The sequence below is a fragment of the Zootoca vivipara genome, chromosome 6 (genome assembly GCF_965207765.1).
Source record: "Zootoca vivipara chromosome 6, rZooViv2.hap1.1, whole genome shotgun sequence".
In the NCBI taxonomy this organism is placed as follows: Eukaryota; Metazoa; Chordata; class Lepidosauria; order Squamata; family Lacertidae; genus Zootoca; species Zootoca vivipara.
This window is the reverse complement of record NC_142589.1, coordinates 50,095,736-50,239,914: the sequence shown is the minus strand read 5'-3', so window position 1 is coordinate 50,239,914 and position 144,179 is coordinate 50,095,736. Positions and strand designations below refer to the sequence as shown.

Sequence of the window (144,179 nt, the reverse complement as noted above, 5' to 3'; positions counted from 1 at the left end):
GAATGAACCACATGTTTTAGTAAGATAAACAACAACAACAACAACAACAACAACAACAACAACAACAACAACAACAACAACAACAACAACAACAACAACAACAAAGGTTTATGTACATTTCAGTGCAGGCAGCAAATACAATACAGGCAAGAAAACCTCTCAGGTACAAAATACTAAAGTAATAAATTGGTTGTGTGTATCTGGAGCCCCAAGACACACACCTGATTAGTTTGGAAGCATGGTGGAAAGACAATCTCCTCAGAAGCAGGAAGAAGTAGAAAAGATTATCTGCTTTGTTGCAGAATTCTCCTTTGTTACAGAATTCCTGCCCAGAGGAGGAAGGGCAAGTGACCGCACAGAGGACCCTCTTTAGGAAGCTTAAGAACTCTCCATGTAGTAGCCCTATGCTTGTCTAGCAAAACAAGCATTTGTGATTTGGCTGCAAACACCACTTCCTGTGGGAGTGAGTTCCATAGTTTAACTCTATGCTGTGTGAAGAAGTCCTTTATTTTATCTGTCCTGAATCTTCCAACGTTCAGCTTCATTGGATGTCCACGAGTTCTAGTGTTATGAGGGATAAAAACTTTTCTCTACCCACTTTCTGCATGCCATGCATAATTTCATAAACTTCTATCATTTCACCTCTTTTGGGCTTTTTCTCTAAACTGGAAGGCCCTATATGCTGCAGCCTTTCTGCACAGGGGAATTGCTCTGCTCTCTTGATCAACTGACCTTGGCTGATCTTACAAAGCTCATAACCTATTGGCCTGACCTACTGCCCTTGAGGAAAAGTTTGTAGCTCTGGGGCAGAGCATCTCCTATGCATGCAGAAGGTGCCAGAATTGATCCCTGACATCTTCAGGAAGGACTGAGAAAGCCCCCCTCACCTGCTGCCAGTCAGTGTAGACAATACTGTGCCAGATGGCACCAAGGTCTGACTCTGCGTACAGCAGCTTTCTCTGGTCATACTGGGGCAGAGCTTTGCCTTCAGAAAGTTCCAGGTTCCTTCCCTGGCATCTTCAGGCATCTGAAGAGAGGCTGCCAGTCAGTGTAAGCAATACTGAACTAGATGGATTGGTTTATGTCACAGGGTGACAGAAGAGGAATGGCACTTTCAGGGATTTGCAGGACATGCTACTTCTTTCCTGTGGATAGTTTTTCTTCTTCCTATCCCCTGAAACTAAAACAACTGATGTTGTTGTTGTTTTTAATAAAAGTGTTTGCTCTTTTCTAAGCTTCAGCTGCAAATTCCAACAAAACCCCTATGCCAAGTAGCTGGACAGAGCCAGGCTGAGAGATTGGGTAGCCCTTCCTTTGGTATCCTAGCAACTTGCCTCTGCCTGGAGGCAAGAGGTAGTTTTATCCCAGATGTCCACCACCACCCCAACACACACACACACACACACCCTGGGGGGGATGGGCCAGACTGTGGATCCACCATGAAGAAATGGCATTTTAAAACGTTTGCCAATCGGGAGAAAATGCAGGGAGAAATCTTATTCCCTCCCAAAGTATAACAACTTCTGGCATAGGAGATCGACTCTAAAACGCTGTTTCTAACCTCATGCAAGCACATTTGATCTGTATCCATTCATGGCAATGCCTTAAGAAAGAAATGCTGGTGAAGCAGAGAAAGAAATCCTCTCCGCCCGTGCCCTGCTTCTGGGTTGTAGGTCAACTCTGCTGTGCAGTCAGATGGGATCAGCTCCTCTTGCCGCCTTCTCCACCAGAAGAAGGAGCCCACATGGCCTTGGCCAGTAAAAGGAAATGATTAAGATCACTGAACCCCTGTCAGAATGCTTTGCGCTCTGCAGCACAGAAGCAGAAAGACAAGAGACAGACCTGCTGCTCCAAAGGGGATGGAAAGGAGGCACAGGCTGGCACTAGGCTAGAGTCATGGGATTGTAGAGTTGGAGGGGACACAAAGGGTATTCTAGCCTCTGCAATGCAAAAAAAATCACAGCTAAAGAATCCCCCTGGACAGTTTCTAGCACAGTAAACTGACCATTGCTCCTAGTCAGAGGAGCCACTAAGCAAAAACTGCTCCTTACTTACTCAGAAGTAAACTCCATAAAGGGTTGCCATACGTCTGGAATTTCCCAGACATAGTCAGGAATTGGCTGTCAGAAAGTATTCAGGTAGAAATCACTGAAATATCCGGGGAAATCCGGACTTTTTTTTTAAGATTTTGCAGAAAAAGTTCAACAACTTTGGGCAGAAAAAAGAAAAAAGCTTAGCACTTTGCGCCCCTCCGGATATTCACGTTTTGAAATATGGCAACCCTACGTAAAGTCCCATGGAGCCTCACCTAAATATGAAGCAAGGCACACCCTCGGAGGAGAAAAAAAAATGCAGATTATGAAGCAAAACAGTTGCTGAATTATTTTGCAAAATTTCTAAAACACCTCACAACCCAGGATTACCAAAGTAATGAGATAAAACGCAAAATAAACCAAACGCATCAGGCAGGATTCAACTAATGAGTCCTATCAGCAGAAGCCTGCACAAGCTTCACACCCTCTGCTGCCCCCACTCCAGTTTATTTACTTATTTATCACCCACCCTTCACCCCAAAGCACTTTGTTTTCATCTGTCCTGAATCTTCAAACATTCAGCTTCATTGGAGACCCACAAGTTCTTGTGGTTGTGAAAGAGGGAGGAAAAATTTTCTCCACCCACTTTTGCCACGCCAGGCATCGTTTTATAAACTTCTATCATATCACTTCTTAGTCAGCTTTTCTCTAAAACCAAAAATTCACAAACACTGCAACCTTTCCTCAGAGGGGAGTCACACATTGATCATTTCTGGCAAGGAGTATGTCACTGCAATCGTGCATGTTGTTGCTGGGATTCCAAAGGATGTTGGAATGTTGGGGATGGATAGATGAGAGGTAACTGATGGCCAGCATCTTCTCTACATGTTCTGTGGGCCAGATGAGATGGGACAAGCGGTTTCCTCTGATGCTTGTTGTTCTTTTTCTTTTTCTTTTAATGAAAAGCAGCCTTGGATACAAAAGTGGTCACAAGAGGGACTGTTTAACCTTTACAAAGCATGCATAATCTTGCTCTGCAATTAGGCACCCAGAGGGACACTATTTCAGTAGGTGGGGGTGAGATCCTCAGCACAGTTTAAAAATTTCCTCTTCAATATATCAGAGACCAAATTCATCGAATCATAGAATTGGAGAGTTGGAAGGGACCCTGAGGATGATTTAATCCAACCCGCTATAATGCAGGAATATGCAGTTGTCCCATACAGGGATTGAACCTGCAACCTTGACATTATCAGCACCATGCTCTAACTAAGCTATCCAGGCTGATTGCAGGTATCCTTTAAGCAGATGCATTGCATTTACTGCTCAGAATAACTTCCAGCTCAGTTCTACCAACTCTGATGGGCAGCAGCTCTCCAAGGTTTCAGGCAGGACCTTCCGCATGCAGAACCAACTGCTTGAATCGCTCCTTGACTTGCAGAGAGGCTCCCAGTTCTGGGGGCAGAATGAATTTTTTTGCCCAGTTCCATCTAAAGGAATCCCGCTCCCTAAGAAGAGGATGCAAGCAGCTTCTCTGAGCCCTGACGAGAGGCAGGATATCAAGGCCATGCCTTGCTGCAGCTTTTATTTTGCAGGCACAAAAGGGGGGATTGAAGTCTGGGTTAAGGGATTCAGTTTGAAAAGCTGCTGCACTCCCTTTATGTGAGGAGTTCATTGTCTTTATATCTGCAGCGCTCGTCTTCTGCGGATGGCAATTCAATGAACTAGCCCCGGAGCTGCAGATTGGAGCTCAGCATTCAAAAGCCATCTGTGCCGGCAAGTACCAGAAGCAAGGCCTTCTCTGGGCTGCCGGAGAGTTAAGCCAACTGTTATCCTCTCAGATACTGTCTTACATATGCTAGGTTTCTAGTCAGCCTCATCGAGTCATTGCCTGTGGAGCTGGACTGGTATATGCCCCAGATTCATAAGAAGAGCCTGCTGGATCAGGCCAAGGCCCATCGAGCCCAGCATCTTCTTCTCACAGTGGCCAACCAGATGCCTGTGGGAAGCCCACGAGCAGGACTCCAGCAGAACAGCACTCTCCCTTCCTGTGTTTTCCAGCAGCTGATATTCAGAAGCAATACTGCCTCTGACAAGGGGAGGCAGAGCATAGACATTGTGACTAGCAGCCATTGGTAATATTGTCCTCTATGAAAATGACCAATCCTGTTTTAAAGCAATCCGAGTTGGTGGCCATCTCTGGCTCCTGTGGGAGTGGGTTCCATAGTTTAACTAAGAGCTGGGAGCAGAGGTGTCTTCTTTTGTCTGTCTTGAATCTTCCAGTGTTCACTTTCATTCTATGTGGGGGGGGGGGGTCTCGGCTCCTGGAAAAGTTTGCAAGGCAACACATGAAGGAAATGGTGCACAATCAAGAACCTTGTGAAAGGCTGCAGGGAGGGATGGCAGGATCTGTCCATTTCCATTCTCTCAGTTTCTCCCCCCTTTTTTCCAGTCTTAAATTCAAGTCCTCCACATTTCTGCAGCGATTTGCATTTTCCTGGTTTTTTAAAATCCTTGTGAAAATTGTTCAGCGTTTTAGTGCAAATCTCTCTCAATAAACACATTTGTAATTTATCCTAATATGCTTTTTCCCATTAATACACCCCTTTTTATGCACACCTTCCCCTAATCTATGCATTTCTGCAAACACTGGATGGTTGGAGAACTGCTTGCAAAATTCAGATAAGTGTGAATTTTGATGGATGGCTATGTTTTGGTTCCCATATTATTTCAGAAAGTGCAAAGGTGATAGATAGACATGCCTATAAACTGAACTGAATTTCTCCCTGCATCCATCCCTGGCCATAAAGTGTTCAGGCGGGGTGAGGAATAAGCACACCATGGTGTAGTGGTTAGAGGGTCGGACTAGGACCTGGGAGAGACCAGGGTTTGAATCCCCACTTGACCATGAAGCGAAGCTCACTGGGTGACCTTGGGCTGATCACTGCCTCTCAGCATAACCTACCTCATAGGATTGTTGTGGAGATTAAATGAGGAGGGGGGAGAACCATGTGAGTCACCTTGAGTTCCTTGGAAAAAAGGGTGGGATATGAATGCAATCCAATTTTCAGCCCAGAAATCCCTTTGAATGTTCCCTTTGATATTTCTCAAAAACTGGGAAAGGGATGTGGAAGCAAACTCCTCCTTAGCCTCCCACCCAGAAAAGTAGAACTTTCAGAACAAACTTTCCAAAATATATCACAGTGAATTTGCTTAGCATGGAAGATGAAGAAATGTTTGGGGTAGCACTCTGCTCCCCCCCCCCATGCTAGATAACAATCCAATGTATCCCTGGGCAGGTTACCTTCTCTCTCAACAGAGGTGTGATAAGCTATAATGGCTGCCCCTTTTGCCTTGATAATTAGAAAATACCCCATTGTAATATGAAAAGGACTGTATTCCATATTAATGCCTAATGTGCAGTTCCAAGCAAAGCAAAACGAATTATGTGAAGAAAGAAGCCCAAGCTGTACTGTAGGCTGGCGGTGGGATCAATTACCATAACCCCCCGTGAATACAGAGTATTTTCTGCCTTCCCAGAAGCAATAGATCTTTGCACTAAAGATTCTCACCTCAACCCTACTGTTATACATCATCTGCAAAACATGCCGCTAATGTAAGCATCTTAAAAAACACTTACATGTACACAAGTAAATACTGGAAGGAAAAACAGGGAGCAAACCAAAAAAAACAACAACAGCTGATGTCTGTGGCAGATCAAGAAAAGTCTAACTTTTGAAATATGAAGAATGAACTTCAGCAAAGGGACAGGCTAAATCTCCACCCTGTCCTCGGAATTTGTAGTCAGTGCATCCGATTCATTCTGCCTAAAGTGCCAGCGTTGCAGAGCAAGGGCTGAGGCATCAGCCCATCTCATTAACACCAAGCCTGGGTTTCTTGCACTTAAAATCCTGCAAAAGACTTCAAAGGCCGTGCACCTCTTTTAGCAGGTCTGAGTGGCTGATGTGCCACAAGTGGATTTAATAAAGGGACAACGGAGAGGAGGGTCAACATATGTGGGGGGGGGGGTTAGGCATGCATAAATGTAGTTTATATGTACACCTAAAAAGATAAACTCTGAATGCAACATCCCACTGTTAGGTTTTTCCTTTAAGACTGATGTGGTCAATGGTGCTACACAGAGATGTGTGTTTGTAACCTTGATCTGAATGATAGCACACCTGTGAGCTTTTGCTAATTTGAATAATTGAAGGTAGAGTTTGCTTACTGTCATGTGATTGGGTAATTGACTATTTTGAATTCTGTATTTAAGCTACCCAAATGGTTCATGGGGTGGTGGTGATGTATTGTAAAATGAGAGGAAAGGAGTAGAGGAGTAAGTTGTATATAATTGTAAACAAAGGCAAGCAAAGATAATGAAGACGACTTTGTTATTTTGTCGACCCTGCCGCCGTTGCCACTCGGTTGGTGCATATTTTGCCCAACACCCACATCTACCGTACTTCAGTCAGGAGGCAGGGAGAGACCATCTTCAGGTCAAAATCATCTACCTAGACTACCCAAGTTATCCCTGTTCTGAAACCAGGGTGGACACCAGATTGGGGGGGAAATGTAAGCTTGTTCTGCTGCTGTTTCACATGGCTTCTCTTACTAATTTCAGCATGAAAAATGCTTATATTATGTTAAAAAAAAATAAAAGCAACCCAAGAAGCCTCAGGGAATAAAATAGCAAAAATACAATATGGGTAATACATCTGTAGAAAAGATGGCCAAACTACGGCCCATAAATCACAGCTGGCTACCAGGAATGTTTTAAGGAATTAAAGAGTAGTAGCACGAGCCCCTGGTATACACAGAGGCTACAGCGGAAACTTGTTTAATTACTTTTATTTATACAAATATGTGCTGCTTCTAAGGTGTGGCTGCCAGACCCTAACCAGACTGAGATCTGCTTAGCTTTAGAGAAATAGTTGCCCCATGCAACTTCAGACCACATCCTGCGGCAAATTTTGGATACCAGTAATTACTAAATGCAGTCGTCTTTAAAACTGTTTTAAAACTTGCTCCTCTTTCCCTCCAAACACTTCTCTCAGGAACACTGACAGAAAATACAGATGTCCCATGAGGTAAATTCCAGCAGGATTCCCATGCCCTGGCTGTATAGTTTAGTACACCTTATTAGGGAAAAAACAACAACAGGCTCATTGTGTTTCAAGGTTTCCCACTCACAACTATCCTACTTGCAGCTATCCTGGGGGCAGTGGGGGGAGGAAGAAAGGAAGATTGTGTAGTTTTGTGGTATCAGGCCCTATGCAAGATTCTGTTCTGCTTTGAGAAGTGTGACGTGGCTTTCATGGCACACTGGACAGCTACAATGGTTCATAAGAACAGAGCTTGGATGTTGCTTCAGCAGCAGCCACCCTCAAACTGAGCCTTAAATAGGAGCTGGCTCCTCCTCCTGTGGGAGGGGCCTCTTTAAAGGGGCCCTGCCTGCTTTGGCAGCCATTGGCTCCAATGGGGTGGAGGAGACTGTGGGTTCCACAAGAGCTTCTGAACTGGAGATCAATTCAACCTCTGCAGACTGGAGCACACAATGGACTCCTCTTGTGCCGGTGCCCATGGTTCAAGATGTGTAGCCAGGGCCAGCAATTTCTTCTCTCCCCACGCCTTGGATTCTCTGGCTCCATCTTCTGGAGAAGGGGAGCCCCGCCACAGGGTCATGACATCTGCTTCTGTTTTGTCAACTCTCAGCCACATGGGAATTGTGGCGTGTGGCTCTGCAGGCTCCTGGGGGTTGGCCACCCTGAGCTCTCGGGCAGCGCAAAGGTCTGCTCATGCCCTTCCCTTTGCCAACTCAAATTAGGTTTTTAGCTCAAATATCTTTGGCTCTTTTCCAGATTAAATGCCAGTTAGACAGACCTGCCCGCTTACCCTTTCAAGGAAGATAGCAGCAGTGGTGAGCTGTAATCATTTACAAAGGTCATGATCGGAAGCTAGCCCGTAAGCAGTCATTTAAAATTCGATTGATCCCTATTTGTAGGCAGGGAAGGAAAATGGACATTTCAGCTGTATTGTAATTATGAGGCTTCCAGGCAGCTGTAAATAGATGTGTGGGTCCCTGGCACTGTCCAACACCTGCGAGAAGAAATTATTGCTATCCTCTAACATAGAGACGAGAAAAGGTTGGAGATAAAAACGGCATATAAAAAAGATGAATCATCTTTTCTGCTAATTTGCCACAGTCACCAGCCTCAGAAGGTTATCACAATTATCCCAAGTCAGCTGAACAGCTAAACCAGGGCCAAGTGCCTTGGAACCATTTCAGAAGAGTGGGAAAGACAGTGTGCATAGAGGAAGAGTTTTAATTTCCCGGGAGGTGAGGGTCAGAAACACAGTATGAAAAGTGAAAACATTGACAGGCCCTGAGTGGAAGTGGTTCTGGCACGATTCACCCAACTTGGGTCATGCCCAGCTCTTACAAAACACAGCATGGGTGGGCAAAAGGAGTGGGGAGAGAGAGCCTCACCCTCTACTTCTTTTCTTTCCATAGACCACTGGTGGTCAGTGGGGCGACTTCCAGTTTTACAGCCCCACCTGGAGAAAAAAATGACTGGTGGAAGGGAGCAGGATTTGGGTTGCCCCTCCCATTGCTAGATATCACACATTAGATGACACCACTGTGGGAATGTTCAGGAATGTGGATGAGGAGATATTGTTTAATATGTCCTATCCCCACTTGCGCTAGCAAGCACCAAACTTTAGCAGAGTAAAAACATTCCCCCTTTTGCAAAATGCACAGCAGAAAAGCGTTTGCGCAGGCTTGATTTAAGCCACTAAAATAAAGTGTCTTTTCCTGGTATTTCCCCTTTGTCCCTCTTAAAAGAAAAGACACGACACAATACTCTTAAAAGTATAAAAGATGTTTACTTACAATCTTCCTGAGATACAGCATACTCAAGAAGTAGACTTGCTTAGGTATAATACATTGTGAAGTTCACTTATAAGAAGTGAGACTCCATCTCATCTCTCTCTAGGCTGGAGGCCTTGAGAGAGAGAGAGTAACTGCAATCCAAGAGTCCAAGCATGTAAGAGAGGGAAATGGCTGCTTCCTTCAGAATTTATCTACCGCCTTTCCCATCTAATTAGCATGTGGAGGAACAGGAAACTAGCCTTAGTCATGTGTTCCTCCTCAGTCCTCCAAGTGGACTATCTAGGAATTGTTGTGACTTGACTGCACTTAACCCTTTGCATCCCACAACCACAGCTAGCCATTCCGTGAAGCGGTCTGAAGCAAGTTACCTCAGGGGGGCACCCTGAGAGGAGGAAATGGAGGAGAAGCCATCACCCAAAGCAGTGAGGTGAAAAAAAGAGGTTAGTTGGGGTGCTGCACATCCTGCTGCCTCACAACCAACAGCACCATCTTCCATCATGCCTCCCCACTTCACAAGAGTAACCAGCACCCAGCACTTACCACTGTGGGGGGACTCACCACCACATGGGGGGTGGTAGCAGCACGCTCCTTTACTTACCCCTGGTCTGCCATCTTCCTCTTGCTCGTCCTCTTCAGGGCAGCCCAGGATTGAGTAGAAGAGTGTACCGATGATACCCATGAGCACACTGCCACCAGGATCAAGGAGCGAGAGGCAGCAAGCACCTGGCGGCAATGAGTGCCCGGCGGTGGCAAGTGCCAGGTGGCAGGTGGCAGAGGACAGGAGGTGTGGGGCAGTGCTGGAGGGGTTGCCTCTAGCTGCAACATGGCTTCGACCCAGCCCCAGATGGGTTATTGGCCTGATCCAGCAGGCCCTTATGTTCTTAAGATAGCTTGCGCATTCTGCCCGGACACTGAGGTCCAGCACCGAGGGCCTTCTGGCGGTTCCCTCGTTGCGAGAAGCCAAGTTGCAGGGAACTAGGCCGAGGGCCTTCTCGGTGGTGGCGCCTGCCCTGTGGAATGCCCTCCCAACAGATGTCAAAGAGGAAAACAACTAACAGACTTTTAGAAGACATCTGAAGGCAGCCCTGTTCAGGGAGGCTTTTAATGTTTAATAGATTACTGTGTTTTATTTTTTTGTTGGAAGCCACCCAGAGTGGCTGGGGAAACCCAGCCAGATGGGCGGGGTATACATAATAAATTATTATTATTATTATTATTATTATTATTATTATTATTATTATTATTATTATTATTATATGCCCCAGCCTGGATATATTCCTCCCCTCCCTTTTAACTCCTATTCCACATCCCCTTGAACTGTGGCCTTGTTGACCTTGTCCCTGCCTCTGTGAGGACTGCTTCTTGCAGCGCTTCTTGCACAGATGCAACATAAGTTTTAAAGCAAGCACCAGCTAAATTCACTTTTGAATATGTTTTCACAGCCAGAATTAATAGGTTGACCTGTGAAAGGAATACACCTATTAAGAGACATTTACTGAACCAAAACAGGTAACTAATTGAAAGAACCCCCTTAAATAAATGTAGTACCTGTTAACAACACACAACAGATAGAATAAATTATCTGAGTAATGATGTTCTGTAATTAGCAGGTTTTAACTATTAAAACAAGAGCTACTCTATCAGCCAGTGCGACAGACTGACTTGACTATCAGCTTGGCTACAGGGATGTGATCCTGCCCCTCCCCTGAGCTCCTGTTTCAGAGTCAGCGAAAAAGTGAAGCAAACTCTCACTAGGTTCCTAGTCTTTGAACAACTGCACATTAAATATGAAAACATGAATCACTGCTCCCAATAAAATCAGGAAATAGATTGTGCATTTCTGTACCCTCATCCCAAAGCATCCCTCCATCCCTACCACACCATAGTTTGCACAGGGCTGGCCCGAGATGTTTTGGCACCCGAGGAAGACCCCCAAAATGGGGCTCCCCCCCTCCCCACCAGGGAAAAGGGGGTCAGGGAAGATCTAACTCAGGAATGGGGGCGGGAGAGAGAAAGATATTGAGATCTGCTGTGCCAGCAGGGCCAGCTCTAAGGCAAGGCTGGGTGGCGCAATGCACCAGGGCGCCGGGCCACCAGGGGGCGCCACGCTGCTGCGCCCGCCAGACAGCGATGCTGGGAAATGGGGGGTGGGTGGAGGGATCTTCGCACCAGGGAGCCAGTTATGCTTAAGACGGCCCTGTGTGCCAGTCACCTCACCTTGCCTGATAGGTAGGCCAGGTCTGAGTTTGCTCTCTAACCAGCTCTCTAGCCATACAGAAATAATCTTTCACCCTTTTCTTCCTAATGTAACACTAATGTCTCAACAAATGAAACTGATACCGCACGTAGAAAATGTAATTTGAAAAAAAGAGACATTGCACATACTTTTGTAAAGAAAGAAATCTTTAAGAAAAAAGATGTTTAAAAAGGGGGGGGGAAGAAATCATGTTTGTTTGTTTTTAACTTATCTAAGCACTGCCTTCCACTCGGCATCAATTTCACAGTTCTGCCCATCACTAAAAGAAAAAGGGGGAGGTACCGAATTTCTTTAATTTAAACGGTGATAGCCTACCTTTCAATCAAATTTTATGCAGGCACCTTACAGATGACACTGAAAATAGACTTCCCCAACAGCCCAGCCAGCAGCAAGGCCTTTCCAGAGAGGGCTGGGGCTGATGGGAGTTGTAGTCAAAAACATCAGGATCACACCAGTTCAGGGGAAGCTGTTTTTAAGTGCAGGCTGTAAGGTGCCTGGATAATATTTTATTGAAAGGTGGTATATAGCCTTTTAGAATTTATAAATAAACAAACTGTTCTTATGCAAATCAGCCCCATGGCAGTAGTAATTTTAATACAAATTTATTATTGCAACATTGTGCATTTATTTTATTTTATTTTTAAAAAAAGTTTAAAAGCTGGACAGTGACTTAGGGCCAGTTCATCATCTCTCAGCCCAGCCTCCCTCACAGGATTGTTGTGAGGATTAAATAGGGCAAGGGAAAACCGTATCCTTGAGCTCCCTGGAAGAAAACAGTGATTGGCTAAGGGTAGCTGGCTTCTTCCTTTTCATACTCGGGATTCATCTTTAATCCTAAACCACAACATGGGATCCACTTCAAAAAAGAATTACTCCCAGATATTCTGACAAGACAGCATATCTCCAATTGCCTCTTTCTCTCTTATGCAGAGTGCAGAGCCAGTCTCTTTTTAAAAGACTGTGCTGAAGAGGGAATTTTGGCATTTATAATTTTTTTAATATGGATTAAAATATTCGTTATGTAGTATACAGATGGCAGAATTCAGCAGAAGGAAGTCATACTGGAATCAATCAGATTGTGCAGATCAATCCTTTTTTTTTACTCCCAAGTACTGTTGAATCCGTTGTATGATTCAGGATTTTACTGCGAAAATTGAGTTCAATTGATTTCAATTAAAACTTTAGATCATGACTAATGCTTGGCAGACTGTAAGAGAATAATCATGTTCCCCAGTTCCTAGTAGGTTAAATCTTGGGCTATACCAGGTGAGACTCTGGCCCTGGGCAAAACTTGCATGCTCTGTGACATTGTGCATCTGAAGGCTCCATAATAAACACACACACATACAAATAAAATCTTCCTCCAACCCCAACAATCAAAAGCATGACAGCTGCTGAAATCTCTATGGCATGCGGAGGGTTTTCCTCTTCAGTGATTGGGAAAGCAAATCCCCAGAGAGAAAAGAACGAAAGTGCATTGAGATCTACGAAGGTTTAATATGGGAAATGACAGAGGTTCTCAATTTAGCAGTAATTCTAGAATATATCTCTTCCATCTCGCACATACACAATCTAATTACAATATATCACTTTTTGTTTTGTTTTGTTTTTATCTCATAGAATTGCACTTCTGCATACATTCAACATAGTTATGGCACAAGCTGCTTTGACAAGAACCATCTCTAACAATCTCTCTCTCTTGTGTTTTGTTTCATGATCTAGAGCAGTGGTTCCCAATTGGTGGATCACTAAAGGCATGTTTGAGTTAAAAGTGGGTCATGGGTCTGAAAAGGTTTAAGATGCCTAAACTTAAGATAGGCATTCACTATCACTTCTGTATCCAAACTCTTGACTGGACACATAAACATGCTTAGAACATCTGTCTCTGTTTATGTTTCTGTCTGTCCGTCCCCCGTTTTAAGAAGGTCTACCATTTCCCCCCTTTTTGGGGGGTGGCTGAGGAAATAAGGGGAGAAGGAAGTTCTACCATTTCCTAATCTTAAATTGGTTTTCTTAGCCACGGTTCTTGTTTTATTTGGGTGTGAGTGGACTTTTTCTTGTACGCTTTTGTCTTTAGTCACCCCCCAAAAGAATCTCTATGAGACAGGGGAAGCTATGATGCTGATGAATCTTTTCTCTCTTTCTCTTTTACTTTTTAAGTTTGTGTCTCCAAGCAATTACAGAGACAATCCCATTGTGCTTCTTCTCTTCCTCTCGCTCCTCATTATCATGCAAAACAAATGATTGCATCTTGTAAAGACATGCACACAGAATCTGCCCATCCACATGTCAGCGGTCTGTTTCCCAGAGCGGCTGCTCACACTTCTGCACAATAAGGCATCCTAATCATAAATGGTTTGACAGCTTGGCAAAGAACATGCTCGGTGTATAATTATTAGAGGCCACTGGGTCCAAATCTCAGTTTGCTGAGATCAAAAATCGAATGCTTTTCTCCCTTACAACTGATGGACTAAGACAGCCTATGTGCTAGCCTAGCCGCATGCCCTCCAGATGCTTTAGCATGCTGGCTGGGGATGATGGGAGCTGTAGTCCAAAACATCTGGAGGGTGCCAGGTTAGCAAAGAATGTGGCACGGCAGTAGTCCCAGTTCCCACTCACAGCAGCCCTCCTGCACAGTCTTGGCCTCTGCAAAGAGGCCTGCATGGGAAGGGCTTCCCATTCTGTCCCACAAGCCCGCCCTGGGCCTCTGTGGCTCCTTTCTGGATGCTGCAGGCTGGTTTTCCCACCGCCTGCTCTGAGTCCTGGGAGTGCCTCGCGGGAGCACTCCCGTAAATAAAGAGGATAATGTCAGAGGCAGCCCTCAGCCAAGGCAAGAGCTGCTCTCTCACCCAAACACGGCTATAACAATGCTGCCTTGCGAAGGTTGTTTCTATGACAAATAGGAAGTTTTAAAACTTTGAAAAATGATGACGGTAGTTCTGGAAATATCAGGCCCATGGAGGTCGTTCCTCCACCCGCACCTCTGGCACCGCAGCCAAAGACACAGCCCCAGACACACACACCTCTAGCTCTCAAAACATGATGATTGCTTGGCGCGCTTGTGTTTTCCCCTTTTTTAAAAACCACCTTCAGGCAGAGACTGGGCTGGGAACATTTCAACCCCCAGGGGGTTGTTTCACAAAGTAATGAGCATCTGAATATTGTTTGGAAGCCTCCGCTAGGGCAGACTCGCTTCCCAGCAAAAGTGTCTGCTTTGAAAGAGCTCTGCTCTGCCTCCTCCTCTTTCCTGTACTTAAAATGTGAGATCAACAAGGCTTTGCCCGGTGCAGACCTTCTGTTCTCTTGCTTGGAAGGGCAGGGCTGTATGACACCATCACAAGGAGGTCAAAGGCTTTATTAGGCTATTTGGGAGGCTCTCCCTTCAAAACCAGGGGCTTGGGGAATGAAGCAGTTTAGCAGATTAGGGTCTGAGAAACCCCAGACTGGCTGTGTTCCGCAACTTTAACAAGTTTGTCTCACCTATGTTTTATTGATGGCTGCTTTCCTAAAACCACACCCAAGATCTCAATTTTGTCATAGTTTACCTTTGACAAATTTTGAAAAAAAAAGATTGGTAGCTGGGCTGCAAAGTTTCAATGGCTGAGTTAGGTAAATTTATCAAGTTAAGTTCTGCCTGATATCCAGCAGTGTTAGCATGTTTGAATCACTGTTAATCCTGCTTTTAATTGGTAGTGATGTGAGTTCAGAGCTGTTCTTGTTCTTGTTGTTGGCAGCAGCAACAGCAGCATTTTACAGCTGTGTTGCATGACCCAAGTCAACAAAGCCAAAGGACTATCCTGCCAAGCCTTTGCAGACAATTAAGAGTACATCTCCCACAATGGTTTGTTGATGCTTTTTTTTTTACCTTTTTGCATTTAAATTGTTTTTAAATTTTTAAATGCTTTGATAGTATGGTTTTTTATCTTTTTAATGTTGTAAACTAATTTGCTTTGTTGTGTGATTTAGTAGTGTATAAATAATTTTATGAATAAATAAATAAAGTACAACTCCCAACTCTGGAGATAATGTTTAACCTAAAAGGGAATGGGAAAGAACAGATCTACAGGAACTCAATCAGCTGAGGACCCAGTGGATCCATAGGTAGTGCAGTTCTGCCCCACCCCCATAATGCTCCAGGGGTGGGGGGGTGGCTCTGTGATGGGACCATCACCATCAATAGCTTATTTACCAACTGCACATTGGGCAGGAGAAATGGTGGGCTCCACAGATGAAGAATCACCACCACAATCACCAACAAAGTCGCAGCAGAGCAACCGCTCTGGCCTAATCCTAACCCCTTCCAGGAGAAGTGATCAGGGGTTAGGATCGAAGTTAACAACAACAGCTAAAATCAGCCTATCCACAGAATAAAACAGAACCAGGATCATTCAAAAGCTGGCCAGAAAAAAAACGCAATTAGGATACTCCTGAAAAGCAACAAAGCAGGAGCCAGACATATCTCCAAGGGGGGAGATTTCAAAAGTGATGGGGCCACTGCAGAAAGGGCCCTGTCCCTGGTACTTACCCACTTAATAACTCTTTCTGCAGGACCAGAAAATAGGGCTTTAGAATCTGATGACAAGGCTTGGGGAGATAGATACGGTATGAGTGCATGTGGTCCTTCAGATGAACTGCTCCTCAACCATTGCCTTCGAAGCACTGCAAGGCAGTAGTTGCATTGCAAATTTCAAAGAAAAATAAAAAAATTCCTTCAGTAGCACCTTAAAGACCAACTAAGTTTATATTTTGGTATGAGCTTTCGTGTGCATGCACACTTCTTCAGATACACTAGAAACAGAAGTGTCAGACCCTATATATATACAGAGGGTGGTGGGGGTGGGTGGGAATGGGAGATGGGCTGATGGGAGTGGTAAACCTGTAGATGGGTGTTAATGGCTGCTGATGGCTGCATTTCAAAGAGTTCACTATATATCTCTAAATAATTCCCAGATTGCTTGATAATCCCAAACAACCTTTTAATTTGCTTGTCTGAGCCAGCCACTGAACAGCAAAGCAACTAGTTTGCATGCAGAAGATCCTGGGTTTCTGCCCAAATCTTTAATGCTTAGATCAGGCCTGAGCAGTTTGTTCATGCTGGTGCTGCTATCTCTGTGACCTCAGAGGCGGAGGGGGAGTCAGTGCCCACTCGGCTTCCAAGTTGACATCAAACACCTTTTCCGAAAGAGAGGGCTCACGTATTTCATATCTGAAATGCTTTCCACACTTTTGAGTAGGTAGCACAGTTCACCCAGTTAAAGAAATATTTGTTCATCAGCTCTTTAAGGTAGCTTCAGTGGATTAATCAATGAATTAATCTACTGAATGTGCATATGCATCTGAGCAAATTTCTTTGTTTTAAAATGGTGTAGGCGGGTCCCACATGCTTTAACAACTTGGCTTCTAAAATATTAGCTATGTTGACATAAAAACAGCAGAAAAGGAGGGAACCCCAGGCAGATGAAGTGGGGGGGGGCACAGTAAAATAAGAGGCACAGCATCTGTATTTGAAACTCCCTGATGAAGGACCTGAGATGTCCAAAATACCTGGGATATTACACTTTCTCTTCTACCCCTTTGCTTCCTGATATAAAAAACTGCTGGGACTTTCTTTTTTATTTCTGTTCTCTGGCTCCCAAGGGACCTCTGTGTCTTGCTTGGGGCTGGAGACAGGTCTAGGCAATGGCTGAGTTTGATATTTTCACAACTAAGAGATCAGGCATAATTTGCTTCTTTGTCCCAGTGATTGTAGGCACAACCTGAAATCTCTACTGAGCCTTGAAGAGCCTAGTGTAATTAAGGTAGCAATGCTATAGGCCAGGGGGAGGGGATCTTTTTCAGTCGCATTCCCTTCTGGGCAACCTTGGGGGGGGGCATGTGCCAGTTGTGGGCGGGGCCAGAGGCAAAAGTGGGCAGGACAACAAATGTCAATATTACCGTTGCAGAGTCACTCACCACTTGATTTCGTCCATCCAGTAAAGTAAAAGCCATGATCAGAATTCAAGGACAGGCAAAAGGACTCAAGGAGAATGAAAGGTGTTGCCAAGATGTTGAGATACAACACAAATACCTGGGAGTAGGCCCCACTGAGTTCACTGGGACTTACATCGGAGTAGATATACACAGGCTTGTGCTGTTAAGAGTGTGAACTTGGCCTGGATAGCTCAGTTTGTTAGAGTATGGTGCAGAAAACGTCAAGGTTGCAGGTTCGATCCCCATATGGGACAGCTGTATATTTTTTCTCTGCATTGCAGGGGTTTGAGCTAGAAAATCCTGAAGGTGCCTTCCAACTCTGTGATTCTGTATCAACTCTGAAGTATGTCCTATGGACCTCAGTGGGTCTTACTCTCAGGTAAATGGGTTTAGCACTGCAGTCTTCACCTTCAATCTCCTCATATGCTCCATTGTAAGACCGTGACTAAACAAAGACTAAACGAAAGTGTTTATTCACATAGCTCATAGTTAAACTATGGAACTCACTTCCACTGGAGCCAGTGATTAGACAAATTTCCACATCCTGCCACAGGAATGGTTCCTTGATCCTGCAACCCTTTTCTGGGAGGATTGTGATGGTGTGTTTGTGATTCCTGCATTGCAGGGGGTTTGACCAGATGACCCCTTGGGTCCCTTCCAACTCTACAATTCTCTGATGTTATGATCGTCTGATATGGATGGTCAAGCTGTCTACAGGAGGAGCGATTTCAAAAAGGTTCATGTGCCTCAGGAATGCCCGGTCCTTCTTGGAGATGATGTAAACAGGCACGAACCAAATCAGTGTTCTCAACTTGCACACCTATGCTCTTTAGTTTCAGGAAGAGCTTGCAAACTAAGGTTGCTTTGAGATGTCAGTAAGCTAGATCTGTTGCACTTTAAAAACAGAGAAAGGAGCCAGAAAACACACAGTCTCTTAAGCAGATGCTTGTTTTGAACAGGAGAGCTTCTTTTCCTTTTACTTGGAGGTGTGGGTGTGTGGCAGTTGGGAGCCTTGATTTATTGTGTCATTATTTATGTCTGAAAATAAATGAGGCATAAGCCTAAAAACATGAAAAAAAGAAAATTAGATTCTACCCAGATTCTCTGACTTTTCTGTAGTGTATTTACATGAAATGTACAATTTTCTGTTGTGTTTTTTTGTCCGTGACACGGGGGCTGTGCCTTTGTTGACCGTGTCTGTCCGCCAGGTCTGGGTGCTTGTTTCCACTGGCTTGTCATGTTCACTAATTAGAGAGCTGCTGCATGATTCACCTTGTTAATTAGAGGGACTCGCACACACAAAGCCCCTTCGGGCAGTGCGAAAAAAGAGCCTCGCACCAGTGCCCTGAGAAAGCTGCAGCCTGTGAAGTAATTCTTCTCATCTACCTTCTATTTTTTATTTGAAATGAATAAATCATTGAGATTTTCCTTGTGGAGTGAGAATGCAAGAATTCACATCTTTGTAAGATGTAAATTATATGTGATCAATAGAAGGATGACTACTATATTGTACTTAACAAGCCTCCCTAATTTGCTGCTTGTCAGTCTATGAAAAATTACTTGAAATATTTTGTCCCGATACTGAGGGTGATTTCCCCACCACAACCACCCTATCTTGTCTGCCCCCCCTTTTCTGCCCTTGATGTATAAAAGAAATGAGTGATAGCCAGTTTCATACAGTTGAATCTGAACTAGAAATTATGTAGATTATTTAAAACTCAGGCTAGCTTTGCATTCCAGGGAAGCAGCGGGCATTTTGCAAAATGGGACCCTACTCCGAGGCAACACTCACCCAGCTCCTTGTTTGTGGCGCAAAGGGGTGGGGGTGGGCAGTGTGTGTGTGTGTGTGTGTGTGCGCGCACACACACATCAATTTTTGCCTTGTCTCTGCTCTACTGTTGGACAACACTTTTGCCATGTCTTGCCGGGTCCTCCAAAATCAAACGTACTCAATGCAATAAATTAAAATTGTTTTTCTCCTGCCACCGTGACTTGATCAAAGCATCACCCAGACTGCTAAGGAGCATGTGGCACTAAAAAACGGCGCTTGCCACATTTCCCATCTGTTTAGGAGGCACTCAGAAATGAGCTTCTGTGGCATTCTCTATAACTATTTGATTAAAATTACTTAATAAAGCCAAATGATTTTTAGTGAATTGCTACACTTTTGTCATTTATGCAAATGAGGTTTGACGCTTAGAAACTCAAGCAGTCCATAAGAATAGAACAGAATTGGGAATAACAACAAACCAAACCCTTCCAGTCTTGAATGAACTGGGCAAGAATAGTTTTTCACTGGGAAGTCATAGCCTTTATGCTCAACTCGGGCCCACTTGGCACTGGCATGTTGATGAAAAGTAGGGCAGGGGGTGTTGAAGCCCCACGAGGTCAGCAGCTGCAGCCCAGCAGCAAAGGGGAGAGGCCCAATCTTAAAGAGGCAGAATCCACAGAAAATATAATTAGAGAACTGGAAAATATAATTGACACATTATTGAAAAATATCCCTCCGCAATAACACCAGAACTAGCAGACATCCAATGAAGCTATATGTTGGGACAAATAAGAATGTCCTTCTTGTTGCAGCGCATAGTTAAAGTCTGGAACTCCCTCCCGCAGGAGGCAGCGATGGCTACCAGCCTAGATGGCTTTAAAAGAGGATTGCACAGATTCATAGAGGAAGAGGCATCTTTCAATGGCTACTAGCCATGATGGCTAAGCTCTGCCTCCAGAGTGGGAGGCAGCGATGCTTCTGAGTGCCAGCTGCTGCAAACCAAAGGGGGGGGAATGCCCTTGTGCTCGGGTCCTGCTTCAGAGGCAGATTTAGGGGAGCACACAGGGCCGGCGCGTCCATTTAGGCGGGCTAGGCCACAACCAGTTCAGTCACACTGGGGGTGGAACCTCGGGGGCGCCACTGCAACTATGGTGTGCAATAGAAGGCAAGAGGCACCAAATTTTGGCGTTGCACGGGGCACTGCTGAAATTTCCGACCCCAAAGCCCACCATTGCCTGCTTAATGGCTTCCTACAAGCACCTGGTTGGCCGACCATGAGAACAGGATGCTGGACTAGATGGGCCTGATTCAGCTTGGGCTGAGACCTCTTTCAGCAGCCTGCCTCCCCAGTAACATCCACGTGCATCCAAAAGATGCATGAGCAAAAGAAAACAAACCAGCAATGTGTTCATGTGGTGGAAGATGGGAGTGGAGGAGAGAGAAAACACTGCAGCTGGCAACTGGCCCAGGCATGGGCGTACCCAGGATCAAAACTAGGGGGGGGCAAGGGGGGGCCAAGGCACGGAAGGGGAGGGGCCACAAAGTGGGCGGGAACAGCGAACTCGCGCTCCGCCGGGCTGTGCCCCTCCCTAGAAGCAGGGCTGGTGGGCGGAGGCGGAGCCCAGCCCAGCGGAGCGCGAGTTCAGCGTTCCCGCCCGCCGCGCCGCGCTCTCTGGTTCCCCGCCGCGCTTGGCCTTGCCAGAGGGCGCGACGGGGAGCTGGAGGGAGGGCGCAGCGCGGCGGGCGGGAATGGCGAACTCGCGCTCCGCCGGGCTGTGCCCCTCCCTAGCAGCAGGGCTGGTGGGCGGAGGCGGAGCCCAGCCCAGCGGAGCGCGAGTTCAGCGTTCCTGCCCGCCGCGCCGCGCTCTCTGGTTCCCCGCCGCGCTTGGCCTTGCCTGAGGGCGCGCCGGGGAGCTGGAGGGAGGGTGCGGCGCGGTGCGGCGGGAATGGCGAACTCGCGCTCCGCCGGGCTGTGCTCCGCCTCTGCCCACCAGCCCTGCTTCTAGAGTAGGGCAGCTGCCCTAACTTGCCGCATGGTGGGTACGCCCTTGGGCCCAGGAGCAGGGAAATCAAGCTAGCTGCATCTGCATCTGGAATGTAGGCTCACCTAAGGCCACTTTGGCGGTCCCCTCTTGCGTTTGCTCAAACTTCCCAGAAGATCTTCTGGAAGGAAGCAGGAAGAGGCTGTTGGCAGCCTGGTCATTCGCTTGCGCTCTGAGTTCCTTGGCTGCATTTAGACTCCGCTTTTTGCCCTTTTGTTTTCAGTGTCCCTAAACGCTTCACTTCGGAACATACAGTGGCTAAGAAGCTCCCCTTTCATGCTGATCAGGTAGCTCTAGGATGCTAGAGGCACAGACTCTGAGGCAGAAATAGCAAGGGGACTTCAACACCCCCATGACTCTGGGCCATGACACCACTGGTGTGAGTGCAGTAACCAGCCTACAAAAGTGAACATTCACATTTGCTCCTCTCCCCATTTTTGCCTCTGGCATCCTGAACGTTTGCCCAGATGAGAATGCAATCCTCAGGTTGGATAATGTTCCCCATCGCTACACTACATGATGGTAAATTGAGTCCTGCCTTGCTTCCTTCATGGTATGGTTGCAATAACTTGCCCCTCCAATCGCTCTTTGTGAAGATCTGACCCTTTTCGGCAGACCCAGCCCTCGCCATTTTGCCATGCCTCCGTTAACATCACCACAGCAGAGGAGATAATCGGCCAGCAAGTGAGCAGTGATCTGCCATATGCACCGAGGCAGCGTTCTGCAAACCACCTGTCAGAACCTCTTATTATTTTGACGGCCATCTCAGGAGGGACTTGGCTTCTCAAAGCGTAGTGCTGACACACTGGCAACAGAGTCCCTCTCAGATGACAGGCAGCCGTAACAGGGAAAATGTCCGGGGAGAAAAACATCAGATAAGATGACTGACAATTTCAAGGGGTAGAGACCTTCTCTCTCTCTCTCTCTCTCTCTCTCTCTCTCTCTCTCTCTCTCTCTCTCTCTCTCTGTATTGTCTCAGCACCTCCGACAAAAGGCTTACTTCCGACAAAAGGCCTCCAACACAGATGACAAATTAACACCCATTTAAACTGCCCACACTATGTCAATGTTCAAACTAAATCCCATTGTAGAAAAGAGTGCTTTATTGTGAGATTTGAAATGTGCATCCCAGAACCATGTCCAACAATGGATAAACATTTAACGCAACAACCCTGTCCATGCTTAAAGGTAAAGGTAAAGGTACCCCTGACCGTTAGGTCCAGTTGCGGACGACTCTGGGGTTGCGTGCTCATCTCGCTCTATAGGCCAAGGGAGCCGGCGTTTGTCTGCAGACAGCTTCCAGGTCATGTGGCCAGCATGACTAAGCCGCTACTGGAGAACCAGAGCAGCGCACAGAAACACCATTTACCTTCGTGCCGAAGCGGTACCTATTTATCCACTTGCACTTTGATGTGCTTTCAAACTGCTAGGTGGGCAGGAGCTGGGACTGAACAATGGGAGCTCACCCCATTGCGGGATTCAAACTGCTGACCTTCTGATTGGCATGCCCTAGGCTCTGTGGTTTAGACCACAGCACCACCCGTGTCCATGCTTACCTGGGAGTAAATCTCCTTGAGCATCGTGGGAGTTACTTCTTTTCACAATGCTCTCTTTGCAGTTCAGGTATATGGTTATCCTTTCATGGTTTCATGTTCCCAAGTCAGATCAAGGCATTCTGAAGTCAATCAAGGAGTGCCCATCTTTCATAAAAGTCTCCGCTTTTTCATGGTTAAATGCATTACCATCTCCCTCATTATTATTTTTTCTGAGAAAGGAAACGAAGCATAGCTGACTGGGGAAATGCCCAGAAGGGGAGAAGGAAGAGAGGGTAGAGGGATGGACAGTTGTAATCACAGTGAATTATTTCCCCAGGGCACTCCCAACACAGTCATTTGTAGGTGGGATGTTAAAGTCAACAAGTGGGTCATCATTTTCCTCTGAGTTTTCTGGCCATGAGGAGGCAGTGTAGATCAGGCATCCCCAAACTTCAGCCCTCCAGATGTTTTGGACTACAATTCCCATCATCCCTGACCACTGGTCCTGTTAGCTAGGGATCATGGGAGTTATAGGCCAAAACATCTGGAGGGCCGAAGTTTGGGGATGCCTGGTGTAGATGGATCTGCTTCTTTCCCAATCATTCTCTCTCCAAACAAACAATTCCATATCATAGCTCTTTCTCACTTTTGGGTGGAGGAGTCCTTCCAGAACAGGGTGGGTGAGAGAAAAAATTGTGACTTCACCAGTCCCCTCCCCCCCAATGAAGGTGAAATCATATAGCATGAAAGCCCCTAGATCTATGTGTCTGAATTTTGGCAGGTTTCTCACCCAGAGGTACCTCCTTCGCGTCCTCAGTTTTCAAACTGATTTCCCCACCTCCCACAAAGAAAAACAACCACCAGGAGAGAGAATGTGATTTCTACTTCTCCCATACCCTTGTGGGAGAACTCCCCAGTTTTGGTGTAAATTATTTATTTTTGTCATGTTCCATCTTGCAACGATATTGCGCATTGCACCTTTAAAAAGGACAAGGATGATGAGACAGAACCTGAAGTGAAATGTTTAAGTAACCATTTTATAGTACAGGCAGTCATTAAATGGTCACTTAAGATCAATTGTGTAGCAAAGTACCTGACAGAAATCCAAAAGTCATCTTCCTGCCTATAGCTAGTTTCTGAAACATGTGAAATATATAATGGCACTCAAGGTTGAAGAAGGATGCCCTCAGTTATTCAAAAGAAATTCTACTAGATAGAAGTAAAATGATAAAATTCTTGATTCTACAAGAGGCAGAATCACACTTTAGCAGAATGTCACTTGAGTCAGCATGAACAGGCAGTTCAAGAAGTCTGGGTGGCCTGTCTGCATTGTGAACCACAGGATGTTCATCAGTTTCAACATGATCTTTAAAAACAACGTGTTTCTAGTCCTCATGGTCATGAAGAAAATCTTTAAACACGTGGCCAGCCCATATTGTATTTTTTAACAGTTTTCATCTAAACTTTGCAGACTTCAAATATATTTGAATCTTACAGCAGCCCCATCTTAAACTTTTGTGTTGGTCCTGAGATATCAAAGACATCGCTACTGTAACAACATCTGTGACACTGGCCACATTCACATCATACATTTAAAATGCTATGTTACTCAGCCACTGCTTCCCACAAAGAATTCTGGGAGCTGTAGTTTGTTTAAGGTGCTGAAAGTCATTAGGCTGCTATTCCCCTCTCATAGCTCCATTTCTGAGTTCCCCACGAAGAGCAATGGACTGAAAAGTGATCCTGACATTAATTTTCACTGGAAACACATACACACACATATGAAATTAAATCCAACTTCCAAAATGATCCAAGTTATTTCAAAACAATAAAGTAGCATTTATTTAATTTTAAAAAACCATCAACTGTGATTCTCCGAAAACATAAGGAATTATTTCTGCATCAATCATAGTTCAAAATGTTAGGTTTGGGGTTTGGGCTTCCTTTTATTCAGGCTTCAATTCAGGCTATAAAGTAAGGCATATGTTAAAAATTTAATAAATGTTAAAGCTAAATGATACGTAATACAATTTTCAACGGCCCTATCAATCTCACCTTCATTTCATACATATTTCTTATTAACAGAACATTTTCTATCCTGACTGTCTCCCTGAATACAATTAGCACCTGATTTCAGATTTATGTTCACTGCAATTTCCCATTTTGTATCTCTGACACCTCCCTAAAGCCTACTTGACTTGTCTGACACATTTTGCCAGATATTATGAGCACTTCTTCTTTTTTTGCAAGATGAATATTTCTTAATCTTACCTTTTGGGGGAGTCAATAGATTTTCATGTGATTTGACATGCGTATACAGCCTTTAGCCATCCCAGGGGCAGAGGGTGGGGAACCTTTAAAATGCAAAGCCTCTGATGGCATGTCAGAAAGAAAAGATGGAGAACAGCCCCCCCAGGAAGTGCTCATGCACAGATTCATGTTCTTGTGCTCCTCTCGTTCAGCGGGATGGGAGAGAGACATGACAGGACTCTTCAAATACCTGAAGGTGCTGTCACAAAGGGGGGGGGACTGTTGCTGAGAGAACAGCACCATCACTACAGGGCTTAAATCATGGGGCTGAGTGGGTAGATTCCAGCTGAACATTCGGAGAAGTTTCCTGATGGGTTTGACAATAGAACCAATTAGCAGGCCCAGAGGGCTCCCATACTGGAGGTCTTCAAGAAGATACAGGGCCCTCACCTCTTGGTATATGTGCCACAAACCCCATGGAGATGCCATGGACTCTGGAGAAGCTGGTCAGATAATAGAATCATAGAATTGTAGCGTGGGAAGGAACACCAAGAGTCAGAGTCCAACCCTTTGCAATGCAGGAATCACAACTAAAGAATCCCCAGGCCACACCCCCTCCTCCACCTCTTCCCTGCACCTTCCTAAATTCACATTTATCCAAACTCTGATATAGGTTGCCAACATGTTGATAGAAATGCACATTTTAGGGGTAACTGCATAAAAATGAATATGTTACTGAAAATAACCTACAGAGAAGCATTGTACGTTTTGCTTTGATTTTAAAAAAATGAGGGTTATTCTTTTTTTGGAAAAAAATTCAAATTGCTTCAGAAATGTAGAGAACTGAATTTAAAGATTGGAAAAATGAGAAATGGAGAGAACTGAAATGGACCGATCTTTCCATCCTTAGTCACACAATAAGCTGCCAGCCTCTTATACGGTCTGCATGAGGAACTCCTCAGGGAGCAAGAGAAAGAAACGTCAACATGGAAGGCTCAAGTTCTGGATCTCTCTTTTCTTTGCGATGAAGAGAAAAGGCTTGAGGTTTTTCTGAGAGCAGGGCTGAGCGGGGAACATGCCCCCCCTCCTCCACACTGAGTGGGCAGAGGAACACAAGATGAATGAGGTGTGTCCCAACCACCCCAGGTGATGTCACATGACTCAGAGCGCCTGGAGGAACTGGGGGCAGATGAAAGCTGGCAGCTGTGCGCAGCCTGGAGCGGAGATTGCTGGCAGACAGGGATTGCCATCAAGCCAGCTCAATGCCAGAATAAAAGCCCCCTGCTCCCCAGCCAACCTATGGGGCTGTTTTCCTCCCTTTCCTGTGCGGCAGAGGGGGCTGGGGAGAGAATGAAGGGTCTTGGGCTGTCGGTCCCCAAAGCAGTTCTTGACCCTTTTCCTCAAGGGTAGGAAAAGGCAAGGAAACACACAGCACCCTGGGCCACATTCAGTGTTTGTTCTGGATTTTAGCCCAAAGATGTGGAAAATACAGGCACAGTGTCAAAGGGCCACCGACCACAAGCCCTGTCCTTGCCTTTAAGCAAAAGTCAGGGACCTCAGGCCAGGGGGTGGGGCAAAAGTGGCCCTCAAGCCTTCTCTATCAGGCCCTCATGATTCTCCACAAGCAACACCCCTTCCACAGAATAGGGGAAGCCACACTGAAAGCCCTGCTCTGAGTTGGTGAGTTAGTGTAGCACATGTTTGTGATATTTGGTACCAAAATAATAATGTGCTCAGAGATCCCAAGGCTTTACTGGACACCATTTTTACCTCGGTTGCTGCCTTTGATGTAACCCAAAATAGAGTACATTGTCACAGCTAGGTTAAGAAGACCACTATTAAAATCCGGGGGGGGGGGGTTTACTATTTTTTATTGATATCCAAACTTATAGAAATCATGATACATATTGGCAGGTGTGATCATTGTTTTTAATTGTGTAATTTGCTTGTCTGATATTCTACATGGTGCTTTTGCAACGTCTCATATTTATCACCACCCCCCACCCCCATGGGATAGGAATTTCTTGGAAGCCCTATACATAGCTGCCAAGTTTTCCCTTTTCTCGCGAGGAAGCCTATTCAGCATAAGGGAAAATCCCTTTAAAAAAGGGATAACTTGGCAGCTATGGCCCTATAGTCCTAATTAACAAATTAATAGCAATGCTTAAATAAATAAAAATGATCAAAATATTTACAGTACTTAGGGTGCCCTGTGTGTCCTCATTGAGCCATTTGACTTGGGGGACATCCAAACTATCTGGAGAATCAGATATCCAGATAATTGGAGCCATTTCTGCGCCTGTATTTGGGCTTTCAAAAAGTTAAAGCGATGGAGACTGTCTGTGCGTCACTTTGACAGAAACAACTGGCACCTGCAATGACAGTCTATACAAATGTTTTCATTCTTAATCTAAATGCAAAGTACCAGACAAGCAGGCTGCAATGCTTGAGGTTGTAGCACCAGATAAGATGCCCAAAGGGGGCATTCTGGGGGGGGGGGAGTTGGGTGTGCCCATCTACCAAATGGTTAAACCCACGGACAACCTTGCAAGGTAGTTGTTGTTGTTGTTTAGTTGTTTAGTCATGTCCGACTCTTCGTGACCCCACGGACCAGAGCACGCCAGGCACTCCTGTCTTCCACTGCCTCCCACAGTTTGGTCAAACTCATGTTCGTAGCTTCGAGAACACTGTCCAACCATCTCGTCCTCTGTCGTCCCCTTCTCCTAGTGCCCTCAATCTTTCCCAACATCAGGGTCTTTTCCAAGGATTCTTCTCTTCTCATGAGGTGGCCAAAGTATTGGAGCCTCAGCTTCACAATCTGTCCTTCCAGTGAGCACTCAGGGCTGATTTCCTTCAGAATGGATAGGTTTGATCTTCTTGCAGTCCATGGGACTCTCAAGAGTCTCCTCCAGCACCATAGTTCAAAAGCATCAATTCTTCGGCGATCAGCCTTCTTTATGGTCCAGCTCTCACTTTCATACATGACTACTGGGAAAACCATAGCTTTAACTATACGGACCTTTGTTGGCAAGGTGGTGTCTCTGCTTTTTAAGATGCTATCTAGGTTTGTCATTGCTTTTCTCTCAAGAAGCAGGCGTCTTTTAATTTCGTGACTGCTGTCACCATCTGCAGTGATCAAGGAGCCCAAGAAAGTAAAATCTCTCAATGCCTCCTTTTCTTGCCCTTCTATTTGCCAGGAGGTGATGGGACCAATGACCATGATCTTGGTTTTTTTGATGTTGAGCTTCAGACCATATTTTGTGCTCTCCTCTTTCACCCTCATTAAAAGGTTCTTTAATTCCTCCTCTTGCAAGGTAGTAGGATCCGTTAATCACAGGCACCGACATGACTTTCCGGTAGTGACACAGTTCACCCATGATGCTCAGCCACTGCAAGGATGAGCCAGAGCGAGCCTCAGTCTCAGATACACCCAGTGCGAAAAGAGCTTTTAAGCTCCCTGGATTGCTTGGTGGGCAAGACCTGCAACCGCATGTGAAAAATGCAACTGTGCTGTATATGTGTCTGTCTCAGCCCTCAACAGCATTCATTCATTCATTGAGGGGGGAAGCACTTGGGAACAAGACAGAATTAAGAAACAACTTGCTCTGCCAGCATCAGAATCACAAAATGGAGCCCTGGATAGCTTCAGTGCAATTAAAGGAAATAATTGGATAACTAAGTACCATAATAAATTATATTGCAATTGGTTGGTCAACTACCTGTAAATGTATTTAGCTTTAAAGGCCAATCTATGGAAATGGGTATTTGAGGAGACCTGCAGGGTAGACGAATTTATCAGCCTGTTTCTCCCACATAACAGCAAGGCCACCACTTGTTACATTTCCAAGGTCCCCCCCATGCGATTCCTGCCCATTGCGTGTCCCGGTAAAAGATGAATTGTAAAGCTAAAACAAAGAACACACCCAAACATTGCAACACTGAAAAATGCTAATTTTAATATTTTGTAGTAAGAATTAATTTTTTAATGTTAAGTAATAGGAAAACAAGTGCAATAATGGCACTTCAGATACTCATTTTCACTTTTATTGTTCCAGATGTTATCCTGTTAATTGATACAACTTATTTATTCACAAATAAATTTATTCAGAGCAAAAATATGGATAATCAAATTTGATACATCTTCCTGCCAAAAATATTTTAACTCCACTATACAGTGGTGTTTTTTTGTTTTTTAAAAAAACATAATTACCCACAGCTAACTGAAACAAATCAATCTTAATTGACAGTGTTGGTTGTGATTTCTATAAATCTAATGTTGTTGATGTTCCAGCAGTGGACAATTATGGGGGGAAGCCTCTCATGGTGATCTCAGTTCCTCATGAGATACTGTCAGGGACTGGAAATCGGAGGAGACAGAAGACAGGGACAAAGCTGGGAGATGATGGGAGAAGAGGAGGGGGAGCAGAGCCAGAGCAACAGGCTGACACATTATCATTAGAGAGTATTCCAGACCCCCCTTCTCCCAGAACCTGACGAGCAGTGAAAGTGGGAGAACAGAAAGCGAAGAGGCAATTGGCCTTAAGCAGCCACCGTAAGAGGGGTAGTGTTGTTGACAACTGCGAAGGGAAGTTGGTGGGGGGAGATTACTTGGAGCAACGCCATTAACCAGCGAGGGTTCCTAAGGAGCAACGTTCCTAAGCCTCTCTCTGTGAACATTGAACAAATACTTTGGTAAGAACTTATTGTCTATCTATTACTGGCAGCCCGACATCATGGGGAGGGATTGCATTCCCTGAAGCCTGGCAGATGCTTGGTTTGCACTGTGACATTCAAAGCAAGATGCAACTCTGATCCAGTTGTAATAGAATGGACAACAAAATGGTCATAAGCCAATGGAGAGTGGGAGAACAGCATTCTGCCCTTGCAGCAATTAAGTGACAAGGACTTAACTTCAGAGTCAACTCACACCCCCAGCAAACTGTTCCTGGACTATACTAATTCAGGTTGGGATGGAGGAGAAAGCCGATTCAGGTCTCCTCTGAAGCCGCTTCTATCAACCGCACATTTTCCAAAACAATATGCGAACTAAAACACAGCCATCCTTCAAAATTCACACTTTTCCAAATTCTGTGATAGAAAACAGCATTTACAGCAATGCACATTTTAGGGAAATGAAGATGTTAGTGAAAATAACATGCAAAAACAGCCTGGCACCCAGAAAAATCTGTGTAGTCACAATTGGACCCAAACTGGTAGCAAAACATGCCTGGTGCCCAGGGAATTTCAAAAACTGCAACTATCTAAAGGGCTGTCACATGGAAACTTGCTTTCTGCTGCTCCAGAAGGGAAGACCCAAACCAATGGATTCAAGCGATGAGAAATAAGAGTCCAATTAAACATGAAGAATAACTTTCTGAGGACAAGAGCTATTTGACAGTGAAATGGACTCTCCTTCATTGGAGGTCTTTAAACAGAGGTTAGATGACCATTTGTCAGGGATTCTTTAGCTGTGAATTCTACATTTGGACTAGATGACCTTTGGGTCCCTTCCAACTCTACAATTGTACTGTATGATTCTACCCTTCCCTACACTGCCAAACAATCCTCATGCAAAATGAGAGTCCTGTTGTCCTTGTGCATTTTTTTAGAAATCATTTTTTGTTCAAAGCTTACTTGGACTGTTAAGGATAATAAACATGACAGGCTTCTTGTGTCTACAAAGCGAGTGTGCACATGCATAAATTAGATGTGCAGAGTTGTGAATATGTTGCGATATACGCTTTTATCTCAGCGCATCTCAGCTTGGGCACCCACCCAACTGGATTGCTTTCCTGGTGTCTGCTCTGCGCTCCTGTGATGATGCAACATCCTTAATGCAGAATGACACGCTGCTGTCTCCAGCCAGCTGTGGGTTCATGCCAAGTTCTACAGCTACACAACTTCCAATCCACCGCAAAGGAAGATCAGGTGAGGCTTCTCTGACTTCGCCCCTCCAAAAACAGGTGAAAAGCTGCAACTGGCAGCAAATGCATCTGCGAGAGAACTGCCCAACTCGAGACCCTGTAGTCAACCAGTCAACCAGACACTGTATCATAATGGTTAGCCTTCTTGAAGGCCAAGTTGAAAGCTTTTTGCTCTGTTGCTTTATTTATTCATTCAAACATCTGGCCCTCCAATCCAACTAGAATATTCAGCCTGACATTCGGGGGAAAATAAAACCTGAAATAGAAATGGATAACGCTAGAAACAATAGCAATCTAACTCACAGCAGGGTAGAGAGAGAAAATAAACCTAGGATGGAGCACTGGGGAATAGGGAGCACACCTTATCTCAGCACCTTCCATGGCATTTGGCTTAAGAGACTCACAGTCACATTTTCTTAGGGTAAAGGATAATTTATTACTGCCCAGTCAACAATACTGGTAAGAACATACAAGCATAAGAAGAGCCTGCTGGATCATCAAAATGCAGCATCCTTCTCTCACACTGGCCGAGTCCAGAGGCCTGTGAAAAGCCTGGAAGTCAGACCCAGGGACTCTCCCATTGCACAATGGTCCAATTCCACCACTCGTTCCTTCATAGCAGAGTCCTCTCCAGTGCCATGACCCTAATTAACCAAAGGCAAAGTAGTCTATGAAGTCTGGGACCATCTCAAGCTATGAGGCTTTAAAAAAATTAAGAAATCTGCATGAGATCAACCTCAACCCTCATCCCTCCTTCCATCCTCCATTCTTTTACTTTCAACTTTGTGATTCTAATGCCCTAGTTAATGAGCCAATTTAAGGAGCAATCGTTGCCTTAATTCTTTTGTAGATGACTTTTCATCTTTCCCACAAGCTGGAAAGTTTGATTTGAAGTCAATTAAGCCTGGAACATGCAGGGTAGACTATCTACCTCACACTAGTTGAAAGAATAATGCCAATGGATTATTACCATCTGGAAATTTAAGCAATGTATGAACAGCATTAAACCCAAATGAGCAGCATTTTTTTCTTTCTTGATCTTGGGGCATCATCACAAAACTGGCTCGAAATCAGTAAATTGAGGAAATTTGAGGGCTTGATTTGTGGCATGAAAAAAACGGGGATCCCTAGCACTTATAGATGGGTGGTCTGGCATTATTATGAAACAAACCAAAAGTAGGAAAAATAATTCTTAATGAGGCAACGACATAAAAAACAAAACAAAATCAAGAGTAAAACACTTTATGAACTTAAAAATCAGCTCAAAGAAAAATTCAAAAACTACCGGTAATGGATATGATGCCCATTAAGATGTTAACAAAACAACAACAACATAAAAATTGAGTTGAACCTTATGGTAAAAAGGACAGAAAGAGACAAGAGTGTATATATCCAAAAAGCTAAAACTCTTTAATACCATAACTGAAATTGATAAATCCATAAACAGAGCATGTATCAAAAGAATATATGCATGTGAAGAACCATGCAATATTGTGAATAAGAAGAAACCCATTATACAGCACATAAGATGTCCTTCAATCATTTTCTTTAGATAGCTGAAACACCAGCCCTCACTTGCCTCCTGCACCAGAGAGTTCCACAGTTCAGCTATGCACTCTGTGAAGTGGTACTTTCTTTTTATCTCTCCTGGATCTTCCAACATTCAGCTTCTTTGAATGTCCACAAGTTCTAGTGTTAAGAGAGAGGGAGAAAAACTCCTCTCTACCCACACACTCCATGCCATGCATCATTTTGTTAATTTATATCATGTCACCTCTTGCTTGCCTTTACTCTAAACCCAAAGCCCCAAATGTAAGTTTATTACCTCCAATTATTCTGCACACCCTTATTTTCTCTATGGCGGCCCCACTCACCCCACTTTGACAGTTCATGCATTTCACGAGCATTTACGTTTTTAAGTCACCTGCTCCAGTGATGGGGCAATTCCAAGTTGCCTTTGTAATGTGTTCAAATGCACAAACACAATGCTTTCTCCCCAATAGGCTTGTGATGAAACGGAATCAGCTTGCACCGTCTCATGTCAATGTGGTTCCTGCCATCTGCCTCTACCGGTATGTACCTGCTTTGAACTAGGCTGGAAGTAAAGGAAGATTTGAGAGACTACAGGTGGCATGATGCAATTAAGTCCATTGCCAACCCAATCTGACCTCAGATTATTACCTTCTCCTTCTCCATTCCCTCTGCCCCCATATTTTGCCAGACCTCATAAACCAGGGTTATGAGCCGACTTAAATTACACCATCACATATGAAAAATGTAACTTTTTCTCAGAAACAAAAGAAGTCTAAAGATGTGCTGCCCTAAATCCGCCTCCGGTCCCAGTATTGGTCATCTAGTTCACAGTGATCCACTAAACTGTGTAGGTTAGGGTAAGAACTTGTGTAGAACTTAAAGGAAATGTACATTGCAGCCACCTAATGGAGGGAAACAGGTATTACATAGCTGTTGTAAGTCCAAGGGGCGTTGCTGTTAAAGAACCCAATTTGCATATTAGCTGATGTTTTATTACATGCGTAACTGTGCAAGTTGAAATATGCTAAGGTACAAAGTGGTCCTTGGTCCTTGCTGTGCTTCTGCAGACAAGCTTAGAAAGAGAATCTGGGTACCAGGCACTCACCATGACCAAGAGTGTTAGTGGGAGCACAGAGGAGCCAGTCTGATACATCTTTTCAGATAATGACCGTTCCCCCACATAAAGGGGAGGTGCATTTTGCGCAGTCACGCGCAGCCCCCTGGGAACACTGGGGCAGCCCTCGAAGTTTGGAAGCTGGCACTGCCTACCTGGGCTGGATTCTGGAGTTCTCCGCCCACTCAGTTAGCCAGTCCAATCCAGCTCAGGGAGGCGTGCCGGGGGGATTGGCCAGGTAGGAACAGGTAACCTTACCTTGCACACGGTGGAAGGTCAGCCATTCCCGGGAAGCAGCCGACGGATTCAGAGCTTTCCCACCCTCCACTTCCTAATTTAATACTTGCATTACAGGTTATTTTCTTCCACAGGCGTACACGCACGCAGGCGCTGCTACAACAAGGCTGCTGTTGAAGGGCCGGAAAGGAATTTCCCTGCATTGGCAGGTTTCACCTTTCCTGTAGCAATTCGTCACAACTTGGTGAAGGCAGGCCTTGGGCGGAATCCTTTAGTCATTTACATAAAGGGGCGGGGCGTGGGGGCAGTGACCCCTTGTCAAACCAGGCCAAGAAGGCTGCATCCTTGACCTACCTGTGAGTCAGCATGGATATAGTCTTGCAACTTTGCATTTACAGATTTGGGGAGAAAGTGGGATGCTTTGAGCTTCTTTGTGGATTTGTTTAAATTGGTATTTTTGTTTCTTTATAGGAATAAATATTCTTATTTGGCCATTTCTCAGGTGGGTCGGTAGGTGGGTGAGGAGAACAAATACCCAGGCATCCAAATTGGGGTCCCAGGTTTACCTAGGTGGGGTTTAAGCTCCACTGGAGTAGAAGAAATAAAATATCCCGCAGGCATTTGCACCGGCCTACAGTTCTGGCTCAAGAGTTACACTTAACATAAAAGAACTTTGGTGTATACACCTTTAAAATAGTTGGCTCTGGGCATTTTTCTTTTGAATGCTGACCATGCATGCATAAAATCTCATTTTACATAACAAGTCAGAGAAGAATTGTGGGGGGAGGTGAGGGAGAGAGAGGTGTTTTATACATAATATGGTAGTGCATTTTAAGCTGAATAATCAATGCCATGTAATAAAAATTTGGCAGCATCATTTCCCATCATATGTAAATTTCACCTTTGAAGTATCAACATAATTGAGCAGATAGGACAGCTCTCCAACACTTGGTATGACACTGGTGAGTCACTAACATGTGAGCTTTGCATCATCAGATGCTCTGCTGTTTGGGAACAAAAGAGCCCAATCTATATATATATATATAAAAATGTAAAAATCTTGAAAGTGTCGGCTGAACTTTTCTCCATAACCGTTTGACCGATCGTCCTGAAATTTTGACACAATGATCCAGGCCACTCCCCAAGCGTTGTTGGAAAAGAAAATCCCTCAAATTTCGCACCTGGGCAGGTATAAACCTGGTTTTCCACCAAGTCAAACAGCGCCCTCAAGTGGCGTTATTCCCTCAGCTCCTCCTCCTACACCCCCTCCCTCCCCATGGAGTCTACGCCACACCCACAAAATAATGATGTCATCGACCAAGCAACTGAAACCACCAAGGCGGCCATTACCAGACAACCCACAGAGTCAGTCCAGGGCCAAGGAATGGAGAGACAGGGCGGAGGCCTCGGGTCACATTTAAATACTAGCCCAAGCCAAGGCCTCACCTCTACTTTACAGCCTAAAGACTAGGCCTCGGCTCCATTTTACAGACTAGACCTCAGCTCTACAGCCCTTTAAATACTATCCCGAATGGAGCCCTGGGTGGGAGGAGGAGCCCAAATAGGTCATGGGCTGGGTCAGCTAGTAACAGTATAAAATCAAAGGCCTATGGCCAACCAAACTGAGCACAATAGCACAATAGCATCCTCCCACTTCTGATGTCCAGCAACTGGTGTTCAGAGTTATGATGCATAATACACAGCCATTGTGACTACTAGCAACTGATAGCCTTATCCTCCATGAATTTGCCTAGTCTCCTTTAAAGAAGCTACCTTATACAGAGTCAAACCATTAGTCCATTTTCTTCTTCTTCTTCTTCTTCTTCTTCTTCTTCTTCTTCTTCGGCAATCACTCGTAGGCAAATAAGATTGTTTTCCATAAACACGGTTTTAACAATGAGTCCATAAGTGACTGTGCAGGCCAATTCTGGATCCACACTTTCATCCACAGTGGGGACATTGGTTTCTGGGCAGGAGTTGATCACAGTGAGGGTTTGCCAAGCGTGCCTTCCTCCTAGCACGTTTCTCCCTTGCATCCTGAGTTCGAGCGTCTTGAAAGCCCATGACACCTTTGGTAAAGTGTTTTCCAAAGTTGTCAGTGTTTATACTACTTTTTTTTTTAGATTTGTCTTCAGACAGTCTTTAAACCTCTTTTGTTGACCACCAGAATTACGCTTTCCATTTTTAAGTTCAGAATAGAGTAGTTGCTTTGGAAGATGATCATCAGGCATCCGCACAACATGACCAGTCCAACAAAGTTGATGTTGAAGAACCATTGCTTCAACACTGGTGATCTCTGCTTCTTCCAGTACACTGATTTAGTTTGCCTGTCTTCCCAAGTGATGTGTAAAAATTTTCGGAGACACTGTTGATGGAATCTGGAGATGGCGTTTATAAGTGGTCCATGTTCCACAAGCATATTGTAAGGTTGGTAGTACAATAGCTTTGTAAACAAGCATTTCGGTTTCCCTGTGAATGTCCCGGTCCTCAAACACTCTGCACTTCAATTGGGAGAAAGCCGCACTCTCAGAGCTCAAGCGATGCTGGATTTCGGCATCAATGTTGGCCCTTGTGGAAAGATAACTGCCTAGTTAGGAGAAGTGATCAACATTTTCCAACGTTACACCATTGAGTTGGATTTGTGGCGCTGCAGAGGGGTTATTTTGTACTTGTTGGTGCAACACTTTGGTTTTTTGGATGTTGAGTGATAGGCCAAGCTTTTCGTAAGCTTCTGCAAAAATATTTAGGATGGTTTGGAGGTCATCCTCTGAGCCTGCTCATATTGAAGAGCTTTCCATCTGTTCGATATATGATTTCTACTCCGGTGGGGAGTTTCCCTTTGACAAAGTGTAAGATCATGGCAATGAAAATAATGGGACAATAACACAACCCTGTTTAGCACCTAATCCCACTGTGAATGGTTCACTTTGAGAGCCATTGTTATCTGCGATTGTTGCTGTCATATTATCATGGAGGAGCTAAATGATGTTTACAAATTTAGCTGGGCAGCCAATTTTCAGAAGGACAGTCCACAAGGCATTACGATTTACAGTGTCAAAAACCTTAGTCAGGTCAATAAATGCCATATACAGGGGTTGGTTTTGCTCTCTGCATTTTTCTTGAAGCTGTCAAGCAGCGAAAATCATGTCCACTGTCCCCCTAGAAGACCAAAAACCATTGTTAAGAGATGGTTTGCCAAGATCCTTACAAGAATTTTGCTGGCCACAGCTAATAGAGAGATGCCTTGATAGTTTCTGCAATCAGTTCTGTCACCTTTTTTAAAAAGAGATTGATAATTTTGGCATCCCTAAAGTCTGCTGGGATCTCTTCTCTTTCCCAGATTTTTTTCAATGAGCTTGTGAAGTTGTTGTGTAAGTTCAATTCCACCCACTTTGAAGATTTCGGCAGGTATCCCATCAGGTCCACTGACTTTGTTATTTTTCATTTAGTTAATAGCTGTACACAACTCTCCCAGATCTGGAGATATTGCAAACTCATCTCTAACTGCCTACAGTGACTTTCGAAGGTTTCAGGCAGAAGGTCTCTCCCAGCCCTATGCCTGGAGATTGAACCAAGGACCTTCTGGATGCAAAACAGATTCTCTACCACTGAGTTACAGTCCTTCACTATGGTCTGTCAGCTAAGCTACTGTGTGCTCTGCCTCCATGGTTGGAGGGAGCAGTGCTTCTGAGTGGCAGTTGCTCCAAACCACAGGAGGGGAGAGTGCTGCTATTCTACTCAGGTCCTAGTTGTCCTAATTCACACTTTCTGAAGCAATATTCTGACCAAAATGCAGCAATCCTTTGAAATTCGCTCTCCAAATTTTGCCGTGGAGTTCTCTAGCCAAGTGGTATGGGAAATACATATGAAGCTGCGTACATTGGCGAAAATAGCGTACGAAAATGCATGACCAAATAGGAAGTTGCTTACAAAAAGTGTGGATGTTTGGCAAAATTGCATGGAGAGGTGTGTATGTTAGGAGAGATCCACACTAAAATGCTGCTGAATTTTCACGAGCACTTTTATTGGAGTGTGGATCGCAAACTGGTATGGAAAGGTGGAGAAATGAACTGAAGAGTGGGGAAAGGGCACACTGAGAGGAACCAAAATGGACAGATTTGCCCTTCCCTAATGGCCTCATCCCAACCTGATACCACCAGGTAAAGAACTTACCATTTCCCCTGCAGTGGGCATCCTTCCTTCCCCACTTAGCGCTAAATCTGCTGCTGGAAGCTGCTGTTTGAGCAAGTCCTAAGAAGGAGGGATTACAGTTTGATCCAACAGACATTTTACTCTTTTTCTCCCCCTAACATAGCAGGAGCCCACAATGCTCCCCATCAAACCGAGATAGGGTATGGTACTGTATCAGTAACCATTCAGATGTTGTTTTATTGATTATCTTTGCACAACAGAGCTGGTAAAAAAAAACCCTACTTAGAATATTAAAAGAAAAACCTATATAACTTTAATAATTAGAGACACCCGCTGCTGAAGAACGTTTTAGCTTTTTAAAAGTGGCAACATATCACTTGGATGTTGCATTTTACAAGACAAAGACAAAGGGGGCCTGTCTCCTACCCAAACTAAGCATTGCTGCCGTCAACAACCCAACAAAAGGGGAAAAGAAAGCTACCTAAAATGGAAATGAAAACATAATGTATGGAAATATGCTCTCATAAAATCTCCTTAGGCTTCACATGTATTAATGTATTAGTTTGCAAACATTAAGATCAAAGGCAAAGCAACAAATACATCCTAAAAAGTTTTTAGTCAGATTTTTATTAACGATATACAAGTAGCAAGGCATAAAAAATTAATATGTTCGAGCCTTGAAATGTCAAGTGTAATGATCTCTAGCGCTGCTTACCTCCTTGCTTTTTGTTTCAGTCTAGCTTGCTCTGGGTCTTCTTGCCTAAAGCAACTCTGCATTGAGAGAGAGAGAGAGAGAGAGAGAGAGAGAGAGAGAGAGAGAGAGAGAGAGAGAGAGAGAGAGAGAGAAGGGAAAAAGGTTAACAGATGGTTAAAGAACCCCTCATCTGTTGCAGCAAGTTTTAAAAAAAAAAATATCAACGAGAAGTGAACAGGATAAAGGGTGTCAAAGATGGGGTGGTTAAATTCATAGAAGTGCAATCTTTAGCCTACAGGCCTCACCCAAGACACTGTTAAATATTCAGCTGTAAATAAAATCTACGAGAGACTTAAAGAGAGAACACTTGGGTTATTACTAACGTTAACATTTCGAGACCCGATTGCATTCTGGATATTTAATGATCATATTTCCTCCCACTCCCAATACTGCATGCCTTGCAAAGAACCAAGCAAGCAAATTCACTGCAATCCTGTAACTGGACTGTTGGTTTTTTAACACTAACTACAACAGCCTTTCCCAGCCTGGTGCCTTCTGGACGTTTTGGGCTGCTGGGAATGCTGGGAGTTGTAGTCCAAAATATCTGGAGGGCACCAGTTACGGAAGGCTAAACAAAGGCCTAATTCTCACAGAGATAGTAAATCCAAGTGCTACTTTTCAGACCTATAGCACTCATTTATGGAGTCTGTGAAGCATCATTCCACTTCTGGAGTTGAACAGGACAGTTGGTCAGCCAGTCTGAAGCAGGGCCGGCCCTACGGCAAGGCTGGGGGGCGCGGGGCGCCAGGGGGGCGCCGCGGGGCTGTGCCTGCGGCAGCCGCGCTACACCCAACAGACAGCTGTGCTGCGAAACAGGGCGGGGTGGCGCCGGAGGGATCTTCGCACCAGGACGCCAGATATGCTTAAGACGGCCCTGGTCTGAAATAATGAGCTGTGCCTTCTTCTGGCCTGGGGAAAGGAGGCCTACCATCCAGCTTTTGCTAATATTCCCTGTGAGTGCTTACAAAACCCATTGAGGTTCTAGCTTACAAGATCCTGCCCTCCATTTGCCATGGCATACTACCTGTAGCCCACAAGCATGCATTGCAAGCCCACAGCCTTACATATCCATGTTTCCTATTGTAGCGTGTAAGTATGCTAAAGTGCAAGAGAGTTCCAGGCCTTTTCATAGCTGGAAAAGCAGCTTTTTTGCTGCTGAGCAGAGCTGAGACACCAATGGTTCGCCAGGATCTTCTTTAAAAAAATGTTTACCAGGCAAATATTTCTATTATGTTGGTTGTCTGCAGAAAACATGTGAGGTTCTTGAACAAGGCTTGTGAAAGGCAGGCAAAATAAAATGTGTGTGTGTGTGTGTGTCCCTTTTTATAATAAATAAATCTTTTTTATTTTCAAGTTCTCATTTTCTATTTTCTTCCCCTGCACTCCTGTTAAGAATGTTTGTTCAAAGCTGACAAAAGAAAGAAATGAAAGCTGTGCTCTGGGGGTGGGGGAAGCCCGGGCTCCAAGTCTGCGGCAGACATATCCCCAGGGAGCTGTGAGTAACTCATAATAACACAAATTATTTGGCACATACCACCAAAGCTTGCTGTATTGCTTCTTCGGTGGGGTGGCTTTCTCAGTGGGTAGATATTGCATACATGTAAGAACCAATGTGAACCTAAGGCTACTGTCCCATCTACAGAGGCAGAGGGTGGTCTCTCAAATTTCAGTGGCATCCTGTGCAAAGCCAAATGCGGTGGTGGTGGCGGCCCCCGTCTCTCACCTTCCATTCTGCTCAGTTCACTACAACATACTTGGGGTGCCCTACAGCGCCCCCTAGGTTCTGCACCTGGCGTGGTGGAACCTAAATCGCGCTGCCCTAAATCTGCCTCCTCTGCCATTTGGTCCAGCATCCTGTTGACCAGAGTGGCCAACCAGATAGCTCTTCTGGGAAGCCCAAAAGGAGGACCCAAATGCAAGACCACACTCCCTTCTTGTGGCTTCCAGCAACTGGTATTCAGAAGCATTGCTAGGCAGAGCATAGCCATCATGGCCAGCAGCCCTTGAGAGCTTTAGCCTCCATGAATTGGTCTCGTCCTCTTTTAAAGCCATCTAGCTTGGCGGCCATCACTGCCTCCTGGGGGAGCGAGTTTCATAGTTTTCACTATGTGCTGCGTTAAGAATAACTTTATCTGACCAGAATCTTCCAACATTATTTCCCCCCTGCAATTTGAAAAACAGACTCTCAACTCCTTGGGCCTTTCCAGATATATATATGAATGATGTATTGGGTGACATGTTATTGATGCAATAATAGTGCAAGATTTATTCTGGACTGTCCAGACATTATTCTACTTTATCAGTTGTTCTTCAATGTCTCCTCAATGTTACAGCCTTATTGCTGCTCGGAGGGGCACACCTGAGCTATAGTTTATTTCAGCCTTCCCCAACCTGGTGCCCTCCAGATGTGTTGTCCAGAATGGCCATTGGGCTGGTGGAAGTTGTAGTTTGACACAACTGGAGGGCACCAAGTTGGGGACGTCTGGTGCCTAAGTTAGCCCTCCTCCCTTTGCTCTTGCTTTCAGTATTGCTTCAATCATGGTCATGCTATACGTTTTTTAAAAATATTATACCGGGTGATTCAGAAACCCATCTCTCTTACTAAATGAAGTGCAGATGCCACTGTAAGTGACATACCTCCAAGAGTCACCATGGTTCCCTACACTTTTAATTTTAAGGCTGTTTCCCCCAATTGATGGCATTAGAACGGCACCCACGGCTGAAACGGTTTACAGTCTTCACTTTTAATTAAATAAGTTAAATTGGCAACATGAAACACTTTTGCTTTTGCATGGCTTTGTTAATAAAAAGTGTAAATTGAAAGCAATATAGCTGAAGGTCAAAGCCCCGGTTCAAAGTCACAGCCACATGACCAAGGAGTGCGCCAAAAGGAATGGAAAGCGCATAGGGGCCACACACACAGATTAAAATATTGGGATTGAGGAGAAATAATTAAATGACTAGAAGATCATGTGTTCGCTGATGGCTGACCCCTTTCTAAAAGCAGTTTTGCTTCTCAGACTATACCAAATTTGGTAGATTTAGGATTCAACAACAGGAAGGTGAAACGCTTGTTCTAGAAGCAAATGGAAGACAGTCTACAGTAACTGCTGTGCATTTCTTCATTTACCTAAAACAGAGGTGGGGAACCTCTGTCCCAGGGGGCACTTTGCCCGCAAAGCCATTTCTCCCAAACCACATTCAATTGTCCACCAGCTAATGTCACTGGAAAGCAGCACTGGTGAACAAAGAGTTCAGTCTTGCTGGTATTCCCTTGCCAACACCTTCCCTGTGAGAAGCGCACTGGTGAAGCGGGACCACTCACCTATGAGTCACCTGACATTAACATCACATTAGCTGATTAACAAGGCAGGAGGCCCCAGTCACCTGCTCACATTTGCCCACAGGAGAGGCAGGCGATAAAGATCTGACCCCACCCTGACCTAAAATATTTAATTTGCACTTTTCCCAATTTTGTGATGCAGTTTTCCAACCAAAGAATATGTACAGAAATGCATCTGTTGGGACAAAGTGCCTACAAAGATGCATAAACTGCTGAGGTTGTGGACTCTCCTTTCTTGGAGGTTTTAAAGCAGAGGTTGGATGGACACCTGTCGCAGATGCTTTAGTTGAGGTTCCTGCATTGCAGGGGGTTGGACTAGATGACCAACACTACAATTCTATGATTTTATGAGTCTCTAACATACCAAAGTTCATTATATATGGGGGATTTTAATGTTAGGGAAAGCATGCAGTGGAATAATGACAAAGAGGTATTTTTTTCAAAGAGGACTTTAAATAAAATTGCAGAAATGTGAGAGCTGAATTTAAGACTGGAAAAATAAGAAAATGAGAGAAAGTGAAGCTGACAGATTCATCTTTCCTTATCCGCAAGCAAGCAAGGATGCCTTTTGTTCTTCTCCCAAGTTCGGCTAACCTCTCCCAGTGTGACTTTTGACCTTTCATAGTCCTAACTTCCCTTTGCTTATATGTCCAAGAATACACTAGTCAAATATACTCGGATTCAACATCTGGAAAAGAACAGCGGGTTATAAATAGACAGAGATGAAACAGAAATTTTCATCCTTCTCCCTTCAGATCCATTTTCCTTTTGTGTCATGTCTTTTCAGATTGTGAGCCTGGAGGCAAGGATTGTCTTGCTTGGGCAGATATATACGGCATAAACTGCTCTGGAAGTTGCTGTTTGTTTGTTTGTTTTTACTGAACGGTGAGATAAACATTTGATAGATTCGATCGATTTAATAGATGAAGAGATAGATTAATGGCTCCCCTTATGAAAGGGCACTATTATTTTGTGAGCACAAATATATAAAGCTGTTGGGAGGGGTTATTAGGAGATTGAGGGCAAGGTGTCATCAGTGCACTGGGGATGCATAGCTGCATTTGTCTTTAAAATCCAATTCAAGAGAGCTTTGAACTCAGAAGTGGGCTGGATGAGAGCAAGCAAACTGACCGGCAAGATGGAGGCAGGTAATTTCCTGCTTTGTATGGGATCCTCCTCCCACTGAAAGAGCAGGCTCATAATCTGGGATTGCTCCTGGGTCCATTTTTATTCCCAGGGGTGGACTTTGGGAATAGGGTGCCCTTGGCGGAGACAAAATTTGGGACACCCCCTGCCCTGAAAAATAAAATTCTTATTTTCACAATAATCTCTTTTGGTGCAGTTGCTTTTAATGAATCTTCTCTGTAAGTACACACACACACACACACACACACACACACACACACTGTATATATACTGATTATATATAGTGGCCCCTTGGCTTGGCACCCTGTACAGGGGAACTGCCCTCATGGCCGTAAATATGGCATTGCCCATGTCGGCAGTGTTGTTTTTTGCAAATTTTCCAAGAAAGCTCAACAACTTTTCTGTCCAGATTTGAAATACGGCAACCCTATGCACTGGTAACCTCCAGACTGTTTGTGGGTCTGCCTTTGATGTTGGTGTGGAAGCTGTAGCTAGTGCATAATGTCACATCTTGGCTCCCCACTGGGGCAGGATATTATCAAGGGCCATCAAATGTTGCCAAAAGCCATCCCAAAAGGCCTTGATGGCCAAATGCAGCCCTCATTGGACTACCCTGCTCTAAATGATGGCATTATGCTCTGTTTTAGTGTAAGAGGACCAGTCATGTAAAATTCAAGGAGGAATGTTGCTATAGAATTGTGGCTATAAAGCATAGCCAAACTTTGCATTTTCTTCCTCTGCTTAAAAGCCAAGCTTTAATTCTAGAAACACAAAGTTTCTCACCCTGAATGCTAAAACAGCAGGACAGAGTTGCCTCTATACTACGGCAACACTATTAATAGGATGATTAACATAACTGTGTTATTGGGAACATGAGCCTGTGTTTTTGTAGGAAGCGATCGCTCCTGGTTAACATAGCACAGGAGGTGATAGAGTCTTAACAGAAATCTGTCTCTAGCTGAACAGCAGCAGCACCAGCAGCAAAAGCAAGGAAGAATTTTGTGCGACCTCCAAGACTAACAAATATACAGCTTCTGTGGGCTTTCAGAGCTGGGAATGGGGGAAGACATTCAGTTCAGTTTGCACCTTAAAGACCAACTAAGTTTATATTTTGGTATGAGCTTTCGTGTGCATGCACACTTCTTCAGATACACTAGAAACAGAAGTGTCAGACCCTATATATATACAGAGGGTGGTGGGGGTGGGTGAAATGCATTGGTGAAAATAGCATCTGGACATGGATTATATAAGGGGAAGTTGCTTTGCAAACATTTGAAAAAATTGCATACACAAAGTGTGTGTATTAGGGATATCAAATCTGCTGCTGAATTCCAACTCCCTGACTTCATACTAGAGTTTATTTTTGAAACTTTTTGGCTGGACTGTGATATCTTTAAGGCACCTTCTTTCAACCTGCTGCCCTCCAGATGGTTTGGACTACATCTACATCTCTGGGGAAATATGTTCTAAGGTCTGCTTAAAGAATATCCTTGGAAACTGAAATGCCCTCTCACTGGTTTCTGAGCGTTACCATGTTCAGTGCCTGTTTTTCACCCATTTATTCTCTTGCATAAGGAATGACCTGTTTGGCCTGTGTAAATGGCAGGCGATGGCACATCTCAGCTTGGAAAATGTGCGAGTGAATAAATCCTTAATAGTCTCAGAAAACTGTTGCTTAGTTAGCTTTAGGGACAAAGTTGACTCCAGGTTTTGTCATATGGGTGGGGGCTGCTAGATTCGCATCTCATTTTATGGGCCCATTATTGCTAGTGAGTAGCAGCTGTGGGTGAGAGGCTATCAATAAGCAAAGACTGCACTTATACCCAAAAACTGTTGAGAAGACGGGTTGTATATATTTTATGAGGTCCTGGAGAGGTTTGAGCTTAGAGTTGTAGGCAGCAGAGGCTGGTCCATTAAAGCAAGTGGGGCACTGCCCCACAGAACTCAGGGCTACCAAGAGGGGGGTACAGAGAACACATATGTACTAGGCCCAAAGCCAGCAGGAGCTCAGGTTCTTAACTTTCATCTAAAAAAAACCCACATGTTAATTGGACTCTTATTTTTAAAAGTTATAAAGCAAAATGTGCAGGCAAGTCTTAAACTTCTAAGCAGCTTCTGTGAGATAAGCTGGCTTGGCTTCTCCCACCTTTCATTGTTTATAGCCAATGAGTGAAGTGGAAGCTATTACTGATGAGTGAATTGTTTGGACACCAGGAATGCCTGGGATCCGGGTCCCCTCCCAGAATTACAACTCCTAGAGTTCCCTTGGAAGAGGGACTGACTGTTAAGATGCTCTGGGAATGTAGGGTCTCCTAACAACTCTCAGCATTCTTGGGAGGAAGCCTTGATTGCTTAAACTGATGCTAGAGTATTTTAAATGTATATTGCAACTGAGCCAGAAGTCAGATCATTAATCCACCTAGCCTTAAACTGTCTACATACTGACTGGCAGTGACTTCCCAGGGTTTCAGACAAGGGGAATTCCCAGCCCTACCTGGAGAAGACAGGGAACTGAAGCTGGGACCTTCTGCAGGCAAGGCAGATGCTCTTCGCCCCGAGCCCTTATCCTGCACCGAATCAATCTTGCACTGCTAAGGTCTCAGATTGTTGCAGCTCTCAAAGCACCAAAACTCTCCTCTCTCCCTTCATTTGATATACCTACCCATTTTGGTGATCGCTTTATGCACCTGATGAAGTAGCCCTGACCCATGAAAGATTTTGCCAGAAAGAATCTTCAATAGTAAGAAGCCATAAAAGTATTTGTTGCTTTTGCCATGACCAACCACTATGGCTCTGGAACCGGTCACTTGAAGTAGGACTCAATTCAGTGCACGACAGAGAGGACCCCAAGCGTACAAGCTTGGTCAGTTCCGATGTTTTCCCGCCTTCATATACGAGGGTATATTAGTGCTCCAAAAAGTCCCAGGACCTCCCAGCAGCTGCACAACAAGCAGAGCACAAGCGGCAACTTGCTTTGCAAGCCTCCTTCTCCACAAATTTCCTTAAGCCTGCCCTGGAGGGATCCCCTCTTAAAATGAGGTAGGAGCTCTTCCACCTAAAGAGCTCATTTCATTCCTGCAAGGTAAGGTGTCCAAGGGAAATGTGCCAAGACGAGCAAATGCCTGGAAGCAACTGGTGTGCAACTGCCAACCACTATGGACAAACCCTGTGTGGGATCACTGACAGCCCCATAGGAGGGTCAGAAATGGAACCATCACCTGCCAGCCTGCTAACCAGACCAACTAGCCAGGCTTTATACAAAGAATAAAGGGACCCACACCTGACATTTGAAATGGAGGCAGACAGAACTCGCCAGAACTCAGTTCTAGCACCTCTCAAGTGGGTGCCATTGCCCTAAGAGAACAAGGGAAGTGTTCATGGTGAGTTCCAGCCAGTGCTTTTCTTCTAGGAAAAAGGTGTTGGCGCTCACCATGAAGTTGTTACAGTAAGCACCACATTTTAAACCAGTGGCTTTTCTTCTAGTACAAAAGCTGCCAGTACTGCGTACCTTTGAGTACTCCCAGAAAAAAGCACTGGTTCCAGCTAGGGTTGCCAGACTCAATAGAGGACAGGACTTCTGTGCCTTTAATTGCCCTGCTCTCTTTTGAGTCTGGAAACCTTAAAGAGAAACCAGCAGACCCTTTGTTTAATTTCCAAGCAAAGGGTCTGCTGGTTTCTCTTTAAGGTTTCCGGACTCAAAAGAGAGCAGGGCAATTAAAGGCACAGAAGTCCTGTCCTCTATTGAGTCTGGCAACCCTAGTTCCAGCCCCTCTTTTTCTACAAATATAGCACCGAATATATTTATCTTCCATGGACAAGATGGCTGGCTGACTGGATAGACAGATAGATAGATATGGATGAGTACAGAAAAAAGGATTAAACTAGCAAGGACAATGATCTCTCTTGTTCTGTTCTGCCTGTTTCCTAGCTTGAGAAGAAGCAATCAGGACGTTGTCCAGTCTTTCAAATGTGGCCACCTCCAAGATTTACTTAATGGCATTATAACATTTGACATTTGATTTTCCTTTCCTAATTTATTTATTTGTTTATAAGTTTTCTTGCTCAGTCCTTTACCATGGGTTCCTGAGGCAGGCTACAACAATCTAAAAACAGATACCGTAAAACAAATGCAATTATAAAAAAAAAAGCAAAGCCATCCAAATTGAACAAAACACCGTGGCAAAACACTGGAAGAGCCTGCTCACACAGATGGTTGAAGTACAGATGGATAGATCACGGCAAATGACCTGCCCCAGTTCTTAATCCGTTTTGGGTCAAGTGGAAAATAAAGGCAACCACCTTTCTTTGAACATCTGTAGTTATTGAGGTGTTCGCCAAAAACAAAGCAGGCAAGATCATAAAATATAAACAACTTCCTCCAGAAATATCTGCCATGAAAAGCTACACAGAATGTTAAGGGTTTCAATGAAGCTTCTCTTTTATGAAAAGGACCCAGATACCGGTAGGGACAACGAGGAAGAATAAATATCCAGGTGAAGTTAATGAAAGCCAACTTTGTCAGGGCCACCCCAAGCCATTTTGCTGCCTGAGGAGAAAGAGAAGATGATACCTCCTCCCCTTCCTGGGGAGGCAACTGAGCTGGCAGCTGAATCTTGCCTCAGGTGACAAAATAAGCATCCTCCATTGTACCTGAGGCAGCAGGACTGAGAAGGCTGTGTGGAATAACTTGGGACTCAGGACTAACAGCCACAGGTTGCTGCTCCACTGCCCCAGCAGTTGCTGCCTGATGTGGTTACCTCACTCTGCCTAATGGTAGGACCGGCCCCAACTTTTGTTTGTGGGGGGGGGTTCACATCAAAAGATGTTAAATAACCCAAAATGGAAAGGGCTTGCATGGCATGTCCCATTACCACACCTTCTTCTCTAAATCAGGAATGCTTCAAGAGAACAAGCTCCCTAGGGTGCGGAGAACCCTTGGGGAGTAAGGAATTCACCACCAACCTCAGAAGAAAGCTGAGGTGGCTTCAGAAAGGCTCTACAGCACTCTCATCCTCCACTGGACACACCTTGCTCCACAAAGCGAGGCCAGAGAATCACCTACTTACTGGATGGAGAACATTTGCCCCCAGCCCACCACACTCTTTCCTCCCAACTCAGTTCTACTACATCAGGTGTTGGGCGCTTTTGGCCCTCCAGACGTTGTTGAACCTCAACACCCATCATTCCTAGCCATTGGCCATGCTTGCCAGGGCTGATGGAAGTTGTAGTTCAGCAACAACTGGAGAGCTAAAGGATCCCAACAGTTGTGCTTGGGATTTACATCTCTTGGCCACCTCTAAAGCGGCCTCTGCCTTCCTGATTCTGCCTGCTCCATTGAAATCCTCCTGTGTTCTCTGGATAAGGCCACATGACAATGATTTTTTTCAATATTAGTAGAACCAGTGGTTTTTTCCCCCAAGAAAAGTAGGTGCTAGAACTCATTATGAAGTTATAGTAAGCCACTGGGCGACTCGGGGCAGCCCTGAACAGATGCCGGTTTGACAACAGCCACTTTCATCACCTGAGGAGCTGCTGAAAACTACTGCAAGCTGCTTTCCTAACTGGTTTGGGGGTTGCTGGTGGTTCTGGTACAGGTCAAATAAATGTGTCCCCACCTCCTTTGTTCTCTTGGATTCAGACGGATGGCTAAGGTAAGGTTACCAAATTTTTTTCAATGAATCCGGGGACACTTTTCAACTTCAATGGATTTTTTATGGGGACTGATTTGTAAATCCGGGGACTGACTGTCCCCAGGAAACGAGGGCGTCTGGTAACCTTAGAAGGCAGCTTGCAAACGCACACATGGAGGCCTGGCTGGAAAGCTTAAAGTCTACTGCCGCTACACAGGAGATGGATTGGAGAAAATGAAATATGAATTGGCCCCGTAGCTTGACCAATCGTGACTAAGAACAGCTACGAGCTAGGTGGAGACACAGATCTTTTAAAAAGTGTAGATTCACACACACTGGCCAGCATCTGTTTTGACTTGAAATGTTCATTTTGGGCTTCTCAGAAATAGATAAAGGCAAGAAGCAGGCTGGAGAGGTGCCAGAACTGCGCTCCGCAGACTCTAACTGAAAAAAAGCATTGAGTAGAACTATCTGGGGTACAACTGACTGTGTGGTCCTAATTGATCTAGGGAGACCCCCCAGACAGTCCGTGTCTCATGGGCAAAACTGGTCAGCAATTATAATGTGCTTGTAACAATTAGGTAACTTCCTCACTTTATCAAATGCGATGGATAGACTCTTCTTAAAATATGGATATCTAACAGAAAACATGCACCTGCACGAATATGGCATATGTGTTACTGTAATAGGTGCATGCCTATCTGAATTAAACCCATTCTGCATTATTCAAGTGTGTAGATTAAAGAAATATTGTAAATCTTTCTGCATTACCCACTGACAATAGTCTCACACTCCACACACAGGCACACAATCGCAGCCACTAAGAGGCTTTTAGCAAGCCCCACATTCCCTTCAACATGCCATGAAAATGGCAAATTTTGATCTGAGCTGGAGGTGGCAGGCTAATAAATATATGGGAGGTTTAAAAACAAATGTTTCTTTTTTCTGGAGTGCCCATATTTCCTCAACTGGGCTCAGCAGAGGCAAAAGCATCACATGTCTAAAAAATAAAGAGGAATCGGTGAACAGTAGTTTTAAATTGATATATACTTCTGTTATTTTAATGATGTGATTTAAAATGAACTGGCAGTCTTCAGTATCACCCTTGGCTTTATGTCAGCAATGCGTTTGGTTCAGTCAATCACTGACATGGCTGAAAGAGTGAGCTGCCAGTCACCAGCAGGGGGCACTGCAGGGATTTCTTTCTTTAGGCAAGAACACAAAGGAAAGTCTCTCGATTATCATTATCATTATTATTATTACTCTTTAAATAAGGCATATTTTGAGCACGATGCGAGGCTCACAACAATCATCCCCTAGCAAAGGAACTTTTCCTCTCCTGAACAGAAATTACTGATATTGGGAGGAGGGTGGGGGTGTTCCAAAAATGCCAATTTTGAGTTCTACGTGGTAGAGGTACCTTGTTAGGCTGATGCTACACCTTAGCACAGGGAACAGATCATGTTCCTGAGAGCCATTCCTTACCACAGCTCTTCTCGGATTTCTGAGCCACACTGTCTGGTTAAATGTATCTCCTGTTACTTCACAATGGCACATCACTCTCACAGTTTCCCAAGCCACTGTACCGATCATCACAGAAAATTCAGTGTGTTGCACATTTCAGATTATTTTAACAGCAATGTCAAGCTATGATCCCTTAAGATTATATCCTGCTATCACTGTTTCCCTGTTTTCTCTGCTGCAGTGGTTTTACTTAAGAATATGATTATTACTGTTGTTGTTGTTGTTGTTGTTGTTGTTGTTGTTGTTGTTGTTGCTGTTGTTACTATTCTGTTTAAATTTATTAGCCGTCCTTCAGCAGCAGTTCCCAGGGCAGTTTACAACAATTCAAAGTTCAAAAATTCAAAACAGTTAAAAAGAAATTAGGGTCACAGGGATAGGGTGGGTCCTGAAAACAAACATCTCAAGGGACAAAGGGCAAGGTAAGAAGTGTGTTTTCAGCACTCACTGAAAGCTGAAGAGAGAAGGTGCTGGGCATGCTTAGGGGCTGCCACAGAGAAGGCTTTCTCTCGGGCCACCACCGCCCCAAACTTCCTATTTAAAAATAATTTTATTAATGCTATATAATTGCCATGCATTGAATAAAATAAAGTGGCGGGTGGGGGAGAGAAAGTGACATGTGAAAGGGGGAGGAAGGACAACATAACAAACAAACAAAAACCCTCTATAGATTGAAAGGAAAAATGTCGTCATTTACTGTACGTTGTCACTCAAAGAATGTAAAAGCAAAGCCCACCTCTCAATAAATTGTTTTCTTGATTAATATGTATTGTGTTACTCTCATGTTTAAGTTTTATCATTAAGACAGCTTGCCAGATTTCCCTTAACCAATCAGTTATAGTTGTTGTTGTTTAGTCGTGTCCGACTCTTCATGATCCCATGGACCAGAGTACGCCAGGCACTCCTATCTTCCACTGCCTCCCGCAGTTTGGTCAAACTCATGTTGGTATCTTCGAGAACACTATCCAGCCATCTCATCCTCTGTCGTCCCCTTCTCCTTGTGCCCTCCATCTTTCCCAGCATCAGGGTATTTTCCAGGGAGTCTTCTCTTCTCATGAGGTGGCCAAAGTATTGGAGCCTCAGCCTCAGCTTGGGATCTTTATTTTTCCACTTTTGTGCAATACACAGTTTTGCTGCTGTTAGCAATGAGGTTGGTTAGGCTGAGAGGAAGTGACTGGCCCAAAGCGAGCTTTGTGGGCAAGTAGGGATTTGAACCCTGGTCCAACACTCCGGCCACTATGCCATACTTGATCTCAGATGTCTGCTGCTGCCTCCAAAGGAACCAGTACCTAACGGGAAGGTGTATAGATGGCTTATGATTTTTGTTTTTGCCTAATTGAATGCATGTTTCTGCAACTTATTATATACACATTTTTTTTCCGCCAGGAGAACTGCATTTTGGTTCATGCGTTGTTTTGGGAACTACAGATCAGGTTCACATAAAAATGCAAACCGAGCTGAATTCCTCCCCCGTCCTCTAGGAAGGTGGTGACGTCACATAACCTTTGGAGTCCCTGCCAAGTGAAGGGCAGGGGGCAGACAACCCACCACACCACGACTAGTGAGAAGAGGGGGGGGGCATTATTTCTGCCCAGCCCCTGCCTAATCAAGTGCCATGATGGGAGCCAGAATATGCTTGAACATGGAGCATGTAACAGCTAGAGAAATTCAGCAAAAAGAAAACAGAACATGGAGCATGTAACAGCTAGAGAAATTCAGCAAAAAGAAAACAGAACCCCGATAAGTAAACTTGTGGTTATTGCACAAGGAGGGCAGAAGCTATTATTTATTAATAATAATTCAATTTATGAACTGCCCTTCACTCTAAGATCCCAGGGCGGGCTGCCACAATTTAAAATGCAACATTATGAGCAATTTTAAACTACTTACAATCACAAAAACAGGGTGGGTCCTAAAAATATGCATCTCAAATGTACTGCCAAAGAATATCATCAAAGAGTAATAGTAGTAATCACCCGCCCATGAGGCAAGGTGAGGAGGCCTCCTTGCAGTGCCGGATTTACGTATAAGCTAAACAAGCTATAGTTTAGGGCCCCACTCTCTTCGGGGTCCCAAAAAAAAATTAAAGGGGGAAAAACTGGATGTACATTTCCAAAATATAAGATAAAAAAACAAATAAAATAAAACCTACACGCAGCAACAGTGTAGACTCCTGTGATGTAAGTAATGGGCCCCACCTGCTAACCTGCTCCCAAAAATATCACTGGTTTGCTCATTTCTATATATAGGGTGCCTACATTCTGCATGTGCAAATGGCTTTAGATACCTATTAGGTCCATAAATTGCCAAATAGCATATACTCAACACAAAAAACAGCGAACATTTGTTGTTGACAAAGGACAGCTGCTGGAGATATAAAGGGCCCCATTACCTTCAGTGGCTTAGGGCCTCATCAAAGCTAAATCTGGCCCTACCTCCTTGAGTAGCAGACTCTGGGGAGTTGGGAGGGGCGGCAGATCTGCATCCACCGCTGCCCACTGTCTGTTGCTGCTGCCCGCTCCCCTTCAGAAAGAGGGAGGCGCAACCTTGAGAGAAGTGGCTGGTGGAGAAGGTGCTCAAACCTGTCAGCTCCCTCTCTCATCCCTAGAGAGAGGGAGATATAGCTGCCCCCTTGCAGTGATGGCCAAACTTGGCCCTCCAGCTGTTTTGGGACTACAACTCCCATCATCCCTAGCTAACAGGACCAGGGGTCAGGGATGATGGGAACTGTAGTCCCAAAACAGCTGGCGGTCTGAGTTTGGCCACCACTGCTAATGGGGTTGGTTCACAGTTGCTGCATTTCCCTCTCTCAGGGAACAGGGAGACAAAGAGATGAGAGAGGAGCACTGCAAAGAAGGGGAGGGCTGAAGATCAAACCAGCCTGTAAAGGAGACCTCCGGGTATAGGGTGGTATATAAATAATAATAATAATAATAATAATAATAATAATAATAATATACACTTTTACGGTCTCGGTGTTCGCTTCTTGGCCAACACTACATAAGAAATGGCGACTTACACAAACACATATGCTACTGTTGATAAACAGGCAAGTAAAACTGTGGCGGCAGGATGCTTCAATTTATTATTTATTAAACTAATAGCAACTGTTCAAAGAAAATTAGACAGAAGGTCCCAAAACCCTCCTGGAACACTTGGTGGAACTGGGCCAGTCAGAACTAACAGGCCTGCCAAAGCATTCCTCATTCTCACTGAAAACATTCTGCTTGGACACACACAACTTTTCCAACTGTAACGTTACACACTCTGGTTCCCAGGATGCATTTAATGCAATTTGAGAATCAGAGAGAGAGCTCAGGACATTTTGTTGGTTTGGGTGCTTGAAACTGGCACATGCCCAAACATTTTAAAAGGGTGCTTGTATGGGCAAGGATCAGCTCTTGCAGACAACAGCAGAAGTCAAGGATGGGAAGGAAATAAGCTGGTCAGGATATGCTTTGAGGGTGGGGAAGGGTGGCTAAACTTTGGTCCCTAAGTAACTGGTTCCCTCCCCCCCCCCCGAGCTACAATTAGAATGGTTTAACAAGGAATTATTCTTCCCAGAGAACTCTGGGGATTGTAGCTCTGGGAGGAGAATAGGGGTATCCTAAAAACACCCTCAATAAAGTATAGCTCCCAGAATTCTTTGGGGGAAGCCATGTTTGTTTAAAGTGAGATCATACTGTTTTAAATTTAATGCATGAATGTGGCCACTGTCAGAATGAATCGTATGTCAGTATGAAGGTCAATGGGCATGGAAAAACTATCCATACCAGATAGAAATATGTCAGTAATACATCACCACTTGCAATGAATGAGCAAAAATGAGAAGAAGCAAAAAAATGCTTTTAAAAAACTTATAATGCAGATTAAACATGACCATTTAAAAGGCACAAGTAAAAATGTTTTTACCCTGTGCCCAAAAAATTATAATTTTGGCACCAGTCACACCTGTCTGCGGGTCATTCTAGATTTGGAAAGCCATGGCAGCAGAGGTCCTCTCCTATGCAGCTGCATAATATAGATCTTAAAACACAAACACATTGGTTCCTGAGCGCAGAATGGGCACATGCAGTAAGTCAAAATTACAAGGAATACTGGAAGAATCTGCTCTAGCACCAGATCCCTTTGAAGATGGAAATGGAAAGAATGTCTGATTGGCCGTGGTGTCCAGCAAGTGATCCTTACTCTCGTGCCCAGGTTGCAATGAAAATATGAGCAGAGGCTCAGTCTCAATCAAGAGATAGATAGATTTTGAATTACAGTAGTAAAGTTCCTACTCTCCCCACTGGGGTGGGGGAGTGATAAAACTGCCAGTAGTCAAAAGGACAGGAAGCAAAATTATGTTGGAAATGGGTGAGAATGCCTTTCCCCCCAGATGTGGCAAGATCGATAACCATATTGCTTACACTCAAAACAAGCTTTGGACTGTAGTTCTGCCAAGTTTACTGTAGAGATAAGAATGTACAATATTTTAGGAAGCAACCTCTATCACAGTAACTTTGAGGCATTTGGCTGGTGGTAACTGCCAAGGAGGCAGGAGCATCTGCTCTCACTTTAGGAGTTTATATTCTGGGTCTGGTGAAAGGAGGCAAAAATCTCTGAAAGAGCCTTTGGGAACACTACTGAGTTTCTCTGCATAGCTCTAAAGGGGGGGGAGAGACTAATATTATAGAAAACTTGAAAGGGACGGCTTCTGAGAGAGGAGCGAATAACATCTTCCTAATACTGAACGTATTGCAAACCTTTGACTACAACATTAAAGTGGTTCTCTAAAACTAGAGCAATTATTAAATATGAATAGCTTTAAAGATAGAATATAACCCAGCCTTTTTGTTTTCAATTCGTTGGATGCATCGAAAGAAAAACATGCGCCTTCTCCCATCTTCTGCCAAGATGTGTAAGGGGAAGTGCATTTTATGGAAGAGGAGGGTCATTAACTTGAGTCTTTTTCCTTAATCAGGCTCGAGATGCCAAATATGGGCTAAGAAAATGTTCTGCAGAAATCAGATGGTTGCTTTGCAGTTCCTGAAAAATATGCTGCAACCATTTCTGTTCATGAAGCGGATTTGTTTTTAAGTGACTAAGTGTGTTGGCTAGAAACTCCTGCCATTCAGATCTCTGATTTACAAAAAATACTTGAAAAGAAGGCCTTAATCTTTTTTCTTTTCTTTTTTCTTTTAAGAATCTAGAAAAATAAGACTGGCTTCCTTGAAAGTAAATGCCCCAAATGCTGATGGAACCAATAGTGCCCCAATACCTCCCATATTTCAACCTGGAGGAGATATCGTTCTGCCCTTCAGAGAATCTCAGCTCCACCAGAATCCTCAGCACATCCCAGGACTGAGTGCGGAAATGGGCCTCCGTCAAAGGGTCTGAATGTCCTTACCTTACTGCGACAGCAGGTGCTCTGAACAGCTGGCTCTAAGCACCCTCTAAGCACCCGTTCAGATTGATGCACAATCAAGGGCATTGTGGGAAATTTTAAGGTTGGCCAGATCCTGCCCCCTGCTGCTGTTCCATTTGCCAGGGTAGAAGAATACAGGTTGTGAGTGTGTGTGTGTTTTAACTATATTAAAATGCAGTTATTTCTTCACCCCCCTTCACAGCTTGTACCTTGCACTTCTCCAAGTTCCAAGGACGACTCACAAAAAATCAAAATTACAATTATTGATGTTGTTGTTGTTTAGTCGTTTAGTCGTGTCCGACTCTTCGTCACCCCATGGACCATAGCACACCAGGCACTCCTGTTTTCCACTGCCTCCCGCAGTTTGGTCAAACTCATGTTCATGGCTTCGAGAACACTGTCCAACCATCTCGTCCTCTGTCGTCCCCTTCTCCTTGCACCCTCCATCTTTCCCAACATCAGGGTCTTATCCAGGGAGTCTTCTCTTCTCATGAGGTGGCCAAAGTATTGGAGCCTCAGCTTCACTATCTGTCCTTCCAGTGAGCACTCAGGGCTGATTTCCTTCAGAATGGATAGGTTTGATCTTCTTGCAGTCCATGGGACTCTCAAGAGTCTCCTCCAGCAACATAATTGTTTATTATAGTAGTGGGCCAATGAAATTCAGTACAAAATAGAAGATAATGTTGCAATTACATATAAATATACTTTTTTCCCCTTCCCCAGCAGCCAGCAAAAAAAAAATCCCCTGATCTACAATGAGATTGGGGGAAAACTGGAAACTCGGTGATATAAGATGCAGAACTCGGTGATATAAGAAGACACACCACCATAAGCAGAATACAAAGTTTTCAGGAAATCTTTCCAGAAATCTTCCTTGTAGAGAGATGTGAGGAATATTACGCTAGTTTTCCTGAAGATAATGCAAGCACTTATTTCCCATTTCCTAATGTTCTTTTCCCACTGCAGTACCTGTTGCATTATGGAACTTTTTAAACAATATAGCGCTATGCTGCACTAAATTTCATTCATACAAGGGGCGTGGTGTGACACAACAGCAGACCTCCTCAGACACATCGCCATCCTTTATATGCAGGTGAACCTCTGTTCCTCCATTCACCCAGGAAAACAGCAGGGAGATCTGCATTCCGGAATACTGCCCTGAATTTCATCACATGGTGTAATCCATGAAAACAACAGGAAAACTATGGCACAAAACTCCTGTGATTTCCCAAATTAAGAGGGTTGCAAACACTCCTCCCCCCACCCCCCGGAGGCAATCCTTATGGAAATGAGTGCTAAACCTGCATTTGATTCCACTGGATTTCCAGTGCCCTTTTTGTCATGCAGAAGATTGCATAAAAAGTGGAAATTATCAGGTAAGGAAACATTGGGGAAACAGAATTAAAGTGCTGTCTGAATGCAGCAAGAGAACCAAAGGGGTACATTTCTTTCAAACAGGGTAGCGAAAGAAAGAGGCTGATCATGGTCTATGTAGGGGTGGAGTGACCTCCTTCAGACAGACCTCCTTCATCATGGAAGATGAAGGCAGGCATCAGAGTACATGTGTGAATGCTGCAGCAAGGCTTTTGAAAGGGTGGGGTATCTGGGCTCCACTTCTGGCTCCAAAATATCTCAATGCGGCACTGAGTTTGAGGTAAGGAGCAGAACGAGACGCCACAAAACGTTTTCTCTCAACCGATTCCCATCAGAGTGCACTCCTGCTAGTTGCTTTCCAGCAGGTATTGGATGGAACACAGATGCCACCCAGTGGTAGACGCCACTCCAGTGTTTCACCACATGCTGATATATCATCATCGCAGCATTTCAACCTAGGGTGATGCTTGCCATAACGCTGGCAAACCTGTTGCCTAAATCTAGGTATCTCCATTCACCTAAGGAGGCCATCCAGCATCTCAGCTAAAAAATGCAAGATATTATAGACCATCAAAATACTGTTAAGTGCCAGCAGCAAGAATCTCCAGGGTTGCCTGTGCTTTCCCAGGGTTCATCTTCCTTGGAATGAAGGTCAGTGGAGAGGGTGGCGTCCTTAGGGAATATTGTTTCATTTACACATATAGGATGAAAGGGTTCACAGCTTTAATACCCCAATGGATCTTGCTTCTCCATTAGGTGTCCAGGGGAGCCCCAAGTCCAGCACAGAGGCAGGCGTAAGGTTTAGCTAATAAAGCTCAATACATGCTTCTGTGGGACGCGGGTGGCGTTGTGGGTTAAACAACAGAGCCTAGGGCTTGCCAATCAGAAGGTCGGCGGTTCGAAACTCCGTGATGGGGTGAGTTCCCGTTGCTCGGTCCCTGCTCCTGCCAACCTAGCAGTTCGAAAGCACGTCAAAGTGCAAGTAGATAAATAGGTACCGCTACAGCGGGAAGGTAAACGGCATTTCTGTGCGCTGCTCTGGTTCGCCAGAAGCGGCTTAGTCATGCTAGCCACATGACCCGGAAGCTGTATGCCGGCTCCCTCAGCCAGTAAAGCGAGATGAGCGCTGCAACCCCAGAGTTGTCCACAATTGGACCTAACGGTCAGGGGTACCTTTCTCTTTTTCCATATTAGCCATCAGTGAAGCTCATACAATTATTATTAGTAGTTCTACTAATATTCGTAATAGTAATGTTAAATTTTTAACCTGCCTTCACCAACAAGTCCTAGGGCAGGTTACAACAACTTAAAATTCAGAATTAAAAATAAATAAAGCTAGTGTTGCTTTTCTAGAAAAAGAAGTGCCAGAACTCACCATGAACACATTCTTTTGGTCTGTAGTATCTCAGATATTTGCAATCGAAGTTGTTTAGGACTTGAAATGGGAGTGTGCAGGCAACCAATGCAACAGGTTTAAAACTGTGATCCTCAAGGTAACCTCAGCCAGTAATCTGGCCACTGCATTTTGGACCAGTAGGTGTTTCTGAGTCATGTTCTAGACCAGTAGATGTTTCTGCATCATTGCTCAAGGGGCTCTCATTAGAAACTAAAAAATCTTTTATGTTGGAGAAATGCAACTCCAAAAAACATTACGAGACATATTGATCAAAGAGTCTGTCTTCTTGGATGGAGTTTACTCCCGAGTAAGCATGGAAAGGATCAGGCCACCCACCAGGCACAGGAACCTTCACCCTCCCTTTCTGACCAGCAGACCCCTTTGCCCAAGTGGCTAAGAAAAACCCTGAACTACTTTCAAAGAAAAAGTACACTATGAAGTAATGAAGAAAATATGCCATAATAAAACCACTACAGGCAAAATAAATTTATACACAACACTACTATTTTTCAAAATCCTTGCTCGGCTTTCGATGCCAGTTTGCCTTCTGGGCACAAACACATTCTTCACACACGCTGGGAATGTTGAGGGAAACTAGTCAGCATTCAGAGGCTTAATACAGATTTCCAGCGCTCTGCCCTGGGGGCGCCATCGTCAGACATCCATTTGTCCTCAGGAGGGGTTAGGGGTTGAAATGCAAATTGGCAAAACACTGAATCCTTTGTTAGGATTATCAAGGCAAAGCTTGATCTCTATTGCTGTTTAATAATTCCCCGCAATTTTATGGACTTATTCAAATGCTGCAGAATTGCTTCTTAGTGTTTTGAAGGAGCAAAAACAATGGAAGGAGGGGAACCACATTTGCTCGCTCAAATCTGTTCTCTAGGGGGGTGGGGGGTGGAAATGACATACGTGCTTGACAGCTTATTTACCAAACTCACTAAAGATTTATTGATTTGTCAATCAGTGCCTTGAGCATTTGCTTCTCCCCACAGGAAAATTAATAATTTCTACTGGCATAATATATCCTACATATAAGCTAAGCAAATGCAAGAATCAATTTTGGCTACATTTAAAACATCTAGGAGAAGCAAAATACTTTCTGAGGGCAGGGGGAGAGAGAAATATGTTAAAAACTGAAAGCTAATGAAGAAGAAATGCCTGTGTTGTTCCCTGAACACAAAATTATTAGGGCAGTACAAGTGAACCCGACAGACTTCTTAAAGACTCTGTTGGAGGCCAGGGCCTTGGAAAATAGATGCCAAATGGGCTTAGATTAATGCTCAATGAAGCTGCCATTCTTATTGCGAGGTGGGCCTGCCTCAGAGCCGAGGCAGAGCCATTGGCTGCACATCCTCTTCCATCCAGGGCCGGGAAACCATTCTCAGCTCCAAGTCCACATTCTGTCACGGGCTGTCGTGACCCTCAGTTCTGGAAGTCCCGGCTTGGTATCTACCAAGTATTTTAATGTGTAAATCAGATCAGTATAAAGGCAAGGCACCGGTTATATGATGCAGCAGGTACAGAAGAGATATAGACACGCCTGGCGTCTGGCCTTCCACAACTATCACTACTATGGGGATGGACAACATGAAAGCTTCTCACTCTAATGAACTTTTGACATAGATGTTAGCTGCAGCTGGGATTACAATAGCCCAGCAATGGAAAGCCTTGAAAAATATACATTTGGCAGTGTGTTATAGAGTCAAAGCATTGTAGAGTTGGAAGGGACCATGAGAGTCACGCAGTCCAACCCCCTGCAATGCAGGACTCTTTCACCCAACATGAGGCTTGGACCCACAACCCTGAGATATCCCAGCTCCTGTGCTGGTATAAGAACTTACGGACTTTGACTGTTGTGGAAAAATAACACAGAAACTGTGTGTCTCCAGGGGCATGGAGGATCCAGAATGCTTTTATGTCATCAGGTAGGACTTTATTTCCTATGCTTCAGATTTAGAGGCTCAAACATTCACCATCCACACCAGCTGGGGAAATGTAGATGTCTTGAGTTATATTGATGTGTCAACATTTCTTTCTCTTATTGTTTATTGCTTGTTTGTTTTGTATATATGTATGCAGTACCCTGCTGCTTCACTTTTGGGTTGTTAGTAATGGTCATTATGTTACCTTTTTTAAGGTACATGGCTAAGGGCAAGCTAAGATGTTGATCCAAAAAGTGGCACACACTCTGCACCTTCTTTTTGAAGAGTGGAACAGGCACCCCTCTTTGCATAAAAGCAACCAGAGTCCCAGGACTGGGCAAGTGGACATGTGGGTTGGGCCTATGAGGTTTGCTTGCAGCAGCTCAGCAATGTGTTGGTTGTAGGGTTGCCAGACTCAATAGAGGACAGGACGTCTGTGCCTTTAATTGTCCTGCTCTCTTTTGAGCCTGGAGACCTTAAAGAGAAACCAGCAGACCCTTTGCTTGGAAATTAAACAAAGGGTCTGCTGGTTTCTCTTTACGGTTTCCAGACTCAAAAGAGAGCAGGGCAATTAAAGGCACAGAAGTCCTGTCTGGCAACCCTAAGTTGGTTGTGTCTTTGGAGATGGAAACAATGGCAACACCAGCTGAGCATCCAAGTTACTCTCCACCTCCTCAGAAGGAGAAGTCTTCTCAAACAGGTGCTAAGTGTGACTCCAAAGCATGAAGTATCTAATGAGGGATGTCCAATGTTACAGAGGCAGAATCTGCCTCTGCCAGCCCACATGGTCCATCCCTTGGATACAGCTCTCCACTCCCTAGACTTCTAGCCCGCCTCGCTGGATTCAGGTACTTCTTGGGGTCTTGATTTCATCTCCCCCATCCTGTTCTAACTCCCATTGATCCTCAAAATCTGACCGCTATGACATCCCCACAGAATTCATGACACAGGGAGCTTTCCAGGGTCCTTGTGCCACTGCTGGACAGGGCCAGGTGCATATGTAGGTGGAGCAACAAAAGTGATTCTAGGCTTTGTAAAGCAGGCTACTCTCCACCCATGCAGAAGTCAGATGTTTACACACACACAAATTTACCACTCTAGCCTCCAGCCAGCCAGGCAAAGGCATTATCCCAGCCAAGAAACGGCGTCCCAGGAGAGCATAGAGCAGGCCAGTAAAAAGCAGGGCTTGGGAGAAATGGGTGTGGCCTGCATAGAGAGCATTACCAGGAAGCATTTCAAAGGCCACATGTTGGCCCCAGAACTGAGGTTTCCCCGCCTCTGCTTTAATCCAACCTGCAAAAGGCTCTGCCAGTTCATTAATTTGCAGCGAGTTGAGGTTTGACATGCCGAAAGGATTCAAAAGGAGGGATACAAGAACTCCACCCTCTAGTCGCCAACCGAAGCTGAACAAAAATTCTTGGATTTCAGCAGGCTGAGAATGTCCCGAACCCTTCAGTTTTTCAGAACTGTCAGATCAGGACTGCAGGACACCCTGCCAACTTAGCTAACTAAAATATTTCACCATTCAGCAGAGCAGCAGTGGACCAATACCAGTGTTTGGAGGGACACACTTATGTCATTTTGAATGACTATGGAGCAAGGATTTTAAATTGTAGTAACAAACCCAAATCTACAACCTATGTACTTTTCTTACATAAAGAGCTCTAGCCACACAGACAATGACTGTGATTTGCTTTAAACTGTTTTTAGTACAGTACTGTATTTTAAAATTGTTACCACCACCCTGGGTGAAAGGTAGTTAAGAAATTGAGGTGGTGGTGGTGATGATGACAACAACAACACAGACAGATGGTAGCAACAGGCTATGGCACCCTTGCAGTCCTGTCCCGTCCCCCAGCACATTTACTTTCAGACTTTCCAGAACTTTCTTCAGTTTGGCATCTTCAGCTTTCTCTGTGGAGACAACCTGTCCTGCTAACCCAACTAGTCAAATCTCTTCTCAAGCAAAGTTCCATCCCCTATGAAAGCTACAAAATTTTGGTCTAGGGAAGATAGCTGGGAGGAGGACAGGATCTAGATTTCATGTGTGTCAAAACTAATACTCAGAAAATCATTCGTATTTCCTGAAATTATGAGGAACAAATCTGAATGTGTGGTTTTAAAGGGGGAGATTAAACCGTTTATAGCTTAAACGTGCACCTCATGATTCCTGTAAAAACACTGCCCTCTGGTGTTGCATCTCAAAATGAAGGAACAGTGAGGTTTTTCTGTTTCTCCTTTCCTGCTTTTCTTTTTTTACCTGAAAAAACCACCTCCAGGGTCTTATGGCTTGTTTTTCCGATTTGCAAAGACCTGCACACCAGAGGCCCCTGGGCTTTCGCTGCCTGGGATGGTTGGTGCTTGAAAAGCACCAAGCCAGGTTATTATGAGCTGTCTCAGACAATTTACATCAAAAAAGGAGGGGGGGAACCCTTCTGTACAGGAACTAAATTTAACTGGCTCTAAATAGTAAACATAAGCAAATGATTATTATTTTTAACAGTTCTGGTGAACAGTTCTGGATGAAGCTTTAAAAAAAGCCTGTGTTTAACATACTATGTCAAAAGAGAGAGGGAAGGAGGAAGGGAGGGGGAGATTTGCTTCTGAAAACATTGTGCATTGTGAGCACAAGCCACGAAGCATCATTGCTCTGATGCAGGCCATTTCCGCCAGGCTTCCACACATTGCATTTGTACAGGGGGGGACATTGCAGATTGTAGACTATCGTGATGGCGACAGTCTTGCATAAGTGGAATGAAAGGCTGAAAATAGTCACCTGTGTAAAGAAATTAGGGTTGCCAGACTCAATAGAGGACAGGACTTCTGTGCCTTTAATTGCCCTGCTCTCTTTTGAGTCTGGAAACCTTAAAGAGAAAGCAGCAGACCCTTTGTTTAATTTCCAAGCAAAAAGTCTGCTGGTTTCTCTTTAAGGTCTCCAGACTCAAAAGAGAGCAGGGCACTTAAAGGCACAGAAGTCCTGTCCTCTATTGAGTCTGGCAACCCTAAAAGAAATGCAACTTAAATTATTATTTTTAGTATAAAAGTTCTATGAATGCCTAAGAATCTAAAATATTGGAAAAGCAGCACAATTCCAACAAAAGAAGAATGGTTATTAAAATTAAGTGAATACCTCAAACTGGTGAAATTATCAGAAATAGTAAGAAACCAACCAAGTGAAAAAAATCAGGAGAGAATGGGGTGTCTTTACAAACTATATGAAGAAATTTGGTTCCCAAAATTATGACTGGCTAGATTAAAAATTCCACAGGTAATCAAACTGTCTTGCCAATAAGTTCAAAATGATTGGAGACAACTTAAGATGAGATCATATAAACTGTATAGTGGTCGAAGGAAGTCTACTTTTTCCTTTCCTTTCCTTTCCTTTTCCTTTTCCTTTTTTGTTGGTATATCTTTGTTCTCTTTCTTTTTCCACTTTGTATTTTTCTAAGCTTTTTCTTTACTTTCTCATATATATTATTTGTAATGTTCATTTTATAATTCATTTAAATGTATTCTTCTTTGTATGTATGTAATAAATAAATAAATATTTTTTTAAAAGAATCTAAAATGCTATTCTGACAAGCCCAGACAATTGTGAAGATTGACAAAAAAATGGAGGAGATGCATCAGTTAAAGGTATGGGTCACATTAACTGTGATCAACCTTCAGTTGTGTGTATCTGAAAGGGGTGGGTGTGGGGAGTATGTATCAGGCATTCCCAAAATAGATGCTGGAACATGTGAATGACAAATGTCACATATTCACTGAAATGCCTTGTGCCTGTGTGCATTACTCCTTGCTTTTTAAACGTTCCCCCAGGGTCACCTATAGTATAGCAGAACATGCTTCTCTATTAGTAAAATGCTCTTAAATCTAATTTCATCACTATATACTATATTTTAAGTGTATAGACTTTCACATTTTTCACTGCATGGTCTTTTGTCCCAAATGCAAGCACCCTCCCAGTGCACCTGTGCCAATGGTTTTTATTTAAACATTTGTTTTGCAAACGCGCTGCTTCCCGCTGGCTGATAAAACTATCTTTACTTTCACAGAGATTAGTTACAAAACAAGGAATGCCATGAATGAACCCCGGAACGTAATGAACAGGGTTTGACAGAAAACCTGGGGGAACCTTTGCCTTTAGACGTTATTGCTTTGTCAATATGCAAAACCCATGATTTATAAGTAATGTCTAAGAGGCATTTCCATGCATCACAGCCTCTGGTACCAAACCTGAAACCACCTGTTGCTTCAAAAGCACTTTAACAGTTCACCTTCAAGTGCTGCTGAGGACTGAGAGAGGTTAATCCATAGATGCCACCCGTGCAAATTATTCAGTTGTGTGCATGTTAAGCCTATTCCACACAGGGTTGCAGGAAGCCACTAGCAGGGTGATTTTCAAACATTCAACCCTTTCAAATCAGCTTGCCTCCCAAAGAACAGTCCTACCTGTTTGCCACAGAAGTCCTGTGCTGTTTGGAGAATCCTGGGAGCATGTTCTAGGGCTCATGCTCAATGCAGATGAGACCCAGGTGTCCCTATTAACCCCAAAGTACTTGTGCAAGAGAACCCCATTTTGTATGTGCCAGTATCTCTCAGACCTGAGGAGGGCACGCCGTCCTCCCCTGACTGAGAGTGTCCCAGTTCAAAGCTCTAGTGAAACCACACTCCTCTATTCCATCAGAGCCAATGAATAAAGCAGGCTGTTGTTGTTTAGTCGTTTAGTCGTGTCCGACTCTTCGTGACCCCATGGACCATAGCACGCCAGGCACTCCTGTCTTGCACTGCCTCCCGCAGTTTGGTCAAACTCATGTTCGTAGCTTCGAGAACACTGTCCAACCATCTTGTCCTCTGTCGTCCCCTTCTCCTTGTGCCCTCCATCTTTCCCAGCATCAAGGTCTTTTCCAAGGATTCTTCTCTTCTCATGAGGTGGCCAAAGTATTGGAGCCTCAGCTTCACGATCTGTCCTTCCAGGGAGCACTCAGGGCTGATTTCCTTAAGAATGGATAGGTTTGATCTTCTAGCAGTCCATGGGACTCTCAAGAGTCTCCTCCAGCACCATAATTCAAAAGCATCAATTCTTCGGCGATCAGCCTTCTTTATGGTCCAGCTCTCACTTCCATATATCACTACTGGGAAAACCATAGCTTTAACTATACGGACCTTTGTCGGCAAGGTGATGTCTCTGCTTTTTAAGATGCTGTCTAGGTTTGTCATTGCTTTTCTCCCAAGAAGCAGGCGTCTTTTAATTTCGTGACTGCTGTCACCATCTGCAGTGATCAAGGAGCCCAAGAAAGTAAAATCTCTCACTGCCTCCATTTCTTCCCCTTCTATTTGCCAGGAGGTGATGGGACCAGTGGCCATGATCTTGGTTTTTTTGATGTTGAGCTTCAGACCATATTTTGCGCTTTCCTCTTTCACCCTCATTAAAAGGTTCTTTAATTCCTCCTCACTTTCTGCCATCAAGGTTGTGTCATCTGCATATCTGAGGTTGTTGATATTTCTTCCGGCAATCTTAATTCCGGCTTGGGATTCATCTAGTCCAGCCTTTCGCATGATGAATTCTGCATATAAGTTAAATAAGCAGGGAGACAATATACAACCTTGTCGTACTCCTTTCCCAATTTTGAACCAATCAGTTGTTCCATATCCAGTTCTAACTGTAGCTTCTTGTCCCACATAGAGATTTCTCAGGAGACAGATGAGGTGATCAGGCACTCCCATTTCTTTAAGAACTTGCCATAGTTTGCTGTGGTCGACACAGTCAAAGGCTTTTGCATAGTCAATGAAGCAGAAGTAGACGTTTTTCTGGAACTCTCTAGCTTTCTCCATAATCCAGCGCATGTTTGCTATTTGGTCTCTGGTTCCTCTGCCCTTTCGAAATCCAGCTTGCACTTCTGGGAGTTCTCGATCCACATACTGCCTAAGTCTGCCTTGTAGAATTTTAAGCATAACCTTGCTAGCGTGTGAAATGAGCGCAATTGTGCGGTAGTTGGAGCATTCTTTGGCACTGCCCTTCTTTGGAATTGGGATGTAGACTGATCTTCTCCAATCCTCTGGCCATTGCTGAGTTTTCCAAACTTGCTGGCATATTGGGTGTAGCACCTTAACAGCATCATCTTTTAAGATTTTAAATAGTTCAGCTGGAATATCATCACTTCCACTGGCCTTGTTATTAGCAGTGCTTTCTAAGGCCCATTTGACTTCACTCTCCAAGATGTCTGGCTCAAGGTCAGCAACCACACTACCTGGGGTGTACGAGACCTCCATATCTTTCTGGTATAATTCCTCTGTGTATTCTTGCCACCTCTTAGCAGGCTAAGACCCTTTAAATGAAGAAATACTCATCACAGAAGGAAGAACTAGTTACTGAGACAGAGCTTCAGCTCACTGAAGCTCACTGCTGAAACAAGATTTGAGCTCTTCTTTTATGGAGTCTCCAGGTGGTGTCCTGCACAAAGGTGTCTAGGGCGCCATGAGATCCTAAGCTATTTGCCTTGCCTCATCCTAGGCCAAGGATGGGGAGCCTATGGCCCTCTGGATGTTGTCAGACTCCAACTCCCATCAGCCCCAGCAACACGGTCAATGGGAAGGGTTGATGGGCGTTGTAGGCCAACAACATATGGAGGGCCACATGTTCTCCGTCCCTCTTCTAGACCTCACCCTACTTCACCTTGTCTTGGTCTGTTTGCCCAAGTCCGAACTCAGGATGCTGGATGGGCTAATGTACTCAAAAATCAGCATTTTAATCTGCTTCATATGTTGTTGTGGATTGCTGCACAGAGTCTTGTTGGCTGACTGCAGCGTTCAACATCTAAAATTACAATAAACATACCCTTGATAGCACATCAAAGATGTGCAAGTCGAAAAGTATCTGAAAGGAACACTACCTATCGCTTCTTGGCTGGGGGAAAAAGAGCATCCGCAATGTGCAGCCTTAAGCATGATAGTCAGAACAGGAGGGATAAACTCAGTCATTCTCAGAGATCTGTCGGAAGGGAAAGAAGCAGGATCTCACACCAGGAAAAAAGAAAGAAAATCTTAAAATAGAACATGAAGGATCTCTCTACATGATAGATACAGAAGGATCACAGTGCAAAGTCCCTGTTGGTGTTGTCCACTTCTTTATACACTCATTGCTTTATATTTTTGTTATTATTAAATCTCGCTAATGTTTTAACCTACTACCAGAATGCCACTGAAGATAAATATAGAATCAGTAGAAGCTGCATGAGACAAAGAAAAAAATGCATCAAAGGAGAAAACCTAAAATAAAAATACACAGGGCACAACCTACATGGAACTTCTGGTGTGCAAATAATGGCAGGAAGGAGGGTGAAGTGGAGAAAGGAAAGTGCAGTGTGGTGTCAAGTGTCATCCCCCTGGGTTTTTGATAGACAGATTTCCTGGGCACATTGTCGTTGGTAGAGGGCCGTGTCACCAACTCTGTCATCAGTGTGTTGCAGTTTGCATAGGTCAATTTCTTTCAACATTGTTGTTGTATTGATGTGGCAGCGCTGAGTGAAAATTAAAATGGGATTGGATTGAGTGAGCATAGAAAATGGACTAACTTGTACCTGCGTAAGGTTGCATTCAAGCAGCAGTTTATTCCATTTCCCTGATGTTTCCCTAACTGTTAATTTCTGCATCGTATTTGTGTTTTCACATGACATAAAAGCCAGCTCCAGAAAACTAAGGGAATATAGCACACGTTGAGAGTTCTTTTCTATGCTACTTGATGCTTCATGATTCCCCCATTGTTTTCATGGGGGAATCATGAAGGAGAAGACGCAGGCATGTGCAGAAAGGGTGGGAGAGCAGCAACATTGTCCAATTATGTTCACAGTACTATCTCACCACACCCACTGGTGTGCATGAAACTTACTGCGGAATGCTAGTCAAAAAAACCCACAGTTTCATAACATGACTGGTACTGCAGTGTGAACATTACCTGTAATGTTAAGATTAATGAATGACATCTTGGTAAAAGGAGAAGTTCCAAACTCATGGAAAAGGGCTCACATTACTTTAATACCAAAGGGAGATCTTGACCCAACAAACATAAAGAACTATCGCCCGATATCGTTGTTAAATACGGATTATAAAATCTTCGCGGATACTTTGGCATGCAGATGGAAGAAGGTATTGAACACGATTATACATAAAGACCAACAAGGATTTTTACCGGACCGACAAATGAGAAATAATATAAGAACAGTGATAGATGTGATTGAGTATCTAGATTTAAGAATTGATGTTAAGGCAGCCTTAGTATTCGTTGATGCGGAGAAAGCCTTCGACAACGTATCGTGGAAATTCATGGAAAAAACTTTGGAGAGAATGGATGTTGGGGAAAGGTTTCTGAGAGGAATTAAAGCAGTATATCAAGAACAAAAGGCTAACGTAATAATTAACAGTGTATTAACAGACGACTTAAATATAGAAAAGGGCACTAGACAGGGGTGTCCCTTGTCGCCACTTCTATTTATTTCAGTGATGGAGATCTTAATGAATAACCTTCTCGAGAGAAAAACGCCCTTTTGGTTATCCCCAACTGAAGCATTGGCGGTAAAGAAAAAAAACATGGAGACCAATTGGCTAACATATGCAGACATGATAATAAAGACAGATGAAGGCTGGAAAATGAAGCCTTATGATGACTTGAAAAGTAGGATGACAACTTGGCTACAATACTACCAGACTAAGGAGTTGTTTAATGAGGAAAAAAGAGTGAATGGTTTTGAGAGTAGTAAATCAAGATTTCAAACTGATATAATTGAAGGAAATAGCAAATTGTTTTCAAAAATGTACGACTACATACTAGAATGGAACACCAAGGACGAAGAGACAAAGGATGTAATGATTAAGTGGGCCAGGGACTTTGGTTATAATATTGATATTGATTTATGGCTGAAGCTATGGAACCAAGGCTTAAAATTTACAGCGTGTACGGTACTCAAAGAAAATCTTATGAAGATGATGTACCGCTGGTACCTGACCCCGGTAAAATTGGCTAGAATTTGTAAGAATAGAGAAAAGAAATGTTGGAAATGCAATTTGGAAGTGGGGGATATGTACCACATGTGGTGGCTGTGTAAAGAGGTGAAACTCTTTTGGGAACTAATATATAACGAGTTAAAAAAGATCCTAAAATATACGTTTCCCAAGAAACCGGAAATGTTTCTGTTGGGATTGTTAGGAAGAGAAATCAAAAAAGAGGACCAGAAAATATTCATGTATGCCACCACTGCGGCCAGAATGGTCTTGGCGCAAAGATGGAAAACTGCAGATATCCCCACAGTAGAGGATTGGAGGGTAAAAATGGTTGAATACATAGAGCTGGCCAAACTTACTGGGAAGTTAAGGGAACAGAGAGATCAAAAAATTCAAACAGAGTGGAGCAAATTTGTGGAATATCTACAAATGTATTGCAAGACTTTAAAGACACTAACAGGTTTGAAGTAATACCTACAGCAGGAAATAGAGTGTTAAGTATAAAAAATGGATAAAGAAGGTGACTGTTGAAAATGAGGTAAAAGAAAAGCGCAAAATGTAAGAGATAAACTGTAAAACCAAATGTGAAGTGAAAGGGAAGTGGGGCTCGGCAGAACCAAAATTGGGTATTCAGGTAAGGGGAATGGGAGTTGAAAACATTTGTTTAGTAATGGTTTATGTATGTTGTTTGGATTAATTTGCTTTTTATAAATGTATGGTTATGTGTATGTTAGTAAAACAATAAAAATTATATATATAAAAAAAAAGGTACTGCAGTGTGAAAGTAACATTAGAAAGGATTATCAGGAAAACTAATGCAATATTCCCCACTTGTGGATGCATCCTTAGCAGACACACAAGGTAACATATAAGGCCCCAATAAATGTGCAGGAATGAAAGTGAAGGAATGGGAAAGTGAGACTTGAAAGCATTCAGAGCATGTAGGTGAGACAATTACAAGCTCCAGCAAATGTTTCCAGAGGCAGAGCCCACACACTAAATCAGGGGTGAGCACAAGGTATATATGGATCTACCAGAAGATCTCTCCGTGATTTGCAGTAGGTGAGCAAAGCTTTTTTTGACTCCCAATTGTTGAGCAATAGCAACAGCAGAATGACCCTCTCTTCACAACCTTGGTTCAAAATTATACGATTGAAATGAGAAAAGCTTGTGTTAACCAGAAGACTCTCTCTCTCTCTCTCTCTCCTATCTATCTATCTATATATGGTATGTGAGCTCCTTGCATTTCTCATAATAAAAACCTAATTCCTGGGCTCAGAAGATGCCTTTTGCACCTGGTTCCATTTGATAGATCTCAGGGTTCTAGTAGAAAACAAAAGTAGGTCACACAAACATGAGGTCTGTCCACCCCTGCACTAAAACTCTTCATGCATTACAAAGCAGTCTGTATCTGTACTGGATTTGAAAGTGTTTTTTGAGCTTCATTCAAGTGAGGTTTCAATGGGACACAACAGACAACCTTTGGGGGCCAATTGATACCTGAGGGTGGCTTAGTCAATCAGGCTGTGTACACACTCAACCCTTAAAACACATTCAAAACATATTCTTTCCCTCAAAGAATTCTGGGCACTGTAGTTTATCTGTCCCTGAGTTACAATTCCCAGTAACCCTTCACAAACTACAGTGCTCATAATTCTTTGAGGGAAAGGATGTACTTCAAATGTGCTTTAAACGTTGAGTGTGTACACAACCCCAGTTGCCAGAACCTTGGATAGCTCCAAAGAGAGTGCTTGCTCTAAACCAAGGTTAGGCAACCTAAGGCCCGTGGGGACAGTGGACCGGCCCACGGCTGAAAAAAGTTGCTGACCCCTGCTCTAAACAGGACAGTATCTCTCTATTTGAGTCTTCCCAGACTTTGAGATCTTCTCTGGAGGCCTTTCTGACAGTCCGCCCTCCCCCCCCACACACACACACATTCACAGGCATGTTTAAGAGAGAGGGCCTTCTCAGTGGCTGCTCCCAGATTATGGAACCCCTTTCCATGGGAGACCAGAATGGCCCCCTCTCTGCTTTCCCTTTGCTGGCAAACTTGTTTAGAAAGGTCTTTGCCCACTAACCACCTGTTGTGTTATTCACGCAGTGCATAAACTATAGTACTTGCTCCCACGGAAGGCAGTGATGGTAACCAACATGGATAGCTTTAAAAGGGTGTTTAACAAATCCATGAATGACAAGGCTTTCAATGGTTATGGATCCATAGTTGTAGGCAATAGTGTGTGTGTGTCTGTGTCTGTGCGTGCATGAAAGAGAGAAAGATTCATCACTGAAACATCAAGCATAGTCTGCTCTTTTTTCACTTCTTTCAAAGAAGAATATCAGTGTTAAAGTTAACCTACTTCCACTTCTTCCACTGAAAAGATTCCCTAGATGGTCCATTAGGTACATACTTCATTTAAAAGACAATGGCAAAACATACACACATGAGCTGTGAATAAATACAAAACACTTCCAAGGCAGTGTGAAATCATGTAGCAAACACAACAATAATTATGGTGAAACATATGTGAAAATTATGCCCATAGTGGACAGTGAGAAGAGTAATGTTGCATTTGATGGAAACCAAACTGCAGGAGATCAGAAACGGCTCTGCTTAAAGTGAATATGTGACAGAATGGATATTGATAACTTTGTTCCTCCCTAAACTTCTAAACCAGGATGATTTGATACATCTAAAGTGGGTAGCAGCATAACATTTTGATAGGGCTGACTGTGAGCATAGTGTAAATCAGAACAATTCTCTTACCCCTATTGCACTACTCCCACCAATCACACAAGCATCCTGAGTTAAGAAAGTATGCCACATGTTTCAGAAAAAAACAGTATAGCCAATGGAGGGGTGTGCATGAAATGGGAAGCATGGAAATGACTCTGAAAATATGCCTGCTGTTTGTTATCTTTATAGGCTGTTGTAATTAAGGGAGGAAACATATCAGAAACAATGAACAAGCCACTTACGCTGAGCATGCCTACGATGCAGAATGGTACTGGTCTGATATGACATTTATCTTCACTCATGAGTAAACACTTGCTAACTCACTAGTGGTTATGCCACTTGTGATTTATCAGTCTACTCACTCCTGAAGATAAATGTCATATCAAACTTCAGTCATCATGTAATCTGGCAACATTAACTCACTGTGTTCTTTCCCTTGTAGGTTTAGATTTCATAATAAATATTAACATTGTCATCTGGTGCCCAGCATAAAGAAGCAGCACAGTAAATTTACATTGCTATTTAAGGGAAGGGATACTGTAAACCACTGAGTGGGTATTATATATGGCAGAGATTTTCAACCTTTTTGAGTCCATGGCTTCCTTAACCAACTACATTCTTTCTGCGGCATCCCTGTGGGGCTCAGGAGCCCTGTTATGTCACCCCTTGTCTGCAGAGTTGGCAGCCTCTCACCCTTTTTCGAACACCCTCCTTTGTGGAGTGTTTTCTCAGCCTCCTCTCCTCTCCCCTCTCCTTGAGAGTCTTCTGGGTAGCTCCCTGGTCTCTGAGCTGCCCCCCCCGACCACCCCAAAGAGAGGTGCCTCCCAGAGGCACTATCCGCCTGTGGAGCTTATAGCCAGGGCTTCTACAATAAACAGCTGCACAAGCCTTGGGGAGGTAGAGACGCAAGAGAGCAACAGAGGAGGGGGGGAAGGAAAGAGGGATGGAGGCCAGTGTAGCCCACAGCACCCCTGACCATCATTCAAGGCACCCCAGGGTGCCACAGCACACTGGTTGAAAACCACGGATATGTAGTTTTCTAAAGCATCTGTGACTGCAAGGTAAAACTCCATTCTAACCATCCATTTTGTTTAAATTGTTTCAAGGAATAGTGCCCGCTTTCTCCACTTCCTTTGAGAGGCCGTTCCACACATAACTGCATATGCCTCAATTTTCCTTTGCTTAATTTCATTTTAGTATTCCTACATAGACTCTCTTGGACCACTCTAAATAATTCATCTCCCTTCTTTGATGTTTAATCCCCTTAAACTATTTGCCATTTTTCATGTTCCCTGCTCAGCCTTTGTTTGGCCAATCTGTGTATGCATTTAATTCCCTTAATGTTCCTTCATAAGTTACTTCTTTAGTTAAGGCCTCTGTTATTTCCTGTGTTGCACCTCTGCATTGTTGAAATCCTTCTGATAGTTTAAGAAAACGCAGAATATGCTCAGAAACATTTATCCTTTTATCTTCAAAAGAATTTGAAACAAAGGGGAGGACACATCCATGTCCCGTTGTCATGACCTGGAGGTCATAGTTGTGCAAACAAGGCCAGAAATCTGGAGTAAGAAAGGGAATCGATGCCAGGGCTCGCCCATGATGTCTCTAGTGACTCAGAAGCCCTCACACAAAAACCACTTGCCTTCTTCTGATTCCAGCTCAGAAGTCCTAACACAACCACGATCTCCCTCACTTAGCTGATGATGACTAAAGCAGGCTTGCCCCTTTAAATTAAGTGACTTTCCTCTGAGAATGCAGAGTTGCCTACTAAGCTACATTTCCTTTTCAGCCTCCATCTGAGATGGACTATATGACATTAATGGGTTGAAACGCAGCAAGGTTGCTTTAGGCACCAGGCAAAAATGTTCCTTTTTAACCAGGCCTTTGGTTGACCTGATCCTATACCCTTTCAAAATGTGGCCCTTTGGGGGGGTGTTATTGCGGATTATTGTTCTATATATTATTATTTTATATATTGTGATCTTTTCTGTGAACTGCCCTGAGACCTCCGGGTATAGGGCGGTATATAAATTCAATAAATAAATTCAATAAATAAATAAATAACAGGAGCATTACTCACAAAACTACAGGATACCAATGAATTCTGGCAAATGTCATGAGTACTCACAAAACAAAACTCAAAACAATCCCCAGAGTTCCTGGGAGGAGAGGATTGATCATTAAACCACTCTGTAAATTATAGCTCTGTAAGGGGAACAGTGGTCTCCAAGCAACTCTCAGCAGCCTTAACAAACTACACCTCCCAGGATTCTTGGGGGGAAGAAGCCATGACTGTTTAAAGTGGTACGATACTGCTTTGAATGTATAGTGCAGGTGGAGCCTTACAAGGCATACTTCCAGTGGAGTCTCAGTCACTCCCATGCTGGAGGATTCAACAGCTACAGAACTCGGCCATGGCACAGCTCACTCCTCTCAAGGGGCAGAAACAATAGCGGTGTCAGATCAGAAGCCCTCTGCATCTTGCTGAAGCGACAGCTCGTCATTCCGTGTTCTGGTCTTCAACTTCCACAGTGCTCTGTCCAAGGTCCTAGAAGTCATTGCTGTGTCCATAACGCTCCTGTAGTGGATTATTATCTTCAATTATCCACTCCAGCTGTGATCTTTTAATAGAGTTATTATTTGGTCAGAACAACAGTGGCGATTGAGGAACCCACAAATGTAGAGTCCACAGGCCTTTAAGTTACCTAGGTTTATAGAGAGGCATTCCCTCACCTTAGCTTTACACACATGTAGAAATCAAATCACATTCCCAGAGGGAAAACATGCCTGCATTATCAGAGCTGAAAGGTTTGATGTCTACTTTCTATCAAACTGGTATAAGACTGTGTTTTTTCCTGCACAAACATTCTTGACACATACTTCATATAGTCTGAGAATGCAGATTCTCCTAACAATATACTGTATATGGGATAATGATCCTGTGTGTGTCAACTTTTATTGGTTCGTGACTGTAATTAATAAATGTGTCTATCTATCATGAGTGGCTCTGTCCTAGCAAGTGGATTTGCTGCTACTACCAGACTCCATTCTGAGTACTGAGCTGTGATAGGGGTTTTCCTAGAGGCAGGCTATGGGGAGACTAAAAAGCAGCAGAGGTTGTGAGTTGCTGGCTGCCAGAGCCTCTGCGTGTGAAAATGCAAATCTAAACCTAGGCCTGAACAACACAGATTATGAATCAAAGTTATCTGGAAATACAGAAATTAAAGAAAAGATGGGTGCAAGTGCTTCCTGATCCCTGAAGGTCACCCTTAAATAAAGTTGTCAAAATGGGGAACAACTATGGCTGAAATGCTCTGAAATGAAAATATCACTAATAAACAATATCTAAAAGGTCTCAAGTGGCAGCAGCAATTCTCCTTTGAAAAAGCAAAGGCTGTAAAAGCCAGCTGGCCTTCTGCTCTGTGAGCTTCAGGCTAAGAGGACATGGCACTCAGCTAGTCTCCCTGCCCCCCCCCCCAACACAGGCCAGCCTGAGGCAAAGCCAGCTGGAATTCTCCTTTGTCGGTCAAGTTCTGAACATCATATAACTCTTCTCCAAATTTGGTCAACCTGAAGCCCAGAGAAGAGTCTGTGACACTGGTCACAGAAAATCAACTTCTTTTTAAAAAAAACCTTATTATTAATGTAAAGTCAAAGGTACAAAGCAACATTAAAAATGACATAATCAAGATTACAAAACAGAAGAGCAGACCAGAGTTTGCATTTTCCAAATAAATAGAGGGCAGATAATTCAGAAAAATAAAAGCAGCTAAACACATCTTGAAAGTCGAATCTGACGATTTAGTGGGGGAGGAGAGTTTTGTATATCTGAATTTGACATGTAAGGAATGAAATCCCACCAAATGGCATAGAAATGCTCTGCATCTTCCATGCATAATTTGTGAGTTCTTTTCGGTGCAGCAGCCACAGTCTACATATTCTTGTACCACAATGAGAGATTTGAGTCCCATAGTGTCTTCCACTTCTAGGTCAAAGAACTTCTTGCTGCAGTGAGAATCCATGTAAGATATTCCTTAGATTAAGAATTTGCTGCTTGATCATGTTCAAAAGGGCAAGTTTCAGAGAGGCCTGAATGGGGCATTAAAAATGTTGACACTTCTTCAAAAACATCAACATTTAATGCCCAGCAGCTTTTAGCAACCACCCTTCTACACACACACAACACACTCCAACATATCTACTTTGTGTGTGTTCCTCACCCTCTCTCTCAAGGTTAAACTGGTTTTATCAATTTAAAAAGGCACAGGCTGGCAATTTCAAAGGAAATTAGTTATTTCTGCTTCAAAGAGGAACAGCTTCCTCTGGAGGCCAGGTTCAGGGATGGCTTTACTGTGTTGTCCTCATGAAGTGACCTGCTTCAGGTGGCACCATGAACCTGGGCAGACAGGTGAAGGCAGAAATTTGTGTCTGACCTCTATTTTCAGTGAGCAAAATATCTCGGTCTGACCTCACTTACGGTAGCTTAGAGTGCCGGAGGAGGTTGTCATAGGTTGATTTTCTACTGTTCGGCCCTTTGAGACAGACACAGCCATTTTTTGAGATGGTTTAAGCAAAGGATTATAATTTATTTCTGCAACCAAGGACATGAGAACCTCCTGGCCAAATAACAGGAGCCAAGTAATAAGAAGCTTGCATAATAGCTTTTTGAACCTCCTCCCTCCCCCTTAAATGCCATGTAAACTGAAATTTCCTAAAATTCCATTTTGCTTTTTGATTATTATAATTCTGTCCTGGAGGTTTATTCACACTTGCACCCACATGCGTCCTTGTATTTTTGACTAAGGTTTTCATTAGAAAAATAATGAAAGTGGCACATTTTAAAAGAAATTAACGGTGCAATCCTATGTATGACCACTCAAAAGTAAGCCTCACAGAGTTCAATGGCATTTATAACCAAGTAAGCATGTGTATGACCACATACACATACTGTACACAAGAAAAATGGGATATACAAAGTTAATATTAAATAAGAGGCATTGTCGTGGCATTTGTTACTCCAGTGATTTGTAATAAGATCAATTTCTCAATGAAATTGTATGTTGTAGATCCTCAGCCCTTCTGCAGCACATGAGCAGCATTAAGCATACGCTTTCAATGCAAGCTTGGAATACTGTAGGTGTTTCTCCTGATATCCCATGAGCTGGTGTGGTTTGTGTCACTCAAGCTAACAAATCAGCAATACAAGAGTCAAATACTTCACCTTTTAAACAACCAAATAAAATAGTTTTGGGGAATATGCTGAATATTGTACCCAGTAATTTCTTTTATCTCCTCTCCTGAGCTCCCGCCCCACAAGAGTCTATCATGACAGCATCCACAGATGACCCCCCCATGGTGCCATTGAGTCCCTACATTTCCTTTCCAAACAAGTTGGGGGCACAGCGATGTCTAGTGTGTTCCAACTTCTGTGTCTCAATCGGCCGGAAACTTCCTAGTTTCTGTTTAGTGCTCCCCATAAAGGTAAAGGGTAAAGGGACCCCTGACCATTAGGTCCAGTCGTGACCGACTCTGGGGTTGCGCGCTCATCTCGCATTATTGGCCGAGGGAGCCGGCGTATAGCTTCCAGGTCATGTGGCCAGCATGACAAAGCTGCTTCTGGAGAACCAGAGCAGCACATGGAAACGCCGTTTACCTCCCCGCTGTAGCGGTTCCTATTTATCTACTTGCACTTTGACGTGCTTTCGAACTGCTAGGTTGGCAGGAGCTGGGACCAAGCAACAGGAGCTCACCCCATCACAGGGATTCGAACCGCCGACCTTCTGATCAGCAAGCCCTAGGCTCAGTGGTTTAACCACAGCGCCACCTGGGTTCCAGTGCTCCCCATAGATGAAATCAATTAGAATCTTAAAATGTTAGAGCTGAAAGGTGATCCAAAGGGTCATCTGTTCCAACCAATCCTGCCCACGGCCATCCCTGGGTGGGCTCAAACCCCCAATCTTCTGGTTGGCAGCCAGATGCACTGACCCACTGTGCTTGCAGTGTGGAAGGAGAGTAAGTGTTGCTCTTCTGGGCTCCAGAATGGCTCCACCCTCCAGGCAGCCCTCAGCCAGACCTTGCTATGAATACTTCCGGGTCAGGCCTGGGTCCACTCTATGCTTCGCCTGAAGTCCACCGGTTCCTTCTCGCTGTGCTCCTTGTTCTCTGCTTCCTGCTCCGCTGACAGGCAACCTAGCTACTAGCCTTGCTTGCCCTTGCCTCTGGCCCTGGTTCTCCCTGCTGTATCTGTGTGTTTCCCCAGTCACAACTCTTAATTCCTGACCTTGATTTATGCTCTTCTTAGTGCTTCTCATCCTAATCAGACTGCTTCATCAGTTCCGGGTATGGACTTGCAGTTGACTCTGTTTCTTGTCCTGCCAGAACTGCATTTCAGTTGTCTCTGACCAGCCACCGATGTCGGCCGCACAATGAAGCTGCGCAGGTTTTTAAAGTATATGGTTTATAATGCTGTTGTGGGGAGCGATATTGCGGGAGGTTTGCAGGTTCAGAATTATTCAGTTCATTTACAGCCATGCCAGCCTTCCATCAAATACTAATTTGGAGATGTGCCATGTCTGTCTTTCAGAACTCAAGAATCAGTGACCTTTATGTCTGCAGCTCCCTCAGGGATGCACATTTTAATACATAACTGGATGGTATAAATGCAGACATCTTTTTTCAGGACTTACAGTCTTGTTGAGAATGCTCATACAATTGGCTTTATTAAAAGGCACTGAGATATAAAATGTTTTTAATAGCACTGGCAAATAGGGTTGCCAGACTCAATAGAGGGCAGGACTTCTGTGCCTTTAATTGCCCTGCTCTCTTTTGAGTCTGGAAACTTTAAAGAGAAACCAGCAGACCCTTTGTTTGATTTCCGAGCAAGGGGTCTGCTGGTTTCTCTTTAAGGTTTCCAGACTCAAAAGAGAGCAGGGCAATTAAAGGCACAGAAGTCCTGCCCTCTATTGAGTCTGGCAACCCTACTGGCAAAACCTGTTGCATTTGAGCTCATATCAAAGTCCTACTCTCAAGCTGAGTTACCAACATATGTCTGCAATATTCCTAATGGACTTGATTTGCAGAATACATTGCTATTGTTGCTTTAAATGTACCTGGGCTGCATTTGTCAGCTTTGGAAGAATACCCCCCCACCCACTTCCATCATGAAACTTGAGCTTACTCACTTAGGTTCCATTCACACTGCAGTTTATTCCATTTCTCTGATGTTTCCCTTTTAATTTCTGCATTGTATTTGAGCTTCCAGAAACTAATGCATTATAGTGCCTGTTTAACACTCATTTCCACATTGATTCCAGAAAAGTCCATCAATAGCTCCATTGCCCTGGAAATTCAAGGGAGTAAACTGATGAATTATGGGGTGATATAGCAGCATACAGTCCTTCCCTGCTGCTTTTGTGGGGAAATCATGGGGGAATAGAAGAACACATGTGCGGAAAAGGTAGGGGTGTAGCAACATTGTCATAGAGCATTGGGCGGGGGGTGGGGGGCAAAATTCCATGGTTGGGAGCGCATTAGAAATTTCCCTATTGGAATAAATGGAAATCATTGACTCGTTATGTAAATGCTCACCTAATGAACAGTTTCCAGAGAATGCATTGTGTTTGCTAAGTGGAACTTGCATGTATATGCTTTTATGCTGCTATGTTTATTTTTTTTGTTCTAATGATATTTTGTTTTTATATCGTACACTGCTGAAAGATTTTAGAAATATTAAGTGATTTCTAAATACTTCGAAATAAATAAACAGGCATATATAAAGCTGGAGATTTCCTCCCTTATGTTCAATTTCACCAGCACTGTGTGAGGTCAAAGCAAGCTGGATAATGCGAAGCGCAAGGCAAACAGCTTCCTTAATGAGCTCCATACCTCACAGAAGCAAGAAAAAAAAACCAGCACCGATATTTTCATCCGGCTGACTTGCCCTGAGTTTCTTCTGCTTTGACTGGTATAAACCCACACAAAATATTTCTTCAAAGACTTGACCATGTATTAAAGCCCTCTCAAGAAGATGGGCCCAGGGATGCAATCAACACCCTCAGGATCCTTCACCGATCACTACAGTAGCACCTTCAGCCAGATATCAATATTTTCTTCATAGTAACGAGGAATAAAAACTTGTACCTGACATCTGAACAAAACCTTCTCTTGCTCTCGCTCTTTCTTTCTCCCTCCCCCTCCTTTTTTTTGGCTGTTTTCTGTTTTGCAGGCTTTCATGTTCAAAAAAAAGCCACACCAAAAACATTAAAAGCCCCTGAGTTAGGATTCTTTCAATACTGGGGGAGCCTAAAGGCTATCAGCTTCACGATCAAGAAAACACAGCCTTGCCTTGCCTGCCTCATCAGAAGAATGATCAAATAAACACTCCTACACATTTCCCTTCCATTCAGTTACAAAATTCAGTGAAATAATGAAGGTTTTATGAAGGAAACCTACGACTAAAAATACACACGTGTGTGTGCTTGTTCCATGTGTTTTGACTTATATAACCAAAAAATGACAGGGTTGTGGGTGTTTTGCAGCAGTTGTTTGCATGATGAACTGCCGCGTCAGGTGACTGCATGTCTTGCCAAGGCTTGTTTATATATTAAAATCTATATACCTCTAGATTGTAAAATTGCAAAAGGAATAAAACCATGAACTTATCAGTAAAAACAGTTTAAAACAATTATCGAAAACATTTTAAAAATAAAATAAAATCAACAATAAGCTCAAAACCAGATTAAAACACATCGGCATTCTACATGTCTGGGTAGGCTTGCTTGAACAATACTGTTTTTAGCAGATACCAAAAGGAGTATAGTGAAGGCGCCAACCTGGTGTCAATAGGCAGGAAGTTCCAAAGTGTGGGTGCTTGTACTGCCCTACGGGTTCAAATACAAGAGGATTGGCTGAAGCCCCAAAGGGAGCCAGTTGCAGGGATTCCAAAAAGAGATGCACAGAATGCAGGAGTGATCAGTTCTAGTGCTTTATTATAAGAATATACAAGGTGTGACCAGAAAGTTTGGTGAAGGGTCACAGAAATCGGACAGCGAATAATATTTGAACATGCATACCTTACAGGCCTTCAAAGTAGGCCCCCTCTGAGACAATGCACCATTGACAACGTTTGTAGAACTGTTGGAAACTTCTGGAGAAGTCCTCTTTTCGTACTGCTTTCAGTTCCCTCATCACAGCAGCTTGGATGTGTGAAATGTTGGGAAATCTGTGCCCTTTCAGTGCAGATTTCAGTTTTGGAAAAAGACAGAAATCTGGTGGGGCCAGATCAGGAGAATATGGAGGGTGGGACAACTCAGTAACCTCAGTAACGATTTCACGCAGAATATGCAATTCTTCCACCATCATTTGGACGGACAAATGCCGATCCCGCATCAATAACTCATGAACCCTGTCGACATTTGCCACCGTTCTGCTCATCAATGGCCTGCCAGACTGAGAGTCATCTTCAATGATTTGCCACCCTTCACTGAAACACTTAAATCACTCATACACCGTCTTTTGAGTTACAGCTTCATCTCCGTACACAATTGTGAGCGTTTCATGGGTTTCCGATGCTGATTGTATGTTCAAATATTTCTTGCTGTCCAATTTCTCAAACTTTTCGGTCACACCTTGTACAAAGAGACTTACAGGGTGATACAGAATTCCTTGCCGCTGCAACCCAGGACAGACATTGAAGCAGCAAGCACCATGACTTTGTTCATGATGGACGAACAGTTTATGCATTACTTATACAGAAAACAAGCTACGTAAACTAGCAGCAATAGTCCAATTAATCACACCTGGCTTAGGGGCCCATCCTGAACTCCCATCCATCTCTCAGATAAGGGAGTAGCTGACAGGCAGGCAGAATGCACGGCTAGAAGCCTCCCCTCTCCCAACTAGATAAGTCAGCAGCCAAGGCTTCAAAGCTAGCAGATAAGCATGTATGATCTCATTTTACACCTTGCACCAATTTGTCCCAGGGTTATATCAACTACCAAGATGGTGTTCACAAGCCTTCTGGGGCGGTGTCACTGTTTGGTTCTACACAGTGCTGCCACATTAAAAGATCTATTTCTTACAAATGAATGGGAGCTGTCTATATCAACACTAAAGCAAAGGCATGATACTGAGACCGAGTCCTCCCCCAACCATCCCCTTGTCTTGACATGAGGCCTGAGAGAGTCCAAGTCAATTAGAATTAAATCAAAATGGCAAACTTCAGGGCTAAGTGATAAAAGCTTACAGGACCCCTGAGAATAGACTTGCATAATTTCCTACTACCATTGAGAGTGAGTGATAAAATGAAGAATGGTTTCATGTGAATAAGCAGTGTGCTGGTTCATGCAACTGAAATCATGGGCGCTTTGTTCCCCCACTCAGTGCTTCTGCTGCACTGCCAGGAAACACACCATAGTCTAGCTTCTTGCATCCTCCGAACCTAGGCTTATTATTTGTTTTACTCTAAACAAAACATGAGTGTTTGCTGAGATAAGCTTACCACTCGTGATTTGGGGGGAACAAGCTATGAACTCAAGTTCAAATGACCCAACAAACCAGATATTGGCTTATTTCCCAGCAGTGTGGGGAAAGTGCAGAAGAGGAAAACACATACTATTTCACATTAAACCATTGTTCATGTTAACTATAGTTTAATGCAGGGGTGGAGAACCTCATTAAACTATGTTTTAATGTGACATGTACTCATGCATGCTGCTACAATAGGGGAAGACATACTTCCCCAATTAACACAAAACTCACATTTCCACAGATTTATCCAGTGCTTGGGAGGAACTAGTTCAATTGAACTAGTTCTAAAATCTCTGAACTACACCTAAAAGTAGTCCCATAATTGATAGGTGAACTAAAGGTGAATTAAGTTCATTTGGGTATAGTATTTTGTCTGATTCTTAGTTCTTTATATTCATTCCCTTCATTAAAATAATGAAGTCAGTTTGACCTAAAGAAAGTTAGAAAGCAAACTGTGGAGGCAATGTTCTAAGACCTATCTGCTGTTATGGCTGGGATCACTTAAGTGACTAAGTACGGTAGCTACTAGCCATGATGATTATGCTCTGCCTCAATAGTTGGAGGCAGCAATGCTCCTGAATACCAGGTGTTGGAAACCACAAGAGGGGAGATTGCTATTGTGCTTGAATCCTGCTTCCTACACTGTGAGCACTGGGCACTGTGAGAACAGGATGCTGGATTAGAAGGGTCATTGGTCTGATCCAGCAGGTTCTCCTTATGTTATTGAATCATTTAAACATTGTTGCTAAGCAATCAGAAAGAAGTTACATGAGGTATTTCCTGTATCTTCCCTGCCAAAGAGATTTGCTCTATTCCAACAGGAGCAGCTTGCTGTGAGAAGTAAGATACAAGAACTAAAGAAATGATGTCATGTGCCTTCAGCAGCTGTGTAACTGGCACAGATTAAGCAGGGTAAGCACTTTCTAGTATGGAAATACAATTACTGTATACGAAAAGCTTTACCTGTTGACCTTCTGTCTGTCAGATATCTTATTACTTGTGTAAGACCCCTGATTTCCTTTAGGGCCCCATACAACACCAAAGCAGCTTGTAACATTTTGCACGCTGAAATGTTTTTGCTGGGTATGAATTTTCTTTGAACAAAAGAGATAATTTTGATGAGTTTGAACTGAACTAAAACGTTCATTTTGATGAACTTGAACTGAAATAATTTATTTGGTAAAAGAATGATCAGGATCTAGCTCCTTTTAAAAAAGAGGTTTCCAAGCACTGGAAATTTCTTTGCCTCTCCAGTCCCTCAGCTGCCGCTCATGTTTTTGACATTTAGGTAGCAAGGCCCTCTAGGCAGGGATCTGTCATTTTTGTTTATATAGATTCCTGGTGCTATATAAATAAAGAAATAGCAGCAACAGCCCCCCCCCCCGTTTTTCTATAAGAGGGCTAACAATGCAATCCTATACAAGCATATTTGAAAGTAGGTCCCACTGAGGACAGTAGGCCTTACTTTTTTACCTTTTTATTAGGCCTTACTACCCAATAAATGTGTAGCTAGCCGAACTTACTTGGGAGTAAACCCTGATGAACTGAATAAGGTAAAGGTAAAGGGATCAATGCCTTGTCGTGGCGAAGGGGCTTGAATAACTCGGAGAAGCTATGAGCTATGCCATGCAGGGCCACCCAAGATGGACAGGTCATAGTGGAGAGTTTTGACTAAACGTGATCCACCTGGAGAAGGAACTGGCAAGCCACTCCAGTATCCCTGCCAAGAAAACTCCATGGACAAAGACAACAGGCATATAAAAGTTATGACGCTGGAAGATGAGCCCCTCAGGTCGGAAGGCGTCCAACATGCTACTGAGGAAGAGCGGAGGACAAGTACAAGTAGATTCAGAGCTGATGAAGCGGCTGGGCCAAAGCCGAAAGGATGCTCAGTTGCGGATATGCCTGGAAGCGAAAGGAAAGTCCGATGCTGTAAAGAAAAATATTGCATAGGAACCTGGAATGTAAGAACCATGAGTGGAGGTAAGCTGGATGTGGTCAAAAATGAGATGACAAGAATAAATATCGACATCCTGGGCATCAGTGAACTAAAATGGAAGGGAATGGGCGAATTCAGTTCGGGTGACTATCATATCTACTACTGTGGGCAAGAATCCTGTAGCAGAAATGGAGTGGCCCTCATAGTCAACAAAAGAGTGGCAAAAGCTGTAATGGGATGCAATCTCAAAAATGACAGAATGATCTCGATACGAATCCAAGGCAGACCTTTTAACATCACAGTAATCCAAGTTTATGCACCAACTACCGGTGCTGAAGAAAGTGAAATTGACCAATTCTATGAAGACCTACAACAACTTCTAGAAATGACACCAAAGAAGGATGTTCTTCTCATTACAGGGGATTGGAATGCTAAAGTAGGGAATCAAGAGATAAAAGGAACAACTGGCAAGTTTGGCCTTGGAGTTCAAAATGAAGCAGGGCAAAGGCTAATAGAGTTCTGTCAAGAGAACAAGCTGGTCATCACAAACACTCTCTTCCAACAACACAAGAGACGACTCTACACATGGATATCACCAAATGGGCAGCATCGAAATCAGATTGATTATATTCTCTGCAGCCAAAGATGGAGAAGCTCTATACAGTCAGCAAAAACAAGACCTGGAGCTGACTGTAACTCAGATCATCAGCTTCTTATAGCAAAATTCCAGCTTAAACTGAAGAAAGTAGGAAAAAGCACTGGGCCAGTAAGATACAATCTGAATCAAATCCCTTATGAATACACAGTGGAAGTGAGGAACAGGTTTAAGGATTTAGATTTGGTGGACAGAGTGCCTGAAGAACTATGGATGGAGGCTCGTAACATTATACAGGAGGCAGCAACGAAAACCATCCCAAGGAAAAGGAAATGCAAGAAAGCAAAATGGCTATCCAACGAGGCCTTACAAATAGCGGAGGAGAGGAGGCAAGCAAAATGCAAGGGAGATAGGGAAAGATACAGGAAACTGAATGCAGATTTCCAAAAAACAGCAAGGAGAGACAAGAGGGTCTTCTTAAATGAGCAATGCAAAGAAATAGAGGAAAACAATAGAATGGGGAAAACCAGAGATCTGTTCAAGAAAACTGGAGATATGAAAGGAACATTTCGTACAAAGATTACCATAATCAAGGACAAAAGTGGTAAGGACCTAACAGAAGCAGAAGACATCAAGAAGAGGTGGCAGGAATACACAGAGGAATTATACCAGAAAGATATGGAGGTCTCGTACACCCCAGGTAGTGTGGTTGCTGACCTTGAGCCAGACATCTTGGAGAGTGAAGTCAAATGGGCCTTAGAAAGCACTGCTAATAACAAGGCCAGTGGAAGTGATGATATTCCAGCTGAACTATTTAAAATTGTAAAAGATGATGCTGTTAAGGTGCTACACCCAATATGCCAGCAAGTTTGGAAAACTCAGCAATGGCCAGAGGATTGGAGAAGATCAGTCTACATCCCAATTCCAAAGAAGGGCAGTGCCAAAGAATGCTCCAACTACCGCACAATTGCGCTCATTTCACACGCTAGCAAGGTTATGCTTAAAATTCTACAAGGCAGGCTTAGGCAGTATGTGGACCGAGAACTCCCAGAAGTGCAAGCTGGATTTCGAAGGGGCAGAGGAACCAGAGACCAAATAGCAAAGATGCGCTGGATTATGGAGAAAGCTAGAGAGTTCCAGAAAAACGTCTACTTCTGCTTCATTGACTATGCAAAAGCCTTCGACTGTGTCGACCACAGCAAACTATGGCAAGTTCTTAAAGAAATGGGAGTGCCTGATCACCTCATCTGTCTCCTGAGAAATCTCTATGTGGGACAAGAAGCTACAGTCAGAACTGGATATGGAACAACTGATTGGTTCAAAATTGGGAAAGGAGTACGACAAGGTTGTATATTGTCTCCCTGCTTATTTAACTTATATGCAGAATTCATCATGCGAAAGGCTGGACTAGATGAATCCCAAGCCGGAATTAAGATTGCCGGAAGAAATATCAACAACCTCAGATATGCAGATGACACAACCTTGATGGCAGAAAGCGAGGAGGAATTAAAGAACCTTTTAATGAGGGTGAAAGAGGAGAGCGCAAAATATGGTCTGAAGTTCAACATCAAAAAAACCAAGATCATGGCCACTGGTCCCATCACCTCCTGGCAAATAGAAGGGGAAGAAATGGAGGCAGTGAGAGATTTTACTTTCTTGGGCTCCTTGATCACTGCAGATGGTGACAGCAGTCACGAAATTAAAAGACGCCTGCTTCTTGGGAGAAAAGCAATGACAAACCTAGACAGCATCTTAAAAAGCAGAGACATCACTTTGCCGACAAAGGTCCGTATAGTTAAAGCTATGGTTTTCCCAGTAGTGATGTATGGAAGTGAGAGCTGGACCATAAAGAAGGCTGATCGTCGAAGAATTGATGCTTTTGAATTATGGTGCTGGAGGAGACTCTTGAGAGTCCCATGGACTGCTAGAAGATCAAACCTATCCATTCTTAAGGAAATCAGCCCTGAGTGCTCCCTGGAAGGACAGATCGTGAAGCTGAGGCTCCAATACTTTGGCCACCTCATGAGAAGAGAAGAATCCTTGGAAAAGACCCTGATGTTGGGAAAGATGGAGGGCACAAGGAGAAGGGGACGACAGAGGACGAGATGGTTGGACAGTGTTCTCGAAGCTACGAACATGAGTTTGACCAAACTGCGGGAGGCAGTGCAAGACAGGAGTGCCTGGCGTGCTATGGTCCATGGGGTCACGAAGAGTCGGACACGACTAAACGACTAAACAACAACAACAAAGGGACCTCTGACAGTTAAGTCCAGTCGTGAATGACTTTGGAGTTGCGCCGATCATCTCGCTTTAAAGGCCAAGGGAGCTGGTGTTTGTCCGCTCTGCAGAGTTTTTCCTGGTCATGTGGCCAGCATGACTAAGCCGCTTCTGGCGCAATGGAACACCGACACCAGAGCAGCTCACGGAAATGCTGTTTACCTTCCCACCAAAAAGGTACCTATTAATCTACTTGCATTTTTTGGGGTGCTTTCAAACTGCTAGGTTGGCAGGAACTGGGACCAAACAACAGGAGCTCACCCCATCGCGGGGATTCGAACTGCCGACCTTTTGATCGACAAGCCCAAGTCTCAGTGGTTTAGACCACAGCACCACCCGTGTCCCATTTGAACTTAAGAAATATATGGTGAAGGTTGTGCTGCTAGCCAGCATGGTGTAGTGGTTAAGAGCAGTGGACTCGTAATCTGGTGAACGAGGTTCGCTTCCCTGCTCCTCCACATGCAGCTGCTGGGTGACCTTAGACTAGTCACACTTCTCTGAAGTCTTTCAGCCTCACTCACCTCACAGAGTGTTTGTTGTGGGGGAGGAAGGGAAAGTAAATTGTTAGCCACTTTGAGACTTCTTAAGGGGAGTGAAAGGCGGGATATTAAGTCCAAACTCCTCCTCTTCTTCTTCTTCTTCTTCTTGACTTTTGAACCGATTTAGGGTTTCACACAATTCAGGGAAGAAAAGGTCTGCTGAAATAAAGGCTGCTGTACATTCTCTTGGAGATGCTGATTTCACATGAAAGAAGGCTCTCAAGACTATGGAGCAGAGTTCACACTAAAAACTAGATGGCAGCACCTACCTGCATATGAAAAAATGAATCTGAGCAAATTCCACTGTTGCATTCTTCAGTACTTATGGGGAAAGCTAAAAATTGCCAAATGAAAGTGGTAGAAATTCCTGTGAAACTGGGGTTTTTTAATGCAATAATGTATTTTAAATGCCACTCTGGTGTCAAACATATGTGGGCAAATCCAGTAGATTTCAGTTGGATTTTATAATTGATATAACTTTTTTAAAATAAAAAGTCACTATAAGGTTATAATTCTACCTGGTACACTTATCCGGTAGTAAAACCCTATTTGAAGAAAACCCTTTAAGTCTGTTGGGGACAGTTATGTTTGCTTAGGAGGCAAATGACTCTGAGGGTGCTTTCCTATAAATGGGCTTTCTTATATTTTAAATGCAGTGTTAGAAATGGCAGCTGTTTCAATAAACCATCAGTGCTAAAATGCTGGATGGTATATCATATGATTTAGTATGATTTGGTATGTAGTTGTATGAATGTATTCCCTTTTTCAAGGCCTTGGTTTGATTCATTCAACATGATGTAAGTCAGAGGTTGGCAATCTTATCCAAGGATGGGCCAGTCGACACTCCGCCCATCGGATGGGCTGGAGCGTGTGTGCACGCGTGCTCTTCCGGGTCGGAGGAGCGCCCATGCACACATGTTATTTCCAGCGCTCCTCTGACCCGGAAGTGCGCTGGAAATAGCGGGTGCGCATGCACACGGGTGCTTTTCTGTCCCACATGCGTGCGCACACACTATTTCTGGCACACATCTGGGTCAGAGGAACGCCCATGTGCATGCGCACAGGTGCCATCAACCTGGAAGTCAGCCCCCACGCCATGCCGGTAAGAGCAGGCAGCGAGGGACAACAGGGGGGTGGCAGTGGTCACCATGGGCTGGTTAGACAAGCTTTGTGGGCCGCTACCGGCCCATGGGCCTTAGGTTGTTGATCCCTGGTGAAAGTCATGAATACTGTTATGAGTTTTGAGTGGTTAAGCTGAATGCCTAATACCTGTGCTCCTTCTAATTCCTGGATCCAACAGATTCAATTGCTGGAATAGCAAGGACAGCCTGGTAATCACCTGGAAGAAGAGCCATTAAGAAAGACAAAGGGAAGGTAATGAGCCATTAAGAATGCCAAATGGGAGGGCATCTTAATAACTGCTAATGATTGAAGGAAGAGCTTGGTGAACTCAACCCATTCCTGAGCTATCTAAGGTCCTCCTTATTTATGCTAGTCACTTAATTATGACATAGCTGCCAAGTTTTCCCTTTTCTCACGAGGAAGCCTATTCAGCCTAAGGGAAAATCCCTTAAAAAAGGGATAACTTGGCAGCTATGAATTATGATGTCTTGCAATATAATCCTATATGCATGCACTGGCTGTCTATATGTTTCTGGGCCCAATTCAAGTGTTGTTTTTAAGCTATAAAACCCTATATGACACGGGATTGCAATACCTGACTCACTGCCTCTGCCAACCGAAACGTACCAGGACCTTATGGCCATCATGTGAACATCATCTGAAGTCTTTCTTTGGATTCACCCTCTTTAATGGGCAAGAAAATAGAAGTGCCAACAGGCCCAACAGAATGGGAATGAATGGCTGATGAAATGTATGGAATTGGCTGTAACAGACAGGTTGATGGAGCTAGTCAGAAGAAGGGAAGGAAGGCCAGGTAGTGCTGATTTTGCCAAAAGATGGAATTGGGTTTTTTTGAGTTATGGAATGCCTGTTATGGAAATAGAAGATGGAAAAGATATTTGTTTCTATAGTTATGTCAATAATAATAAATAAATGAAACCTAAACGCACACATAAAAATAAGTATGACTAACTTGATCTGAATTCATCCCATGAAATTTATATTTAGTTATATTCTAAGCTTTTCATTATTTTTAGGGGAAAGGTATACATTGCCTTTACCTTTTTATCACACACACATGCACACTATCAAATTTGGCTTGTGAGTACTGTTATAAGAATTTTGAGGTCATATCTATATATATATATAATAATGGTTCATAAAACATGTAACGAATGTACAGAAACATGTCTGAAGCAGCACAGGAAAACAGGCCTGACTGACACCATTTTGACTCTCTCTGACCAGGTGTTCCTCTGCAAGGAAGAAGTGGGGTGGGGGGAACCTTCTCATTGTCTCAGGAATTAAAGTGATAATCCCTGGCATCCTGATACCTGAGTGCCAGACAAAAGGTTGTGATTAACTTGGCTGGGAAACAGGGAAATGTAAATATCTCTCAATTTTGTTGATTAGGTTTTGGGGGCAGGGGGCAGGGTCCAGGATGCTCAGATTACTGCCACCAGACCTCCCCTTTCATGATGTACCTATGATGAATCTAGGGAGAGGGGTCTTGGGCTACACCCCTTCTGTGACATATGGATGATGCTTCTGGGGGGTGGGCTGAAACCAATTTCAAATCTCTTTTTAAGGGCAAGACATCTTTGTTTGGGGTTCCTTCCTTGTTCTCCTGTGTGAGAGGAAGGACCCTGTTGCAACAGCGAAAATAAAGGCTTTGCTTCTCAAACTTCTCTGGTTGGCCTCTGTTATATTCTCCAACCGATGGAGAACCCAATAAGGGAATAAAGGCAGATTTTTGCCTATTTCAGTACCATCTCTTTTGTTAATGTAATATACTGCATGACTCATCCAAACCACTCAGCCCACATAGACTGTAAAGGGCCTCGGTAAATATCGAACATCGTCCACAACAGTATTATATCACTCAGCTCCAGATATTTTGCATGCTTTCCTTACTGAGTACTGAAAAGCAGTAGCCTCTGTCATACTACTGATAAGCTGCATAGGCTTGCTCTTTCAAAACAGAAAGAAATGCATATGCCTAGTTGAGGCTGTTTTGTGGTATATGGTGACAGTGATAAGGAAAAATCCTTTCCTATGAGTAACCTGGGAGGCCTATTAATGATCCAGGTTCGGTGTTCAAACAAGAGTGTTTATTACAAATTGCAATGCTATGCAGACTGACCTTACAGAATAAGCAAGGAAAATGGTGTGCAATTATTTGTACTTATAATGCATACATTTTCACTTTTTCCTTTGATCCTATGACACACACAAAAGGCTTTCGGCTCCTTCCTCTCCTCCCTGCCTGTGGTAGAGATAAAGTCATCTCATTCCCATTTTATTGCTTTATTGTTTCCTTTCAAAAGATCGCTTGTTGCATTAACTTTCACAGACTTGTTCTAATGCTAAGTCCTTTCTTTAACCCTTTCTTTAAAAGTATTGAACTGGTTTCAGTTTCATCTGACCTCAAAAAAATGAAAGGTTTAGGAGTGGGGGAACAAATTTCAGCAAAGAAAATTGATAGGTCGGTTGACTGAATTTTCTATTCACTGCACTTTCATAAAAAAATACAGCAAGGCGTATGTAGCATTTTTATGAAATCAGTTACAGGTAGGTAGCCGTGTTGGTCTGAGTCGAAGCAAAATAAAAAAAATTCCTTCAGTAGCACCTTAAAGACCAACTAAGTTTTTTATTTTGGTATGAGCTTTCGTGTGCATGCACACTTCTTCAGGTATCTGTTGGTCTTTAAGGTGCTACTGAAGGAATTTTTTTGACAGAAATCAGACAATGAAAGTTTTGTTATACAAGCCAATTTAAGATGTTTCTTCTAGGTTTTTTTTTTAAAAAAACTAAAACTTAAAACATTCTTAAACATATACAGCACATAAAGCAGCTTTGCCATGGTGTCTTTCAAATGTTTTGGACTACAACTTCCATCAACCACAGCCAGCAGAGCAGTGGGGTCATAGTTTGGGGGCTCTCTGATAATTGGAACTTTGTCTGCTTACACCACCTCTTTATGATACACTATTAGTGGGAGAAGGGAAGTACTCATCTGTGAATATAGATCAGCTCTTTCTTCACTGTATCCCCCACTGGTGCTCCACTGACATCTAGCAGAAATTCAACCAGCATAATTTAAGGCTAGGACCACACTCATGTTAAGTAGGAACTAAAAGCAAGACATTTTTGTGAACCTATGGGCAGTAGCATGGTAACAAAGTGCAGGGTCCCTTTATGAAAGTCACACCCGCATCCACTTCTACAATAATCTTATAATTGTACAATAATAATAGTTAGGGATGCACTGCCACTATCAATGCAGATCACCATGTGTTGCCATTCAGCTAGATCTAATATTTTCTATGCACGTACATGGGCAAATGATTTGGAGTTGCTTATAACAAGTGCTGCAATATCTTATTTCAGAGGGAATTAAGTTGTGTTTTCCTTGAAGTTCCATTGCATGCAACAGAACTTGCACCCCTTTGAAAATGAAGCACCTTGTTTTCAGTGTTTGTTCCCAAATGCTTAACTTTGCGGGAATACAATTTCCAATACTGGTTCCAATCAGTATAACACAGGCGCCCCCAAACTCGGCCCTCCAGATGTTTTGGGACTACAACTCCCATCATCCCTAGCTAACAGGACCAGTGGTCAGGGATGATGGGAATTGTAGTCCCAAAACATCTGGAGGGCCAAGTTTGGGGGGGGTATAAAGGGTGAGAAGACTAATGAGACTCTTATTTTACACTGATTGGGCAGCTCTTGGATACTGGAGGCAGTGGCCCTGCTGCAGAAATATTAACAGGTCTTCCATGGTTTCAGGGACTATCTAGATAAATTTTAAGAAGTTATAGAGGTTGATTCAACTTATTTCAGTAGCTCAGTGCAAAATTTGCTGAAGGGCAATTTTTAAGAGCCCTATCCTGAGCATGTTTACTTGCAATGAAGTCCACACAACCTTAGGGCTTACTCATGCACATAAGCAGAGCCAGAATAAGCATTCATGTAGTTCAGCATTCTATTCCCCATAGCAGTTGGACAACAAGATGCTTTAGGAAGTCCACAGGGCTTGAAGGCAAAAATCTTCCCCAGCTATGCTGTGAGGTCTAAATACACTAAAGATGCAGAATTATGTGGGCTTTATCAAATGTGAGCTATTAACCATTCCCCACCCCACAAAGAAATCTTTGCTGCAAACAAGAGACAGATTAATAATAATAATGATAATAATAATTTATTATTTATACCCCGCCCATCTGGCTGGGTTTCCCCAGCCACTCTGGGCGGCTTCCAACAGAAAAATAAAACACAGTAATCTATTAAACATTAAAAGCCTCCCTAAACAGGGCTGCCTTCAGATGTCTTCTTAAAGTCTGGTAGTTGTTTTTCTCTTTGACATCTGATGGGAGGGCGTTCCACAGGGCGGGCGCCACTACCGAGAAGGCCCTCTGCCTAGTCCCCTGCAACTTGGCTTCTCGCGACGAGGGAACCGCCAGAAGGCCCTCGGTGCTGGACCTCAGTGTCCGGGCAGAACGATGGGGGTGGAGACGCTCCTTCAGGTATACTGGACCGAGGCCATTTCACAAGTATTGTCTATATGGCATGATGGCTCTGCTCTTCTTACATGGTTAGAGGCAATGAAAGTTCTAAACACCCATTGCTGGAAACTGCAGGAGGAGAGAGTGCTGCTCTTCTACTCAGGTCCTGGTAGTGGAGAGCTGGTTGGCCACTGCGAGAACAGGTTGCTGGACTAGATAGGCCCTCTTATGTTCTTAGAATAAAGGTACTACCCATGATGGCTGTGAGGCAGCAATGCTTCTGAAAACCAGTTGCTGGAAGGGAGGGTGTTGCTGCACTTGGATCTTGCTTCCAGGCTTCTCATTGAGGCACCTGGTTCGCCACTGTGACAAGACGCTGGACTAATTGGACCATTGGCTTAATGCAGCAGCCTCTTATTCTGTTTCTATAAGGCAGGGGAAACTGTAGCACTCGTGGGGTCGCTGGACTCCCACCATCCCTGACCATTCACCACGCTGGCTGCAGGGGCTGGTGGGAGTTGCTAAATATGTGGAGGGCCACCGATGTTCCCCCGGCCCCAATATGCGGTATTGTGGTCACCCTCTCTGAAGGAACCTGAGCATGATGGAATTCATGGGATGACAGCCCGGCGGGGGAGGTCAATCGGTGATCGTTAAGCGTTGGACTCCAACTCCCAGCTGCCCCCCGCCCCAGCCGTACTCGGGGATTATAGGAGTTGTAGTCCAGCATCCTCAGTGAGGCCTACAGGCCTGTATGAAAGGTTCCAATATAGCGCGGAGCCCCTGCAAGGGAGTGGCCCTGTCCCATTCAGTTAAACGTGGAGAGAAGCCCCCCCCCCCCGGACTGCCCACAGCCTCCTTGTCCTGGTGTGGCGCGGCCTAGTCAGGCTTCCTTCGCTCCTGCCCGCGTCATCTCTAGCCTCCCGGCCGCCTAGCGCGCTTTCCCTTTCATCGCGAGATTTGGCGTCTTGTTCCCAACATGCATTTCGCGGCTGAGGTGGTGGGGGTGGTGGAGGAGGAGTAAAGTCGAGTCGGGCGCTTTGACGGAGCGGGCGGCGGCCATGTTGGGAGCGTCGGGGCAGCTGTAGCAGCGGAGGCCTGTGTGGCGGGGCGCTGAGCGGCCTTCCGGGCCCAAGCGAGGGAAAGAGCTAGAGGGAAGCGGCCTGGCCTGTGGCGTGAGGGAAAAGGAGGAGGCGGCGGAGGCTTCGTCCGAAGCCGGACCCGACCGGGGTGCTAGAGGGGGGCGTGAGGAAGCCTCGAACCAAGCCTCTGCTTCAGCCGCCGCCATGAGCGGTGGGACGCCGTATATCGGCAGCAAGATCAGCCTGATCTCCAAGGCCGAGATCCGATATGAGGGCATCCTCTACACCATCGACACCGAGAACTCCACGGTAGCTCTCGCGAAGGGTAAGGCGGCCCGGAAAGGAGAAGGTGGCCGGGGGGGGAGATGCTTGGCGGTTGGTTGGGGGCAAGGCACGGAGAGGCCTCAGCCCCCACTTCTCCCCAGTGGAAGTGGGTGGTCGGTCTCGGGGACCCGAGTTGAAATATAAAAGGCACGCTAAGCCTGCAAGGTAGGCGGGAGGTGGAGGCAAGCAAACAGGGAATTAAATAAAGATTCCCCTTAGAGATGCGTTGTGCGAGCTTCAATCGACTACCCAGGGAAGGGAGGGTTACTGGTTTCCAGCACGAGAGATGGGTGGTTTGTCTTGAGAAGGTAAGTTGAGATATAAAGGCACACCACTCCTATAAGGGCGGGGTGGAGTTGGGGGCAAGCAAACCAGGATTCAAGCAAAGATGCCTGTAGAATTTGTATCTTAATAAAGAGATGTGTTGTGCGAGGTTCAGTTGAAGATCCCGTAGGAGGGTTAGGGTTGCTGGATGTTATTGCAGCGCCCACTCTAAGCTGGATGTCAAGTATAATCTCTTAAAGCAGGGCCTTTGTCAATCTTCTGCTCCTCCAGATGTTTTGGTAGTAAGACTCTCATCACAGCCGCACTGGCTGGGGCTGACAGGAGCTGTAGTCCAAAACAGTGAGAGGGTAGCAGGTTGTGGAAGGCTGCCCTAAATAAAACAAATGAGACAAAAACAGCTCCATTGCAAGGCACACTTTGGGAGTAAGTCCCACAGAAGTTGCTGAGTTTGTTAAGTTCTGCTACAGGAGTACACCTCGGGTATATCCTGTATATATATTCATCTAAGTGAAATCATCCCAGTGAAAAGAATACTGTGTGCTAAAACTCCCTTTGCCTCTCCCTTATACTTTTAAAACTGCCTCAATAACAGGGAGCATTTTTAAAAGTGTCATTTATCTTACACTGCCATGCTGAAGTCTTACTGCCCATTATGCCGCCTCAGAACTCTTACCACTTTGGTTCCACCTTGTTCTGCTACGTGTTTACTTTCCATAAACTTGCTTGGAGCATGCTTGTTGATTATTCTTACTGCAATACAAGGTGATGCACATGTGCACCCAGATATTTCTACAACTCACATCATTCCCAACCACTAACCCTGCTAGCTGAGGCTGATGAGAATCTGAATGCAACATCTGGGGGGCCACAGGTTAGCACCCTGCCCTAAGAAGACTATATAATTTTATGCATATTGTTTTCAACTAAGAATGTGCAGGCATCTTTCAGGAGAGAAGTGGGGGGTCCCTTAGTGCCAGCTAGTTAAATGCAAACGCCATAGTTTTCACATAGTTTGACAAAAGTAAGGAAACCAAATTCTTTCTGGCCTCAAGAATAGGGAACAAGACTGCCATAGGAGGCAGTCTCTATTGCAGTTGTGCTAGTCTCCAACTTTGTATAAAGTAAATGTACTTTAGTTTATGACCAACAATAATAATTGTTTATTGTGTAATGTAATTGTTTAATTTGTAATGGCTTACCTTTTAATGTGTGTTTTGGTGTCCTTAAAATGATAAATTAAAAAATACACTTGGCTTTCAATGATGCTTTTTCAGTGTCTACAAAGTACAGATTACTCAGATTATATTAAATTATTTTTGTTTCTTGGTAATCAAGTGCAAACATCATTATATTTGCTTGTTATACCCTGTCTCATTATTAGACATTTAATAAAACTTCATTTAAATCAACTTAGAACTATTTCAAATTCTAAAAAGCTTCTGAAATTGTAGTTAAATACATATGAAACAGCAATTCATATGTGATCATTTTTTGTTATTTCAGAGGCTAGCAAAAGTAATTTCTATCTTGAAATTTTGAAAGGAATGCAGATTTCAAGTATTTGAAGGAATACAGATTGCTCAGTAACAAGCATCCTCGACTTTGGTCGAGTTCTGATTTCTCAAAAAGTGATGGTTTATCATGATGGGAATGAGCCTGTTTAGGCTTTTGGCGTTCACTCACTCACTCACTCTCTCTCTCTCTCTCTCACACACACACACACACACACACACACTATAGTCATTGTGTTTTATTACTTCTGCAGTTTACTGTTATCTCCAAACCCTAAACCAGGTAGGATAACCCAGGCATCCCCAAACTTCGACCCTCCAGATGTTTTGGAATACAATTCCCATCTCCCCCGGCCACTGGTCCTGTTAGCTAGGGATCATGGGAGTTGTAGGCCAAAACATCTGGAGGGCCGCAGTTTGGGGGATGCCTGGGCTAACCTGTGATGTTGTTGCATTCCAGCTCCTACTAGCATGATTGGTACTCAAGGATGATTGCAGCTGTTGTTCAGCAACATCTGCAGGGCCAGAGATTAATCACAGTTTAACAGGAGGGTGGATAAATCTTAACAATTGCAGGTGGTAGTTGTTATAGTAGTATTTTAATGATTCATTATTTATACTTGTTGCCACTGCTCTAAAATCTGTGGTGAAGAATAAAACAAAACAAATTAAGTGAAGTCTTGTTTGAAAAACTCCCAAAATGATAGAGCTCCTGCTATGTACACAGAAGGATCCAGGTTCAATCTGAGCCAGAAAAAATATAGGATGGACATAGTTAAGAGAGGCTGCTTCCTGAGGCTCCCAGGAAGTAGACAACATGGAACTGGATGAAACACTACTTTGACTCATGGCAAGGCGGCTTCATACGCCATATTATATATATATCTTTTAAATACAGGTGACTCTCAACTTAATGTGGCTGTTACTTTCCAGGGTTAGCATGTAAAGCAGGCTTCCTCAACCTTGGCCCTCCAGATGTTTTTGGTCTACAACTCCCATGACCCCTAGCTAGCAGGACCAGTGGTCAGGGATGCTGGGAATTGTAGTCTCAAAACATCTGGAGGGCCGAGGTTGAGGAAGCCTGGCGTAAAGCCAAAATTGCATAGTCAAAACACTGGATTCAGTGGTGCTGAAAAGAAAAGTCTTTTCTCTTTTTAATTAAAAAGAATACCAAGCATGTAAAGCTGAATGTGCACAAGTTCCTTCCACATTACTTGTAAGTTACCTGTGTATTCAAAGAAGTATTTGGCAGAAATTAGAAATGTGGGCTACTTTTGTTAAGTTAAGATTGTTATACAGTATCTAATACACCTTAACATTTTTCTTAGACACTGCACATAATCTTAGCCAAAAGGTAAAAATGCATAGAAATGCCTTTTTTTGTATCCTCATATCAAACAAATCAAACTGAGCCTAATAATTTTCATCTCATTTGTGAACAAAGTATTTTATTTCTATTTTCCTCGTGTATTTTCTTGCTTCTACACTTAGAAGGCACATGAACTAGAAATTCTTACGATTATCCCTCGTTCATTATGATCCTTTTCACCTCATTATGCTTAACCTTATGCATGCCTCTGCCCTTTATGCATTATTCCATCCAGCCCTACCTCAGCTTAGAACTCATTGAAATTAAACCTGCAAAGCTTTCCATTTTTCTTATGGGCCTAGATGACTTATTTTGCTTGTGTGTGTGTGCCTACCACTGAATTATGACTCCTCCCTAATTCAGGCTCTGCTTCCCCTCAACACACCTTGCCATGGTAACATTAGTAACTAAATTCCCCAGATGCCCCTTTCTCTGCCCCCTCCTTTTCTGGACAAGCCGCTGCCCATTCTGCATTATTTAGGCTACCATGCAAAACAGTGCCTTCATGATCACCCAAGGAATTTACAGATTGCCTGCTTTTGTGTAAGATTGTATGAAGTAAATCAAGAAAAATGACTTGCTGACCTTTTAATGCAAATTGACTTGATCTGAATGAATTCAGCTGACTTTGGGGGGGGGAGTGCTCTTTTGAAAGTATCAGTGTAGTGAACCTAATGAATATTGAGCTGCACTTTGTCACATGATGCGTTAGACCAAAGTGATGCAAGTTTTTATTTGTCAATGTGTAAATATTGTGAGAAAGTGTTGGATGATACATGAAAAAAATTGTTTGCTTTTTCCTGCAGTTCGTTCTTTTGGTACGGAAGATAGACCAACTGATCGACCTATACCACCTCGTGATGAAGTATTTGAATACATTATATTCCGTGGCAGTGATATTAAGGATTTAACAGTTTGTGAACCACCCAAACCACAGTGTTCTCTGCCCCAGGATCCAGCTATCGTTCAGGTACAGTCACCATGTAGCAGTTTGAGCTTTAGCTATGTCTAGTTATACATTGTAATCAATTTTGGTGTCTATATACCTGAAACTGTATGATCTGGATCATCTTATATTGTTTAGGAAAAATAAAAAAAATTCCTTCAGTAGCACCTTAAAGACCAACTAAGTTTTTATTTTGGTATGAGCTTTCGTGTGCATGCACACTTCTTCAGATACAGTGAAATGGAAGTTTCCAGGCACTTATGTAGAGAAGGGGTGGGGAGGGGTGGGGATGGGGAGGGGGGATCACTCAGAAGGGTGGTGGAAATGGGTGATTGACTGACTGATAGCTGTTGATGACCGGAAACGAAGCTCAAAACCATGGAGGGACCTGGTTTGAACAGAGATATCGGATTCTTATCTCATTATACATGATAAGCGATCTTCAGCCATCTCAACCCTTGCTTTTTCATGCAAAACCATTTGCAGTCGTTTCCGGTCATCAACAGCTATCAGTCAGTCAATCACCCATTTCCACCACCCTTCTGAGTGATCCCCCCTCCCCATCCCCACCCCTCCCCACCCCTTCTCTACATAAGTGCCTGGAAACTTCCATTTCACTGTATCTGAAGAAGTGTGCATGCATACGAAAGCTCATACCAAAATAAAAACTTAGTTGGTCTTTAAGGTGCTACTGAAGGAATTTTTTTTATTTTACTTCGATCCAGACCAACACGGCTACCTACCTGTTTAGGAAAAAGTTATTTATATGTGTTCAAGAGATTTTTCACAAATTTATTAATGACAAAATGTATACAGCATTAACATAAGAAAAGCCGTGCTGGATCCAACCAAAGGCCCATCTAGTGCAGCATCCTTTTCTCACAGTGGCCAACCAGATTTCCCACTGAGAGGCCTGCAAACAGCACCTGAGTGCAACAGCACTCTCCCAATTGTGATTCCCAGCAGCTGGAATTTAGTAGCTTATTACCTCCATCGCTGGCATCTCTAGCAGCCATTGATTGCCTTATCCACTATGAATTTCTCTAATCCTCTCTTAAAGCTATCCAAATTGATGGCCATCACTATTTCTTGTGGGAGTGAATTCCGTTGTTTAACTAGCCCCTATGTGAACAAGTACTTTCTTCTGTCTCTCCTGAAACTTCCAGCCTTCAGTTTCATTGAATGGTTCCAGGTTCTAGTATTATGAGAGAGAGATAAAAGCTTCCCATACTTTCTCCATAACTTGCACAATCATACTATGTCCAAATTATGCATGATCTTACACATTTTGTTACCATCTGCAAACTTAGCTATGCCACTGCTTACCCCTACTCCAGATCATTTAGGGACCAGTTAAAATGCACAGATCCCAATACCAGTCCTTGGGGGATTCTACTTTCTACATCTGTCCATTGACAGAACTGTCCATTTATTATTGCTAGTTACTCCTCCAATTTTATGATTGCTAAGCTTACTCAGGAGCCTTTGGTGGAGCACTTAATCAAAAGCTTTTTGAAAGTCTAAATACAAAACATTAATTGGATCACCTCTATATGCTTGTTGACTCCCTGAATGAAATCTTAATAGGTTAATGAGACAGAACCTACTCTTGCAGAAGCCATGCTGGTTCTTTTTCAGCAAGACCTGTTCTTTGATATGCTTGGTAATTCTATCTTTTAGAGTGCTTTCCAACAATTTTCCTAGAACAGACATGCTAACCAGTCTATAATTTCATAGATCCCTTCTGAATCCCCTTTTAAAATTTGTTATATTGCTCACTTTCCAGTCCTCAAGGTAATAAAGAACTCAAGATTGAAACTGATGATCTTCTAATTAAAATATGAAACTTGTAGCTCTTGGGAAGATCCTATCCTGATCTGGTAGTTTTTCGGTTTTAATTCGTCAAGCCCTAGAATTTTATCTCTGGTCAACTGTTTCCTCAGTTCCTTAGACTCCTTTTTTGAGAAAGTTTTGTTCGGGCACAGGGATTGGCCTACATCTTCTGCTATGAATACAGATGCAAAGAATTTGTTGAGCTTCTCTGCCAAGCTCCTTGAGCACATATTTGACTTGCTTGTTATCCAGATGTCCAGCTGCCTCCCAGCTAGTCTCTTCTAATGTATGTAAATGATGTGTTGTTGGTGATTGTACAGATGACAACCATTTTGCCATGGGGGTTCTGTTCCTAGCCCCCATGTGCATCAGCGAAGTGCGCATAAGCCCATTCTGGTGCCCATCAGCGAAGTGCGCATAAGCCCATCTCTGTTCAGCCCTCTTCTGGGTACTAAGGGAGCTGTGCATCGGTGGTCACACAACAATTGGACGCACACAAAACATTGTCATTGCCTGAAATGTTTTTAAAGAGACAGGCTTCTAAAGGTTTTTTTTTCCTTCTCTTTTGCCAACCTTTGTATTATTTTTGTTGTTCTCCAAATTTGAATAAGACCCTTCATTTTCTGAAGGAAGCTTTCTTGTCTCCAATAGGTTCCTTGACTCTGTTAACCATGCTGGCATTCTTTTGGCCCTGGTATCTTTCCTGGTCTGCAGTATATTTTATCTCAGCTTCTATTAAGCCTTTTCACTTTCACTTTCTACTTCCTTTTTACCAGCCCCCTCATTTTGGAGAAGTTTCCTCTTTTAAAGTCAAATGCAACTGTGTTTGATTTCTTGGCAACAATGTTTTCAATAAAAACACCAGCCAGATGGGTGGGGTATAAATATTACTTATTAATATTAAGCTGTCTTTGATTTTTGCCATTGCATCAAGGATACACTACAGAGGTATACTTATTCTTATTAATTATTATATTTATACCCTGCCCATCTGGCTGGCTTACCTCAGCCACTCTGGATGGCTTACAACATAACTAAAAACATAATAAAAACATCAATCCTTAAAAACTTCCCTAAACAGGGTTGCCTTCAGATGTCTTCTAAAAGTCAGATAGTTGTTTATTTCCTTGACATCTGAAGGGAGGGTGTTCCACAGGGAGGGTGCCACTACTGAGAAGGCCCTCTGCCTGGTTCCCTGTAACCTCGCTTCTCGCAGTGAAGGGACCAGCCGAACTAGTTATTGCATTTTGAATTATCCATGCCATTCTGAGTATTGAAATGGCTATGTTATCTGGAAAATAAGCACACATTTGGTAAATAAATTCATTTTCTTACACTAGTTGGAATGTGTTTTATTTCTCACTTTCTAATGCAACCCAGTTCAAGAAAGGGTCTTGTACTCTGGTTTTATTGCTAACTTTATGCAGCATAATGATATCATTTCATGATAATTGTTTATTTCTGCTTTGATAGTCTTCCATGAATGTGGTTTTCTTTAGTCCTCTCTAGGATCGTCTTCTACTTCTTCATTCCAATCTGTGGGTTCCTACGGTCCTTTTGGCAGAATGCCAGCCTACAGCCAGTTTAGTCCAAGTCCATTAGTGGGCCAGCAATTTGGCGCTGTTGGTGTTGGTATGTTTGCATTTTAAACTTCTTTTCTTGGCAAGCATATGAATGTTAAAATATTTTCAAGTATATACTGTTCCCACCCCATAGGGTAAAATTCACATTTACTGAGTTGATCTTATGAAAGCATGTGCACCCAAGAAGGCCACATTCCCCAGGCCACCCTCCTACCCCTCAATAATTTCTCCTTTGCAAGCTTCACTAATATGCGCAGTGGGGTGTTCTTTGGCTGCTGCTATTTTCTTTCCTCTTGTGCAGGACACATTTGTGGCCAAGTAGGCACCCAATAGTCCATGTTAGACCCATTTTGGTAAACGTTTTCATTTTTGCAGATCTGCTTTATAAGACTGTCAGAGTTTATGGTAGTTCTTTGGGGTACTTGGAATCTTGTTTACAATTAAGATAAAAGGGGTTACCTGTAGGAGCAACATTGGGACATATGTGAGTTCATCTCCGTTGTGCAGCTTGATGTAGTTCAACCCAGTGGCAGCTGATGCTCAGGAGCAAAAACAGTGCAGTCCTTAAACCATACTAAACTGTTAGCACATTTGCAAAGCTAAGCAGGATCCAGTATGGTTTCAAATTGGATGGGGCACTGTGTGCTGAGATTCATTCATTGCAGAGAGAGAGTTGGACAAGATTACCCACAGAGTCCCAACTGTACAATTCTATGAGATTCTTGGTTTACTGTGTTTTTAGAGCATCTTTGGTGGAAAGATGGTGGGAGGCAAGAGCATATCTGCTTCATTCTTGGATGGACTGAAATTTCCTAGATGCCCAGTGTGAAAATGGGAGTATAAGTGTCTCCCCACTTATGTGTGTTCGACTCATGCGCAGTGGCACATATGTGTGGTGCCGGGAAATAATTAAATAAATTGATTTAAACTGCAAAAGAGTATGAAAAGAGGAAAAACAGTGCAAAAAGAATGAGAAAACTGCAAAAAATGTCACAAGAAGAGCGGGGAAATGGCTAGTAATCCCAATAGCCTTTGAGGCTTGTGGGGAGTTGGTATTTGAGAGGGAGGTTTGGAGGGAGCAATTGTGGTGGAGTTTGGCAGATTTTTGGCAGAGGGCGTTTACAAGCTTTTTAGATGGTGTTAATTCCACGTATGGGGACCCAGGTGGCGCTGTGGGTTAAACTACTGAGCCTAGGGCTCGCTGATCAGAAGGTCAGTGGTTCGAATCCCTGTGACGGGGTGAGCTCCCGTTGCTCGGTCCCAGCTCCTGCCAACCTAGCAGTTCAAAAGCACGTCAAAATGCAAGTAGATACATAGGAACCGCTACAGCAGGAAGGCAAACGGCGTTTCCGTGTGCTGCTCTGGTTTGCCAGAAGTGGCTTTGTCATGCTGACCACATGACCTGGAAGCTATACGCCGGCTCCCTCGGCCAATAATGCGAGATGAGCGCGCAACCCCAGAGTCGGTCACGACTGGACATAATGGTCAGGGGTCCCTTTACCTTTACCTAATTCCACGTATATGCACAGTCCCTGCAAACGTAACACCCATATAAGTGGGGATACTGCTGTAAGCAAAAGTAAAACTAGACTGTCAGGTTCACTTTTCCACATTTATAAATATTAGACTCTGGCCAAATCCAATGAATTGTAAACATCTGAGTATTGTGAACATTCTGCTTTCTCTTTACTAGCTTTGTCTAGGAAGCATTGTCCTGTGGGTGGGAAACAAGAATTTCACCAGGCATGTCACTGGACATCTCAGCATCTGGTTCCAGTTTGTAAAGTGGTTTTGTTCAGAAGTTGCTAGGCTGTGGTGTGAACCTAGTAAGTTTAAAGTGTGCTCCATGATTACGGGAGAGGTTACCTGGGCTGTAGCTTCAGGAAGTTACAATGTTATAGTTAATCATAGCATATTGCTGATGATGGTCTCCTCTAATCTTTCTTGAAACAACTTTATGTGCAGTGTATATGTTTAGAGAGATCCCACATTAGAATAAATAGATCAAAGATTACTTTCAAAAAGCTTTGAGGGAGAGGAGCAGCCCGAGTTTAACAGTCTTGTTAGCTTGATGTTATCCGTAGGGAATATGTGAATAGGTACACTGGCCCACTTTCATGACTAATCACAATAGTAACATAAAGGAGAAGGATAAAACAAGGGCCTAATAGCAAGATGAATGGATTGTTTAAAAACAGTAAAAATATCAAAACAAAATTTAAAAAAGCTTATACCTATGACAAACTTAGTTGGTCTCTAAGGTGCTCCTGGAATGATTTTTTTTATTTATTTTTTACTACGTCAGACCAACACGGCTACCTACCTGTATCTAGTAAAAATATCATGAGACAGACTGCCATAGCTAATTTGTGAATATAATTTGTGTGCAATTTATTTAATATTGTACTTCCGTTGAGAACTTTTTGCCGACTATAAATGCAGTTTTGAAGATGGCGACTAGTAAACTGTAATTTCAGTTCAAGCTTCTTAAATTTTGGCCACAACTGAATTTGGAGATCTATCCCAAGTCTCTTTCACCAACAGCAGCCTTCTTATCAGCTGAGCTGAAATAGTTACCATATGTTTCACATATGTTTCAGCTGAGTCTGGTATATTACTCTGCATATAGTTTGACATCTCTGCAGATTTCTGCTGTTGATAAAATACTTTTCTTTATTCTGAAAATTAGCACAGACATCACATAATTGTAGCTTTTGAGAAGTGGTTTTGGTATTTCTTAGCTGCTTTAATAAAATTGTTCATGTTTTATTTGTTACACAAGTTAGATAACATTTGGGTCAGTTGGCGTTAGTCTAAGAGTGGCAATTTAAATTGTTAGCCTCCTTAGTCTTACAGAGACTGTTAACATTTTTAGAACCATGCAGTGTTTCCTGAGGAGTACTTGGTAGTAGTGGCTAAGGGTCACTAATGGAGAACTCGCAGAATCCTTCTATAGTTGTTGGAGCTGCTTGAGGCAAAACAGGGAAGCTGAACGTTTTGGTGCATTGAAGTTCATTGACAGTGCTTCAATTGAAGCCTTGCACCACCAGGGGCTTGACGTCTATTTTCTGACTTCATGCAGGAAGTTCACTGACATCTTTTGGAACAGAAACTTCAGCCAATGCTAACTTATCCCAAAGCAGCGCAGTTGGTTCCACTTTTACAACTGATGCAAGGTCATTAAAAACACAGCTCTCACAAGGTAAAGGCTGGTGGTGTCAGTCAGATTATTGATCTTTTTGATTAAGAAGGTGAATGCATTGTCACAGTGTTTTGTTCAAATGTGAAATATATTCTTTTTCTGGTTTACTGCAATATGCATTAGCTGTAATGAACCTAAGTTTCTTGTGCTGCCTCCTCCCCTTCCCTACCATGTAGCAAGAAGGAAGACTTGGTAGCTTTTAATTCTGCTTTCCTTGAATCTCTGCATTATTATGTTTCCCAAACCAGGTATTGTGATTTATTAAAAAAAAAAAACTAATTGAACTTCAGCCAACTTCTGAAACCATGATTTGAACATGTCTTTTTTTGCAATTGGCTAAAGTTCTTAGTAAACTACAAAAAGTCAAGATTCAAGAAAAGTGTGGGGAGGGGATCTTCCAAAGTCCTCCCTGTTGCATAAAGGATAAGGAGACCACATGTGATACTTCAGCGTGTTGAGCCTGTTGCGATGAACCCTTGTTAGTGTGATATGCAAACATGACACAGGAGGAATGGACTAGCCACAGACTCATGGCAACCCCTTCCTGCTCATGCATGTATTGCTAAGCCTTGATTTAGCATGACATGTGAACCACTCTTCTGCTTCTTTGTGCAGAGTTAGCCTTGTCTCTTATCACTGAAAGTGAGCTTGTGTTCCAATAATCTTTTAGGTGTATTCTGCTAGTGGGGACAACAAATCTCAACGCCTGGGGATCATTGTGATTTTTCTTCCAGACAGACTACTCTGTGAACCCAGTGTTTGTTTTTTGGCTTGCCAACTATGAACCTAGAGCAAAGCCAGAGATTATGGCTTGCCTTTGCTAAGGAGGAACATTGTCTGCATTAATAATAAGCCGTTAAACATGGTTTATACAGTAGTGGCATCCAAACTGGGCCACTGACTCTTGGACTGAAGCTGCTAAATAAAAAGATCTGCCTCACCTAAGCTAAACAAGATATTTTTTCAATATCTATTTTTTCTGCATCCATACTACTCACTGTTAGTGCTTATTTTAAGGAATCGTGACATCTAAGGGAGTAGCTGCAGTTCTAGGTGACAGACATTTGCTAATAACTGAATTAACTTATTGTATGATGTTAGCCGCTCTGAGCCCGGCATTGGCTGGGGAGGGCGGGATATAAATAAAAATTATTATTATTGTTATTTGGTAAAGATGAGCTATCTCACCCTGTTTTTCCTTTGAGGATTGAGAGAGAATAAATGTATATACAGTATATGTCCTAAGTCTTGGGTTAGTGGATCTAAAGTTGCAAAAACATTTCCTCTTTGGAAATAGTTGTCTTGACTAGGTAAAGCAGATAATTGACTTCAAAGTAATACTTAACTAAGGTTGGGCATAAGATGGTGTCATTTCTGTTTCAGGTCGCTCAAGTCCTTCGTTAGACCATTTGAGAAAGAGCCCAACCCTGGAGCAGGCAGTACAAACAGCAGCAACCCACTTATCTGCTTCAGCACCAGTTGGGCGAAGGAGTCCTGTTTCAGCCAGACCTCAAGGGCCTGCTAGTCAAAAATCATTGGAAAATCAGGAGCACAGAAGAGGTAGAACTTGACCTTTGGACCTTGATTATTTTAAGCTCTGTTGATATCGATACTTCTTGCCAAAGTGAAAAGGCTGTTCTTTGCAAGTGACTAAGCATATGCTTTTGTCAAAGATTGGATTCAAAGTTTGAAAACCCATATGTCTGTTTTTAAAGTTCAGTGTCTGAGTGTGGACACTGAAGACACAAATTTGTGAGTCATGAAGCATACCCTGCAATAAAATGGCATGGCTTGCAGTAAGGTGAGGCTTATGCCTGGATGCTTCTGTTGTTGGTTGGGGAAATATTTCTGTCAGCATAGGAGTCTCAGCCTGCTTGGCATGCGGGGTTAACTTAGAAGATGTGTGGTTTTTCCCCACACTCTTCTCAGAGCGCAATACTGCCCTGATGCAGCCCTTAGAGATTTTTTCCTTACATGCTCGCAGTTAGTATACAGAAAATGAAAAATAACAAAATGTTCTTTGCATTCTTTGTTCTTAGCTGAAGCACACAAGGTTTCAAGATCTGAAGCAGAACATCTGAGAAATGAAAACAAACGTCAAATGGGTAAACTGAATTTGTTTTTGGAAAGGATAAAAACTGTAGTGCTTTTTAAAAGTCACTTTTGTTGAACCAGACCCAAATATAGGGAACTAATTCAAACTGCAAAAATCAAATGATGTTTTAATTAACTGGCCTAAACAAACCACAGTTCCTGTGCTTGAGCTTAATAGCATAATGCAATTTGTTTGAAACAGCAAAAAGAAATACCTACTTTCTCACGCACAGGGGACAGGTGAGGTGCAGCATGCACAAGCCCAGCACCTGTGGCTATGTGTTCTCATAATGGGAAACCATTATTTCATTTACTTCTGAACTGAGTCACTGTGGGCGGGGTATAAATAATAAATTATTATTATTATTATTATTATTATTATTATTATTATTATTATTATTACCATCTAGCGAAATAGATAAGCAATGGGTTTAAATAAAAAAGAAAGGATTTGGTCTTGTGGAATTGATTGTTGCAGAACGTCAGAGCCTTTTAAAGGGTTAGTTTTACACAGTGTACAATGGTACCTCGGTTTTCGAACATAATCTGTTCCGGAAGACCGTTTGAGTTCTGAAACATTCGAAAACTCAAAACGAAAGCCGCAATACGGAAGCCATGTGGCATGTTCGACTTCCGAGGTGTGTTTGAAAACTGAAATGTTCAAAAACGGAGATGTTCGGAAACTGAGGTACCACTGTATAGTTAAAAACTATGCTGCCCTAGGTTCCTTTGGGAAGAAAGGCAGGGCATAAGCTTAATAAATAAACAAAATCTAGAATTATATCACAAGATGTAGTGATGGCTGCCAACTTTAAAAGTGGATTAGACAAATTCCTGGAGAGTAAAGCAATCGGCAGCTTTAGTACTAGTGGCAGCCTGCCTTTGAATTGCACAAGCAGGAAAGGACTGTTATACTTGTGTCCTCTTTTGTGGACTTCCCAGAGGCATATGATTGAACAGTGTGGCAACTAAATGCTAGCCTAGATAAGCCTTTGACCTGATCCAGCAGAGTTGCTCTTAGGTTATTAAGAGAAGTATATGATGGGGCTTTAAGCTATATAGTGGCTGAAAGTTAACAATGGAAGATGATATACTGTACCTTGAACAGCCTGGTGTCTGGTAATCATATCTGCTTGACAGACAGAAATCTCTCCATCAGTCCTGTCTATAATAGTTTTATGTTGCTACTTGCAAGAACAAATCTGAAACTGCAGGTCTTTCGTTTATAGGTCCCTTCAAAACCTATTTTTCCCCAGTTCCAGGTGCACCTTCAGCACGAAGGGGCCGTGGGGGTCACCGGGGAGGCAGAGGAAGATTTGGTATTAGACGGGATGTTCCAATGAAGTTTGAGAAGGACTTTGACTTTGAAAGTGCTAATGCACAATTCAATAAGGAGGAAATAGATCGCGAATTTCACAACAAACTAAAACTGAAAGGTAAGCTGAAATGCTGTTTCAAGGGAATAATGACTGTATTGTCAAGTACAGGTAAACCTAAGCCTTCTATAGACACGGGATCTAAATGACTGGTAGTTAATGGAAACTAGATGTAATTTGGAAATCTGACTTCTGTTTCAAACAAAAGTTCTTTAAAAAGGAAAGAAAAACCCTTTGTACTTGTGCTATTTTATACTTCATTTTATGTGGAGTTGTGAGTAGGGTTCTTATTCCTGTAGGGGTTGAGAGTTAAATTGGACTAATCCTGCAGTGTTTTGAAGTTAAGTTGTATAGGTGTTTTCAGATGAAAAGAGAGGTTTCACTTAGATGCATTCAAAGTCTATCGGTATAATTTATTGCCTCCTTTTTCTCTGTTGCCTTTCCTCCTCCCTGAGGTGATAGAAGTGTTACGCAAGGGAATGATAAGCAGTGCTGTGTGTATTCCATATTTAGGAAATTAAACTTGTTCCCAACCTAGGAAATTTTGAATTCTGCAGTTTGTATAGATTCTGTAGATTAGCTTCCCCTTTCCTTGCATTTTTATTATTTTCTGTGGCCCTAATTTTACTAGCTGTGGTAAGAGGCAAAATGTTACCTAAGTGACTGTACCTCAACCACAGAAAGTTGTCCACAGTTACCAATCTGACCTTGGAGAGAGTCAGCTGGTGATGCCTTATTCTTTCCAGCATAAGTGCTGCTTTTTAGGTGCCTTTTAAAGAAGCATTTATTTATTCAGACTTTGGAAAGAAACTGAGGTGCTAAAGTTGTACATATTTTGCTAAGGCTATTAGTTTATTTTAACATTAATTTTTATTTTTAATATTTGTTTCGTAGTTTTATTGTATGGTTTTAAATTATGTTGCATCTTGCCCCACTATCTTTGGATAATGGATGGTCTAAAACTATAACAACATAAATATAATGAGTTTTAATGAGTAGAATCTTGCATTTTTAATAGGAAGTACTGAGCTCCCCATCAAATTACCTGGACATTATAAAACAAGCACAATCTGCAGTGGGCTGTAATCCTGCCCTTTGCAGTGTGTTCTGCTGCTAGCCATACAATTCATGTAATCAAGTATTGCTTGGACAAATTAGCAGCACTCTTTAAAGTTTATGTATGGGTGTTCCTGGCCGGATTAAAGTCTTACAAGGAAGGCTTTACAACAGATATTAAAGGAGTGCTTTAAAAAAGTATACTCCCTTTGTGATTTGCCACATTCTCTTCTGTCACTTCTTTAGTTGCTGTAATTGTGCTGCTCTCATCTTGAAGACAACTTGAGTCATCCAAAGTCAGGGAGTGCAGTTTTTTCCTATTTTTACAGCAATATCTTGTTTGTTGGAGATCTGCTGAGGACTAGTAGGAAGGAGAATAGCCAGGAGAGAGAGAGGAGACAGCTGTTGTCTTCACTCATGGCAAGTTATTTTTGTGTGTGCTGATCTACAGCATCCTTCTAGGGTAGCATTATACACAAGTCATTTTCTACCTTTCTTTGAAGATGCATTTTCATTTACTGTTCACTGATGTTATCCTTTTCCTTTCTTCTCACCCCCTGCCCCCTGGATTCGTTAGAAGATAAACCAGAGAAGCCTGTAAATGGGGAAGATAAAGGTGACTCAGGTGTTGATACCCAGAACAGTGAAGGCAATGCAGATGAAGAGGATCCACTTGGACCCAACTGCTATTATGACAAAACCAAGTCTTTCTTTGATAACATTTCCTGTGATGACAATAGGTACCTGATTTGTTTTTTTGGCAGTCCACTGAGCAAGCAGAAAATATAATTTCCAAATGGCAAGATCCATGGATACTAAAATGCAGAATGAAACGCTATACCTTATACCTATGTAATGCTGCTACTGCTGCATGCAAAATATTTGGCTTCATTAACGAAAGGAAATAACAGCTTTGTAATTCAAAGAGGGTTGGATACACTGTAGTTTAGAGAGGTCGAGACTGGCTGCATTTGTGCATAATGATATACCAGGCCTTCTGTGAATGAGAAGTGTGCTTGTGTACTCTCCCAGTTGCTCCTACTTCACTTCTTCCATATAGCCAGGAAGCCTTGACTTCCCATTATGTTCAAACCAGGGAACATGGTTTATTGGCTTCCTGATCATGGCTTGTTAGGAAGTAGCAAACCATAATCCATGATCTTGCAAGGACCAGATTTGTTGGTAAAGATGTGTTTTTAAATTTGCAATGGATGTTCAATGGATGTTCATTGCGGAATCATATATCCTCTTCCATTTCTGGTGTATCCAGGCTCTTGGCAAAGGTTGAGCCTTCTGTAAGACTTTTTTATTTTGGCCTTGGATTGATAGGGGAAAGGGGATATGCTGTAAACCTTTTGTTACTTTTCTATTTGATTTCTTCTTAAGTATCAAACAGGCAGCATTTTTATTTGCATCTATATCAGTAATTTGATAAAGAGGAATCGCCTGTAATTAATTTCACTGAAACTGGATGCAGAGAAATTGGTATTACTCCCAAAGCATGGAAGGTTCTGTTTTACATGGTGCTCCCTAAGCTAATTTAGTAGGAGCCACTCCAGTGGATCAACATGTCTTAAGGATCAATAAATTTTTCACTAAAAACATATACAAGACAAAAAAAGGTAACAGAGAAAAAGTAATACAGAGTTGCAGAATGAAATAATAACAGGAAAGAAGTGTACCAAATTACACTCTTGCTCCACTGAAAGCAGATTGTATTTTAATACCCCTGCCATAACAAAAAACGAGAAGCTGGAAGGATATGGGAAGATCTCTCCCTGTTCATATAAGGCAGGCACGTCCAACTCCCAAGAGACTGCAATCTACTCCCAGTATTAAAAAACTAGCAGTGATCTACCCATTGTCATTGCCAAAAGTTGTTGAGCTTATTTTATTTTATTATTATCCCGCAATCGACCAGTAGTTCGTGATCGACCGGTTGTTGAACGTTCCTGATGTAAGGGAAACCAATTGGCATTGTAATTAGCCGATTTTGCAACTCTCCAGGCCACCCATCTGTGTCTGGTCAAGCATTCTGATAAAGCTACGTTCCAGATATTGGTGAACCATGCCTCACATGGTAAAACATCAGGAGACCTCAAGAGTCAAGTGATAACTAATCTGGCAGCTGCTAGTAACATTAACCAGGAAATTCTTCACTCAGGCAGCCAGTGGGTAATTGGGATGATATAACTTGGTTCTGATTTGAGGAACTGTTTTTTCACTCTTTCCATGCTCTCAATGTAAAGGTTCCGAAAGGAGTTTGGAATGCCACTCCTGCACAGTGATGCTACTGTGCAGTTTCACTGAGTGCATGTTAACGTACTAAGCAGCTTGAAAACATCAAACTGTCTTTGGCAGCAGTACTCCTTGTGATGAAAATGATAGTGATCTGGAGTTAGTGTTCTTGTCACTTGCCTGTTTCAGAGACCGAAGACCAACCTGGGCTGAAGAAAGAAGACTAAATGCAGAGACATTTGGAATTCCAATGCGTCCAAACCGTGGCCGGGGGGGCTACAGAGGTAGAGGAGGTGGCGGAGGAGTTGGTGGCTTCCGGGGTGGAAGAGGACGTGGAGGCACAAGAGGAAATTATGGCGCCCCTCGAGGATTTCGTGGTGGATTCAGAGGTGGACGTGGCGGCAGGGAATTTGCAGATTTTGAATATAGGGTAATTGCTTACAAACTATCTTGCAGGGATGGGGAACTTGTGGCCTTCTCACTTGATGTACTTCAACTTCAGACCCAGCCAGCAGTATGATGAGAGCTGTAATTCATAGCTGCCTAAGAAGGCCACAAGTTCCCCACCCTATATCTGTTGCTTATAGCCATAGGCACTGCATTCAGTAATTCCAGAAATAAAAATAGCTACAATGCCACGCAATCAAAACAAGATACAGCCACTCATTATTGTGTTAAAAATACAAAAAAGTATGAAAAAAACCTTGAAAAAACTGCAATAATAGTACATATGTTTAATACTGGATGAGAAAATAAAAAACAAATCATCTCATAAAATCTCTTATATACTGGGCATGAGTTTTCTTTGCAGCGATTCAGATTTATTTTTATGCATCAATACACTTCTATATATTCTACATAAAAACCATATAAGAAAGTTGAACTCTGAAATCAACTTATTATTGTGGAAAGATGTATTCTTAATTGCCTGCATAAGCCTGACAGAGTAGAAAAGCAGAAAAGTTTTCAGCAGGTGTTTAAAAGGCACCTTCTGAATCTCTATTGCCAGCGTATTCCACAACTCTGTGCCAATGACACTAAAGGCTTGATTTCTTCTTGTCAAATGAGCCTTGCCAACTTGGGGAACAACCAATGGCGCTACTGCAGGTGAGCTCTGTGATTGAGCTGAGATCCGGTGGTCCCTGAAGTACCCTGTAGCTGAGTTGGGCTACAGAGGATTCTGCACACAAGAGTAAGCCACTCTTGCAATGATTTCTAGCTTTGGAAGGCATTTTGGAATTGACTTTGATAACTGGATTTATGATTGATGCAATCTAGAGAGATTCGGGCCCCATTTTGAATACTGTTAACGTTGCCTTCTCTAATTTGAGCCTCCTTTATCTGTTACTGTTCTTGATTAATTTGACTAAACTGGCATTGGTCAGGAAGTAATTTTCTTTTTCTTTTCTTTTTTTTAGAAAGACAACAAAGTTGCTGCATAGCTGAAGTTGAACGCAGGTGGACCTGTAGATCTTCATGATCCAGAGAATGTGTCAGTCTTTGCAAAGAATTGTTAATTTGCTGTAAAACTCGTCACCAGCACTGGGGTTTGTTTTTAATTTCAAAGGGGTACGGAGCAGTAACCTTTTTGGAGAAAAAATGGCCATCTTCAAAAACAATGAGCATTAAATATATTTGAGATAGAAGACTTAAGTAATTTCTTACATAGAGTTAAAATATAAAGCAGTACTTCAATGGAGTTTTTAAGTATTTTTTTCATCACAAAAAGAATTTATCAAATTGTATTTGATTACTACTGCAGGCTGCAAAGACAATTGTATGCAGAAGGCCGTCAGTACTGTGAGTGTGTTGAGCCAGTGAAGGTTGTTTTTGGAAATCCTTTAATCTCCCTTTTGAGATGGTTGTGCTCTTTGTCAAATAGGGTGCTGGGCAATAGAAAACTTGATTTTTGTCAGTCAAAAACAATGTAAACGCAGTAAATCCTGTTTCTTAGGCAAAGGAAAACTTTTTATAGTTGTAAAATTCCATGATTATCCCATTGCCAAAGAAACACTAAAGACTTTGTATAGCTGTATAAAAGCAACTAATTTTTTAAGAATAAACATTTTTAAGTCTACAAACCTGCTGGGTTGAAATGCTAAAACACAAACACACCACATACATTAGTTGTTTTGCAGGGGCGGTTCCACATAGCTGTTCAGCTTTAAACTTGTTTGATTTTTATATTTTGACTACAAATAAACATTTTAGATGTTCTTCAATTATATAAAAACTGGATAAAATAATTCTCTGGCAAGAAATTCATTTTTTAGGTTTTGGCATATTGCAGGATTTGACCAGATTAATAGGCTTTTTTCAGATGAAGACAAACCTCAACACTCATGTCACAATTCACAGTTCATATTAGTGATAACTCTTGAAGTAAAAATGACCCAGGCACACACAAGTTCTTATGTTTCCTTTGATGTGCCTGGAATAAAAAATGATATGTCTCCATGTGTTGATTCTTGAAATGTTGACTCTGTTTTAATGTTGACATACTCAATTTAAAAGTGACTATTTAGTGTTTGCAATTGCTTGAGTTTTGCTGAACTGTAGCTTGGAGACATTGACTGCTTATTCTTATCCCAACAGTGATTTGGTATGGAGTAAACTTTTGCCAATTCTGAAATACTAGTTATGACTTTTTTGACATTAAGTTATAATTAGAAACAGTAATTTGGTAACTTGTATTTTGTATGTGTGTGTATGAAAGCCACAGGAATAAAGGGATCCAAAGATTAAACAATTTTTACCTAATTTGCTGATCTTCTTTTGTTTCTCCTTTATGTTCAGTAGTGATAAAATGTGGATAACTGCACTGTTAGAAAATGGGAATATTTAAGTGATAGAATCATAATTTTATATTTTTTTGTATAGCACAATAAGGAAGTATTTTGTAATTGGTTTACTTATGAGGTCAAGTATTTGGAAGCAGTAGAAGTTAGATACTATTGTTTAGTAATATTTTGCATGTTAACAACAATGCCTTTTTGGGATCCACAAATCATGATACTGAGCAGTTTTGATTTATTTTATTTTTTTAAAGACAAAAGGCAAGTGCTGTAATGTCGCAATAAGTATGTATACTGTATGAGGTGTCCCAAGTTTATTTAAACCAGATACGTTGTAAATACCAATGAGACATTCTGTGAAGGTATGAATTCGTCTTATCTACCAATCCTTTGGGTTTACTAGTTGGGGTGTGTTTTTACCCCAGTGAACGGCAGCATGACATACCTTCAGTGTACCTTGCTACAGAAAAATGGGGCTTTTATTTTGAGCCAGAATAAAACAGTTCAATAAAAACTGTCTTTGTGGAAGTTTTTTCTAGCTTATCCTTTTTTTTGTAAACTGGTCCTGAAGTGGGGGTGGGGGTGGGGGGTGGACATCAAATTTAATGGTGCTGATTTTTAGTCCATTGTTTAGTATTGTGGCAGTGTATGGGATAAACCCTGTAATTTCCTTTAAGTGTTCTCTTTCATCATACTGTAACCTTTCAACTCTGGGAAGAAATTGGCAGGGCTTATAATTGTGATAGATTTAAAAAATTAAGCAAAACTGGATTTTTAAAAGATTTTTGCTATACTGTATATTTTTCTCATAAAATTAATATGGTTTTAAATGAAATCTGAATACATACATGATCTAAATCTGAATTTGCAACCTCTTGCAAACTTATTAAATGCTGTTTTCTTTGTAAGGAAAGAATTGGGTTAGATAGTACATGTTTTTTATCGCTTGGTACAGAGGGGCAGGAACTTGAGGTCATCACAAACTAGAAAGGTTTTGCCATCTTTTGTTTCACTGGGATGATCGACAGTCCTTTTAATGCCCAGCACGAACCTGAATTCTGCAGTTTGTTCACTTTGAAATTATTAATATTTATAGAAAGTGCCTGGATATTTATTTTGTATCATGGAAAAACACTGTTTTGCCTAGTAATTAGCATCCCTTCCTCCTGAAAATCTCCAGGCAGTAATGACAATCCAAGCTTACACATATATTTATTCAGAATTATGTTACATGTTCTTCATCGGGGCTTATTTCCAAATGAGGCCTGGTGTGGAAGCCTCTGACCTTCATTTAAGTAGTATTGCTTAGTATCTCTGCTTATGTATATGCCTTCTCTATCAGCACACATAATTCTATGGTAGAATAAGATGTGTGGGTGCCTGGTCACAGGTTTTGAATGATGCATTAAGCAAATAACTGGTGGTCGTTGGTCTTATTTCATTTAGATGGCAAAGGGTAAATAATGGGGGAGGAGTTAAAAGGGAGTAGGTTTCAGAAAGAGCCCTGTGTGGCTGTCACTCAATACCTTTTAGTCATTGGAGAAGTGAATTGGAATGTATGATTGTCCAGCAAATTTGTACATTTGAAAACGATAAACTTGGTTTAAATAAATATGAAAATGGCACTAAGCTAGTACCAGAACACTCAGTGTGCGCTGTTTTTTGTCTAGCAACCTTTGTTCCTCTCAGAATGGAAGGACTGCCCAGAAGTCACTAAGATCACTAATTAAAAAGAAAAGGGGAACAAAAGCACATTTTAACTGCACTCATAAATTCCACGTGTGCATGCGGTTTTTTGTTTTAATAATAGCTAAGATCTTGCACTATTAATACAGCTTATCCTAACAGGCATAGGCAAACTCAGCCCTCAATATGTTTTGGGACTACAACTCCCATCATCCCTGACCACTGGTCCTATTAGCTAGGGATGGTGGGAGTTGTAATCCCAAAACATCTGGAGGGCCGAGTTTGCCTATGCCTGCCCTAACTAGTGATTTCGTCAGCCTTCTGTAACCTGGTGCCCTTCAGTGTTTTATCTTTTAGCTATTTAAAAGGTTGGCCCACCCACTGCCTCTCATCCTAGGGTTATTGTAAGGGTTGAATGGGAGTGGGGATCGTGTTCGCCACCCTGAATTCTTGGATAAAAAGGATATGTATAAATGCACGCAATAAAAAAGTATATAGCCCTATGGCAAGAGGTGCTGGGAATGAGAGTCCAAGGGGGGCAGGAAGCCCCACAGGCGAAGCCCATTCCGCCATCCGTCCATCCTGGTCTGCCTGGACCTCGACCTCTTTCCCTCTCCCCATTCAACTTCCTGCCATCCTCCTTGCGCGGGAGGCTTTCGCGAACTGAAGAGCTTTGGCGCGCCTCGGCTGCCTTATGCACGTGAACTCTGACGTCGGCAGCCGCGGCTTCCGGGCTTCCCCCGGGCCCCACGTGTTCGTCACGCCGAGGGCCGGGCTCTCCCGTCGCTCTGCCCATGGCGGCTGGCGCCGCTTCTCCGCCTGCTCCTCCAGTGCTCCTGGGCCTGCGCGATGCTGCTGTGCCGCCGACGGGCTCCTGCCAGGGCGGCCTCCTTCAGCTTCACGGGGCGGCGAGCAAAGTGGGCGGCTCTGCGGTGAGGAGGAGGAGACGGGCTGCGTGGCAGGGTCTGGAGAGCGTAGGGTCCTTTCTGAGCCCCCTCGGTGCCTGCGGCGGCGGCGGCGGCGGCGGGGGCGGGGTGGGGAGAGAAACCGCCTCCCCCCACCTCTTTCTATCCCCTTCTCAAAAAAAAGTCCCCAAAATCGTCCCTTCACCTCGGTTCTCAGTCCGAGTTTATGTGGGTTTACTCGGAAGTAAAGCCCAGTGTGAGTCCAGGAACCCGCAGGTAGGGTAGCTGTGGCAAAAAAAAAAAAAACGGAATCGCTGCTTAAAAAAAAGGATCGGAGGTGGTGGCACGGAAGTGTCTGCTGCAAACCCATTCAGTGACTCTGCAACCAGCTGTGGACGACGTTGCTTGGGCTTTAAACCGCAGTCCGAAAGTAAAGTTTCTGAAGGGAAGGGCCCTTATATACTATGCTCTGTGTACTCTAAACATGGTCCCATTTTCAGTCCCCGGCATCTCTGACGCCGAGTCTGGCCGGAAAGTAACCCCTGTATTCCTGGGCAGGCTCTGCAAAGTAGCTTTCAGTGTTTCACTTCCTTGAATAGAGTAATGGGATGATAACCCAAACCTGGGTTGTGCCAAAGAGGCCTTCTGACTCCTACTCCTCCACGAATCCTCTAAGCAGAGCATGAAGACGATGGCCCTTCGCTTCTGTTGTTCCCTTGCTAACTGCTATTTATACCGGAGCACAAAAGCACTCTCCCCTACAGTAGATTCCAGCATTTGTTTTTCAGAAGCATTGTTACCTCTTAAGTGTATAGCCATCACAACTAGTACCCATCGATAGACTCTTCCTCCATGAATTTGTCTAATCCTCTTTTAACGTCATCCAACTTTGTGGCCATCACTGCCTCATGTAGGCGCAAGTTCTATAGTTTGAACTCTGTGCTGTGTGAAGAAGTGGATACTTTTATCTGTCCTGAATCTTCCAACATCCAGCTTCATTGAATGTCCTTAAGTTATTAGAGAGGGAGAAAAACATTTCTCTATCCACTTTCTCTATGCCAAGCATAATTTTATAAACTTCTAACATGTCACCTCTTAGTTGCCTTTGCTCTAAACTGAAAAGTTCCAGACTCTGCATCCTTTTTCATAGGAGTCTTTGCACTCCCTTGTAGAATGACTGGTAGCCATTGGTAGATCTCTCATTCCTCATGAAGCTGTCTAATCTCCCTTTGAAAGCCATCTAAACCAGTGGCCACTGCCACTTGACGGACTGTTTTGTGTGCCACGATAGGCCACAGTTCATATTAGACCGTTTAAAACCATGATTTAATCTTAGGCCATGATTTAATTATAAATGTGCCTCCTCACTGCTACACAAGTCACTAGGCAGTTCCTGCCTCCCCACCAGCCAACTCCACACGTATGGTTCCTGTGCAGCGCAAGCAAACCACAGTGCAACTTGTCATGTTGTCTGAACCTAAACCTAAACCATGGTTTGTTTGTTAAACCACAACGGGTTAGCCAGAAATAAAACTGAAAACAAAACTTCACTCTAAAGTGAAGCATAAGCTTCAAGTTACATGTCATGTCATAATGGTGATCCAAGTGGCTTGTTTTGAGACAAACGGACTTATTATGATATCTGAAAAAGACATATGTGGCATAATTGTTGAACTACTTTTATTAATGGGTAGTTGTGATGAGTAGAACAAGGGAGTGCTGCAGATCAGAGAGCAGCTTTAAGGGATAAGTGCTCCCTTTTGGAAGGTTTTTTTTGCTGAAAACACAATAATCTACTTCTTTTTCCTTTTTGCCCTAGGACTGTACCCCTTTAGTCACTCTGGTTCATCCTGCCTGTGGGGTTTGCAAGGCTGGCTTGGCACACATTGTTCAGATCTATTGTCCCCTTGAAGGCTCACCGTTCCACCGCATCATTAACGTGTTTGCTTGCACAATGCAAAGCTGCTGGGGGAACTCCAAAAGGTGTGTGGCAGTTTATTTGCCTTTGCTCTGTGATTGGGGCAGCGCTGAAAGTGGCTCTTGGATGCTAGAGTCATATACTTAAGTAAAAAATAAATACTTTATAGCATGTTGGAAGCTCTCTCAGCAATTCTTCCAACCTTGCAAGGTAAGTCAGTTCTATCCCTTATTGCAGATTTGGAGGGCAAGGAGATTTGAATCAGTGAGAGCGGCATCTGCCCATGGGTAGAGTTAATGCCTTGTATCTTGAAGGTCCCTGTTTCAATCCCTGGCATCTCCAGGTAGGAGAGTAAATGCCTCTTTTCTGAAATGCTGGATTGCCACTGCCAGTCAGTGTAAACAATACTGAGAAAGATGGAACCCAGTGGTTTGACCCGTGTAAAGTAAGGTAGCTTTCTGTGTTTCTAAAACCACCTAGTGATGGAGAAGGGAGTCAAACCACGGGCTGCCTGATTTATATTTTAGCCCCCTATACTATGCTAGTAGTAATACTATGAAACTTGAAAACTTTGACCCACCAACATGACTTCCATTTCTTTCATCCTGCTTGGCTTGCTGCACATCTAAAGCTGGAAGGTGTTGCGGTCCCAGTATCTGCAAGTGCAAGGAAAAGAAATGCAAGACTGCAAGCAGGTATTGTGCACCATCAGGGAAATTTTCTTTAGGTCACGGGGAGTCAACCTTTTTATACCTACTGCTCACTAATGCATCTTTCTTGATGGTAAAATTTCCCTACCGTCCACCAGCGTTCAATGGAAGGGGGATTCAGCTTGTACCAGAGAGCCCCCTATCGCCCACCTACAATCCTAGTGGGTGGTAGGGACCAGGCTGACAACCCCTGCTTTAGGTAATAATAGCATGTGGCCAAAGGTAACTGACATTTGGCCTTGTAGTACCTGAGACTTTTAGCATCTCTTCCCTCTTACAAACATAGCAGCTGCACAATGTTGCCTGCTGCTCCTAAACAGGCATGGATGATTTCCCTCTCACACCCCTTGGGATCATGGCATGTGTGGGAGAGAAGGAGGTTGAAACCTTCCTGCTCAGCATGCCGGCATGAGGATGAGAATACAGGTACATGCTCTGCGTATGTTGATCTGTAGAGATCAAGGGGACTCTCTGTGCATTTGGTCAGGGAGAGTGTGCTGTTTAACCCTGCTTATATATTTGAAGCAAAAACTGCAAAGTGTTTTGTTGTACCTTAAAACGAACATGTTTCTTATAGCCCAGTTTTGTAAGTATATTATAGCTTATTATTGAATCGGCTTAGAAGAGTTTGACAAGTAGCCCTAATACAGTGGTACCTCGGGTTACAAACGCTTCAGGTTGCAAACTCCGCTAACCCAGCAATAGTACCTCAGGTTAAGAACTTTGCTTCAGGATGAGAACAGAAATCGTACTCCAGCGGCGCTGTGGCAGCAGGAGGCCCCATTAGCTAAAGTGGTGCTTCAGGTTAAGAACAGTTTCAGGTTAAGAACGGACCTCCGGAATGAATTAAGTAATTAACCAGAGGTACCACTGTAGAGAAATTGACAAACAAAATATGACTAAAGGACAGAGACTTATTTACAACTGATGGGTAGTTTTATGGATTACATGGAGAAGAAAAACAATCCTGAACTCTCATATCTTAGAATTTTGAAGTGTCAGGCATAGCTCTAGTGGCTTTAGCCCAAACGTAGCAGAGTTTTCCTGCACAGCGCAGAAGCTAGTTGAGGTGGAAATGACTAGTCGGCTAGACGCAGAATAACTATTTACAGGATTTATTAAAAGAAAATAAAACCAGCAGAGTTTCTGCATACAAAGCAAAGCAAAATAAATCCTCTCTGTCTCTCTCTTTTCAACCATACACAGCACTCCTACTCCTAACACCCAACAAGAAACAACTGTGCTAGCATTCCTAGATAACAGAGTTCAGTGCTGGTCGTTAACCAATCAGAGAGTAGTTTCCAGGCCAGGCAGACCTTGGCTTTCTGCCAAGAGTAAATTGACACTGCCTTGAGTTAATTGTGTGAAGCAAGAATCTGTAAGTTTCCCATGAGATCCAATTATCAGAAACCGAACATCATAAACATCCAAACCTTTTTGGTTGCTCTTGGTTAAATAATATTCTACGCTTTAAACTACTGACAGTGTATTTTTACACTGCATTTTCACTGTATACTTCGAGATATTTTGTTAAGAGGGGATGTTATTTTCAAAAATCAATAAAGCTATAATTCAGAAACGTAACAAGTTTCTGATGACATCACTTTTTGAGGACTGGCGCCCACCACTGGCACCCACGAAAAAGTGAGTCTTTAAGGTGCAACAAAGCTTTTTGTTGTTGTTTTTCTGCAACAGACTAATGCAGCAACTACCCCTCTAGAAATTATTGCTTTATTTCTGTGGGGCTGTACTACTTACAAAATGTCAAATGTGGATACAACTTCTTTCCAGGACCTTTGATTTGGAACCTACCTAAGGTTGTGTCCTTGTATTCACAGAAGCAAGAATGCCTGCCTGCAGCCAAGGATTGGTGTGAGGAAGCAGATGACTGGGGAGAAGGCGATGAGGCAGCTGCTTCTGAATACACTACAGGCCACAGCCATGACTTGCTTGCAGTGTCGGACTCTTTGCTCAGAGAAGGAGATTGTGCCGCACAGTTCCAGGGTCTCAGCCTGGAAGCACCCCCCAGTGCCTCCCACCCTTTGCACTCCCATAATCCACCTGGGGAAGAGCAAATCATGCCCAGCTGTGTCCCTGAGTTCCGACCTTACTACATCAGTGTTGTGGAAGAAGACGACTTTCTCTGCTATGAAGATACAGGCCATGCCCAAAGACTCTTGAAGGAGTATCAGCAGAGGGAGGGTCTTGATTTGGAACAATTGATGTTGGAAAGGTGAGCCATGGGGTTGGGGCTAGTGTGCAACTCCCATCAGATCCAGCCATCATGGATGTATGATGTTGGGGCTGATTGGAGTTGTAGTCCAAAACATCTGGAGGGCAACAGGTTGGCAAATGCTGTTTTACTGCCCCTGCTGGCCAGTGCTCGTTTTGAAAAAAGGCAACCCAGTGGTCAGTATTAGATAGCTTCTAAATACATTATTTGGCTTACACAGCCCAATCCCAGAACAAAATCCCATCCACTAGTAAGGGTAAACCTGTAGTATTTTTTTTCAGTATAATGGTTGGTTTGTGCTGGATGGGTGCATGGAAATTAAAGTTGTGTGTGACATTTTAGGAAAGGGCCTCCGTGGTAGAGGGTCTGCTTTGCAGGTGGGCGTTGCCAGGGTTCAATACCCAACATCTCCTGGTAAGGCTGAGAAAGTTTCCACACCTGAAACCCTGAGAGCCACTGCCAATTTAGATAGTATTGACCTTGATGCATCAAGCCATCTTCCTGTATTCTTGTGTCTGGTTACTGACACAACTGCTCAACTAATACCCAGTGCATTTATTCATTCCCTGTTAAGTAGAAAAGATTCCAGAGTTTGTGCTGTCCTTTTGGTAATTTCACAGTTACTGTAATATTTGCAATTTCTCCCCCCACACCACATGCTTAGCTACGCATCTGATGGTGAGAAGTATGAGAAAAGTGAAGCTGAAAAGAGACACCAGGTGTTCCTTAAGTTTATGAAAAAGATATCTCTCTGCCCGGAACAGATCTTAAGGTAGGCTGACCATTTTCATTTCTCTGTGTTGGAGAATAGGTCTTTAGCCGGAATGAAATTAGCCTGTCTTTAGACACTTTCTACTATCCTCTTTTAACCATTAGGTATTCCTGGGGTGGCCAGCCTTTATTTATCACCTGCCCTTCGACAGACATTGGGTCAGCAGCCCCACCTTGTAATATCTGCAAAAGCAAGAGAATCTTTGAATTTCAGCTTATGCCAACCTTGGTCAGCATGCTCAAGACAAGAGTTGACGGTGAGAAGCCCTTTCATTAAAGAATTCCGTTTGCAATTATTCCCTTAGACATCTGGTTAGTGGAGAAGAGGATGCTGGGCTAGATTAGCCCCCTTTGGTCTGATCCAGCTTCAGGGTTCCTCCAATGTTCCTTTTCTTCATCTCCCGTTCTTTGTTTTATGAACTTGCACACAGCGTATCTTAAATTATTTTTTGTATGTTCGCAGAAACAAAAAGAACATCAAAGGAACACCTTTCTTTTCTTTTTTTGAGGAAAACTGATTAAATTGTGAGAAAACAACAGAGGTATCCAAAGGGGGTAGTCATTGCTGTGCTTTAAATGAACTTTCAGAAACATCTCCATGGGAACAAAGGAAGCTGTCTTCTACTTTGTATTGTCTATAGCAGGGCGGCACAACTTTTCATACCAAGTGGGATGCAAGAACCTATGGGCTGTACACTGCCTTGTTGCATGCTTGGACATAGCCGGGGGGGGGCAGCTGCCCCCCTAAATCAATAAAAAGACATAGCAAACTGAGGTTCTCCCCCCCCCCCTCAACAAAAGGCCTGGCTACACCCATGGTCGCAGGTGGGACAGGGGAGCCAAAATTTGATTCCCTCCCCAAGGAACCGGGCTTTGGGAAGGAGGCATGTGGCTCTGGCAGGGTCCTAGAGCCCTGCCACCTTTTCCTCAAAGCTGGGAAAGCCCTAACTAGGCTTTGGGAAGGAGAATGGAGGAAGACCCTGTCAGACCTCTCATACCTCCTTTCCAAAGCCTAGTGCCTCACATACTCAACTTTGGGGAGGCAGTGTGAAGGCTGGGGGAGGGGTCGTGTTGCCAAGGGCCACCCTGGTCTACACTGACTGGCATTGACTCTTGGGGGTTTCAGGCAAAGATGTTTTCCCAGCCCTACCTGGAACCGCTTGAGAATGAATCAGGGACATTCCACATGCAAAGCAGATGCTCTGTCACATGAGCTACAGCCCTTCCCCACACATGGGTGAGTATAATAATATTAATGCTTTTCTTTTCTTTCCCCCTCACCAGATGTGTCAGTGGAATTTGGAACAGCATTAGTGTATACCTGTGAGAAGAGCTGCTGGCCGGCCAATCAACCAACAGCCTTGGAAGAATTTATTTTTGTACAAGAAGATCCAGATCAGAAATTATTTAAATAGATTTTATTTAATTCCTTGCTTAAATGTAGCTGTGGTTTTTTAATAAAATAAAATAAATGCAGTAACAACTTGGTCAAGATGCCAGCTTTCTGTTTAGTCAGTCTATGATTAGTGAATTGATGAGTAGCATGCCCAAAACTATAACTCATGCAGAGACAGAGGTTTGGACTCCTCTGGCAATTCTTGCTCTCTTCTACAAGCCTTCACCAAACTGGTGCCCTCCAGACATTCTGGACTGACTGGAGCTGATGGGAGTTGTAGTTTGAAGTGTCTGGAAGGCCCCACATTGGTGATGTCTGCATTTACATAGCATGATTCCTTTTGACTCTGAGTAGCATGTTTGAACTCAGTTTCCAATTCTGGGCAATAATTGACAATGGTTTCCCACTCTAGAGAAATGTAAGAGAGACGAAATCCCATAATTCAGAACTCACAGACATTTAAAGAAGCTGAACGGTGGAAGATTCAAAATGGATAAAATAAAGTCCTTCTTCATGCAGCACACAGTTAAACTATGGAACTCACTCACACAGGAGGCAGTGATGCTCAGATCCTGCTCACATGTGGCCCAGTTCTACTGTAAATTGAAATCCCAATACAGTACTGTAGTTTAGCTACTCTTTGATGCAAATGCTTAAGATAGAAGGGAAATAAAAATAGTATATGGAAACTGAAGGGCACCCGAGAAGCTCAGACATAGAGGACTACCAGCAAGAAAGGCAAGATGAAGGCTGAAAGTAAAATGAGGGTGGGTGTCTAGTTAGAGCATGTGGGCAGGGTGGGTGCAGACTATGACTCTAACCTTTTGGTTTTTCAGGGCCCATTTGTGCAGTTTCAGAATAAAATGTTTCTTCAAAATCAACTCTACGTGTTCTGGGGTTTTCTACACACTGATGTGCAGAGTTGGTGCAGCAACTACTCTGCCACAGGCAACAAAATGTCTTGTGCACCAGAATTAAGTGGCAAGACCAATTGTGGATTGTAGCACCTGAGTGGGATGGTGGGGTTGCCTACATCTCCCTTTGCCTCCTCCTTTCCATACCATGATGCTCCCATGTGCAAGTTTCTTCTGCGAAGGCTTCACCCTCTCTCCAGCACTTAACATTGCCAACTGGTAGCTGCAAGGATCTTAAGTCCACAGGCACAATTTATTTAATTGATTTATTGCATTCAACTCCCACCTTCCTTTCTCCCCCATCTTCATTTAATTCCCACTACAATGCTGTGCTCCTGCCAGCCTAGCAGTTCAAAAGCACATCAAAGTGCAAGTACTGTAGATAAATAGGTACTGCTCCGGTCACAACCCCAGTCGTTTGCGACTGGACCTAATGGTCAGGGGTCCCTTTACCTTTACCTCCTAGGTTCCTAACTATTACACCAGCTGGTTCTCTCACAATCCTCCCCCCCCCCGTTTTTATCCCCACAATCACCCTGCTTGGTAGGTCAGGTTGAGAGATGGTGAGACAGGTGAGCTCTACTGCAGCGTGGAGATTCGAACCCATCCTTAGGACGACATTCTAAGGCAGCACAAGACCACGCTGCCTCTCGCTCGGTGCCTTGGTTGGGTGCTGAGTATGGGCTATACGTCCTCCCAGTCGCTAGGGGTCGTCGCGCCGCCGTTGCAGGAGCCGCTCTGGGGCTTCAGGCTCCATGACGAGAGCGCAGCTGCGCCGGACATGAGGGGAAGGGCCGCGCATGCGCGAAGACGCTGAGTGTGCTTCCCTCGGTGCCTTCTTTTTCCCGCCCGCGTCCCTCCGTCGGCCTCTGAGGCAGCGGCGATGGCGGTGGCGGCGACCGCCCTGCCCGGAGAGCTGGCCCAGGCCGTGGCCGGGGCGCGGCTACTGGTGGTGGGCGCCGGAGGCATCGGCTGCGAGCTCCTCAAGGACCTGGTGCTCACAGGGTTCGCCAACATCGACGTGGTGAGGAGGAGGCGGCGGCGGGGAAGGCCCTCTGGGGAAGGGAACCAAAAGCAAAGCGGAGCGCTTCTTCCGCTGCCCTGGCCATTATCTCCCGCGACCGGCTTTTATTGGGTCGCCTCAGCGCCCCCTTCCCCCACCCGAGAGGAGGAGGGGCTTCGGGATGTGACGTCATCGCGCTTGTTTGGATTGGGGTTTCGTTGTTCTTTTCAAAGGCGGGACCCCCCGCGAAGTGGCGCCACTTCAGCCTATTGGGTAGCGGAGGGCAGGGCAGATTCCTTCGTTCGTTGCATTTATATGCCACGTTTTTCTCCAGGCAGCTCATTGTGGCTTCCATGGTTCTCCCTCTCCTCATTTAATCCCCACAGCAACCCTGCGAGGTAGGTTAAGCTTAGAGTGGTACTGGCTGGCCCAAGGTCACCAAGGGAGCTTCATGATGGCCAGCCAGGGATTCTCCCACGCCCTAGTCCGACACTAACCCAGTGTTTCTCAAATTTTGGTCCCCAGCTATTGCTGGTACTACAACTCCCATCATCTCTAGCTAGCAGGACCAGTGGTCAGGGGTGTTCGGAGTTGTACCCCAACAACATCTGGGGACCCAAATTTAAGAAACACTGCTCTGATCACTGCATGTTGCTATAGATCAGGGATTCAAACTTTCTCTGTGATGAGTGAGGCTTTGTAATAAGGTAGCTTCCTAGGAGCAGTCTATTGCTGAGTGATCAGTTACTACCGACACAGTGCAGAGTGTATGTGGTTGTTTATGCTCTGCTTGTGGGCTTTTGAGGGGCACCTGATGGGCTATTTTTGTAGACATAATGTTTGCCAGAATGAGTCTTTGATCAAGCAGTCTTTATAGATGGATTAGGCTTGGCAGGTGCTGTTCTTGTGCTGACCCAGAGTACCAGATTGTTAGATAAAATAATGCCATCTTTGTGAGCTCCAGAACCATCATCATTAATAATATTCATGATAGTAATTATTAATATTTATAAAATTTGTATACCACTCTTCAACCACAGATCACAGGGCAGTTCACACAATCTGGCTGGCTGCTTCTAGGAACAGGATGCTAGACTTAGATGAGCTTGATTTGATCCACCAATATCAAACTCAATTTATCTGTTACATTTTTATCACCTCCTTCCTCCAGTGTGGCATGTATTTTATTCCTATTCCTGTGTTCCTATTTTATTCTCCCACCAGACCTGTGGGGTAGGTTAAGCTGAGAGATGGCAACTGGCCCACACTCAGCCATTCATGGCTAAGTGGAGATTTGAATCACTTAGATTTGAACTTAGTCCTTATCCAACACTCACCATTATACTGAATTGGTAGTTATAAAGGTTTGTAAAGATTCATGGTGATAAACAATTCTGTTTGCAGCTATTGACTGATAGTTAAGAATGATTTCAATGGAGTCCAGTATACCTTCTAGCAGATGGCAGGTTCAAACAATTGGGGAGGAGGTAACCTTCAGTTATTATTGTCATCTTCCCAGAGGCCTTTGGGTGCTGCTAAAAAGTTGATGGATTTAAGAGTCTGTCCAGCAAGGCATTTGTTGTGTGTATTTCAAGTCCAGCCAATCAGCTGCTGGGGCGTGAGCGCTTAATGTCCCCGCCCCCAGCACACAGCTCATCCCATCATAAAATATGAAAATGCATTAGGATCTGTGCTTTGAATCCATGTCTGTGGTGCTGGCAAGCAGCAAATTTGTCATTTTTGGTGTGCAGTCTACAGATAACAGCTTTAATATTAGGGATGTTTTTTTGGGGGGGGTAAAAATATTCAAATTCAACAAGTTCCATTTTAATTCTACTGCATCACACATTTAGTCATGCCCCTTGGAAAAGCAAAGAGAGGGAGAGAGGAGTGGGAGGAAAGGAATTGGGAGAGAAGCAACTGGAGAAGGTGGTGTCTGTGACACTCATTCAGAAAATCCAAATGTACACATACACACAAGATCCAAAAAGGTTGGTGATATAATTTTTCAACAAGATGGTTGAATTTTCCAGTCACATTTTCAATAGAGTTATCACTCTTCTGTAGTCAGAATAAACCAGAGTACGTGGATCAGCATTGCCCACTAGATCAGATTGTCATGTCAGAACTTGTCTCATTTCATTTTATGATGCAAATAGAACCAGTTAGGTTGCTAGTTGATTGTTCCAGGGCAAAATCTAGGAAACCAAATGCACTATTAAGCCACACTGCATTTTTTGGGAACTGAGGACAAGACGGATGGCAGAAATGTTGCTTCTGGTTTCAAAATCATTGCTGCCATGCTGCTTTTAACTTTTTTACAACCTCTTGACTATCATAAAACAGATGGTGGAACTCTATTTTAGAATACGCCACTTTGGAATTCAAGAATGGGGTAGTATGATTGGATGATCTCTTAGATCATGACAACTGCAGCTAGATAGCTAGCACGGTATGGAGATGGCTAGCTAGGCTAGTGCTGTTTTCTGTGATGTGCTGTAAGCTCAGTATTTGCCAATTATGTGTTGGGAAAACCTGTAGATACACTGCCCATCCTCCACTTGGTTTCTGAAGTGTTATAGTCCTAGAAAAAAAATACTTGATATAAATGCTATTTCTACTGGTTTTAATTAGCCCAAAGCTATAGATCAAATGGGAACAGCACATTTTTTAAAGACACTGATTTCTGATAAAGGCAAGGTACATTTTTGTTAATCGGAACAAATCTGAATTGTTTGAAATTAATCTATTTCTAGATTGATCTGGATACTATTGATGTCAGCAATCTCAACAGGCAGTTCTTGTTTCAAAAGAAACATGTTGGAAGATCAAAAGCTCAGGTAAGAGGAATTCCAAAGTGCAGCTTTTACAATTTAATTCAGTATTGTTTTTGATACAACTTTAGAAAAATACCTATTAGGCATCTGCTAGAATTAAATTTCACCTGATGACTTCAAGAAGTTCACTTTGACTATACAGTGGTACCTCGGTTTATGAACACAATTGGTTCTGGAAGTCTGTTCATAAACTGAAGCGTTCATAAACTGAAGCGAACTTTCCCATTTAAAGTAATGGAAAGTGGATTAATTCGTTCCAGACGGGTCCACGGAGCAACCTGAAGCATACTTAACCCGAAGCATGGGTGTAATTGGTTCCGGAAGTCTGTTCATAAACTGAAGTGTTCATAAACTGAAGCGAACTTTCCCATTGAAAGTAATGGAAAGTGAATTACTGTAATCCGTTCCAGATGGGTCCGTGGCATTTGTAAACCGAAAATTCGTAAACCGAGGTGTTCATAAACCGAGGTTCCACTGTAATGTTTACTTTATGATGTGTTCTTTTATATATTTAATATGTTTGTATCATAATAGGCCATGAAACAGAATTATCTTCAAAGCTCAGAAGATAATTGTGTGCTTGAACATTTTTTAAAAAAATCAATACAGTGGTGCCTCGGTTTACGATCGATCGGGTTGCGAACGCTGCAGACCTGGAAGTGCTTGCATCCGGGTTCCGCGGCACGCGGATGTGCAGAAGCGATCTGTGCACACATGCGCAGAACCGCTCTATCAGCACTTCGTGCATGCGCAGAAGAGGCACTCCATTTACGGACTGCTTGGGGAGCGACCGGCTCCCCGGAACCAATTGCGTCCATAAACTGAGGTACCACTGTAAGGCTATTTCTAACTCATAGTAGGAGGTTTAAGATGGTTCTTGACTAGATTAGCATAAATTAGGTGTATGTGTTCTTGTTGTCTTGCAGGTTGCCAAGGAAAGCGTGTTAAGGTTTCATCCCGGAGCTAATATTATAGCTTACCATGACAGCGTAATGAAGTATGTCTGATTCTTCTTACATTTGGAATTTGTATCTGCTTTGTGAAAAAAAAAGCCCACAAAAAGTGACATATACCCCAAACAATTATTAGCTATGGGTATCCACACTGTTAGTCATTAGTGGCTTAATGATGGCACAAGATACAGTGATGGATTTGAAAGAGGAGGATTAGTAAAATTCATGGAGAATAAGGGTGTCAATGGCTACTAGCCACACTGTCTGTGTTCTGCTTCTGCTGCTGAAGGCATTACTCCTCTGGAAGGCAGTAACTGGAAAGCACAAGCAGGGGAGATTTGCCCTCATGTCCTGCTTGCAAGCTTTCCAGAAGAGGTATCTGGTTGGCCACTGTAGGAACAAGATACCGTACTGGATTAGATGGGCCTTTTGTCTGATGCAGCAAGGCTCTTAAGTTTTTATGATGGCAGTGGGTGAGGAAGACCATTTTCAAAATGAAAAGCTTTCCTATCTGGCCCCCTGGAGACAATTTCTTGCTTACCACCACTCACTGAGCAGTCACTCTTCTCACACAAGTGGTGGCACCCCAGCTACCCTGAGTCTCATGCTGCCTGGGGAGGGAGTTCCAGACACAACAGAGTGTGTACCTTTGTCTGCCCACCTTTCCCTCTTAAGGACTAGCTGCCACTGGGGAAAAGGAGGTTATTTCCACAAGGCTGCCTTTCCCCCAATCAACCTAAAAGTTTCCTTTGTTTCTCCCCAAGAACAACTCAAATGAACATGAAACTTGGCTTAAGGTGCTGGTGATAAAATAGTGGCGCCCACAATGTTTTAATGAAACAAGACAAAAACAAAATATAGGCACAGCAAGGAAATATTGTTAGCATACAAGGAGCTTTCCAATGAAGCAAAAGAACTAAAAAAAATCCTGTCTTTCCTGACTTAGTCCATTTAGCCACATTAGTACATTCTCCAGTGTGTCCCCTTTGCTTCTTGCCCATCCTTTGTGTCATATCTTCCCTTGTCTGCTAGCCAAAGCAAGTTTCTGACTAGATATAGCCTTTAGTGTAATTCTTAGCTACAGGCAATGCCAACCTGGCAACCAGCACATTTTCAAACAAAACTACATGCAAGAATTGTGTTTAATAAGTTTGGAGCAATTCCTTCACACTTATGTCACTATTTTTTTGAAAGATGGTTGTAGTTCTTTACTCATTTTTACTCATTTTGCAGATGTCATGTGTTTAACTTTAGGACTATGTTCTATTGCTATCCTTCAAGATATGCAAAGTTTGAATATATAGGATTGTAATTGACTATACTAAAATTGTTCACCTTCTAGTCATCATTCTGTTGGACTGATTAAATTATACACATACCATTGGGAATATGAAATATCAACTTCCACAAAATCATAGCTTATGCTTCTGTAACCTTCTTGTGTTGTCATCAACCATACATATTAAGAGCAAAAACAAATAATAATTCACTAAATAGTCTGACTGGAAATGTCAGAGGCAATTTTGTTCTGGGTGGAGAATAGATAAGAAAGAGCAAGCTATTTCCGTTTGGGTCCTAGGCAGATCTTGCATACATCAAAAATTTACAGAAATGACACAATACCCTGTCAATGAGCCATCAGTGCAGTAATCAAACAATTACTTTTATTTTGCCCTAATCTAATTTTTTCTCTGTGGACACAGAAAATGGCTGTTTTGAAAGTTTTACTTGTTTTATTTGTGCTGTGTGATGGTTGGTGTAACTAACACAACCAGAAAAAATTGTGATGTGCTGTTTGGCAGATGTTGTATTCATGCGGTCATATACACCTGTCACGTCAATATCAACAGGCATTTGTTTACTGAACCTCCTAAACTGGATCTTGTCTTCTTTTTCTGCAGCCCTGACTATAATGTGGAATTTTTTCGTCAGTTTACCCTAGTTATGAATGCCTTGGATAATAGAGGTATGGTTTCTCTTTGCTGTAATGTGAGACAACTGAGACCTGAAGTTTTGAAATGTCTCTGTTCTGACGTGAATGTGCTTGAAAACTGAGAGACTGTGCAAAGCTGGATTAGCCTCCCCGTTTCCTTATGGTCTATTGGGACTATTGGGACAAGTGCCATCTTTACAAACTGTACTTTTTAATGCTATCTGGGAAGTCCTATCAAAAATGCTAAATATGTTCTCCCCACTGTACAGTGAGGTTGCAGCATTGAATATATCTTATTTATGCTACCTGAGGGGGGGGTAATAAAGTTTGTATTTGAAAATCAGTGACCCTTCTTCTGTTTACAGCTGCCCGTAACCATGTGAACAGGATGTGTCTGGCAGCTGATGTCCCCCTTATAGAGAGTGGAACTGCAGGCTACCTTGGACAAGTAACAGTTATCAAAAAGGTGTGGCAGTGATACTGTGTTTTCACATGCTGTAGTATTATGTTCCCTTAACTCTGGTTTTCAACTAACAATGGAAACATGATTGAAAAATTATTTTCTACCTTTACCCCTCTGTAGGGAGTGACGGAATGTTATGAATGTCAGCCGAAACCAACCCAGAAGACCTTTCCAGGTTGTACTATTCGCAACACTCCTTCTGAACCAATCCACTGCATCGTGTGGGCAAAGTATTTGTTCAAGTAAGCTTAATTTTTTAACCATAAAGTTCTTCAGTGATCTGATTTGTGGGCACCGGGGAAACCTGGCTAGATCCAGCTTTTCTGTACCTGATACACTGTGATGGTTGATTTGCAAAGTGTAGAAGAGTCATGAATTTGATGGCCTTGTGTGTCTGGCAAATTAATTAGGTGCCAGGATGCAGCTACGTGAAATTTAGAACATCAGTCTGGTCTCGTCTGTTGTGTGTAGGTTGCCTTGAGTGCTTGTTCCTATAAAAAGATATCTAATACGTTTCAATAATCCGTAGAGATCTCTCCTTCCTATACCAAGCTCAGGTGGCAAGTGCCAACAGGATTGTAGCAAAAATGCAGTCCCTGGGAAACAAGAGGGGAGTTGTCAGCATGTTTAGAGGGAACCTCAGCATTATGCAGAAGTACAATATAACTTTTAAAAAGAAAACTGAAAGGCAAAAACTTAGGAAAAACAGCTCAGCGAGTACTGAGCATGCTCAGTAGCTTTAGAATAGTAGCAGTTGAAAAAGAAATATGAAATGCAGGAGGGAATGGCATGCTCTCCTTTGAGGAGAGTTTGAGTGCAGAGTTTTATTGCAGTTCCTATTTTTCAGGGTTAGTTACCTTCTCAATTTTGTGTGAATGGTTTGGACATCTCTGAGCTCTGTTGCAGTGTAAATTGACTGTTCCTCTAGTGTTGGTTTTTAAAAATTACACCCCACTTTCCTTGTGTCTTAAAGCAGTTTGTAAAGAAAAAAATAAAGCATGCTATTTGGAGGAGCAACTTAAGGGCTAAAACCAAACCTTTATGTTAACAGCTGGACATAGCACTACCATAAATAACTGGCTTTCAAGATTATTCAAGCAAAGACATTTCAGTCTCTAACCACCATTTGTGTTTTAAAATGTAGTCAGCTGTTCGGAGAAGAAGATGCTGATCAAGAAGTGTCTCCTGACAGAGCTGATCCTGAAGCTGCTTGTAAGTTAAAAAAAAAGAAAATACAATTTTGTGCCTCTCTTGGGGAGTCCTTCTATCAGCTGTGCAACTTCTGGTTGGGTATCAGCTGCTACAGAATAATATTTTCCTTGGTCCTCAGCTGCAGAGTTGCAACAAAGTTCTGTGTATATGCTGCATATAGGAGAACCATCAGTAGTTGGTTAATAGTTACTCTTAAATAGCCAACAACAGTATTCATTAATTGAGCCATAACATTCTGAATATTTCAGGTAACATTCTGATTCTTTAATAGACTAGTTTGTTGAAAAAGTAGAAGAAACCTTCTGACTAAGTTTCCCTCTTTTAGTAAAATTGTATCTGTGCCAGGTGAGTGATCTTGATAGCAAACGGAAAATGTCATCTTATTGACAGGGGAGCCAGCAGAAGCTGAGGCCAGAGCAAGAGCATCTAATGAGGATGGTGATATTAAACGTGTTTCAACCAAGGAATGGGCTAAATCAACAGGATATGATTCGGTTAAACTCTTCACTAAGGTATTTGTCTTAAGTCAGTGGCATTTGCAGAGATTTCTTTTTATCTCAGTGTTAAGCGAGGGCAGACATGTTGTAAGATCTCAGTCTGCTTTACACTTGCATCCGCTTTTCATCAACTGTTCACATTAGGAAAGCATTGACTGTGTGGCTATTTCAGTGCCTGGCTATTTATTTACTCAGGATTTCAACTTAGTTGCTGGTTTTCATAGAATTGTAGAGTTGGAAGGGACCCAAAGGGTCATCTAGTCCAACCCCCTGCAATGGATAATAGTTTATACAACATTATCTGGTTGTATGCTTTTAATTGTGTACACGGCTTGGATATTTTTATTTGAAGTGGTATATAAACTTGACTGAAAAGTAAAATAAATACAGCAAGATGCATTTGGATTTTTCAGCCCGAATCCTTTTCCTGTGCAAATGGCAGAGCACTAAAACTCAGGACACTGTAGGGTCAGTGGTCACCAGCAACACACCTACCTTCCTCTTGTCCCTGTAGTCTTTCATTTGGGTTAGAGATAATGGCTAAATTAGTGACAGGCTGTATGAGGAATGGGAAGGTTGTCAGAAAATATAAAGAAGGACGGAAGTAATTAGAATAGCAAACTTTGTCCTCTCCAGATGTTTTACACTGGCCATTGGTCAGCAGTGATAAGAGTTCTGGTCTGCAACATTTGAAGGGTGCCAGGTTAGCTACTCGTGTTCTGTATCATCATGACATATCAGCTAATAAAAGGAGCTGAGTAACAAAAGCTTGCTGCAGACTGGAAGGAGAGGGACAGAGCTTCATCATTCAGCATCCCTCTGCATTTCTGTGCTGTGTGCAGAAGGCGGGGTCTTTATTCCCCTGGTCAGTAAGGTTGGCACTCTTTCCTCCTCAACCAGCCTGCTCAGTCACTGGCATGCAATTCCTTCTCTAGTGCTGATATACAAGGCTGGATTAATGAACTCTTTAGAATTTACAAACAGAGCAGAGTAGGTCTGCAACTTTGTTCTGAAAAGTGTGAATGTTACTTTGCTATGTTTACTTCTGGTCAAACATGTGCAAGATTTCACTCTGCAGCTTCAAATTTGTTTCCAAGAGTTTGGTTGCCAGAATTAAGCATGTTTCAATAAACACAGATATTGCACTGGCCATGTTTTCCCCAACCTGTACTTTCCTCACAATCTAATTGTGTTGCACTTCAGTAAGCAGAGTCCCTAGAACAGGCATAGGCAACCTTGGTTCTCCAGATGTTTTGGAACTACAACTCCCATGATCCCTGACCACTGGCCCTGTTAGCTAGGGATCATGGAAGTTGTAGTTCTAAAACATCTGGAGAGCCAAGGTTGCCTATGCCTGCCCTAGAATGAATCCTGTAGTGAGAGCATATTGATCACAAGACTATTGATATTTGTATAAAACAAATATCTTCTCATACAAATACAGGCTTTTGGTGCCTAGATGAATATGCACTGGTGTTCAATATTAAATGTTAGCAGATCTGAAATGAAAGCACATCAGTTGATAGAATGCTTCTCTTCTAATTCTTATTTCTAGCTTTTCAAAGATGACATCAGATATCTGCTAACAATGGATAAGCTCTGGAGGAAAAGGAAACCTCCAGTTCCTCTAGACTGGAATGAAATACAAAATCAGGGTAAGCATATTATTATTTGCCTTTCTTTGATACTTAACAGTTGGGCGGTCTACTTTTAAAGTAAAGTATGAATTTTATTACTGAACTGTTGCAGGTGCTTAGTTTTGGTATTGGTATGTGGTTCCTGAATCTGTTCTATTTAAAGAATAGTTTGGGGTGTGATAGCAGCTGGGGTAAGATATTGATCGATGAAGACATCTGAGTTTATAGTGTGCTTCAAGGCTGGCCAATGGGGTGCTCTCCAGATTCTGCTAGACTCTTAGCATGGCTAGTGGTCAGGGATGATGCTTTTCACATATTCACTACAAATCCTTGTGATGAAAAATCTTTAAACCAGCCATTTGTGCTATTGAATTAGCTTCAGACTTACGTTGGTAGCAGTGGGAGCATTTGCTGACTCCTTAAAGACACATGTTTTTAGATGGGAAAACAAGTTGAATTTGAAGACGGTTTTAACAAACAGGTTTCACGCTTCCTTTCCTTTAAAGAAAACAGCACATCTGATCAACAGAATGAGCCTTCCTTGGGCTTGAAAGACCAACAGGTTCTGGATGTCAAGAGCTACGCACGTCTGTTTTCTAAGAGCGTAGAGACTCTGAGAGCTCAACTAGCAGAAAAAGGTGATGGAGCTGAACTTATATGGGACAAGGTTAGTTCAGCAAACATTTGGGGATGTGTTGCATTCAGAGGAGTAGAAAATGTTTGGATTCTAGCACAGCACTAATAGTAGATATGCCTAGCACACTAGGGGTTAGTGTTCTCACAATATCTTCTCTACAGCTTTTTGTAAATGGCATCAGACTGTTGAACAGATTTGTACCCTCTATTGGGCTTTGCAAATTGTCAAATTTAGATGTGGCCTCTGTTGGCTATAGATGCAGAGGGAACAATCCAAAAGTGGCCTCATGGGAAGTGACATCTGGAGCATGGAGGATGGTCCCCTTAAATTCAGTGCAGCTCGAGCGAGAGAACTTTCCAATTTCTGTTAGAAGCAGAACAGAATAAAAACCTACACTCAAAGTGATAAAGCTGCCTAAGGGAAAATGTCAGCAGATAAAATTTGTTTGTTTATATACCACTAATTTGATTTTAAAAATCAAAACAGTTCACAACTACTGTACTACATAAAACAAAACAATAATATTGTGTACAAAAGTTAAAATCAGAAATCTGATAACTAAAATTAGTCGGCTTATTTAGAAAATTTGGGCAAATAAAAAGCTCTTAACATGGCATCTAAACCTTAATAGAGAAGATGCCAGGTGGAGCTCTCTAAGGATGACAAGGCCCTCTCCCCTGTTAACACTTGCCTTGTTTCCAAAAATGCTTCTGAAAAATGATCTTTGTGCTGAGCAGGCAGTTCAGATGGGATAGTGTGAAGGGCTTTAAAGGAGAAGACTTTCACTTTGAATAAAAACTACTATATGTACCTTATGGATGAATGCACCTCTCTCCAAAACTTTATTTTAACAATGAGTGGTATAGTGTACAATGAAAAATGGGGAATATAAATGATACTTCATAGATGAAGAGAGATTCTGTTTAAATATGTTTTATGGATGTTTTGTTTTTTTGACAATAGTGAACTATCTTTAGAAACTTATCTGTTCCCATGGTTCTTATTAGAAAAGCAGTATAATGAAACTATATCTCAAAGGCTCAAGGCTGTGATTGAACTTGATTTTTACATTCTCGGGGGATTAGTATCTCACCACTTCAAGGGATGGAAATGCTAGGCTCATGGCTCAGCTGTCAATGTGGCCACAAAATAAAAGTCATATTAAGTTGCATTACAGAACTGTTACTTGGTACTTCTAGCAATTTTAACAATTAGAAGGGTGTGTTATATGAGTAATGTGTTAAGAGTTTGAGGTCAAGTTTATTTTATACAGTTATAAAAAAAATTCAAGTTCCAGAAATGCTTCTGTTCACTCTAAAATTATCAGTATTTTCTATTTTACTTCAAAATGACTAACTATTTAACAGGATGATCCTTCTGCAATGGACTTTGTTACTTCTGCTGCGAACCTCAGGATGCATATCTTTAGTATGAACATGAAGAGCAGATTTGATATCAAATGTAAGTGAAAAACCTATATTTATTTTCTTGAAGGATTTGCTCTGTCCTTGTTTTAATATGCCGGTTAACTTATTTTTTCTTCTTTCACAGCAATGGCAGGAAACATCATTCCTGCAATAGCTACCACTAATGCCATAATAGCTGGTCTGATTGTGCTGGAGGGTTTAAAGATTCTCTCAGGGAAAATAGAGCAGTGCAGAGCAGTAAGTGTGGTGTTGATTTCCTCTCTCGTCTCTTTTGCTTGTTCGTGCTGGATAATTGATTCCTTTTTTTCTCATCTTCTGAAGATCTTCCTTAATAAACAACCAAACCCAAGGAAGAAGCTACTTGTCCCCTGCGCTTTGGACCCTCCTAATCCCAATTGCTATGTGTGTGCAAGTAAGCCAGAGGTGACAGTGAAACTTGATGTCAACAAAGTCACAGTTTTGACGCTACAAGATAAGGTAAATGAGCCTCTCCCTTTATCCACCTCTTAGGTTTTTCAGTTTAAGCACCGTTCCCAAATTGCTAATCTGCAGAATCTGTAGGGAACCCCAGGCCCAGGGGCCATGTGCGGCCCTCCAAACCTCTGCCTGGCCCTTGGAACTTTCCTCAAGCATTGCCTCTCACTCATCCTGTTTCAAACCCACCCTCAGGGTTTCTTCATAGCTGGAATGTTTCTCTGCACTCTGATGCTGCTTTTTGTTTGACTAAATGGAGGATAGAGAGGTAAGTGCGGGTGTGTCCTGTACAAAGGTCACATTTACATTCCTTGCTCCACCCACTTTTATTCTCTGGCCCCACTCACCACTGACACATGTCCAGAAAGGGTACGTGACCCTTAGGCTGAAGAAAGGGGGAGGCTCCCACACTCTAGTCAACACACAGAGAGATGAGGATTGAGATTTAACAGATTTCATTTGGCCAGAAATGGTAAGTCAGACCAGAAACACACAAACTGAAAATAGGTTGGCTTGCATACCAACACTACAGATGCAAGGCGAATTTTGTGGCTGGTGCACATCCCTAGTAGAAAGCATTGTTTTGATCATGTATAAGAAGGGGGTTGGGTGTAAGTCTTGGGAAAGGATTCTTGTTTCAGAGTCTTGCTTCTAGATTTTTCCCCCCCCTTGCATCCTTTCAGATAGTGAAAGAAAAATTCAATATGGTAGCACCTGATGTGCAGATAGAAGATGGAAAGGGGACTATTCTGATCTCCTCCGAAGAAGGAGAAACTGAAGGTATGAAATAAAAGTGAAACTGGTGTGGTCAAAAGTCAGCCTGACATTTAAAGAAGCTCCACACTGTATGTCCTGTGCACTGCAGCAAACACACAACGTGCCAACACTCTGCAGCCTTGTGTGTGCCTCTGGGTACTCTGGGCCAGGTGACCCATAGATATTATCCAAGCTGTAGGTGGATCCTCATTACTACCGTTCTCAGATTTGGAGGATTTTGTTTGGGTTATACAATGCAATCCTGGCTGCAGTCATGTATTATTAGGGGGTCCAGCAACTGGTACTAGCAATCAAACCAGGAACAGAGATATCAGCAAGCTGCTGGAAATGATCCCATAGCTCAGCCTCCCAAGCCCGTTGCAAGTTTTGTTAAGTGTAGCTTTTGGCTCTGAAGTGTGCAGCCTTCCTTATTTATGGCAAAGAAAAGAGTATACATGATGTATAAAATTTTAACATAGATCAATAGGTATTAGCAGCCTTACTTTGCTTACCTTTCCTTACGTTGCTTTTGAGTGTTTTGAGTTAAGAAAAACCTTGGAGGCGACTGGTGTTTCCACAGAGTACCTGATGCTGCTTTTCTCCTGTTTTCCCCATGTCCCCCCCCCAGCAAATAACCACAGGAAGTTGTCAGACTTTGGGATCCGAAATGGTAGTCGGCTGCAAGCAGATGACTTTCTGCAGGACTATACCCTGCTGATCAACGTACTGCACAGGTGACGGCTATTGATTCCCTAGAGTGCTATCGGAACCAGAATCTGCAACTCTGCCGAAAGAACCTTCAGCTTAAATAAGTGATATAAGTCTTGCTAATATAGAGACCAACTCTGCATTTGTGAAAAACACAAAATTGAGAGCCAGTAGCGTTCTTTAATATGCAAGAATAACTCCCAGGCGCCCCCCATTGGCGCAGCATCCATAACTGCCTTTGAGTGTACTGTGGTGCTTAGGCAAGCAAGGGTTACCTCAGGTTGAATAAACCATTTCAGAAACTGCCTCTTATTTGACCGTCATAGTGTTTTGGCTCATTTGACCATCATTTAAGTGTTTTTTTCTGCATTTTTTTTTTTAATCAGTGAGGAGCTTGGGAAAGATGTGGAGTTTGAAGTTGTTGGTGATGACGTTGTTGGTCCCAAACCATCGGAACAGCCAGTCACTAAGAATATCACCAATGGAAGTGATGATGGGGCACAGCCCTCAACATCCACAGGTAAAGACTGGCAGTGGGAGGGAACAGTATCGGCATACCTACAGTTGCTTGGAGGTACTGGCAGCCCCTTAAAATTCTAGGACACAAGATAAACATTTATAAAGCCTTACAAATTTTCCTGGATCTTGAAAAATCACCTAAGCCCTCACAATTATTTTTATTTATTTATAACCCCCCCCCCCAAAAAAAAACCCTGGCTGGGTTTCCCCCGCCACTCTGGGCGGCTTCCAACAAATACCAAAATACATTAAAATATCACAGATTAAAAACTTCCCTAAACAGGACTGCCTTTAGGTGTTTTCTAAATGTCAGGTAGTTGTTCACAATTTTTGCTTTAGCTTTTGCACATCCAATCAACATATCTTAACTCACTGAGGGACCATGCATTTTATGGATTGAGCTGGTCCATTATTTTCTAAGATGGCAACTTTCCATCACTCTCAGTATCATTCATTGTCTTGAATATTTTAAAACAGTCATGTGCCTCATTTTAGGTACAAGTGTGGAACATTTAGCCTATTTATGTTAAGCCTATATTTAAAACAACAGCGCTAGGCTGCACTGCAGTGACTCTCTTCTTTTCCAGCTCAAGAGGAAGATGATGATGTACTGATAGTTGAAACTGAGGAAGGTTCTTCAAGCAATGCTGATGACACAGAAAGCAAGAGCCGGAAAAGGAAGCTGGATGAGAAGGAACACACCGGCACCAAACGGCTGCGCTCAGAACAATTGGCTGAAGAGCAGGATGATGTGATAGCACTAGACTGAGTGCTAGAATGCTCCAACCAGTAGGGCGTGCCAATAGGATGATTGCTAGGGTGTGCAAAATGTCTACAACTAGGACTCTGGCTTACAGTATCTTCCCATTCTCGTTTGGTAGGACTTAGAACTTATCCAGTAAGATTTAGTAGACATCTAGTTTATAAGCACTGTGGGCATGAAAACGAAGCATGTCTAATTATATAATACCTGAAAGATGGATTGGTATGGGAAAATAAAACAACTCCTGTTTTCTGAAATAGTTTTATCACTTGGTAACTTCTGAGAGGTTTTTAATTCTTACTGTTTCTTAGCCTAGCCTAGTTCTCATCATTTTTCACACCCTCAAACCAAAACCTTGAAAGCGAAGGAAGTGTCACGTTTCAGACAGTCAGCCGGCACAATGTACATTACTGTAAAACAATGTTGATTTGTCAGCTAGTATTGCCTGATGTGTCAGTGTCAGAAACGGATCTTGGTGTACTGTTACAGCTTCAGGTTATTTATATGGGATGTTTTGTAAAACTTTATTGCTACTCTTACCATTCATCTGATGGACCAAAACAACAGACAAACTATTTGCTACATTTGTTTGAAAGCCCACCTACTGTATATGGAAGTTGAGGATTTGTAAAGTGTATACAGTCTTCATACTTAAAGCTGTACTAATAATAGTTTTAAGCATCCTACAGGGCTTCTGAAAACATCCTTTGTTGGAATTGAAAAGGGAGGGGTTTTTTTTAATAAAACATTTTGTCACTGCAGTTTTTTGGCAGTCTTTATTCTTCCACTACCCAGGGGTTGGAGTCAAATTCCTAGGTGACAGTTTCATAGCTGTGTAAAGCTTGCCTGGCTATGTTACAAGTGACCAATTTGTAACATAGCCAGAGGTCTGTGGTTCTCCTGGACTGAGTCAGGAACACTTAAGAAGTTGGCTGTGGCTAGTCTTTGCTGTTCTCTCCTCCACCACTGCTGCCTGAACCCTTGCTCAGAAGTAGATTTTTAGCAGACATAAACCAAGGCAGAAGGGCAGGGTGTTCAGTTTAGTGCTCACTACTACCTTGGCACCCACCATGCCTACTCTGGACCAGACTTGTGGTTGTCCTTGCAAAGATGTTAGATGGTGTAAAAATAGTTTTCACCTTAAACCTGGATAATTCTCTTTCAGCAGGTTAACTCAAGTATCCATAATCAAGTGGTAGAATTGGGAAGGATACTATTTTCTGGAAGTACTTCAAAGCAGTCTGATAGCTTACACATTTTTCACAAGTGCTGATGCTTCAGATTCTGTCCTCTGCACCTATTGCATAATCTTTGCTTATTGAAACTAAAAAGATCGCCCTCTGATGTTGATGTTCTAACTCTTTAGTTTGACTTCTTTTGATTCTGTTAGAATTGGCAGGTCATTTCCGGGGCCTGCGCGTGCCCTTGCGGCTGAGCCATCCAGATTCTACACACTGAAAAGCTGCATTATGTGACCTATATTAATCATGCAAATAGCAATGATTCCTCTTTGCATAACTGTCTTTTTGCTGTTTTGCAATACCCTATAACTTGGTCGATCTGCACGACACCTTTTGGCTATGGGGATACTGACAAATAGTGTTGTTTCTAATAAGTTGGTGAGAGTCATCTTTGTGCCACAGATTGTCCCTTCAGTGCAGGGTGTGCTATTGCACCCCCCCTTCCTGACTGCTGTTCTAACAGATGGCTTCTCAGGGATGAGGTTATTGATGCATTTATTAGCAGTGGCCCAATGGGTGGTCCACAGGATGCTTTTATTATTGGTGGTGGTTTTATTTTGTTTTGTTAAGGGATAGCAGGTGTTGGACCCTGCACCCTCGCTGCTTTTGGGCTGTATATGATTAGTCGGAGAGCTAATCTAGTGGAATGGCTGGCCTGCTGGAGCTGTGAGAATGGAAGTTGCCAACTCAGTGTTCACCGCAGCCGTGAGTTCACTGCATTGCCATTGGTAAGTGATCATTCTGCATCTATAACCCCTCCTTTCCAATATGTAGATAATTTTGGCAAGTGCACTTAGTGTAACACAGTCGGTGTTTGGAATCTGATGCAGCGCAGAACACTGGTGGGGTAGGATCTGCTAACCACTGGCCTACTGCAGTCTCTGCGCAGATTGGCAATGGAAGTCTCAACCCACTAATGGAAGTTTACCTTCCAATGCAAATATCAAGTGGGGCAAAAATGGGCTGTAGTTTGAGACCTTGCCACTAGGTGTGTGTGTCCCCCCCCCCCCCCGGTAGCATTGCAAAATGGCCCCTTTTGCTTCTATAAGTGAGTGGCTGCCACTCCCAAGAAGTAAAGCACAACACTTGGTTCAACTTGGACCAGAACTGTGTTGAAGCTGAACATTGCCCACCTCTCCTAACAACAGGCACCCTAGTCTCTGCTCAAAGGGGTCCCACAAAGCGCAAATGCAATGTGAGCCAGTGTGGGTTAGTGGTCAGGGTGTCAAGACCTGGGAGACCAGGGATCACATCCCCACTCAGCCATCAGAATTCACTGGGTGGCTTGCGGCCAGTCACTGTTTCTCAGCCTAACCTACTTTACAGGGTGGTGAGAATAAAATGAGAGGGGAGAAGTGTGTATGTCACCTTGAGCTTTACAAAAAAAAAGGTGGAATACAAATGTAATAAAAATAATAAGTAATGTAGCTCTTCATATTGCACCAAAACTT

General features: G+C 43.1%; 3 protein-coding genes across 6 annotated transcripts; all 3 read left to right on the top strand.

The window, feature by feature from the left end:
• Positions 1-94,483: 94,483 nt before the first annotated feature.
• Positions 94,484-115,649, top strand: LSM14A (LSM14A mRNA processing body assembly factor). Of its 4 annotated transcripts, none has more exons than XM_035117757.3 (10): positions 94,484-94,848; positions 98,819-98,982; positions 102,291-102,423; positions 105,457-105,576; positions 106,960-107,136; positions 107,616-107,681; positions 108,927-109,106; positions 110,680-110,842; positions 112,530-112,770; positions 113,759-115,649. In XM_035117757.3, the coding sequence occupies exons 1-10, from the start codon at positions 94,728-94,730 to the stop codon at positions 113,780-113,782; spliced, it is 1,389 nt and encodes a 462-aa protein (XP_034973648.3). In that variant the 5' UTR covers positions 94,484-94,727; the 3' UTR covers positions 113,783-115,649. The 4 variants fall into 4 exon arrangements, with proteins under 4 accessions (XP_034973648.3, XP_034973647.3, XP_034973651.3 ...); XM_035117756.3 differs by having other exon boundaries at positions 108,900-109,106; XM_035117760.3 differs by lacking the exon at positions 105,457-105,576.
• Positions 115,650-117,536: 1,887 nt separating this feature from the next.
• Positions 117,537-124,838, top strand: PDCD2L (programmed cell death 2 like). Its single transcript, XM_035117761.3, has 7 exons — positions 117,537-117,753; positions 119,546-119,709; positions 120,276-120,339; positions 122,193-122,587; positions 123,252-123,359; positions 123,464-123,615; positions 124,643-124,838. The coding sequence occupies exons 1-7, from the start codon at positions 117,616-117,618 to the stop codon at positions 124,771-124,773; spliced, it is 1,152 nt and encodes a 383-aa protein (XP_034973652.3). The 5' UTR covers positions 117,537-117,615; the 3' UTR covers positions 124,774-124,838.
• Positions 124,839-126,519: 1,681 nt separating this feature from the next.
• On the top strand, positions 126,520-142,248 carry UBA2 (ubiquitin like modifier activating enzyme 2). The gene is made up of 17 exons (XM_035117762.3): positions 126,520-126,692; positions 129,428-129,511; positions 130,435-130,505; positions 132,363-132,427; positions 132,760-132,860; positions 132,978-133,099; positions 134,002-134,069; positions 134,460-134,581; positions 136,122-136,221; positions 136,710-136,870; positions 138,208-138,301; positions 138,392-138,504; positions 138,589-138,744; positions 139,425-139,521; positions 140,126-140,231; positions 140,592-140,725; positions 141,312-142,248. The coding sequence occupies exons 1-17, from the start codon at positions 126,552-126,554 to the stop codon at positions 141,491-141,493; spliced, it is 1,917 nt and encodes a 638-aa protein (XP_034973653.1). The 5' UTR covers positions 126,520-126,551; the 3' UTR covers positions 141,494-142,248.
• Positions 142,249-144,179: the final 1,931 nt, after the last annotated feature.

What these genes read in the sequence shown, in the direction of transcription:
- UBA2 (XM_035117762.3), top strand. Translation starts at nt 126,552, where the DNA reads ATGGCGGTGGCGGCGACCGCCCTGCCCGGAGAGCTGGCCCAGGCCGTG. An exon ending in AAGTAACAGTTATCAAAAAG is followed by an intron (nt 132,861 to 132,977) that starts GTGTGGCAGTGA and finishes ACCCCTCTGTAG; the next exon opens with GGAGTGACGGAATGTTATGA. An exon ending in CGAAGAAGGAGAAACTGAAG is followed by an intron (nt 139,522 to 140,125) that starts GTATGAAATAAA and finishes TCCCCCCCCCAG; the next exon opens with CAAATAACCACAGGAAGTTG.
- LSM14A (XM_035117756.3), top strand. Translation starts at nt 94,728, where the DNA reads ATGAGCGGTGGGACGCCGTATATCGGCAGCAAGATCAGCCTGATCTCC. An exon ending in ATTTGGCGCTGTTGGTGTTG is followed by an intron (nt 102,424 to 105,456) that starts GTATGTTTGCAT and finishes GACTTCATGCAG; the next exon opens with GAAGTTCACTGACATCTTTT. An exon ending in AAATCAGGAGCACAGAAGAG is followed by an intron (nt 107,137 to 107,615) that starts GTAGAACTTGAC and finishes CTTTGTTCTTAG; the next exon opens with CTGAAGCACACAAGGTTTCA.
- PDCD2L (XM_035117761.3), top strand. Translation starts at nt 117,616, where the DNA reads ATGGCGGCTGGCGCCGCTTCTCCGCCTGCTCCTCCAGTGCTCCTGGGC. An exon ending in TGCTGGGGGAACTCCAAAAG is followed by an intron (nt 119,710 to 120,275) that starts GTGTGTGGCAGT and finishes GCACATCTAAAG; the next exon opens with CTGGAAGGTGTTGCGGTCCC. An exon ending in AAATGCAAGACTGCAAGCAG is followed by an intron (nt 120,340 to 122,192) that starts GTATTGTGCACC and finishes TTGTATTCACAG; the next exon opens with AAGCAAGAATGCCTGCCTGC.